At 41.0% G+C, this 122,869-nt stretch overlaps 3 protein-coding genes across 4 annotated transcripts; 2 read left to right on the top strand and 1 right to left on the bottom strand.

Annotated features, from left to right (window-relative positions):
- The first annotated feature begins 1,632 nt into the window (after window positions 1–1,632).
- Window positions 1,633–6,426, top strand: sf3b6 (splicing factor 3b, subunit 6). The gene is made up of 4 exons (XM_028605490.1): window positions 1,633–1,838; window positions 4,040–4,158; window positions 5,539–5,677; window positions 5,841–6,426. The coding sequence occupies exons 1-4, from the start codon at window positions 1,809–1,811 to the stop codon at window positions 5,928–5,930; spliced, it is 378 nt and encodes a 125-aa protein (XP_028461291.1). The 5' UTR covers window positions 1,633–1,808; the 3' UTR covers window positions 5,931–6,426.
- A 2,478-nt stretch (window positions 6,427–8,904) lies between these two features.
- On the bottom strand, window positions 8,905–49,401 carry vsnl1a (visinin-like 1a). Of its 2 annotated transcripts, none has more exons than XM_028605299.1 (5): window positions 49,358–49,401; window positions 48,087–48,147; window positions 39,638–39,804; window positions 11,600–11,815; window positions 8,905–9,313 (listed from the first exon to the last, which is right to left on the bottom strand). In XM_028605299.1, exons 3-5 carry the CDS (start codon window positions 39,797–39,799, stop codon window positions 9,116–9,118), a joined length of 576 nt encoding a protein of 191 aa, XP_028461100.1. In that variant the 5' UTR covers window positions 39,800–39,804; window positions 48,087–48,147; window positions 49,358–49,401; the 3' UTR covers window positions 8,905–9,115. The 2 variants fall into 2 exon arrangements, with proteins under 2 accessions (XP_028461100.1, XP_028461099.1); XM_028605298.1 differs by lacking the exon at window positions 49,358–49,401 and adding an exon at window positions 48,608–49,224.
- On the top strand, window positions 48,074–56,755 carry LOC114573249 (uncharacterized). Its single transcript, XM_028605296.1, has 5 exons — window positions 48,074–48,180; window positions 50,119–53,246; window positions 54,498–54,647; window positions 55,072–55,152; window positions 55,899–56,755. The coding sequence occupies exons 2-5, from the start codon at window positions 50,138–50,140 to the stop codon at window positions 56,015–56,017; spliced, it is 3,459 nt and encodes a 1,152-aa protein (XP_028461097.1). The 5' UTR covers window positions 48,074–48,180; window positions 50,119–50,137; the 3' UTR covers window positions 56,018–56,755.
- The last annotated feature ends 66,114 nt before the right edge of the window (window positions 56,756–122,869 follow it).

The following is a 122,869-nucleotide window of genomic DNA, read 5'->3' as shown; positions in this document are numbered from 1 at the left end:
ACACCTGCTAATTCAAGATAAAAAAAAAAAATCATGCAGATAGGACAGATTGGGATTTTGTTGATTGCTAGTTATTTGTGTTTCCCTATGTCTAATTGATTCATTAATAATTCCCTTGAAAACATTTATCAGCGCAATATCACTACTGAATGAATATGCCTAACTTAACAGACAGAAACAAAAAATCTTCCAAAATGTCAATCTATTCATACATTGCAGAGAGTGTAAAGCAGTGAAGCAGATTTGAAGTCATCACACTGATGTAAAAATGAAAGCAGACAAAATGTATTAATTCTTTTTTTTTTTTCATTTTGATGTAGGCCTAACATATCCTGTAATGTGACTTCAGTTATAAGCCTACCACAGCTTGGCGGAGGTAATGGAACTTGCCAGTATCCCTCCCTATTTATTCTTGCACAGTTTGTTTCGAGTGACTTAGACCTTTTTCACAGCAGACATTTTTTTTGTCCCGCTGGTATCAGCGGTCATAGTAGGAAAAGCACAGCTGAAATTGATAACCTTAAAGATGGCTCAATTCCATCAAGTGTCCCAGTAAGCTATTTCAGTGAGTCTGCATGCACAATACAAGGGCGTCTCCTAAGTGGAATGCGGCCATCATTAATGGGTTTGAACCAAGGGGTTAAGCTTCGCGTCAGAACTCGAGCCATCTATGGCGCCATTTTGTTGCTACCTGGCCATCACCTCCTGTTAGCATTCCGCTGACCGCCATTGTTTTTTTACGTCACTTGACTGCGAATAACTTTACATCTGAAGCGTTTGAAGACTCTATTTGTCCATTGTTTATTTCTAAAGAAACACAACAATGTATAAAAGGCTCCATTACCTTGTACCTCACGTTATGGCTCCATAGCAGACGCTTTTATAAAAATAGACTAATGATTGTGTCATAACCAAGTGACTTACTGTCGCACAGTAGAGGAATTACCGTATAGTACAGGAGAAGCTCGCAGGCAGTTTCGACTTAGGTTAGCTGTTTAGGTTTAATTACTAATGTTAACTAGCATGTTAATTAGCAATAATTAGCCTGTGCTTATGTTATCTCCTTACATATACCTACGCTCTCCGTCTCTGTAAGATTGGGAAGGATTGAGATTTCTCTTGGCACAGCTACCAGAAGACTTCCAACTTTCAGACACGTTGCTCACGTCACATTTACGTTGTCTCTGTCAGTTGGAGGCTGCGCAGTAAAGCTGGCCATCACCGGAAAAGTGCTTCGTCCAGAGCAACGGGGTCTATTGGTCCATTTTATATATGTCAATGGTTTGAACATGCCTGTGCTTTTCCTACTATATATGACATGTCAACATGTCTGCCGTGAAGAAGGTCTATAGGCCTACATTAAGCCTTTTTCACAGAAGCCATTTTGACCTGTAGTAGGAAAAGCACAGGTGTTACTGATAGCAGTCACAATGGCTCTGTTCTAAATCAAGTGTCTTGTGGAGGTATAGCCTATCTGACGTTTGTGAAAGATGATAATTAAACAATTGTGTCAAAAATAATTTGTTGTCTTTGTAAACGCTGCAGTTATGCTGTTTATAACATCCTCATCTGCACCGGTGAGGATTGATTCCTGGTGGATAATTGAAGTACAGCCATCCTGTGGGCAGCAGCACTGCGCTGTTTTTGCACCCATTCGCTAAATCGGAAACCGGAATTCCGTCACCACCAAGTGAACTGACTACCGCTGCCATTTTAACCTAACGGGAAGAGTGGAGAGATAGCTAGCTAGCTGGGAAACTGCGTGTTTGTTGTTCAGTGGTCTTATTTACACCTACAACACTTTCACCATGGCTATGCAAGCAGCGAAACGCGCTAATGTAAGTCCAAGCGAGTCAGCTGATATATTCTGTAAAATTATTATAACTAATGTTATTAGCTTGGTAATGCTAGAAGCTAGCATCACCCAGCGCTAGCAAATGGTTAGCATGCTAACGAATTGAAAACAATCCCACTACGTATGTTGAAACTTGCCGCCTTCTTGCTTTTCTACACATATGCTAGCTACGTCTTAAAAGTTACTTGTTTGCTGTTTGAAATTTAGTTTTGGAAATGTGGCAACACGAACGCTGTAAACATTTTAATAGCAGTGCCTCGAAATTGACAATGTGCTAACGTTAGCTAGCTAGCTAGGTTTGGTAACGAGAATGGTCCTTAAACACAGTAACGTTAACCTAACGCATATCTGTCTAAACTAAGGGTGGGTGGTGGCCTCTGTGCAACTAAAATTATTATTAATATGGTCATTTCACATAGAAACGAGGGATTTAGCTAGCTTTTATCGCAGTGCAGGTTAAATGAGCCCTGAAGTTAGTGTTTTCATTAGCTAGCTAGCTAGATTAGGGAACACTGAAAGTGTGCTGTATGTGGGGCACAGCAGTAGCTGTGTAATTTGTCTGTTTTTTAATGTTTACTATATACATCCTCATTAAGCATACTTCTTTTTTATATTATATATATATATATATATATATATATATATATATATATATATATATATTTTTTTTTTTATAATTAGTTTTCACATTTGCAACAAATAAAACAAGGATTACAAACAAATAAACCAAAAATACTGGCTCAGTTACATACATACAACCAAAAGTTATACAAATAATGGGAAATCAGCTCTCTCTCATCAAGATCTTTCAGGGAATCCCCGTAGCAAGATAGCAGAAACATCAGACTCCAAATAATTCATATGTCTCTCAAACTTTGAAGAATTGATTTGACTTTGAACGTAACATAACGTGTCAAGCACTCCTGTGGTACTAGGGCTGGGCGATATGGCTGAAAACTGTATCACGATATAAGTGTTTCATATCGGTCGATATAGATAATTATTGATATTTTTTATGACCTATTTAAAATAAGGACCAGGAGAAAAATATATTAAATTTAAACATTTTTATTTTAAACTTAACCTTCCTCTGATTATAATCCCCTCAGTTATAAAAGCAGAAATGTCAACACAACCATGGAAAACACTCAAATAATTAAAATGTAAACATAGGTCTAAAATCACAATGAACACTTAACAATTATCTCTGAACATTAAGGTGCAAAATTAAATAATAAGAAAGAAATGCTTAATAAAATGTAATAAAATGGTGCAAAATGTTAAATATAAGAAACCTGAAAAAAACTATTTTCTGCAGGTTTAGTGCTAGGTTGGTAACCTGGCTTCTGGACAGTGCTCAGCATGTCTGCCTCTGTTATTTCTTTGTAGCGTTTAGTAAGGCGCTGATGCAGAGTACCTCTCCATGGTGGTCTGCTGCTTGCAGTGTTTAGTAAGGCGCTGATGCAGAGTACCTCTCCATGGCGGTCTGCTGCTTGTAGTGTTTAGTAAGGCGCTGATGCAGAGTACCTCTCCATGGTGGTCTGCTGTTTGTGCCGTGTTGCAGCTGCAGATGTTGTTGGACGTTGATGGCGAATACGGCAGTGCTCCAAAGTGTGAGCGCGGCTAAGGTGGTAAAACAAGTTTGTGGCATTACCAGTGTTGGTGGGGACGACGGTCTGACGACCTTGGTCTGACTACGGTCAGACTTATAAAATCCCCCAAAACTGCCATACTGACTTTGTTTTCCTCCCTGCGGCACTCACTTTCCACTTATCACTCCACGCCGGCTCTGTTATTGAAGAACAAGAGACAGCGATGTGGCACAACCAAACTTGATACTGTTACATGATTGGCTGCCAGAGTGTCACTCCCTACGTTGCTAGGTTACCAGAGAGTGAGTACCTTTTGTTCATGCAACCAAACTTGCTTCGCAACCTCTGGTTTCTTCTGGTGAAGAAAAACAAGTTATCGAACGTTTTATCGATCGCATTTTCTATTGATATTGATTACGTGTCTATCGCGAGACATATCGTTATCGTTTTATCGCCCAGCCCTAAGTGGTACTAACCCAAACAGCACTCTATGCCAACCCTTAACAGCTGGTCCTTTTTCGCTATTCCACTGCACTGTAAACGTATTGTCTAACAGTTGTTTACCTCCCGTTTTTCTTGCTGTGCGTTGCAGATCCGATTGCCTCCCGAGGTGAACAGAATCCTGTACGTCAGGAACCTTCCTTACAAGATCACAGCGGAGGAAATGTACGATATCTTTGGGAAATATGGACCAATACGTCAAATCAGAACGTAAGTGGTAAATACACTGTAGCTTTCTGCAGGTTTTATATAGCCCAAATGGGCCAAAGTAAGTACATAAATGTTATTGTAGACTCTGCATCAGACTTAGATTTGGTCGGTTGAGATTTATTATGACATGTAACATGATGTAGTGACACACGCTACTACTCACATTTGGGAGAGACGGCGAGTGTGATTACTGGCCCTGGCGGTCGATTGGCACCGCAGTGGTGAGCTTGTGGCAGGTGTTGGACAGTGGCAAACGGCACTCATCTGGTAACCGTGGAGACGCAGCGTGGCACCACAGGCGCAACCTGTTGGCAGTGAAGGGTTGCGGCGGCCTCGATTCGCCATCAAATATGGCTGGGGCCTAATTTCCAGGGGAAACCCACAGGAGAGAAGTGTGTTGGGTTAGTTGTCAGGACAGATCAGCTGCTGTTAGTAGGTTTTAGGATTTTTGTTGAGCGTTACTTTTTAATTTTCTATTTTTATTACTTCTGCCTAGGAGGTTATTATGGTTTTGCCGTTTTTTGAAATAAAAAGTAACAAAAATATACTATTTTATCATGCGTTTTTACTTATTACTAGGGGTGGGGGAAAACAGCATAGTATCGCAATATTTTCTGTGGCAATACTGTATCGATACACAGACGCCAAGTATCAATCTATTATTATATATGTGTTTGTCTGCTTGACAATCCCTTTTTGCAGTGAGATGAACAAACAGAGAAATGTATCTTTTAAGATAAAACCGAGGTTGACAAAGTTTCCTTTTGGGGACATAATTTGAAATTGGGAAACATTTGAAGTTGGGGGGGAAAAGGTAATAAATTGCAATATATCGCAGAATGTCGCAATATTTTTAAAATCAAAGTAATATCGTATTGCGACATAAGTTTCGTGATGATATCGTATCGGGAGGCCTCTGGTGATTCCCACCCCTACTTATTACGTCTATAGTCCTTTCATACAATCAGCTACAATAAAGTAGTAGTTTTGTTATTCTTGAGAAAAAATATTTAAAAAAGCATGTGGGATACTTAATACATGAGAAATTATAATCCTGTTTACACATTCTCTTTTTAAAAACTTGTTTTTTCAGTTTTTGTGTGACATCCAAGCAGCAGCAGAGTAGTCTGGCCTGCCGGATGTGAAGTGCTTGAATAAAGCCTAACACCCATCACCAAACACCTCGTAGTAGTATAAAGAGCAATGGAAACGAGGTCATTGTTGATATATGGGTCAAACACAGCAACTCAGCCGACAGGGGTTCTGCTTTGGTTCCATTAAAATGTCTTCTTTTGTGTGGCATGTACACCTTACCTTCCCCTTAGCACATGTTGGTCTCATAGTCACTTCTGGTGTATTTTTCTCTTTGTCATTTCTCAGAGGCAACACACCTGAATCGAGAGGAACGGCTTATGTGGTTTACGAAGACATCTTTGACGCCAAGAACGCCTGCGACCATCTGTCAGGCTTCAACGTCTGCAACCGTTACCTGGTGGTCCTCTACTACAACGCAAACAGAGTACGTACGGGCGTCGGGGTGTCTGTAGGCATCGTCCGGTCCGAGGGCTGTCGTGGGATACGCCCTCGTGAATGTCACACATTCATCTTTAGAAAATATGAACCTATATCTTCATGCAGTTACTCCAAAAATGAATCCCCTTGTTTGTCAACTCTCTTCGCAGGCTTTCCAGAAGATGGACACAAAGAAGAAAGAGGAACAGCTGAAGCTTCTAAAAGAGAAATACGGCATCAACACAGACCCTCCAAAGTAGCGTTCATCCACCTCCACGCCTCTCGCCTCCATGTTAAGAATCTTTCTTTCTCTGTCTGTACAAACCTCCCAGGTTCCTTGGTTTTATGCTAGTGTCACAGATACAGATTTAAAAATGAAATTAAGAGTTTGATTTTTTTTTTCTCTCATCAGCAAATATGTGTGAGGTTGAACACCGTTTAGACCGGCAGTATGTGAGTTAACATCAGGGCAGGGAGCTGTTGTTCACTCATCTGTTTGGTTGATGATTCTGTCAAAGTGGTTGACCAGCGGGACAAATTTAGATGGTGACTGGTCACACTACTCACCCTGGGTAAGATGTTGAAATCTCTCAGAGCATGTCACTTTACAGTTTTTTTACTCTTTTCATACTTCTAAAATCTTACCTTAATTTAAAGCCGTGGTCATGCAGTGTGTGTGTGATATCCAATTGAGTTGATCAGTACACACTATCTAAAGTGTATGGTTTCTGTAAAATAAATGTCCCTTTTCTTAAAGTTCCCGTCTCCTCCCTTTTGTACATACTGTAAATGTAATATAGTGGAAGTGCCGTCCTCTGCGTGAACCCCTTTAGATCAAGGTTAGAGAGACACCCGATTGTTAGTTCTCCAAACAGCTTGTGATAATGTAATCCCTGGGGTTTTAATTTGGAGTTTGCTGTGCCTGTGAGTGGTGACAAAAGCCTCCAAAGTGAACCCTGTGTAATCATCAGTGGCATTGTGCCAAAGAATCATGGGTGAAACACTGCAGGCTTTCTCAGTCTTTTCCACTCGAAAGATTTTCTGTCGAGTACAGACTTACTGTATTCCTACTTGAAAAGTGAATCCACTGAAAAACAAAAAACAAAGGTTTCCATAGGAAGAAAAAAAACCTGTTTATTTAGGCCTACCAATACCTTGTTTCAACAGTGACATCTGGTGGTTCTACAGGGACATTTTTAGAAATCTATAAGTAAGCAGTGCAACTAGTGCCCTCTATATAGATGCCTATACAAAGGGCACTAAGTGCAACCATCTCCATAAGGCACCAAAAACTTTGGGAAAAAAATCTAAAAAGGTGACAAAAACAAAAAAATAACTCAAAAAAGGTGACAGCGAAACAATAGGGAAAAAAAGCGACTAAAACCTTAAAATAAGTAACAAAAACTATGAAAAAAGGCCGGTTTTGATTAGTCAATCAAAACTATGCCGTCCGACTGATACATCTACATGCGACGATGCTTGACAAGAGTGAACAGACCAGACGAGAGCCCATAGAGTTCCTTTTATTAGATTAAATCACAACACAGGGAGTAGTGCAGCCATGTCGTCAGGGACACAATACATGCTACAAAAGAATCCTCGTACATGTATGCCGTTGCTTACATTTGGTATCTCGATAGCAATAATGGTAATAAGAGTTGGAATTAGAAACATTGTCTTGGCCAAAGATGTTTCGTGTAAAGAAGTTTAGATTACAAAGTGACGGTGGGGGTGGGGGGACGAGCCCCACTGCTGAGAGATGACAATGGACGGTTAGATCTTTATTGCGATATCTCCTTTTAGCCTCCCTTCAAACACTGGTAGCATTGAACGCAGGTTAACGCGTGTCTGCGGTGCCAGGTCAACTTGTTTTTACTCACAGGTTCTTTTCCAAATCATTTTGTAAGGAAGACACCGCACTTCACTGAACTTCTCTACATTTAGAATGCATCAGTACGTGTACAATGTATGGAGGGAGTAAAAAAGTACAAAAAGGTTGACTGATTGGTAAGAGAGAAATACTTTTGGAGGGTCAGGGAGGGCAATTTTTGTCCAACTTACTAAAACGCATGGCTTTGTAGCAAGGGCTGTCCTCTACTAGTTAACGGTGTATAATGAAAAACCATTCACTGCTCCTCTCACCACTTCAGCACTCATTTACTTCCACTGAAAAAGACACAACTACTACAGAAAGTTCAAATGCTGCACGGGCCTTGTTTCTTCTCTACTTAAACGCTCTTTTAAAAAAGAAAAAAAAGAAAACTGAATTCATCGTATTGATATGCAACCTGCAGGCTAATTGGAAGAAAGAAAATGTAGACGTGATGGTGACACAGAGGTTATAAGTAAGATAAGATAACAATGCTCTCTCCAACTATAGATTAATACTTAGTTCTTTCTTCGTATCTAATTTAACTCCATCTAAACGTTTGATTCCTCCGGTCCATTTGCTTCACGAATCCTTCACATTCAACATCTGCTTATCTGTAATGAGATTATTGAGTGTGTTTAAAATGCACAGGGGGGCAGGCGTTGAGCTCTTAGCAACATATAGAACAGCTAATCTACAAGGAAACATGCTCCCACAGTTATAGCAGTCAAAAGAGAGCGCCTCGACATACCACAGGGAAAAGACATCCCGTACATTTGTAGAAGGACCTACTGCCGAGCGATTTCGTTCTCTCCCTATTCGGTAAAAATCGCTTTGATAAGGCTTTCTGTCTTCGATTACAGGATGCTAAATGAGGAGATTTTTTTATTTATTTTTTTAAGGCAGAACCTAAAGGCATGCAAATGAACTAAATTGACTTATTTTTTTTATTTTTTTATTTTTACTGACAGTACAAGCATGTTTCAGGAGGGAAAAGTTGGACCAAACGCTAATCCATCTCTTCTAGAGCTAATATTGGAGACGATGGATGGGAGTGTCTTATTGGAGGCAGATAACATTAATCGGAGAAGTTTGGTTCCGTTGACATTACTCAGAAACACGTGCAGCTAGCGTCAGGAAAACTCCTAACAATAAATAGAGCAGCGGCGAATTCAACGTAGCACATCACCGATGCGCAAGCTCCAGTAGAACGAAACTGTATGGAAAATACTTTGCACACGTCACATTTTGGCAGTTGATCTTTAAATAATTTTAATATATATTCATATTTATATATCTATAATATATTATTTGTGCGAGGTGTTCATATGTAGTGTGTGTGTATTGTGAGTGTTTGTATTGTACATACAGTATACGGTGTGTATGTATGTGTATAGATCTTTTTTTTATAGCAAATAACATTCTCATGCACACGAGTGTTTCAAACACAAGAAGCAGATCCATTGAAAGGTAGTCCCAAGCATATATATATATATGTATTTTTTCAGTGGAAATAGCTGCAAACTGAATGGAACATGAAATTCTTTGTGTGCAGTCCGTGGCGGCTGGCCGAGCCTATTTCTGGAGATCACACTGCAGCAGTAGTACGATGGACGGGTCGCTCTTGGCCGCCTCTTTGAACTCGTCCAGCGAGATCTGGTCGTCGTTGTTCTTGTCCATCTTGGAGAAGATCTTGTCCACCCTCTGCTCGGGCGTCAGGCCGTCCTCGTTCATTTTCATCATGATCACCGTTCCCACCATCTTGTAGATCGCCTGCAGGGGGGAGAAAGAGAGTGGCAGAGTTTTTTTTCTTTAAAGTGCTCATATTTTGCTCATTTTCAGGTTCATAATTGTATTAAGAGGTTGTACCAGAATAGGTTTACATGGTTTCATTTTGAAAAAACACCATATTTTTGTTGTACTGCACATTGCTGCAGCTCCTCTTTTTACCCTGTGTGTTGAGCTCTCTGTTTTAGCTACAGAGTGAGGCATCTCACTTCTGTTAAATCTTTGTTGGAAGTCGCACATGCTGAGTAGCTAGGTAAGGACTACTAGCCAGTCAGAAGCAGAGCATGAGGGAGTGCCACACTAGCAGCTAGGCGAGCATTATAACGTGTGTTACAAAGTGACGCATGTTTGTCTCTGAAGTAAAGGCTGGACTACAATAGAGCTGTTTGGAGCAGTTTGTGAACAGTGTTTTCTGTTGGAGATGGTAAGTCGCTTTGGGGGGGGACTTTGGGCTTTTTCACTTTGTAAACCTATAACATGCGCAAAAAAGATATATAACACAATAAAGGGGAAAAGCCAAAAAGCATAATATGAGCACTTTAAGCTGAGATGAAGTACATCTCAAGTCTCTTAATGCAGAAACTCAAAGAGTGGTCTGCTAGTAGATTTGGTAAAATATCATGTTTTTAGTTTAAAATTTAAAACAGCATTTCTCAAACTGTCTGCAAGCCACTCCAAAGCCTAACAGTGAAGAGCATATTAGTGATTCCATCCATGATTCTGTTATCACAGAAACTATAGGGCTCTACATTAACGCTGCCATCAGTCTGTGACTGACCCCAGCCAGGCACACGTCAAAAAGAAAGAAAAGAAAAGACACTTGCCAACGGGATGAACAACTTTTCTGGAGGAAACCCCTGATTATTATTTGAATTGGCTGTTATTTCTGTGTTGTCGTACTTCAGCAAACTGACACCTCCAATTGATGTTCCAAATGCTCAGCGTGACGTTTGAAGGATATACGGAGGAATAAAGTTTTAATGGTTCCTGTAAACTGACAGGTTGGATCGATGGCTTAAGACAGACTCTGTGGGGGGTGTCTAACTGCGTGTCAGTCACTGCTCATGCACACGCATTCATTCTCCCTTGTGGGGGGAGGGGCTTAGGAGACCATTTTGGGCTTCAGCAGAATGGTGGTGGGGGAGGGACTGAGAAAATGTCGATGTACCAAATTCTTTGGCTATGTCCTGGATCTTCCCAATCCTACCTACAGCACCTTTAAAGTAGGAGGGCCGATTGGTTTTTTTCAGGATAGTTTAGCAGTTTTTTTTTATTGGGTAAGTGGTCCTTTGTCTGAAAAACACCGCCTCAATGTTCCCTTCACTTTATCTATTCCTGAGAGATACAGAGAGAAAACGTGTTCCTGTGTTGAAATGATGGGTCTAAAATGCCGGCCGTTGCTGATTTGCACAGATAATGTGATGTGCTGTCCAAATAATATCACAAATGCACCGTCACCACAGCCGGGGCTATATTTTTTTTTTTACATTTTTTTTATTGATGTGTCCTCCCACACGACAGAACAGAATGTGAAAGATTAGTCTCTGCACGCATCCACACATGCATGAAGAACATATTTCTATATTTATACTATGTACAGATCGTCGTTTGTTAGTGGACTTCACTGCTCAGATGTTGATGCACACGAGCCATTTCTGCTGTATATTTACATCTGCATGTATGTATTCTGTCTGTAAAATCATTATTAAGAACCAAGGTTTTGATTAAAATGTAATCTATAATTTGTAGGTATAACTTCGTAGCCTATGTTTACACATCTCACGTAAAATATATAGGGAGTTTAGCGCCACGTGTGAGTGAGTAGAAACGATGCCGATAGACAATTAAAAATAGAGGGGGTGGAGTATTTTCCGTGGCAACACTGTATCGATATTTCAAATCGCAATAATATCATACCGTGATGATATCGTATCTTGAGGCCTCTGGTGATTCCCAACCCTAAAATTGAACGCGTTTAATGCTCTGCCTGACTATAACATTATCAACGAGACGGAGACAAAGTGCCCTTAATTCCAGATTAGTCAGCTCTAAACATGCACTTCTGCCTTTTGATAAATACAATAAATCATCTTGTGACTCAGCAGGTTAAAAAGCACACATGCCATGTGGCAATCTATCATTTGACCAACTGCTTATTTCTCACACGACTCCTTTAAAAATAATGACATATAAGTAAATGCCCTGATGCTACTAAATTGAGGCTCGACAGAAGCGATTTTAAGAATCCAACATTCTTGGCCGCTGTGATACCTCGATGATCTCCAGCATCTCCACCCGTGTGATCTTGCCGTCTCCGTCCAGGTCGTACATGTTGAAGGCCCAGTTGAGCTTCTGCTCGAAGCTGCCTCGTGACGTGATGGACAGCGCGCAGATGAACTCTCTGAAGTCAATGGTGCCATCGCTGTTCTTGTCGAAGGTCCTGAAGGCGTGCTGGGCAAACTTGGATGCGTCGCCGTACGGGAAGAACTGGGATGGGAAAAAGAAAGGAGGAAGAGAATATAAACATAAGTTAAGTTGTTTTCCACGCTCAAGTCAAGTTCCAAAGTTGGCTTGTTTTAGTATTCCCTCCAAAAATGAGGCATAGTGTATTTATTGCCAATAGATAGATAGATATATAGATAGATAGATATATAGATAGGTAGGTAGGTAGATAGATAGGTAGATAGATAGGTAGATATATTGATAGATAGGTAGGTAGGTAGGTATAAAGATAGGTAGGTAGATAGATATATAGGTAGATAGATAGGTAGATATATTGATAGATAGATAGGTAGGTAGGTAGATAGATGGATAGATAGATAGGTAGGTAGATAGATAGATAGATAGATAGATAGATAGATAGATAGATAGATGGGTAGATAGATAAAACAATATATTGTTTTGCCCTTTTGCACATGTAAAAGGATGTTGCAAAAATAGATTGTTCTCAACCTTAATCTGTTTTTGTGCGATCAAAGTCTACCTCCCTACGACTCTACTGTATATCATTCATTTAAATACCACGGATCAGCTCTGATCTCAGCGGCGGCTCCAACTTAAAGCCCTTCTGCGTGCTGGCAGTCCAAGCCATCCCTGTCATCGCTGCATGTACACAGGGTCAAAGGCTAATGCAGTAACTATGTGGATGACCACCGAGCCCCGTGCTTTAGCTCCTCAGCTACTGCTCACCGTGAACCCTGTGGGTAGTAGGGCTGTCCTCGACGAAAGAAATTCTTAGTCGACTAACACTTATAGGATTTTGTCGACTAATCGATTAGTTGATTTAATTGACAGAGCTGTGCGCTTTGAGAGGTGGTTATGACTAGAAAAGCACAATATAAATGTAGTTAATTAACCATCTGTAAAACTGAGTTTCTCCACAATTAATCCTGCAAAAGCACCACTTTAAATCTTGTGTTTACCATAAATGTGCTCAGAAGTTTCTTGGAAATAAGTAATTAAGCATGAATAAGCATAAAAAATGACTAATCGACTAAAGAAATCTTAGTCGACTAAGACCAAAACGACCGATTAGTCGACTAATCGACTCTGAGTTGGCAGCCCTAGTGGGTAGGCCGCAAAAAGCCGAGTGATTCATCAGATGTAACCTTCCACTTGACCTCTTTGGTAAAAAAACCCTAGCCGATGGGTAATCTAAGCTGAGCGAGGCTGCTCTCTGAGGACCTGTGGTTTGCAGTAACAGCTTTTATCAGGGAATTAGGAGATATTCTGTTCTGTTTTATTATTTAAAGGGAATGTCTTGTAGTTTGTTGTGTGCAATTTTGTTGCTGATCTCACAAAAACTCACGGTTGCATGTATATTAGTCTATATCAACGACGTTTCATTTCTTCTTTTCGGCCGGATGTCCGTCCCCTTCCTCTTTCTTTGTGTTGGCGTTCTAACCTCCGGTGGATTTGTGAGGACTATGGTTAGCTGCTCCTCAGATCTCTGCAGGGTAAATCCAGACAGCTAGCTAGACTATCTGTCCAATCGGAGTTTTCTGTTGAACATCCATTTCTGTTGAACATCCACCAAAACAAGTTCCTTCCCGAGGCTATTTTGCAACGGCACCGTTGCGCCATCCGGCGCTTGTGATTGGTTTAAAGAAATGCCAATAAACCAGAGCACGTTTTTCTCCCATCCCGGAATGCTGCAGTGTTGCCAACTTAGCGACTTTTCAGACCCCCCTTCGCGACTTCTTTTCAAAAAAGCGACTAGCAACAAATCTGGCGACTTTCTGTTTAAAAGTGGCCAGTCTGTGGCCACCAAAACAGTCTCCTCTCTCTTCTGTTCTGTGACTGAGGAGCAGCCCCTCCCCTCTCTCCTCATGTGCAGCAGCAGTGCGCACAGTGCCCAGGCAGGTAGAAGGGGAGGGGACGGGGTGCGGGGGCCGGTGTAGGTATGAGAGACAGCCGGACGCGACAGGAGAAAGACGCTGCTGAGCTGGCCTGGCCCTCGGCAAGCCAGCCTTCTTTGAGAATTCTTTATCGATCGTTTCCCCTCCCTTTGTAGAATTTCTATTTGTACTTCAAAGATAGGCTCCCTAAGTAATAATTATAAGGTAAAATACATTCTGTATTGAATTTGTGATTATTTGCCTAACGATTTCTATTTCTTTCTATCTACCTTGCTGACACAACCAATAAGCATTATGCAAATGATTGCGTAGTGACGTCACAAATATGCAAATGAGCGTATGATGTCATATAGTGACTTTTAGCGACTTTTGGAGCTGCTGCTAGCGACTTTCATTAGAAAAGAGTTGGCAACACTGGAATGCTGTGTGGACTAGCCAGACTCTCCTCCGCAGCGCCGTGGAGGAAGGTCCGGCAATGCGAGACTACATCTATATAAACTATAAATTCAACATCTTTTACGTAAGACAGAAGCAAGAGGAGTCACTGAAGAAAGAGAGATGCTCTTGAACTTTATGTTACCTCATATTCAGTGAATGCTGCAAGCGTGAATGTAGTCGAGGCGAATCAGCTTAGTTTTTTATTTCATCTGCCAGCAAATGTCAACAGATCCTGCTTGTTTTTATTGTTGAAAACCTTGACCTAGACCTTCAGCTGTGGAGACGTGTTGGCTCTTTTGTACCTCCGCCAAGGAGATTATGTTTTCGGTTCAGTTTGCTGGTTGGTTTGTCTGTCAGCAGGATAACGGAAAATCTACTGGCACCATTTCCGTGAGACTTGGTGGAAGGGCGTAGCATGGGCATTTTGGTGTGGATCCGAATCACGGGGCTGAAACGCCAATTATATATTCACTTTTCGTTAACATTGCAAGATAGGGGCGTTCGCGCTGCATTTATGAGGTGTTGGAATAATCGGAAACTTGGGAAATAGACACTGCGTTAACATTATGAGATAGGGCATGTCTTTACAGAGGGCTGCACTCTTTGAGTGTCCTTGTTTATTATATTACAATTTAGCCACTACAATGAAGGCTTTTTAATATTTCCTTCCTCATTGTTATTATTTTTTTGTTATATTTTGCCTTCCTGTTTCTTTCACTGACAAATGCAGGACTAAATAACGACAAGTAGTGCACTTTTTCAGGAGGAAGTCAAGTTTTATGAGTAAGACTAGCTTTATAAAAAAAAAAGGTTTAAACCTACAATAAGTGATTTTTTTTTTTTTTGCAGAAAGTTGTAAACACAACTTTGACATATCACCTTTTAGGTTGATACGGCAAACAGTTGCTTATTTACACACCCAGCAGCTCTGAAGCAACATTAGCATTCATTTTAGAGTAAAATGCATTTGGTTGAATGCGCTGAAACCCTCTGGAAAACTCAGGGGAACTGCAGTCATTTGATTGCTATCTGCGGTTTCATCACGACGAGCGGCCCCTTATCACATAACACATCAAACACCACTGCTGCAGTTTCACGCGGCGAGCAATCAGAGGCACGCGCCGTTTTGTTTCAGGCGCTACGAGACTGTTCTACACCGTGTCCCTGTCCGTGTGCGCAGCAGACTCGTCTCGTCATACAGGCGAAGACAAAAAAAAAAGAAAAGAAAAAAGACGAGGACGCTGCCTGAGCCTCGCTTGAGAGTAACCGACACGCACAAACTGTCTGAAAGTCACGACGGATGGGAGGGGGGGGCCGAAGCCTTGCATCCTAATGGGAGAGGAGAGGGTGGAGTTGATGGGAGAGAAAAAAAAGAGAAAGAAGGTAGAAGGAATAACAGTGAGGAAGAGGAGGAGGATGGATAGATAGATAGATAGATAGATAGATAGATAGATAAATGGACTTTATTAATCCCAAATTGGGAAATTACTCTGTTGCAAGCAGCAAGTTACAAGGACATATACACATAGAGAAAATACAAGATGATATATTCAAAATAATAAATATTAAAAACAAAAAATAAGATAGCAAAGATAAAAATTCCAGAACAACTACTGAAAAAAATACACTTAGAGGGCATAAATAAGACTTTGGAACAGGGTTAAGGGTTAGACAGTGAGAGTCATTTCGGGTTGCAAAACGGCGGCTCTGCAATAAGGTCCCACCCATGTAAATTCTGCTGCAGTAGCAAAGTGATCAGACTGCGGTGAGGAGTTAACAGACAGAAGAGGAAGAGGAGAGAGAGAGAGGAAATGAGCAAAGAGATGAGGAGGGACAGAAGAGTGAGTGTGACAGAGAAAGTGTTAGAGGGAGTGTGACAGCGATAGATCCAGGTCCCTATCTGGCCTTCTGCTCAGGAGGAGCCAGACTAATGTGAGGCAGGAAGCCCCCCTCGGGACAGGGGGGAGATGGCGTGAGGCTGCCAGGATTGAACAGGACGGTGCCTGTCGCTTTCTGCACAAATGCGACGTGGCTTTCTCTCCTCTTGCCCCCCCTTCCCCTTCCCCCCCCGCATGGCCCTGCCTCAGCTCATCTACCCAGGGCCGGGAGGAACTGGAGGAGGCACGTGGACAGACGGACGCAGCGACGTGGTGAAGAAAAAGTTGAGGGAGTGGGGGGGAAGAAAAGGTGTCAGGGAAGTGATGCAGGAGAGATGTTGATAACGGGAGGGAGGGAGGGGGAGAGAAAGCCACTGCGGCTCCTCGACAATCTGGCAAGTTATGAAACACTTTATGTAAAAGGGAAGAAAAAAACCAAAAATGGGACACGGAGATGAGACTGTGAGACTCCTTCATCTGAGTTTCTTTGGTTCATCTTACATGTCTCGGACACATGTAAAAGCATTGTCAGACGTCCGATAAATAGGAGGACGAAAAAAGAAGAAGAAAAAAACCATCACTGGGTGACACACAATTATCATCCCAAACCAAATGAGCCGGTCGGGACTCGAAGCGACGGTTTCCTCGCCTTTACAGCTACGAATATTAGGCTGTAGACATTTCCATTAACTCTTAGTTCTGTCCTGATTTGGCTCCCATTTGCCGTTATGGCTGTTTGATATGGCTGTTTGGAGTCGGCCATCAAAGGACAGGCTGAATGCCAGACTGTTTCTGTCCACTCGGGGAAGAGCAAGGCAGACAGGCACAGCTGGCTTAATAAAGGCTAATGTCACAGTGTGTGTGTGTGTGTGTGTGTGTGTGTGTGTGTGTGTGTGTCACTGAGTGTGTGTGGCGAGGCCTATTCTGTCAAACAGATGCCCAACACCCAACCTCCACACACACACACACACACACACACACACGACCCAAAACATGCTGCTGTTAAATAGAACATTAAAGCCTTCATAATCAGACTGCAAGCTGGCACTTGTGCTGATCCAAAAACTAAAGGAGGGAAAGAGAGAGATGGAAGAGGGGAGGGGGGGCTGGTGGAGAAGAAGATGAGCGGATAGAAAAACAGGAAGTGGGAGGAAAGAGTGAGAGAAATAGCGTGAAATAGAAAGTCACACTTAAATGAAGGCCATTTCACACTACAGAGCAGTGACTTACTGCAAAGATCATGGAACAGATGAATAATGAGGCTCCGAAACGCGAAAACAGCACCAAGTAGTGATTCAACCGCAGTCCTCAAACGAGAAGCTCATCAGTAACTAGCGACACGTGACTTGTGTTTGGTGCGAAGATAACTTCTGAGTTAGGTAACGGCAAGGCTGGATCCAGATTTGTGTTAAGTTGCCCCGCGGGCGCTGACAGCTCTTCAGATAGCAGCTAAGCTGGACAGACATCTTGTAGCTTAAAAGCTTCCAGTGATGAAGTCGCAAGGGTCAGGATTAGAATGCGACGAAGATTTGTTTACTAAATGCACATTCTGTTGCAGTTTAGGGAGCTGCAGATTGCGTGTAACTGGATTACTGTATCTACTGTATGTACTAAAAAATAGTTAAGAAAATGGTAAATATAAGCCGCTGAAAGTGTAACTGATCTGAGGCCGCCTACAGTTAGCAGTGTTGGGATCTTTTCTGGCTCTGGGGAGCACCCTGATAGAGTTTGAGTGCATCTCCCCTGCTGTCATAAAGCAATATGAATCCGATTTATATACTCTCTGGACCATTAACTAACATTTACTTTCACTCATTTCGTCTGTTGACTGTTTCATCAGTTTATTCATTTGCTGTTTAGTTATATATAGTCTCGCTTTGCCAGACCATCCACACGCTGTGGAGCGGAGGAGGGTCTGGCTAGTCCGCACAGCATTCCGGGATGGGAGAAAAACGTGCTCTGGTTTATTGGCATTTCTTTAAACCAATCACAACCAGTCACTATTTTGCACGGAGCCGCTGCAAAATAGTGCGAGAGAAAACTCAGATTGGACAGATAGTCTAGCTAGCTGTTTGATTTACCCTGCAGAGATCTGAGGAGCAGTTAACCATAGTCCTCACAAATCCACCGGAGGTTAGAATTCCAACACAAAGAAAGAGGAAGGAGACGGACATCGGCGAAAATATATGCATCCGGCGTGGAAGTGGAACGTTGAGGATATAGACTAAGTCATATACTGCCAGATACAGTAGAAAGCTCTAGAAAAAGCTAGTAAGTTGACCTTGAGTTAGATTTTATGTCAAAGATCAACTTTGAACTTTCACACTAAAACTTTCAGACAAAAACAAGCTAATCATAGTTTTGGGGTCATCATTTTAAAGCTGTAATCAACAAATGCTACGTCACAATAATACGTAACGTTATGAAATGTGTGTGTGTGTGTGTGTGTGTGTTTGTGTGTGTGTGTCGGTTAAACGTGTGCATTGGTGCATAAGTGATGACTGAGAGGGATTAGTTTTGTCTATACATTGCATCCTGTATATTATACCTTTACATTTATATTTTAAGCTAGAAAGTATATATAAATGTAAATACTGAACATTTGATGTGAATGCTGTCTTCTACATAATTTCCTGTAAACCCCTTGTGCCACGCACACAGGTCTGTTACCACACGGGATTAGCAGAATCCTATACAGAGAGGCAATTGTAAATGTAAATACATTTAATGGTTATTGCTGAAAAAATGGCATGCATAAATAGTATAAAATAGTATAAAAAATGGGGTTTGATATATTAAATTGTAAGTCCTGTTTTATAACTCTGATCCACTGATTCTATCTTGATTAAATACTATAATGAACCTTCACCGTTTATGCCTGCTATAATTAATCACACCTGACAAAGCCAATGGACAGGAAAACTGACTAACTGCAGACGTGCCAAAACAGACCTCTGAATGTCCACCTATCTCCCAAAAGATGACCCAATGGCTCATTCATGCACTCACTCTCCTATAATGCCTGACTTGGCCCGCTGCCATGGCGATGCCATGCTCTGTGGTGTGTACCTCTATTTTCCACTGATAGTGTCTGATTCCAAATCTATCTCTTCCTGCTGCTGCCATAGTCCGGAGACACATGCTAGAACATGACACACACACACACACACACACACACACACACACACACACACACACACACACACACACACACACACACACACACACACACACACACACACACACACTCATGTACACACTTTTGGGAGCCTCAGAGCTCATTTGTGCTCAGGATCCCTCTCGCTAAACAATATGGATGGCTCAATATCATTTCTCCCTGTGGATAAATGTTATCATTACCCGCAGTAGTGCCAAGAGAAAAAAACGAATACCTCACTGTAACTGCTCAGAGACGACTGAACAGACTCAAGTCGCACATCAAAGAATGGAATAAAAAAGAATAGCATGGAATAAAATAAAATAACACACATCTGAGCGGTACAGATAATAAACATTTATGGTCTAAAGCCTATTAATATTCCCACTCATGAAGCACAGAAGGTCCCCTCTCCTCGTTGCAGGTCCTACAGGACACTCTGCGCTGCCGCTAATGTTATCAACAGTATGTGGCAGGTTTGCCACTAACTATTCATCTTCCCAGCATGCAAGCACAGGTTTTAGCGGTCAGCCTGGGACTGTAATTTGTCCTATAAAGTGCTCGAGGTCTGTATTTTCCCATTAGCGATACACTTAAAAATACGGCTGTAACAGTCATAACATAATTGTCTAATCGAAATTTCTTTACATATTTGCAGTTTCTTTGTTTAACCGCAATTGATTGCTAACATTAGTCCTAAGGTCCTAAGGGGTAGGACTGTTGATGGTCATTGTTGATTCTGTTTCAATGTGCCAAATTGTAATTATATAAGTGATTATTGGTCGGGCCGTTGAGCTAAAGCTATGCTAGCGGCGGCTGTCACTTGTTGCCAAAGCAACTCCAAACATCCTGGGCTGTGGCCGTCTCAAGCTGGTCTTATGCTGCGTTCCAGACACAATTTTTAGCCCGTAAGTTACGACTTCAAGTCATGACTCACAACTTGTTAGCGTTCCAGTTCCAGTTTCTAGCTAGCGTTAGCTAGCGGTTACCTAACGTTGACATTAGCTAGCACTAGCTGATACTAGCGATTTCTAGTCGCTGACATATTTTGGGCTTGATTTAATAAATATAACCTGTAGTAGTACACAATCGTATGTGTATTGTTTTGATAATGTGCGGAATTACTTTACTTTGCCTATTTATGTCTATTTATTTCTATTTCTCACCGTTAATCACCGGTGCCTGTACAGCATCAACAGGGGTCGCCAAAACTGTAACTGGTAGTACAATGATCTGGTACGAGTTCACGAGTGACTGCCGTTCCAGGGCACTTTCACGGGTAGAAGGTTGTGAAAACACGGGTTACGGATTGCCTGAAACGCAGCATTAAGCCAGAGAAATTGAACATTCTGGTGTTGCCTTGTTGGGCAAAATGTTACATTATCAAAAGATGTATGCTGTGATTCATTCAAAACTTTAATCTGTTTAAAAAAGTAATTTAAATTTGACTGAAAGGTAACAGTTATATTGTTAATCCCAATTATTTTTGAGACGATTCATTGCATAGCAACATTTGGAATTGTTACAGCTCTACTAAAAAAAATTAGGCTTTCACTTTGACTTGTTTCTTGAAGATTTTCCGTCTTTCCACTGTGGCACCAGAGGGCTGTGTAAATAATGCCTTATGTTTCATGCATCTCTTTGCTAACATTGTCACATGCAGTCAAGCCTGTGTGGAGGTACACACTAGCAGGACCTTGGCGTGACAGCACTGGCTGTCGCTGCATATGGCTGTTTACATTGCTTCATCAAAGCATCACTTAGATGCTACTTCACTGAGCAGAACACAACACAAGAGGCACAGAGAGAAAGAGAAAATACAAGCATAATCCATGGCTGGGGTATTTACAGTGTGTGTGTGTGTGTGTGTGTGTGTGTGTGTGTGTGTCTGTGTGAGAGAGACGGAGCCTGCATGTGCTCTTACATAAACCCTCAGTGACATGCCAAGCAGCAACATAAACTTAGCCAGCGCACTGCTGTAGCTGCTACTGCTTCCAAGCCTCCAGGGTAGGGCTGGGCAATATATCAATATTATATCGATATTCGTGATACAAGATTAGATATCGTCTTAGATTTTGGATATCATTATATCCTAATATAACACAAGTGTTGTCTTTTTCTGTTTTTAAAGGCTGCATTACAGTAAAGTGATGTAATTTTCTGAACTTACCAGACTGTTCCAGTTCTTTTATTATTTGCCTTTACCCACCGAGTCATTATATCCACATTACTGATGATTATTTGCCAAAAAAATCATTGTGTAAATATTTTGTGAAAGCACCAATAACAACTACAATATCGAGGTCTTTGGTCTAAAATATCGTGATATTTGATTTTCTCCATGTCGCTCAGCTCTACTCCAGGGTCTGCACAATTAGAAAAAAACAAAACAAACACACACACACACACACACACACACACACACACACACACACACACACGTTCTCTCAATCTCCTCTTCACTGTAATGCATTTTTAATCATCCCCATTGTTATTCTCAGGTGGGTGCCTGCTGTGATAGCTGTGTGTCACCAAAGGTAAGCAAGTTAGCAGTAATTTATCAATGAGAATATTTCTAACAACAACCGCTAATTGTTCTAAACTTATTACAGCAGATCATGTTTTAATTTTTGCAAAAGAGTATGGAACAGTCAGGAGCAGCCAAGCGACAGGCTCCACATATCCAGCTTCTCAGCAAGGTAACCAACTTAAGTGTCCTGTCCCTTATGTTTGTTTGGCTGCACTTTAAACAGATACACCAGTTGCTACTCTGTTGTATTTCCGACAAAGTAGCTGTTCAAGAAGTATTTGCTGTAGTACTAAACCGCACTGTTACCACAGTAGCCCTGGGTGCACCAAATCAACCAGGAATATCTTAAAGAGTAACTTGACACTAAATCTACTTTTTGAGTTAGTAGCTTACATGTACAATCACTATTACACTATCAATTGATTCTAAACAGAACAACAGAAGTTATTTTCCTCTTTCCTAGACCCCCCAAAACATCTATGAAAAATCACGACATATCCCGGGACACTCCGCCCCTCAACTACGACGCAATGTCACGTTGAATTTGTGGTGGGGCCGTGTTGAAGCTAAAACGGGATATGTTCTCATATGTGCTCATTGAATTCTCTTGGCAATATTTGGTTCCTATTACCTTAACTTAAGGCTACATTCACGCAAGGTCAGCAGAATGGGAAGAACAGAAAACACACCCCTTATTCCGACTTGGGTGTGTTCAAGCATTATTCCAAGGTGTTGACACTAGATAAAGAGCCTAAATTAGCTACTTTTCTTGTGTTACCTATTTGGAGCAGTTCGATGCCAAGTGAAACCAGATAAAAACAAACCATGTATATATTAATAAGTTAGCTGGATCGATTGTATTAGGGTTCATTTTGGATTTTATTTTCATGTAGCTGCCAGCGGCGATGCAGTTGCAGCCATTCTGCCAACAGTTTGTTGACATGTCTCTAGTTCTTTTTCACCAAGTGGGAGATATCCCCTCCTTAAATTCCCGGTCTCCTTAACGTCTTTCCCCACTCGACTGCTTAATTTGTAATTTGGTTTAAACAATATGATGTGAAAGCAGACTGTCGACACAATCAAAGATGCTACAGTGAGACAGTGACAGGCATCTGTCTCTCTGGCTACTGTGGTGTAATCAGACTGCATTAAAACACGTCTGACCTTTGTTTATGGTCAAGGTCTGTAAGATTGCTTTGGTTTGGAGAAATGAGCCTTTGATTCAGTGAGACAACAGGCTTTTAAGAAGAGGGGCCACTTGATTAAAACATAAACCACACGAATGATAAGTACTGGTTATGTGTGTGTGTGTGTGTGTGTGTGTGTGTGTGTGTGTGTGTGTGTGTGTGTTTGACACAACATGCAAAGCATATAGTAGATCGACTAAAAGGATATTCAATCTGCTTCGGAAGGCTCACTTTAAATCCCTGCTGTCTACCATGACTGATTGTGTGCAGCTGATTCTTGGAGTGCACAAAATCATCATCATCATCTTCATCATCATCATCATTCAGCTTGTCATTTAATAGTAATTTGATCGTGATTTAACTGGGGTTGCAAAACACCCATTTAGCAACACTAATGCTGCATGAGAAGTGTAAATGACAGCACAACAGCAGATGGCACTATTGAGTGTGGAAATGTATTCCATGCCTCAGGGGAAGGTGAGGAGAATAGTTATTTGGCATTGAGGAAAGAATGACTAAAGGAGAAAAAGAGCGAGAAAAGGCTGCAAACAGAGGTAAATACATCGGACTACATACATAGCAGTATTCCTATCAATACCCCTGATCAGTAGCTATCCATTATGGTGCTCAAACAGGCTAAAAAAAAACGGTTATTGTGAACCTTTAAGTACAAAAAAATTTCATATGTAGCGTATACCACCAGTGCCATTTTTCTGACTTTTTCAATACCGACTCGGATCTAAATCAGATACAGAAAAGCAGCCAAGCAGGGCAGGGGTCAGAGTGTGACTCACTGCTGGCTGCCAGGTTTGGCAGGTAGACCTGAGGACTACCCTCTGCTTCTTGTGACGCAACACAAAGCGAGCGAGACACAATAACAAAGAGAAAGGGAGGACTCGCTTGCTTTATCTTCCCTTGCCAGTGGTGTGTCCAGAATGGCTGGCCGTCAAAGTGCTTGGCAAGATAAATCCACAGCAGCTTGTGCAGTTTGAAGCCACCTTTTGAAAAGCTCATAATTGGCCCGCGTGCCTCTCCCACTCAGCAGGGCCAAAAGACAGCGCCAGAGAGGAAGGGAGGAAGAAGAAAAAGGGAGAGCGAGATGTAGCGAGAGAATAACCCAACAATAACAACCTCCTTCCCATTTTCGTTAGATGTCGACAGTATGGTTCATTATTTACATTCTACATGGCTCATCAAACCTTTTTTTCCTCAAGCATAAACTCATCATTCATGGCAGCTCATTCATGTCTGACCTTCTGCGTGTGTGCGTGTGTATGAAAAAACTCGTCTGAATGTGCATGCAAACAATGTGCTTGTACTCCCTGCTGAATGATATTTCAATCTGACTTAGAGAGAGCTAAAACACCCACAACATGTCAAAATAGTGTATGTCATCTCTCTCACATTTGATTCCATTTTATTATTAAAGTCAAGGATCTAAATTCAATGTGCATTTGTTCTAACTCTGAGGTGCATGTAAATATAGATATATCTGTATTTTGACACAAGGACATGAAGGTCTGACTGCTGTGAGTAATTAGCAGTGTTCTGATGTTGTTGTCCAGTGTATTCATGTGTTCCATTAAGATGATCAGTATCAACCTTTCTATTTCCCATTCTCTCTATCCACTTCCCACACTTCTTTCCAACTAGCTAACTTCATCCACACACTCTCGTTAGAGCGCAGGATGAAAGCACATTGCTATCGCCAGATGAGTATCAACTTTGTTCGGCTCATTTTCTGTGACGTTAATGCTAATTCCACCATCCTTTCAGCCTACTATTACAAAATAAAATCACAAGATAGCATGATTGGAAAAATTGGTCATATTCTGCATGAAAACAGTTAAGGCCATAAGCTAAATTAATTCAATAAATTGGGTTTAGTGGTGCATTCAAAACAACTCCACTTGAACACAGCATACCTTTAGGTATTAGGATATTTTTTAGGGCTTTTTCCTTTATTTAGAACAGCTGAAGATAGACAGGAAATGGGAGAGAGAGGGGGGATGACAACATACATACAGCAAAGGGCCTCAGGTTAGTCACAGTCACAACTTGCAGCCTGAGCTATAATGATACATTTATTCTAAAATATTCATCACCACCAAAGCAAAAAACAACTGATTTCAATGCTGATGCAGTACATAATATTACCAACTGCTTCTGTTTTTTTGTGGTTGTGTTCAGATTTGCCTTTATAATCAAATGCTTTTGATCAACTGTATTTGGAAAAACAAGCTCCCTGTATAACCTTATTTGGGAATCTGGCACCCATTACTATCTGACACACTGTAGCCATGGGGAGTGGAATTGAAATGTTGCTGAGAGTTGCTTAGAGACCCTTAACATAACCATAAATGGATTTAAACAACTTTACTAATGTGTTTATCTACTAATGGGTTTTAAGAAGTCCACCATTGTCCCTGTAACCAATATTCCAAAGCATTCTGTATGAATACAGCCCAGAAGCACATACCTTCACCATCATGGAGTGCTTTGAGCGTTTAGTCAAATGCTACGTTTACACGTGGCCGGCTATTTTCATAAATGGACATTTCACCCTCTCCGTTTTCAAAAATAACATTGTGCACACCTGTCAGTGTTCAGAAAAATGTTCGTTTACACGTACCCATGTACATATGCTGTCAAGAGCATGCCAAACCTGTAGGTGGCAGTGTAACGAGAAGCTCAAGCCCACGTTAGCCAATCAGAATCAGAAATAGCAACAACAGCAACAAATCACTTCCTCTTTCTCTTTTGAACATGGCACCATGCATCGCGTCAGCGTCAGCTGCCTAAACCTCAGTTTTTCTCAGTTTACATGTAAATGTGCAAACAAAGTTTTCCAAAAATCTCCACTCTGGCCGGAGTTTTTAGAAAGAATCGTTTTCAGAGGCAAATTCTCTGTTTGCGTGTAAACGAAGGGCACAAACGAAGGGAAATATCTCAGTTTTTCAAAATAACCATGTACGTGTAAACGTACCACCTCCCTCCCTGACTCACTGGACCCACTACAATTTACATACATGCCTAACAGATCAACTGACGACGCCATCTCCCTCGCCCTCCCCCACCTAGACCAGAGGAACATGTGAATGCTTTTCGCAGACTATAGTTCAGCATTCAACACCATTGTGCCCATCAAGCTCGTCACCAAGCTCAGAGACCTAGGACTCAACACCGCCCTCTGTGATTGGATCCTGAGCTTCCTGATGGGCAGACCCCAGACAGTGGGGATTGGCTCCACCACACCCTCCACCCTGACCCCCAACACCGGCACCCCCCAGGGCTGCATGCTCAGCCCTCTTCTGCACTCCTTGTTTACACATGACTGCGTGACCACACACAGCTCCAACACCATCATAGAGTTTGCTGACGACACGACCGGCATCTGCTTGATCATCGACGGCAATAGGACAGGCTCTGACCTCTCTCTCTCTCTCTCTCTCTCTCTCTCTCTATATATATATATATATATATATACTATTACTGTCTTGAACGCGTTATATTACCTTATTTCACATTTTTTTATGTATTATATATACCTATATTAGATTCTTATTTAGTTTTTTTTACTTGATCTCCTGTTTCACACAAATTTAATTAGCATTGTTGGAGGGAGCCTGAGACCCAAGATTTTCAGTGAAAACGATTGCTTCTGTAATTGTTGTGCATCTGATGATAAAAATAACTTGACACTTGAAACTTGAGCTGTTCAAATCATATAGATGCAGTTATGACACCATGTGAACTGTGACAAGAGCTGTAATGTTGCTTGTATCATTTTGTGGCGAAACAAGTCTTTGGCTCTAATCGCACTAATGGTTTCCCTTCCATAACTGTCCTGTTTTTCTGGCCTTCAGTTTTGAGAAACGCTTCAATCCGTCAGGCAGTTTAGTCATTTAGTTATGCTGATCGAACAGCTGGGTCAGTGAGGACAAATGACAAAACTGCAAAGAACAAAATCTGTCTGTCTGCACTGACTCTCAGAATGTTAATAGGCAGACAGTTATAATAAGTGGTCTATTGCTGTGACTTCAGTATTGTTAATATTGTGCACATCTGAAGATAGCAGTGTATAAACTTTTTCAGACTGTTTCACAGCTGTTTCTCTGAATGTGTCAAAAAATAAATGTTACTTGGCTTTGGCAAACAGGCCTGATGCTTAAACTCAAGAGAGCATACGAATGGGAAAGCGAGTGAGACTGATTATGCTGAGAGAACTAAAACTTACCTTTACTTAGTAAATATTCAAGTATGAGGCAGAACGGCAGAAGCACAGGCACAGAACAGTCAAAATGAAAGTGGACCCAGTGTTGAACCGTGAGGAACACCTTGATAGTGTTATTTGTTTTACATTTAACTATATTTTTGGCAGGCTGGCCAAGAAACTGCTCATAACTCCCTGTAAAACTATCATCATTAGGTCATCCCAAACTAATTTTTACATTTCTGTTTCTGTACAGAAAAAACAAACAATTTAATTTATGAATTAGTAATATTTAATCTCTAATATATTTAAAGGTGTTGAGAGGTGTTTTTTTCTTTTTTATTTTGTAGAGAACCAGGCTAGCTTTTGACCCCTGTTTTCACTCTTTATGCTAACTTAATCCAACTGTCTCCATGCTGTAGATTCATATTTAGTGTACAGACATGAGAGTCATTTTGATAGTCTCATCGGACTCTTTGCAAAAAGTGAATAAATATACTTTTTTTTTAATTCAACAGGATATTAGATAGAGAGAAAGACACAGAGACAGGAAGCTTAATAGACAAATCAAAAGCTGGCAGCAACAAATGAGAATGAATACAAATGGAAAGATATAGAGAGACAAACCAAGAGAGCAAATGTGAGACACAATATAAGGAGAGCAGGAGAGAAAGAAAGGGAAAGCCAGGCTCCTAACCTAATAATGCTCTACTCCAATGCACTACAAGCTGGGAAGAGGGTCACTCCATTGATTAACAATGCCTATTCTATTTAGAGACTACTTTGACAAAAGCAAGATGATCTGACTTGACCTTCAGTGCATATTTGAAAACACAACAATGGTTGCGTCCAAAATCACAAACCCTACACTACATACTCAATATGTATACTATCGTTCAACATACAATTGCATTGTGGGATATTTATGCAGGCGTAGAGTCCAGTGTTTGCATAATGTAATATTTCACTGCGAATAGTATGCAATTCATGTACTACTGGTTTCATACTAAGATTTTGGACATACTAAAAAATCTCACATAGCAAGTTAGTATGGAATATCGGACGCAACCAATATCTTTGCATAATTTTTTTAACCATCATTCCCAATGCCAATTGTCAGAAATAACAAGTTAATGCATAGATTTCTGTCAAAGGTAACACAGATTTATTTACTTTTTTACTTCATTTACTGTATGGGGACAGATCATGCTTACTGCCGTGCTAGTCCCCCCCCCTCCAAAGGCCCAATCTGAGCCAGGAAAAACTCTGTTAAGGCACTCACTAACTTCCCTTTTTGTCTTCTCACACTGCAGCAGCAGCAGCAGCAGCAGCAGCAGTAACTCGCTATAAGTTGCTGAATAATTAAATAACAACTTCAAAGGATAACATTTTACTGGAATTATAACTGACAAATAAAATTGATTGTTTGAAGGTCCGAAGTGAGACATTGCCATTGTCAGAGACCATTATTATAAATGCAACCATCCATTTGTTTCCTTCTCTCTGTGTCTATTTCCATCCTCTGAGTGAATGTATGTGTCTGTTTCTCTGTTACAGATGATGAATGAATCTTGTCTGCAAACACTGTCACTAAGAGCCCTATTTTAACGATCTTAAACGCAAGTATCAAACGTGAAACGCAAATCTAAAATGGGTTGGTCTGAAGTAGCTAGGTGTGGTTTGGGCATAACGTGCAATAAACCAATCAGAGCGTCATCTCACATTCCCTTTAAGAGCAGGTGCGCTTGTTCCATGGAAGATTGCTATTATGACGGCGCATGCCAGCGGGAGCTGTCTGACTTTTTGAGGACTGTACTGTAAAGTGCCTCCTGACCTATCCAAACACCTGAAGCGCAGTGATATTTTTTCCTTGTAATTATGTATGGTTTGCAAAAATGGGAACTGCTGCGTCCGTGTATATGAGAGAAGCAAAGTGTATGCGCGTTGTGCGCACGCTACATTATGGCCAAGCATGCGCCGCTAAAATAGCATCTGAATAATGCGCCACTGACTTTAGACTAGCGCAACTGACTTTAGACCAGGTTTTTCCTGGTCTGTGGCAGAATTATTTTCTGCAACTACAAAATAGCACCAGGGAACGTTTGCGCCTGAACATGCCTCCTCTTTTCGCTGAACCGCCCCCGGGAGCGCAAATACATTCTCTAATTTACCGACGTGGGTCTGTGGAGGGAAAAGTCCGCTGTGCGTCGGGTGCAAAATAGGAATGATACATGCGTCGGTGTACAAAGGCAATTGCGCTGGGTGCAAGATAGGGCCCTAACACTCAGCAATTAACACCAATTTTCTGTTCTGAAAGACAGGAGAAAATTCACAGTGGTTGTTTTTGTGAAAATTATAGTCTGCTTATTCAGTGTCAGATTCCCCTCCCTCTATGCTTTCTAAACATTGTAAACTAGTCACTATCATTATGAGTGAGTCATTTTGTCCAGAGTTTATCATTACCATTTGTCTCTCAACTTTTGTTGGGATTGTTTTTATATTTAAGTACATTGTAACTCATAAAAAAGAAGTCTTAATAAGTGAACAGTATTTCTAAATCACATAAACAGAATTTCTTGCCTTTCAGGAGACAATATGTGCAGCGTTCAGCTCTGTGTGTGTGTGTGTGTGTGTGTGTGTGTGTGTGTGTGTGTGTGTGTGTGTGTGTGCCTGTTCTGTGACAACGATGGAGAATGACATCAGAGCTTCTGAGATGACAAAAACTATTTTTAGTGTATGGCAGCCACAAGCCCACTTGGACAGAGAGGAAGAGAGGTTAGACAGGAAGTGGGTGAAGCGAGAGATGGGAGAATAAAAGCGAAGGATGAGAAAGGAGGTTGGAAAGAGAAAGAGTAAGGTAGTGAGAGTGAGGTTGCCGCATTATTATGCCACTTTCCAGTGTGAAGGGACACCACTTTAGTTTTTTTTCTCAGACTGTAACATAGTTCATTGACTTTCATTCAAATCAAATCATGATTTTAAGAGCCAGTTCAGCACATATTTGTGCTTGGTACATTGTTTGTGTTTACACATTATATATGTTCTGATATCATAGAAGTAGTTCTAGAATAGTTGTATGTATGTTTTAAAAGGTAAATTATGGGTGGACTAAGCTTATGTTTATATTTTATAGTACTCTTTCTTTAATTGCTAGTATACATGTACATATACATGTATCTTTATTTACGACGTTTGTGGCTTGTAGAGAGTAAATTTGCAAATTTGGATCAAAACAAGTTTAGACTATTTTATATTGTGTACTGTTAATGGGATTGAAACATCCAAGGTAGTAATGGGCTTGCCTGATAATGCCTATATAGCTCTAGGATGGGATGGAATTAACTGCCTGCCATGATTTTGAGATCTGAATCTTTAAATAAAGCCCTCCTCGGCAGCATTGTTCCCCGCCCGGCACGGATGGCAGCCATATTTGGACCATATCGGTACATCTCTTACTCCAAGCACATGATGTAGTCGTTTGTATTGAGCTTGCACACTGACCTTTTTTTTTTTCCTTTAATTTTATGGGGAGGGCTATAAGGCACGGGGGTTTATCCGCCATGTTTTGCCCTGTGTTATGTCGCTATACTGTTGGTGTACTGACATGTTTGTACGCATTATATATAAAACTGAAAATAAAATATTCAAAAAAAAGATCGTTCCCATCCATCCTTCTCAGTGGCCTCTTTTCGGCGTTAATCGGGATTTCAAATTCTATTTCGGGGTGCGTTTGACCTTCGGCGGCAGGAGCAGCCTGTGTATTTTTAATCATGTCTCGAGGCGCTTTGCTGGATCCTGGATTTTCTTCTTGTAGAACCTCCTCACGATAGCACTGACGCATCATTGAGCAAACTGAGGTGTTGTTTTCGTTCCCTCGTCGTTCCTCTGTCAGAGGGGAAAACTATTGGTCCTGCCACATGCCTCGACTTTCTCGGCATCACGCTCGATTCCGTCGGCATGGAAGCGTCTCTCGCGCTCGACAAATTGCAGCGAATCCGCGGAATCGCTGCGTCTTTTTCAACTGCAGTTAAAACTAAATACTAAACGCCAGTCGCTTTCCCTTCTCGGGCATCTAAACTTCGCCATGCGCGTTATCCCTCAAGGGCGCTCCTTCATTTCCTGGTTACTGGATACGGTATCCTCTGTCCCTCTTTTGCATGATTTTGTGTATCTCGATGACGGCTGCCGCTATGATCTGCGGTCTCACCTTCTCGAGTTTTGATATGGCATTACCTTCTTTTATGGCGAGCTGGTGCATTCCTCCGACTCAATGCAGTTTTTCACAGACGCTGCCCCTTCCGCGGGTTTCGTTTTTTTTTCCCAAGGCCAGTGGTTCGCAGGCCACTGGCCTCCCACTTTTTCCCAGTTTGACTCGTCAGCCCTGCACGAGATTTACCCCATTTCTGTAGCCTGTCATGTTTGGGGCAAGCATTGGAAGTGTATCACAGTTTTGTGTGATAATCAAGCATTTGTCAGCATCACTAATAAAGGGTGCTCTACGTGTGAAAAGATCATGCCTTTCATGAGACGCATCACATGGTCTGCTGTCATGCAAAACGTCATCATCACTGCCCGTCACGTCTCGTTTTCAATTTCAGACTTTTCGGAGCCTCTGCCCGGCAGCCAGCCCCATACCTGTAACTCTTCCCTCTCTTCAAGAGCTAGCGCTGCACTAAATCTAAATCCCCTTCAGTGTTATCTAGACTCTGCTAGGATATATATGAATAAAGGTTTAGCTGCATCCACTCTAAAAACTTATGATTTTGCCTGGCATACATTCGCTTTATTTTGTGTATCTATTGGTGTAGCACTAAAACACGTTATAAAACCCAATATTTGTGCATTTATTTGTTATTGTACCGATACTCGCCATTTTAAACTGCAGTATACTCGCGGGTTGATTACTGGTATACAGTTTAACATCAAGTGTTACAATTCATCTTTCTCGAGCCTCTTTTCAAATCAGGCTATTAAATTGCTTTTGAAAGGCATCTCTAAAACCCATCCTTCCCCGGACCTGAGGCAGCCGATTACACTCGGCGTTTTACATAGATTGGTGCTGACTCTCAGAGCAGCCGTTTTTTCATCATATATGATGCTTTTCTCAGATGTGGCGAATTTACTACCCCCTCAAAATCTTTCAACCCCGATAGAGATATCACCTTCTCCGATCTGGCTTTTCATTCTCAGCATTACGGTTTAAACACTTAAGCATTCTAAGCGCGGGGGCGCTTGTCCTGTAATCGTTGCCCGCACAGACACACTTTTTTGCCCTTTTAAAGCCATGATAAAATACCTTATGCTAAGGCCTCATACTGGCTCCCTCGCTCCTTTGTTTCTCGCTCAGGGATTTCCCCTGTCAAAAGGTTGGTTTAGCCATCATTTGAAGATAGTTCTTATCAAGTCTAACATTTCACCTCAGCATTATTCGGGCCATTCCATTCCTTTGGGCTGCTACTGCTGCGGCAAATCAAGGTATCTCTCATACTTCACTGCAAAAACTGGGTCGCTGGTCATCCTCTGCCTACTCATCCTACATTCGTTCCGATGTCAACGATGTCCTCGTTAACCAAAGATCCCTAAAGCCGTAATTTTCGGTAAGCATGCATATAACTGGTGGGGGTGAGGAGTTTCCTGCTCAGTCCGCATTTTATCGTTCTGTAACGTATTCAAGCTGCCTTAGATTGCTGGTCAGATTGCTAATACCGGCCGCTGGGCGATGAAATTCAATCTACCCGCTACGCCTAAGAAATTAATACTGGCCACTGCGCAGATGAAATAATACCGGCTGCTGCGCCGGTGACATTGATACTGCCGTTACACCGAGGACATTATTACTGGGTGCTGCGATGACGACTATCGGCGCTGTGCCGAGGATAACTTCTATTAGATCGAATTTATTTGCCCTCATGTTTACCGGGTGAGTAGCCTCACCGGCGGAGATGCAGAGTTTATTTCGCCTTATGTTCGCGGCATGCATCACCACACCGGCCGAAATGCGAATTCTTGTTTTTCCGTTTTGGGGGTTGAATCACTATACTGTATCTCTCTTTACAGATCCGTGTAGCCCTTTAAGGTAAGTATATTTTTCTTTCACGTTTTCAAATCACTAATTCTCGTCACGTTTTTTGGGGGAATATGTCTGGCTTCTGTACGCCTTTAAATAGTTTTAATGATGGAGTCTAATCCCCAAAGACTCTGTACATTTCATATTATGATTATTTACAATAAATATTTGCATATCTGCAACAAAGTCTCTCCTGACTGAATTCTTTGTGGCAGCCACTGCAGAGGCATAGATCCACTGTTTTGGCACATCTATCTAAATCATTACAAAAGTATTTTTCAAATAATTAAAACTCAATTTCCATGTCTATATGCTGCATCTCTATACTTCTCTTCTTGTCAGTCTTTTGTGTCCTGTGATCAGGCGACATACGTTTCCTCACAGAAACAGGCTGTTGGCCAGATGATGTCAGTGTCAGTCTGTCGCTCCATTTACCTTCCTATCATTCTGTCTGGGGCGATAGGCGCACACACACACACACACACACACACACACACACACACACACACACACACCCGTCAACAGTAAAAAGCCTTGAGGCTATGCAAGCAAGATGCAACAGAGCGGAATCCATCCATATATCTACATTCAGGTCAGCATCTGTGTGTGTGTGTGTGTGTGTGTGTGTGTGTGTGTGTGTGTGTGTGTGTGTGTGTGTGTGTCACAACAAAGCTTCCAATCTATAGCAAGTCCACCCTGTCTAAAGCAACAAGCCAGGAGTTAAAATGTTCATATTTTTCATTTCAAAATGTCACATTCCTTTCCCAACCTTATGTTTGATGATACGAACCAACCAATGACAACTGAATTGCAAGGCATAATAAAATAAATTTTCTTCCAGACCTCCACAGAAATCATGACATCACCTGTAAATTTAAAGTGGCAATATCACACTGGTTTCCCGCGGCTTCTCTTTTTCTGTATTTCTCCATAGAAACAACAACAGAGTAATATGAGTAGAAGACATAGAAAGTTGCTGTATGTAGCTAACTCATCACACTAACAGCAACAGAACACCAACTGACAGGAGACCAACATTATTGCTCATTTCATGTATAATATCTTACAGGGATATTCAATTATAACATCATGTTCTGAACAAAAAGAATGAATGATGTTTTGTGGATGTGTATGGATCACCATGTTAAATGTGTGTTCACGGCTATATGTGAGTGTGGCTGCTGTCTCTGCATGCGTCAAGCTAAAAAACAAAACAAATCCAGTGACAAAATCTATCACCTTAACTCATCTCAGGGAGTGTCATTATCCTGTTACAAATGGCTCCCAGAGAGGCTGGGGTGTCAGGGATGAGACATTTCACACGCTGTGGCATGCAAGCGCTACAGTGTGACTTGTCACGGAGGCCTCTCGTCCGTTTTTTTTTTTACATCCCTGGCTGGCATTGGCAATGCCACGGAAAATGAAAAACCCACCAGGAGGTCATATTAATGATCCTGCATAGTTTGACAAGGATTTATGAATAATGGCGCTCCGCTCGAAAAGCAAAAATCAAGACAGACACAGCGTCGTTACGCCGAACGTGCAGGTGAATATTAAGTGTCAAGTGATTTTTAATAGATACATTAACATTTTCTTGTTCTTAACTTGGTACGACAAAGAAATTGGGACTGTATGAAAAACTAAAACAAACACAGTGAGTCTGGAAACACAGCTACCAATTCCCTGTCAGTGGAACTTCTAAAGTAAAGAAAAAAAGAATCTCTGAGTTATTGCGAATAACTAGTCCCTATGTCCCCCAAGCCTCTAGCACCGTCTATTTTGGGTAGAATTGCGGATGAATTTTGCAGTGTGACCGGACCTGTACACATTACAAGACGCAAAAGATGTGCAGTTTTTTTCTTTTCTTCACACAAACAATACCAATTCAATTAAATGAAAAGCCTTGGTAGATTACTTTTTCCTACTCTACAAGATACAAACTTAATAAATCAATCTATTCAGCCACAGTGAGAGATTACTGATCATTTAAATGTAAAATGTGCATTTAAATGAGCTGTTTAATTTAAATTGACATCACCGATGGGCATTTATATTGCGTTATTATCATCCGGACACCATTTCAACTACTTCAAATTTGACAATCTTAATTTCTATATCCATTTAGGCAGCATTTTGAATCCAGCAATTGATCAAGAGTAATTCGTCAATTATATATAAGCAATCCGACTGTTTGAAAGATCTGAGATTTATTACTTTTAATGAGTTCTTTTATAATTACATACCAAGTAATGCATGCCCCCCAAATTCTGGGGATACAAAGAAGTACTGTAGACTATATGCTACACCACAGCATCAAATATGAATATCACAGACTGCCCCGAGATACGCACACCTATTATTTCCAGCCGACATGCTACACCTGCTCCCTCTCCCTTTTGTCTGTTTCTTCCTCTCTTCCTGTTCTTTGATGCATCTCCCTCTCAGCTCTCCGTCTTTATCACTTTCTCTTCCTCCGTCTCCCTTTTCACAGCCTAAGAGATGATTACCTCCACAGAGGCAGTGGGCATTAGAGGAGAAAAAAGACAAAGCGAGAGAACACAGGCTTCAGCCAAAGCAGTACGTTAAGTCCAGGCAGGCAGCCGAGTGGAGGTAACACTGTATTTAGCACCCTGGCCGGGAAAAGGCTTTTGGACAACTGTCGCAGGTGCAGATCTGTGCAATAGTGGGGAGATCTGACAGCTTTGGGACGAGTGGCGGCGTGTAGTAAAAATAAAGGTCTGGGTGCACGGCACAGGTGTAAGTCGAACCCTGCCTATGTCATGCATGCGTGCACAGCGAGGACACAGACTCTCACACATGCATGTTCACACACAACTCCTCTTGTAGATTTCTCTTTCTTTAATGACTAATAAATAATGTATACATACTTTATTACACTTCGCTTACTTTTCCCATCCTTAACCCTCTGTGTTTCTCACTTTCAACAGACGCAAACAAACTGTTCTGCACCCCCCCCTTCCCCCCCCCCCGCCACACACACACACACACACACACACAAACACAAACACACACATACTTACAGAAACACACACACAAACAGAGTCACTCTTCACAGGAACAATCTGTCCCGTTTATGTGAGGTCGCAGCCGACCGTTTTTCCACTTATCAGCTCTCTGGATTTAAATAAAGCCCTATCACTGATAAACTGTTGCCTAGAAACACAATAGGATGCATCAATAACGGGATTTAACCCAGAAGCCTACAAGACCCCTTTAGATCTGAGCTGTGTTGTCCCTCTTTGTGCGTCTGCAGATTTCCCTGTCTCTGTTGCTCATATGCTCTGGTATTATGCTGTAAAGAGATTTTAAGGGATATTCCATCCAATTTCTTTTGTGTTTCAATCCCTCTAGTATTATCTCATTTCCCAGGAGTCCAAGTTGTTTTTGTATTTGGATTTTGATGCTTTTTTGTCGGTTACGGTTTTAAGGTTTAGGTTTGTAATCATGGCAGCGATACTTTCACTTATTTCTGATGATTTCCCTTCCGGCCTCAGCTGATGCATGAGCGCCGATGACATTTGGAGGAAGTGCACCCATGACCTCAGTGCCCAGGCGCGCCTTATGTAACGGCAGCTCCCTCTGGTTATGAGGCATTTCCTGGCACCAGTGATAAAAGATGAATGCCTATTCTTACACTACTCACAGCGCTTTCTTCCATGAGAACTCTTGGGAAGTTAAAGCATACAGTACAAAAGGACACAAGATGCTGACATCAGCCTGATGTAAGACGAAATAGGGACATACAGTATTATTATATATACAGATTATTACGAATCAGAATCGGTTCCATCCAGCGCAGTTGGTACATGGGTTTAACTTTGTTTTGCAAGCTTATTAATTGCGCTGTATGATAATATAAATACACTTAATGTACTGTAAGTCCTTTGTATTATGCTTTATGTAAGAGGTGGCCGCCTCAAATTCCATTCCCCTTTTACCAAAACCCAACCAGGTCGGGTTTTATACTAATTAATAAAGTAACAGTTTTGAGAGTATCAAAGTCACAGTCAGGGCTTCCTGTAGGTAGATGGTTTCATTTTATTAATTAATTTAAGTTCAGTAGGTCACAGCTGAGGTTAAACATAATAAAAATAAATAATAAAAAATTATGCATGTTTTAGAATTAGCAGCAGAGAGTATTAGTTAGTAGTAGAAGCACTCAGTCGTAGTGAATATATTCACTATATTCATAACCACTTATTGAGCTTTTTAATCACAATTTCCCTTTCATTATGAGATCATCACTGTTTCCATGAAAGTGTCCCTGCCTGTTTCATAAGACTAAATGAATAAATTATGGAATAAATTCACACTACCCCGTATGAGATATGGTATGCTAAATATTAGCATGAGAAGATAATCATCTGAGTGCCTTTGATATCTGCCTCTCTGTTGGTTTTCTGCCCAGATACAGGCATGGCGAATGGGAACATGGCAGGATGCCTGCTCAAATCTTGCAGGGTTTCTAATGGGATTGCAATTCCCCTCGGTGGTTTCTGTGGTGATTCAGAATGTATTCATGTGACCCTAAACCAACCCTGTTAATATGCATTGTGGGAAAACCCACTGCGAATGCCTTTTGTTAAATTGCAAATAATTGACACTGATGTTGCGATACTATTACTAATGCTACTGTTGCATTTTCTCTATTACTTCTACAACTACTATCAGTGTTACTGCTACCATTAGGACTATTACTCTGGTTACAAATACTACGACGGACTCAACCTTGCCACTTTTGTTACGTTCAGTTAAACTACACCATCACTAAAAACGGTTCTGCAGTTCCCCCCCTATTGTTTTGGTTTACCGCACCCATGACTCTGTTTTAGTTCACTCTCACCGCACTCATCAACTATGTTTTCAATTCAATTCAATTTTATTTATAGTATCAAATCATAACAAGAGTTATCTCAAGACACTTTACAGATAGAGTAGGTCTAGACCACACTCTATAATTTACAAAGACCCAACAATTCCAGTAATTCCCTTAAGACCTCGGACAGACCCAGGCTCTTGGTAGGCGGTGTCTGACGGTGCCGGTTGGGGGTGTGATGAACAGTGGCTATTATAGTCACAATAAAGATAATGGAACTGTGACTAGAAATAGTAGTTATAGCAGTTCATGGTGTAGCAGGGCACTGCAGGGTGTTACAGGGGGTAGCAGGGCACTGCAGGGCATAGCAGGGCACTGCAGGACGTAGCAGGGCGTTTTGTTTTCAGTGAAAGAGGTGTGATACATCTACCCTACGCTACCCGCCCAGCACCAAACAGCAGGCGGACAAAGTTAGCAACTAGTTACGGGTACATAGTGGAGCATTTAGTCGCTAAAGAGCCAAATGTTTCAAACGGGAGTTGGTGGAGACCAAAACAGAGCTAAAGGGAGAATGAATATTGGACTTACTGTATTTGTGCCACGGGCCATGACACTTTATATTAATTCTTACAATTATCTGTTTCTCTACTGGATGTGTAAATGAGCAAACTGTTTGCTAACACGCTAACCATACAGTGATAACATGTCAACTTTGTATTTACAGCTTGTTCCACAACCCCACGTGGCCAAATAAATTCAAATTAATGCAGCTTTAAACACATTTCAGTCTACTACTATACAATAGTTTTGTATATTAAAATTACGTACATACAAAATGTGTATTTTGTATTTATTCAACTACATTTGTATAAATGTATAATTTCAAAGTAATGTCTTGAAAAATAAACCATTCACTTACCATCAATACAATACAAAAATGTTAGCTTTTGGTAGAACATCGATTTAACCACCATCAGAATATGTTAACTACTATATAATAAGTCCAGCAGCATTTTATGAAAAATCATCTTTTCTGTTCTAGGAACGCTTTCTCTTGTTCTCTTGTTCTCCTCTTCTGAACTTTATTCTATCCCACCCCAATGTTAGTTGCTAAACATCTACTTCCTTATTGACCTCCAGTCAGATCAACTCAGAGGTACATGATCTGTGTGCCCATAGACTATAAAAAATAATGGACTGAGCTTCCGGGTCTGAAAAGTGAAGCCGATGCAGAAGTGGCTTAAACCTGCATTCTATCTCAGTTCCAGCAGGGGGCGACTCCACTGGTTGAATAAAGAAGTGTAAAAGCCTTGTGTAACTTTGACCCTCTCACTCTGTGTTTTCACTTCATCAAAGTTAATTGGAACATTTTGGTAGCCTAAAACATGTCTTGTTCCGCGTTGACAAATTGACAAACTCGATGCTTTAAAAAACGTCAGTCTACAAACCAATGGGTGACGTTACTGCTGCAGTATTTTTACAGTCTATGTGCGGGCTCTGAGTTTGTGTGTGTGTGTGTGTGTGTGTGTGTGTGTGTGTGTGTGTGTGTGTGTGTGTGTGTGTGTGGCGGGCATGTACAAATGAGTGCTGAAGCATACGGTATGTGTGTGATCCATCAACTGAAAGTACACGAGTGGAGTCTCACCTTGACATACAGCTGCTGGAACTCCTCCAGGTTGAGGCGGCCCGTGGGACAGTCCTTCAGGAAACCCTTGTACCACTGCTTCAGCTCATGCTCGTTAAACTCTGTGTTCTTCACCAGATCCTCCATCACTTCAGGGGTCAGCTTGCTGTTCTGTTTCCCCATTTTGCCTACAAAAAGGGCACAGACACACACATACAAAATAAAGGATTTTAGGCACATTTCAGTTAATACTGAATGCAAAGAAGTGCCTCTTTATAAAGTACATCTTATAAACCTAAAAGTAGGGAGGGTGTTTGGAAAAGTGATTTGTAAAGGCTGAAAGCAGAGATTTACAGAGAATTGTGAAAGTGCAAACCAATGCTCAATCTAAAAATAAAAACAATAAAGATAAAAAACTTTAAAACAAAGTTATGAGGGACAGAAAATCAGTCCTCTACTGTAATTTATTCTTGACTAATAGGGTCAGTTTGTAACACATGCAACTTTTCTTTTCAGTCTTCTTTGATCAGCTGCTTGTCCTAGTTTTGTTTGTTTGTTGTGGTTTAAATTTGAAAGGAACGCTGAACCTTAAAATCCTTCCTGTGTTTTTGCACTACAATAATAAACTGTATTTGATAGAAATGTGGATTGTGGGACTGATAGCCCCCACCCTCACACTGAACAACGTCAACCACCATTGTTCTGCTCATCTACCTCATGTCATTTCAATCCTACAATTACAATATTGTTAATATATTACCATTGCACTGATCTGCCTTGCACTGTACTCTATTGATTGATATTGCACTATTCCTTCCCTCTCTTTTGTATATTTTTTGTAAAATTGTAAATTCTATTTTATTGTCATACTGTACACTATTTTTTATATTCTTACCGTCATCTTTGTTTTTATTCTTAATATGTTAAGTGTTAAGAGCAAAGATTACCGGAGTCAAATTCCTTGTTTGTCTACGCAAACCTGGCTGATTCTGATGACAACTATTGTACTAGGTTTGACCCTTTCTCCAAAAAAACTATTTAAAAAAAATTAGCCCTTTGCCCCACCTTATAAAATGTTATTTTTTTTCAAAAAGCTTTTTAAAAAAAAGGCGCCTCCCTAGGGAGGTGTTCCAGGCACGTCCAGCTGGGAGGAGGCCTCGGGGAAGACCCAGGACTAGGTGGAGGGATTATATCTCCAACCTGGCCTGGGGAACGCCGGGATCCCCAGTCGGAGCTGGTTAATGTTGCTCAGGAAAGGGAAGTTTGGGGTCCCCTGCTGGAGCTGCTCCCCCCGCGACCCGACACCGGATAAGCGGACGAAGATGGATGGATGGATGGATGGATTTTTAAGCTTTTTCTTATTCTAGCTATATACTTTCCAAATGGTGAGTACCTCACTTTCAAATAAAACTCTTTGGAATTTGGAAAGGGCAATGATGACATCTTAAAGTAGTTGGCCCTCTGTGACGTTTTAGAAGTACTGAAGTGTGTTTTGGTGTTTAATGTCCCTTCACTTCTCCACTGCAGCTGTTTGCACCCAGCTGCCTCTGTGAAAAGCTGATGCATCTGCACAGTGCTGATGTTGCCACTTTATGGCCTTGATTAGTTCATTAACCAACCCGTAATCATCATAATTTTCTAAAGATGGGTTAGCGTTGCGAACATTTCTACTATTAATCTCTGCTGAGATGTTTTATTAGACCTCTTAAGCTTTCTAAAGACCAAGGGGAAATACAGGGTAGCAACCGTGTGTGTGGTGCCAATCTGTCTCGGGGAAAGGAGACCCAGGCAAGCATCCAAGAGGTGCTGCAGTGGTATACTGAGCCTCGCCATGCTGCATTGGTTTTTGCAGAGCTCCATCTAAAGATGCTCCTTTTTTTGAAAGCATACCACAAGTTCTGAGATTGACAGACGATGCATCACTTTGCTACCTTTTTTTCGAATGCCATTGTTACAGTGACGCTGTGTGGTATGCAGGGACTGTCATGGAAACGTTCCCTGTGATGCTTTCAAAGAAGCTCCAACATCCAACTCTGAAGCTTACTGCCAAACGGCAACCTTTCTACCGCAATACATTACTGTAGTCACATTTTTAAAAGCTTTCCAGTTTGCCAATTCTTAATTTTCATTGCTTGATTGCGTCACAACATAGTTCAGGAGTAGGGCTGAATGATTTTGGAAAATAATCTAATTGTGATTTTTTTTCACCAATATTGCGATTGCGTTTTAATATGTGATTATCTTTTAAGCTCTTTGTCTTCTGTATTATTCAACAAAGACAAGCAATAAATCATTGTTTAGTATGAACAACACAAGATTAGATAGATTAAATTGTCGTAGATGGCTTTGTGTGTTTTTCTTAAGTGCTGATACAGGTTCGTAGTGTTACGCCGTGAGGTAGAAACGTTAGCAAGACAGGTTTTGCACAATACCTGAAGCTGCGCATCATCTTCTTTTTTTTAAACCAAAATAGTCCCACACGAGTGACATACATATTTGGGACTAAAGTTTCTGTAGAGCCTGAGGCTATTGTACAACAACAGGTCAAGGTATGGCGTAGCGTCAGCGTGCCAAGTTGATGCTTTCTCTGCGGAGTGCAGACTGCTTTGCTCTCGCGAGTCACATGACCAAATCGCAGCCTTTGCGATTAAGAAATTGCGTTTTAACATATCACGATATCATTGCAAATGTGATTAATCGTTCAGCCCTATTCAGGAGTACACCGCATTCCGGCAGCCAAGTGTCATGAATTAGGGTTAGGGGTGTGTGATGTGACGATATCAGATCGGGAACAATTAAAATGTCTCCACGATTTGCCTTTACAGAGAGATGGCTATATCGTGCTACAGTGCACGTTCAGCAGTGGTTCCCCTGCATACGGTGCAGCGGCGCTGCTAAACGATTAGCTCGGCTGCTATATACAGTACAAATCTCCCAAAATATCATGATAAATATCTGGAAAAAGTAACTGATTAGTATTAAAAGAAACTTTAAATTGTTTAATTTGAGAGCCGACTTTGGTGTGGTGTTCTGTTACCTTGTAGGGCTATATTTCTTTAAATATGGACATCTTTTTGTTTGTACTGTTCAGTAACTTGCAGAATAGTCTTAAAAACATACATGGAAAAGAATTGTGGTAAGATCATGGATCGTGATCCTGCATGAAAAAAAAAATCCTGATCTTTGTGTCCTATTGCCCACACCTACTCTAGATGTCAAACTGTCTTGAACACACCATCAAGGTAGGTTTCCCCAAATGCTCCCTGCTCTGAATTCCATTACTACAGATCAACTAGGCCATACAAATACAGTACAGATGTTGATGTTTACTGTAGTTAAATAAATGGAAACCAATAGTTCAGTGTAAGGTAGAATATCAAAATCAAATGTAAAGTATACTTGGCACACTGGTAAGTGATGAAGATTATTCATTTACTAGCTTCAACAGTTCAACATTTTGGCAAATACCCTTATTTGCTTTCTTGATGAAGGTTAGATGAGAAAATCGATAGCACTCTTCTGAGAGTCAAATCAATCTCATCTAAACTTTGGCAAGAACCTAAATAAATGTATTTCCCAAAATTCAGAACTATTTGTTTGAGCTTCTATCAGGGTGGAATTGGCCAGAGATAGGGTTTGTATTGTTTTATTATGACAGAGATCTCTCTCTCTCTCTCTTTTTCATACAGACCTCAATATACACAGGGGTCAAATTATTTTAGGAAGTGAAATGGAGTGTGAGGAAGCTCTGTGTGCATCTGTAGGTATAATTTAGATGTCTACATTGTTGGTGTAGAGAGAAAACAGTGGAGAGAGTGACACATCAATCAGAAAAGTTATCCTTGGTGAATTGAGAAGAAAAATGAAAATAAATTCCTCATTTCATGAAGACCCCTCAGAAACTTCCCAAGCAGTTCAGACAGTCCCTGCGCCACAATTTGGAAAACATTTTGTCTGAGGAAGATAGATATACCGTACAATACCCTGCAATCCAATTCTGAAAATTGCTTTTAGCCAGCCATAGCATGACCCAAGTTCACCAAGGACAGGGTTTCCCCCGGTGTACCGCAAGCTTGGTGGCCCGCCGGGCCTACATTTCCCCCCACCAGGCCTAAGCCACTGGGAATTATTTTCATTATTCATATATTCATTAAAAGAATAAACAATCCCATTAAGTTTAATAGATTATGGGAGGTGGAGATGAGAATCCACACTTTTACCGAAAAATGTCACTTCTGGCACGTCCTTGATGAATTTATTAGGGATAGGCAACATTCCCATGCCTTCCCAAATACAAGAAAATAATAATGTCCCAGCTTAGGAAGCATTGATATCAAAACTGACCCCATAGAAGGAGGAAACTTGTGAGGAGGCAATACTCGTGACACAGCTTATGCAATATGAGTACACAAACATGTTCAGATAAAAACCTTGTATCTTTTAAATAGGAGCTTTTCAAGCGCATTGGCAAAGCTGCTTTGTGTTTATGTGAACCGTTGGGCATTCTAAGTGCATTCACTTGTTTCTGAAAAGGAGAGGAAGTTGTACAATTCTCATTCATAACTGACCATGTGACCCTTCAACAGCAGTTGGCTATGTGAATGTGTTCAGAGATTCTCAACGTGGATTGTATAAATACCTTACAGGGCTTTTTTTTTCTCCAAATGACAAACACGTGGCAGTCCAATTTGTCTAGCATTCAGAATAGGGCCGGGTAATAAAAACAGAAACGGATCGTGATAAAAACCACCTCCGGCTAGAGGGAAGAAGATCAGTGAGAAGCTGAAGTGGGCTGAGGACCTGATGCTCGGATCAGATTCTGTAAATGCTATTGAACAACAGTTTTCAGCCCTTAAAGGTCCCATGACATGGTGCTCTTTGGATGCTTTTATATAGACCTTAGTGGTCCCCTAATACTGTATCTGAAGTCTCTTTTATATAGACCTTAGTGGTCCCCTAATACTGTACCTGAAGTCTCTTTTATATAGACCTTAGTGGTCCCCTAATACTGTATCTGAAGTCTCTTTTATATAGACCTTAGAGGTCCCCTAATACTGTATCTGAAGTCTCTTTTATATAGACCTTAGTGGTCCCCTAATACTGTACCTGAAGTCTCTTTTATATAGACCTTAGTGGTCCCCTAATACTGTATCTGAAGTCTCTTTTATATAGACCTTAGTGGTCCCCTAATACTGTATCTGAAGTCTCTTTTATATAGGCCTTAGTGGTCCCCTAATACTGTATCTGAAGTCTCTTTTATATAGGCCTTAGTGGTCCCCTAATACTGTATCTGAAGTCTCGTTTATATAGACCTTAGTGGTCCCCTAATACTGTATCTAAAGTCTCTTTCCCAATATTCAGCTTTGGTGCAGAATTACAGCCACTAGAGCCAGTCCCACAATGAGCTTTCCTTAGGATGTGCCATTTCTGTATCTGAAGCTATTGAGGAGGAGAGAGGGGGGGGGGCAAGATGGAGGGTGGGGGTGTGGCCTTGACCAACTGCCACTTTTCTCGTTTGAAAGCCATGTCTCTTTCTCATGGGTTGGCCAAATTTTCTGGGCGGGCAAAGCAGAGAAAGGGGCGGTAACCTTGCTTGTTATGACCTCATAACAAGCAGATTCCAAAACGGCCCATCTGAGCTTTCATTTTCTCAAAAGCAGAGCAGGATACCCAGGGCTCGGTTTACATCTATCGCCATTTCTAGCCACTGGGGGACCATAGACAGGCTGGGGGAACTCATATTAATGTTAAAAAACCTCATAAAGTGAAATTTTCATGCCATGGGACCTTTAATTTAAGAGCAACCAACCATGCACTGACCTGAGGTTGGTCTATTAGAAGAGGATTTTGATGATTAAACAATACCGTCTGACAAATGACAACTAAAAACTATCCTCTCTTCTTTTTCTGTGTTTAGCGATCAGAAACATCCCGGGGAAAAAAGTCTCTCAATGGTGTATTGAAAGTGAGAAATCAGTGCGCTATGACAGCAAGTTGCTAACGCGTTTCTGTTAATATAGGCTGTCAGACAAGATGGGCTGAGCCTGAAGACAGCAGCTGCAGCGGGAGACAGATGTGTCCTGGGAGAGATGTGAGCACAAGACACGTGACAGCCTCGCCATTATGTCACTGTGTAGGTGTGTGTGCGTTTGACTGCGTGTGAGATAGAACAGTAAGGTACATTGAATTCGTACAGCATGTATGAACAGTAGGTGAGTTAATTCACGTGCACTTTGCATCCCAGGACCACAGATCATCATTAGGGATCGAGCTCAAGTGCTGCATTTGGAGACATCACACCTTCAAACCTATGTGGAATTATTATGCATCTGACAAAAGATACAGACTACAACTACAAAATCCAAATACAGTATGTTCACAATGTGCTCACGATAGCTCACGCTGCATCATAATGCAAGTGTTACTCATTCACTCAGTCTTCCTTCATTCATGCAACCAGCAGCAGAGCGGAATCTGCATCTGTATTGTGTCAATGTGTTGCTGGTGGCCTAGCTTTATGTCACAACGGCAGCTATTTTTCCAAATAATTCAGTCTGGGTCTCATCAAAAACAAGCTTGTATTATAAGATGCGATTATTTTTACTCCTTGCGGAAAAAAAAAATGATCTTGAGTGTTTAATTTATGGTGTACAAAAAGGCAAACTAATTTAAGGCAAACACATTTTTTTATACCGCCCCCTCAGCTCACTTTATATAAAACCTGCAACTGCACAACCTTTTAAGTGACGCAAGTGGCAACATGGTATGGTGGAGCGCTTTCAAAACATCATCTCCCTACGCATTTTTTAATTAAAGACCTTTATTTTGTCTGTTTTCACAGATCTGAGTTATTTGATCATCAGTTTTTGCTTCCGTACTTTTCGTTCTCAGGTCAACATCTCTAGCAACTGTCATTTTTCAGGGCTTTGTAAGAACCTTGTGAGTCTCTCATCTGTCCTGTCAATGTTCACCATCAACCTTGCACTGCAATAATAAATGAAGAATGGAATGAAAACTGTCTTGCATTGTTAGATAGCTGAACCAAACCTCTCCGCGCAGCAACTGGCTGATGGTCAGACTCAGCTGTCTACATATGTGATAATGAAGAAATTCCGTCTACATTCCCCAGCTCGCTCAGTTACATGTTGACACTACAACAGATAAACACAGGAGGAAAGGAGCAGTAAAAGATGGTCAACGAAAAGAGGCATAAGTCACAGCAAAAACGACAAACGCCAGGAAAGTTATATCAAATTATCAGGGTGTGATTGGATACGGATTCAGAGGCATGACACTCACGTTAGTACAAAACACTGAACACACCCCGCCCACCCCTCACCCCTGTTAGCTCTTAATTCTATGCATGCTAATGCTTTTCACCGGTTACTCACATCTACAGAAAGAAAAAAAAAACACAGCATGGTGCATAATCAGCAAATGTCAGTGCTTTATTTTAGCTGGAGAAATGAGAGGGACCGAGTCTGGGACAAGACACTCTGGGTCAGCGTGCAGTGCAATGCAGAGCAAAGCACCATGCTGCCTCCAAACCTGAGTCATTACCCTTTGTCTTCTAGTCCACTGGGGCCTCATCAGAGCTACATCAGCAACACATCTTAGCTGTAGTGACACATCAGCAGACAGGTGTGGACTAACCCATTTTTATAGTCCTCTAACAACCAGCCGACCTGCCTCTGAGCCAGGCAGTAGGCTCATATATAACACTGTCCCTTTACCTTCTTTTGCCAACAGGGGATGACCTTGAGAGACAGGCAGAAATTGTCTATAAATGTGTGTGTGTGTGTGTGTGTGTGTGTGTGTGTGTGTGTGTGTGTGTGTGTGTGTGTGTGTGTGTGTGTGTGCAGGAGAGGTGGGGGTACAATAAGCATAGAGGCTTCTGGATGAGATGTGCTCATGCCTGCATTGACTTGCAAATAAGTAGCCTCATTGTGAGGATGATGTGGGCTAAGGGAGACACACCACCACACCCCCATCTTCCTCTTGCACACACACACACACACACACACACACACACACACACACACACACACACACACACACACACACACACACACACACACACACACACACCCTTGCAACATCAGCACCAGTGCCAAACTACACCAGAATCTCACCACACATCATGCCACGTCGTGCAGACATCAGACATCCCACGCAAACTCACAATTATAATCGACAAAATTCACAAACTGCATTTATCGGCAAGATTGCATGCACCAGCTGTCACCAATGCCGATTTTGTCTCCATCTTTACACTTTTGTTGAACGAAAGCTTAGTGTGTGCGCGCGCGTCTGTGTGTGTGTGTGTGTGTGTGTGTGTGTGTGTGTGTGTGTGTGTGTGTGTGTGTGTGTGTGTGTGTGTGTGTGTGTGTGTGTGTGTGTGTGTGCAGCCGTAGTAACCTTAATGTTTAATCCTTAAACATAGGCTATCAACACAGAGCATCCATCCTACCTTGCGAGAGTGCGGTGTCAACGGGAGAAGTCCGGTCTGATGTCTGGAGTGGTCCAAAAACCTGCGAGGACGAAAACAGAGAAGCGATTCAAAGGTCTGAAGCTGCTCTTCTGTCGAGCCACTAGTAGCTTAATATTTCTGGAGTGCGTTTTATTGTATTCTATTGTGTTTTTTATTTTTATGAGGGAGAAAAGTCAGCCTCGACTGAAAGTAAGCGGTGCGGGTCCAGAGGATGCTGCTGCTAAACACACACTGATGCTCTGATGTACTGAGAGGAGGAGACATACACTGGAAGAGAGAGAGAGAGAGAGAGAGAGAGAGAGAGAGAGAGAGAGAGAACAGTGTGTATCTGTCGCTCTCTCTCCCAGTGTGTGGTTGAGAATAGACCTTAACGATATGACTGGTGTGATGCTTCGAGGAGTAAAAAAAAATAAAGGCCGCACGAAATGACAAACACAAGTTTCATATTACATGACATATGTTTCATATTACAATAAAGTTCAGCTATTTTTTTAACTGACCTTGTCCTTACTGTGCCTCCCAGCACTAGAAAGTAGAAACACGACAAACTACGTGTTTCTCTAATGTGTTAAAGCTGAGACGCAAATCCACACAAGTTAGCTACATGTTGGCTAGCGCCATAGGCTAGCGTGAGAGAGCTTCGTTCAGCAGCAGTAACGTTAGTTTGGCGCCACATACAGGATAACAGGAACACAGTATAGTAAAGTACCATTAGCTAGCCAACAAACCCAATTACTTGGGCTTAACGCTAAACAAATTTTCGAAGGTGAGTAACTTGGGAATAACTAGCTAATAACTGGTTAAATAAGTAAAATACATTACTAGCTAGCTAACGTTGCCTTAACATGTCAGCAAATCAATGTCAGAAAGTAAGATTTAATTTAAAGAGTGTGAAAGGTTTGCTCGTGCTATATTTTTCAGTTATACGGTTAGAATATATTTCACTAAGCTAGCTAACAGCTAACGTTACATTTCAAATACAAAATCATTATATTTAACATGTAACCTAGCTAAGTATCGAGGTGCTGGCTTGAGTTGTGAAAAATGTATAATGTTAACGTTAGCTAGCTAGCTACTTCAATAAAGCAAATGCAAGCCTTTCTGTAAGAGCAGCCAGTTAGCCATTTGTACTCTGTTCTGGCTAGCTCACTGACCAAAGCTGTAGTACATAACCTTATAAATTTAATATAACAATTACCAACAAAACTGACGTTAGCTAGCAAGTTCAAATATATAAATTTTTTGCAAACCTTAGCTAGCTAAAGGAAGCTGGCCACAGTAACACTGATGAAACGAATGAGTACATTTTATTAATTATGGCTGAATTCCATTTAGCTGCTTTGTTTCAGATATTGTGCATGCTGGCTCACTGCCATTGCTTACTGGGACAATTGAATAGAACAGATCTATCGTTAATGTTATTAGTAACACCTGTGCTTGCTGATGTTAACAAAATAAAAAATAAAAAACCTATGTGTGCATTGAAACAAAGCCAGAATTTTCAGAAACGGATGCATAGCAGTTCCTGATTGGGGTGTTAAAGTAGGGAAGCAACAGAACAGCGACTGTGGTATCATGCCATCTCTGTATTTTGTACAGTGAATCAGCAGCATGCTGTGTAACAATCTGTTCTGGTATAGGAAATCCACTTACTGAATATGTTTTATTGTGGTTTGCTGTGGGATTACTTCTATGTGTTTTGAACTGCTTGTTTGGTGTAAGGTGATTGACTGTAGCTTTTATACAACAGAGCACATGGCTATTATGGTAATACAGACGGAAATATGGACTATAATTATAGTACAGGCGGAGGTTTACTCACTAGATTGAGTCTGTATTCTAAGTCTTTCTTTGTGAGATAGGTTTTCTAGAAATGTTATCTACCAAAAAATAAGCTATGCATTAGAAGAATTCTTGACAGGATTGCATTCTTTTGCTAGAGTGACACTTATTGATCTGAGCAGTGTGGCTTTCAAATGCAGGATTCACACTCAAGCTGTTTCTATTTCAGGTTTAGCAGACGGAAGAAAATGGATGAAATCACACGAGAAGATGTCAGTCCACAAACTGAGGGAGAGCTTACTTCACCATCCCCTCCCAAACGACCAAAGACAGATTGCACAATGACAAACAACCCCAGTGGCAAAATACGGTTTGACTTCCCAGAGCTTTTCACATTTCGGAAAACCACTGGCTCCCCATCATCTACAAGTACCTCGCAGGAAAGTGCGGGCAAGGTATGCATAGCAGAATGTGGGGATATTGAAGATGAGAAACGTCATGAGCAACCAGAAGACCCCCGATTAGTTGTCACCACCATTACTAGGTTGACAACGTCACACACTGAGGACGCACACACAGGATCATCTAAAGTCTGTATGATTGCTGCTGAAATATGCTTCAACCCTTTGGTGAGAGATGAGCAGCCTCCAGTTACGGAAACTGACAAACTCAGCCCATACCCAGCAGATGATGCAGGTGGGACATTAGCAGAGTCTCACATTTCAAACAACCCGTCCAGTCATCCTGATTGCAAACGGCTGGGGAAATCACTTGAAGACGAGGCCCCTGGTGGTTGCAGTCATCATGCTGGAAATGACGAAGATTGGAGACAGGTGCGAAATAGAGTAAGTCCAATCCAAAAATTCACCCTCAGTTCAAGTGATGTCAGATGTCAGTCTGATTGCTCTTATGAAGATGCTTTACGTGACACAGGTTTCTGTAATACACTGAGCCAATCTGCAGAAGTTGAAGAGAGCAATCAGAAGAGGGACGAGCATGGATTTAGTGAGAATATCCTTTTCAGCAAGGAAGGGGAAGAGGGTAACAGACTTATATCTTTCAATGAATATGCAGACTGTAAATCATTATACTCAACCCCTGAGGAGCAACCCTCTGAAAACTTGGCAGAAGGGGTAAAAAATGAGGAACAAATATTAGAATTTCAGATTTGTGGAAATGGAAATGTTGCCGTCTGTGATGGGGAAACAAAAGGCCAAGTTAACGAGAATGGCGTGAGCGAAAACTCCATCCCTTCTGCTGCTGAATGTGCTGAGGGATCAATTGTTTCTTATGATGTGGTATTAGCCAGAAATATCGCAACTGAGAGTGTGAGTATTGATGCTGACAACTTCTGTGGGGAGAGAGAGCATGCTGGCAAGATGATAGCCAAAGCTTGGAGTGAAACGGCGGATCACACAACAGAGACTCCAATGCCCCCAAGAATCAGTCAAGAGCCTGCTGAAGGAGATAATGATGTATGCCCTTTCAGTGTATTTGACCCTGCAATCTGGAGTGAAACTGACAGGAAGGCTGAGGAGAAACCCTGTAACTCAGAGAGTGCTGCAGGTGTAAAATTATTCCCATCAGTAAAAGTCTGCGAGATGGAAACCCGTCTTTCACTCTGTTTTGACGCCCGGCTATCACAGGAAGTTTCAGCCCCCAAACACACCGGGCAGTTTAATTACCAAAGCAGAGCACAGCAGTGCGAAGATGAAAAAGATGACTTATGGCAGTCATACACAGAACCAAAGGCTTGTACAATCACTACCAACGTATCACACAAAACTGGCAACGAAGGCAGCTGTCTTTGGAAATCCAGTCCCAGCAGCAGTCCATGCCAGCCGGCAAAGCCTCCTGCAGGGGATGAAAAACAAGAAAGCCATGATACTTTGAGACATCAGTTGAAAGCGCAGGATCATTCCGTCTCTCCTCCTGTCAGTCCTGACCACTTGAAGACACAGGAGGTTGAATATGTACAAACTGAAAAGCCAGAAAGAGAGGGAATGACGAGTTTTGAAGAAGAATTAAGAACCGATGAACATGTGAAGTCAGAAAACTCATCAGGCTTAGAGGGAAAACTGCTGCAACAACATGAAAAATACATAGAAGAGCTAAGTGAAATGTTAACCGATGATTGCTTCGGTGACTGGACAGAGGAAATAATAAGTACATATGACAATACATTAACACACATTAATGAGGAATCGGGAAATTGGAAAAACATTGAATGCGTGTCTGATCACCCATACAGTGTCGCTTCAACAGTGAAAGGGACAACAGAAGAAAAGGACAGAAAAGAAGAGGCAAGTGTTGAAGAAACTGATGTGCATGGTAATTCAGAGATACTAGTGAAATCAGAGGATGATCATCAGCAACAAAGTCAACAGAACGGAGACGTGACTGAGGAATGTCTCAGTGAATGTGCTGAGGGCAAAATGAGCGAAAGCAGCCACAAGTTAACCCAAGTCAGTCAACGTGGACACGAAAACAAGCTCAGATGTTTCTCCGATGCCCAGCACAGAGCTGAGACATTCATGGGTGAACAGAAAGAAGACCTTTCGGCTTTCACGTCTCCCCCAACAAGAGATGCAGTTGTGCCAGGTCCGCATGAATTACCCCGTACACAAAACGCTGACAACAACCCCACAGCCCCACACTGTAACGACACATTTTCACCAGTACCATCTGGCTACGCTTTCAACGCCTGTGCGCCAGGGGGTTTTGACACTTTCGAAAAGATCCAGCTCTCGCTAAATGATGATGATGATGACGATGATGATGATGCTAGCCTGAGCAACAGCCCTCTCCTCACCAGCCTACCTGGTCAACTTTACCACTTTATGCCAGAGAGCAATGAGCATGATGAGTTAACCGAAGAGGAGGAGGAGGAGGAGGAGATGGAAAGATTTGAGTGTCAAACTGAGAACATGGCAAAGGGATTGACATGCAGTGCTACCAGTTGTAATGACCTCCCGACCTTTACCTCAGCAGCAGATGTCATTGCTCTAGGGTCGCCAGAGCAACAGCCTAACTGTGAATCATCTTGTAATTCCTCTGAGTGCTTCCAGGATGATTTTAACCCACAGTCAATGTCCTCCCCTCTTCCCCCGAGGAGCGACAGTCCAGCCTCTGACGTGAACGGCAGCCCTAAGTTTGAGATGAAAAAACAGTTCGACATGGTCTTGAAGGAGCTGAACTTGTTTTTTGATATCAGTCTAAGCGGTTTAGCAAGTGACGGTAGAACATCGTCACCTGAGCAGAGTAGTGATGTCACTGGAGCCTTGGAGGGCGACACTTCAAACGGCAAAGAACATCTCAGCAGCCCCAAACTAGGACCACATAGAGACACATCATCAGGTAACAAACATTACTACAACTTGTACTGTAGAGTAATACATACAAAATACATACAGATAGAGCAGTAAGAACCATTAGAACGATTCAGATTATTTGGCTATCCATGTTTTATTTGCAAATGTTACTGTAATATGTGTTTGCTCAGTATTTTATTATTATGCACAGTATGTACACTACAAAAACCTTTCTGTAAATTATAAAGATCAGCAGACTGTTGTATTACCATCCAAACAATAATCACACCTTATTATTGCCTGGACACATGCACTGCCACAGCAGCGCAAAGATTTCACACCTGTGTTTATTACTCACAAAACATATACAAATAAATAAGGCTGCACATTTATACGTACACACCCGTGTTTGATGATTTTAAGTATAGTTATACAGTATCATTTGTCTGAGTGTGCCTTTCCAAATTCCCAGTGCAATAGATACTAATCTTAAATAGTTCTGTGAGCAAATATTAAATCAATATTATGACATTTTCGGGAAATACGCCCATTAAACCCCCATTAAACCACAACTTTTTGTTTTTACGCTTTGGCTTTTGTTCATATAAAAAAAAAAGATAGTTAATAGTAAAGGTGTTTTTATGCTTTTTTTTTTTTAAGGGGGGACTTTGGGCAGACCTAGTCCAGCTGTTTCCCTCAGCTTCCAGTGTTGATGCTAAAATATGCTAATATGCTGCTTGCTGTAGCTTCATATTTACCAAGCAGATGGTATCGATCTTCTCAACTAACTCTCGGCAAGAGAGTGAATAACCGTGTATTCCAAAATGTCAAACTATTCTTTTAATCATCTCAACTATGTAAACTACTTTTTCTCTACACCATGCTTGTAAGAAAAAAAATGCACTTGGAAGTAAACTAGGATTCTTCTTAAAGTTTTTAAATAATGAAAAACATTTTAGGCAATGGAAGTTGTCATACATAGTCTTGGAACCACTTCCTCTTTACATTTTCGATATAATGAAGGGAAAAGTCCAACTCTCGCAATTCGATTTGATATACATCGCTGTGTAAAAGCATCGGTCAGCTAAAGTTGGATCATTGAATCTAGGGCAAACGCTTGACTCGGCTTTATATAACAAGGAATATCTGACATACAAAATGACCATGAGGCAAAATCAGTTTTTAAATCATCTTTATTGACAACACAATTATGTTCACTCAGTGATGCTAGAAAAAAAAACACGAAAACATGTTTTAATATATTCTGACTGCATTGTGTTCCTTGTCTGTTGTTCAGATGATGCTGATGAAGACTGCAGCATGGAAATTTGTGGAGGAGATCCAGTGGTTTCCTGTTCCTCTGGCAGCGGTAACGGCGAGCAGGAGGTGCCCCTTGGCAGCCACCTGTGCCAGAAAACATCCATGTACACTCCAGAGAAACGCATAGGTGATGAATGAAAGACAACAACAACAAAAAAAACGTATTATATCTTCAGGAACAATTCTCAACTACTAGAAAACTGGACTTAAAATGAAGACTGAAAACACATTACATGGACAATTTTTAATTAGAGCTAACTGTTCCTTTGTTTCACTTCGTTTTCAGTGTTGCGTGTTTTTTTTTCTCCAGGGTGTTGGGTGATAGACATCCAGGCCAGCTAGGTTAATCCAGTGAGGAACTACAATTACTTTTAATCAATAAAAGTGAAATGTCTTTTGAATTGTTCAAATATTCATATCCCTTCCTCAGTAAGCTGCAGTGGAACAATAACACCGCCATGAATGCAAAAGCGTTGGTTTAAGGGTAAACCGAGCAACAAATAAGACCAAATTAGCCAGGCTCTCTCTGACTGTCAATATGTTCCTTTCAGAGCCCCAGGAGATGGAGCAGAAAAGGAAAATGTGGTCTCCGTCCTTTGCGTGTCAACCATTCTTGGAACTACTGAGCCACAGTGAGTGGTAACTGCAGTGGCAGACAAAAGAAAAAAAGACCTCTGAGCATTTTATTGATCAATTATTGCTGTCAAATTTGTCTCAAGATTTTAAAAGAACGGACACTCAAAAATGATTTGAAAGGTTTTTAATGTCCTTTCATATTGTCATGATTGGAGTATATATTAGTCATTGTAAATCATTTGGACTTTTTTAGTTTTTTACCATACAGTGACATATAAAAGTAAACTACTGTAAAAATGATATGACGAACAAATAAAAGACAAAAATATATATTATATGAACAGCATAAATTTAGAAGCGGGTCTCCACTGCATTATGAACCCAAGTGTGTCTGCTGGCAGTTAAGTGGGCTGGCCTCTGAATATTTAAAAGGAGCGTCAAGTCTAACAACCTGCCTACCTGGAGATGCAGTGTGTTCACCTTGTCAGTTTAAGGGAATAAATCAGTCTAATAGCATGCCCGCTCTCTCGGCACATTGAGAATCACTGTGTTCATCTTGTCAGCTTTGGTAAGAAATCTGAAAGCATCCGGAAAGGCAGTATGTCCATTTGTTAACTGTTGCTCCTTTGCAACTATAACAGAAAGCAAAAAAAACCTGAATGTTCTGTAGGGCGTTGGGCCTAAACAAATGCATACACAATGCCCAATGTATGGTATGTAGGCTTTAGGGCGACCAGGCACGCAGGACTGGTGCCTACTGCTTGGTTTATAATTCAGTGTTGTTGTGCTTTTGTGTGTGCAGGACAGCCGGAGCCACCCAGGAGACTGGAGCCTCTGAAAACATGCTCACGGCCGATCCGGGTTGGACTTTCAAAGAGAGCCAAGACCAAACACCTCCACCATCTCCACTCCTACAAATGAACGTTGGAAATGTAATCAAGGTGATGTGCATGAGTGTTTAACGAAGCTCTCCTCTGTTGCCACGTTCATTAACTGAAATGTTATTTTTCTAATTTACGGTGCATCGTTCTTGGTTTTTGTGAGTGGTTGTGGTTCCTGTTTATTTGTACCACTGCCTCTTTGTCCAGGGGAGGTTGAATCAAAACGCCCTGTCCCATTTATACATTTACATGCATCCTCTCATGGGAAATTCCTATATAGTCACAGTCTGCTGCTGTTTGCCCACTGAGCAGCTGGGGAGTAAGTGCCTTGCCCAAGTACACCCTGACAGTATTTGTTGATGAAAGAAAACCCGCTTCCTGCCCACACTTGCCCTGCTGGAAAAATATTCCAGTTTAAAAAAATAACTTAATATTTATGTATCTATCTATTTATTTATTTATTTATTTGCTTCTTTTTTAATTAATGTTTTAAAAATGTAGCCTATATATCCTTGTTGGTCTCGTATTTATATACTACTTACAGTATAAGTTAATATTTATATGAACTAGTTTTTACTTTATTGTGTTGTATGAAATACATCCATGTTTTTCAGGTTTTTACAATATAATTGGTTCTTATGTGTTTCACTGTGGGTGTATTGATACAGTATGCTACTTGTTCCTGTTTTACATGTGGGCGTATTCTGTCAGGCTAAATGAGCTTAGTTACTGTTGTGTTCTGTATTTACCATTAAATCGCTTCACGTGTGCTACTGTATGCAACGTACCCTTGAGCAGTTCTGTGGGAGGTTAGCTGGAGTTGAATTTAAAAATGGCCTGTTCAACATTGACTTAAATAATATTATTGCATATCAAATTTGGTTTTTCATGTATATGCTATTCACTCTACCTTCAGACAAAACATAGATTCAAGCTCATTATTCTGACAAGCAAGGAATATTTTACCTAAAATATGTCACATTTTTTTCCTGCCATTTGATTGAAAGCCTTCCACAGCAAAAATGATTACAAACACATTAGAATTGTTTTAATATCCTGCCACTACTGGAACAAAACACAACAATACATATACATAAGCTGATTACATATCTTTAAACTTTCTGATATAACTACTGGCTATATTAGAGTGGTTGGTGAAAGCTGCTAGTGTAATAGAAAGGTTGTTTACCTCACTAAATGCTCAACAGGTTTCCAGATACTGAAGTGATTTTAACGTGGACTTAGCTCTTGTCATCGTGGTTGTAGGCAGTGGAGGTGACTCCTCAGCTCCACTTATTACAATGGTATCAAGACTGCTGTTTGGGTTTGTTTACCTGCCACCCACAGCTCCTTGAATGTGAAGTGGATAGGTTTGTTTTTTATTATTTAAGTCAGACTTTTTTCTAGAACATGGAGTGCATATTGGAGACAGATCCAGTGGGCAGTAGAGAGGAAAACAATGACAACTTGGCTGCCCCTGTCAGATTTCATAGCACAGCCATATTGTCAGTGCTTACTTGTCTTCACTGTGTACTATGCAGTGCAGCATTGCTCCAAACTGATATAACAAAAATTATAACAAACCTGCTAATGTAACGATATGAAACTTGCTTTGGTTTATTTCATTGATGTCCTTTTTCAAAGGAGCCGAATGAAAAATGTAGAAATGACATCACACGTTTTGTTTTATAAAGCCTAATTAGGAGTTTTCTCTCAAATCTAGCTCCAATGGTTCCCTTTTGAATGTAGGAGTCCCCTCAGTGTATTTGATCAAAGACATTTGACCAATGTTGTATTCACTGATGTTTTTCAGTACTTTGGAATAACAGATTTTCACGTCCTGGCACATCTTTGAATTAAAATGGTAGGATTTATTATAGTAAATATAACTATAATTGTTTCAATGAGCAAGGTGCCTCAGCTGACAGAAAAGCAAGTGAAAATCCAAAAGAAACAATGCCACGGTATGGCTTTCCAAAAATATATTTGGATTTAGACGCTACACATTCAGTCTGCCTTTTTTAATCAGGCACAGTCTGTGAAGGCTGGGGGAGTTGAATTTAATTTTTGTTCCAGTTGATAATGACTGTATCAGTCCTAGTCGTGTCTGAGAGCTATTTGCCCATTTTGTTTGCTGATTTGTTTCAGGCCTAATCTTCACATGGATATGGATATCATTTTTCTGACAGTTTTGTTTTTTTATTCCTACAACAATTTCTATTATTCTAACAATTTAATGTTCCATTCATTGTATTTAATGAGATCAAATTTCCATCTGCAGTTGCTGGAACAGCATTCCATCTATTGTTATTTCGGATTGATTACACACAGGCCTGTAATCTTTTGGTTTTAGTAACACTTCACTTGAAGTGCAATGGAGTGTCCTATTTATGCATTATTCTTACATAATTGTCACATTTCAAAATTAAACCATGATGAGGCATTACCACATGCATTGTTGTGAGGGTGGGAAAATCAATTCCACAGTTTTACAGATAAGGAACCAGACTATTATTATTATTATTATTATTATTATTATTATTATAATTATTATTATTATTATTATCATTATCAGGAAGTCTGTTCTGTTCTAAAAATGTGCTTGGCCTACATACTTACTAATTACTTATATTTGAAAGTTGACTGTGAATTTGGAAAAACACTGTCTGCTGTAGCTAGTGGATGAAAGATTTGTCTGTAATATAATTCATAATAACTCTGTGTTTAAGTTTCAAGGCATTGATATCCATAAAGCCATGTCGTTAACATGGCTAAAAATACAAGGATGTGCATGATTTATTATTACATGTGAAATTGATATTTTCCATTTGTTCCCTTAAGGGAATACTTCAATCCCAAAAATTATCATTTTTATATAACCTGCTCACCGCGTGTTACTTTAAATCCCTAAAGAAAACATAGTTTTTTTTTTTCGCTTGCCTCCATGGTGAATGGAGAATCTAATAACTGAGAAAATTCTTGATGAATTGAAGTGGGGGATATAAGGGAGGACAGGGGATCTTTAGATGGAGACAGCAGGTCAACAGTATATGCCACATACAAGTGGTATTATATACTATCTGAAAGCTGGGAACCTGCAGATTAATTTGAAATGCAGCTCAGCACGATGTGTCAAGTTTCTTTTTGTCATTAATCTGTAATGAACATTGTTTTGGTTAGGCACTTATTCAATTTGGAAGGTTAAGATTGGATACGCGCTTAGAACATTATGATTGAGGTATATGATGGCCATTCCCATGCTCTATTATGTCTCATAAATTGTTACAGCAATTTATGAGTTGATACCATTCTTGCACAGATTTAGTGCAAAATGGAACCTTTTCTTTAACCACTTGAGAATTGATTAAAAAAAACGGTCAAAAATGCCACAAAGACCTCGAGGAACACAATAGAAAAATACATGCTGTCATTTGGTATCAAAATCTTGACATTTGGAGAATTCTGTAAGAATTGCATTTTTCGGTGATTGGATGGCAAGCATTTATGTTCGGGAAACTGCTCAGAAACCCCCTTTATTGTTAATATACAGGCCAAACATCCTCCAAATGCCCCACGTCTCCAGTTTGTGTTTGTAAAGATTCACGAGGCTGTGATTGTCCTTGAGGTTACAAAAGGTCCTTTTATACAGTGAAGTCAAGTTTAAAAAATGGTCTGACTGCAATAAAATGGCTACTTTGTGGACTAACATCATCACACATGAATACATTTGGGCTCATTGACTCCACAAGAGTCTCAGTTAGCTTCCAATACTGTTTTGTTCGTTTCGGGGAATGATTATAAATATTTAGAAAGAATAGGCCTATGTTTTGGGACCGATTTGCTGGGATTTGCGATGGACAAAATACACACAGCGATACACTGGTAAGAGCAAATTATGTGTAACCATGTGTCCAGCTAATTTATATAGTTCTTTACTGTATTATGTGAACAGTTAACTTAATTGAATGTCATATGTGGTGTTTTCTCTTGCGGGATGCAAATGTTCCGCCAAGACTTTTGCAGAGCCAGCGTCACTGCGTCCGGAGCTTAGTGCCGCCCACTAGTGATTTTCTCCTATCCAGGAGTGTATGCTCACCTTCCCTCCGCAGCGCTGTGGAGATACTGTAGGTCTGACAATGCAAGCCTACTTTTTAGTATTATACCAGGCTCCTTGATGGAGATCTAATACTGTGTTACTATGTATTGGTCCATGTTCTAACAAATTCTCTATGGCAGTTTTATTTATTTATGTATTATCTGGATTTTCCGGGTGACATATATTTCCCCTAAACAAAGTTCAGCAGTAGAGGGTTCATTTTCTTTTCCCTTGTACAGATGTGATTTAAGGTTTCTTTAAACTTGTATCTGCTGCCTTTCTATGTAATATGAAAGAGACATTACATCTTTAGAAACGGCAAGGAGACTTCAAAGGCTCGACTGAAGCCAGAAGTAATGTCCTTTTTTTTCTTTTAAGTTCTTACAAAATGAACCCTGCCACTTCTTTTACAAAAGCTTCACTGTATAATTCACTTACCACAAATGATGATCTCCGAGCATAACCCAGAGATCCAATATGTAGAACAATACTAGAAATGAAACCTGGCAATGATTTACATTCCTGTTTTTTTTAAATTTCCTCCCCACCACCAAAATGAAAGGGATTAGACATGCACACATTTGTTTATTTTTATTAGGCGGAATGGAAGACGGGCATTATCCCAGCATGATAGACCAAGTAACATAATAATGCTTGTGGAGAGACCTTAAAGATGCAGAATACTCATACGTCCTCCTCCCTTTATGCCCCTTGAATCATTTGCATGGGTCCTCTGTGTAGGAAGAACCAATGTGGCCTATACTTAGAAAGCTCATTACTGGAAAGCTAGAGGATAAGTAATGGGGATCAGCCAATATGCCTTCAATATTTCAACAGCTAGCAAGAGCAGTTATTATACGGCTTTGAATTTTCTACTTCTACGGAGCAGGTTCTTGAAGATTGTAAATAAGGAGATGCAGACATTACCAACAAAAGACTTCTGTCAAATACGAAGAAAAACAATGGCAACGTCTTTATCTTCTTAAATAAAGGTATCTGTCTGTAAGAGGTTGTTTACATTGTTTCATTTTAGTACATGCTGATGCATCTTTGCCTCATTATCAAAAGAGAAGCGATGGTATCAAACTGTTTGCAGCAGACTACAGCATCTTTCCAAAGCAAACAAGCAGAGCTTAGGCTGAGAGTTTGTCTTCCAACCACATTACAGCACTGTATATTTACACACACACACACACACTAAACCTGCATGTATTGGTCTGCCTTTTTCAGATCGATAGCAATCACTGGGCCACTGTAGCAGAATCAGATCATCGACTAGGATGCTAAAAATATACAAGGATATCCATCCCCTCTGCACTCTACTGAGTTCACCGCTAGGCTGTAATGCTATGAAAGTGACCAGAACCCTTTTGATTTTACAAATGTCATTTCATAGATACTTTTTTTTTTATCAGAAATGCATGATACACTTCATCATTAATATGTTGGGCTATCACTGAAAAGGAGCTCTGGCAGAGAGGCCAGGACAAAAATAGTGTTCAGTGGAGGTTCCATAAATTTAACGTTGTTGAGTCGCACTTGATTTATCTTGCTCAACATCTAACTAGCCTCAATGTGTCAGTGGACCATTTTTTTGAACAGTAGAGCTATAGCCCACTGCTGTTTTCACTCATGGTAATCTCTACTTTGGTACAGAGCAGACAGAATAAGAGGGAAGCGTGCCGGGGATAATGGACAATAAGAAGATTTCACAGTTCAGTGTTATGACACAACTTGCATTATTGTTTTGCCTGTTACTGAAAAGCTCAATTTATATTGCCATTTACTGGACAGGCGACCTGTTTGAGCGCAACAAACACCAGTGCTGGTTAAACACACAGGATCCTCGCTGACTCATGGCAGAGCCTAGATCAGCTTAGAGAGTCTCTAGCTGTGTTCGAAACCGTTCACTCATTCACACACTCACTATTCCCTATGTAGTGTTTATTAAATAGTGAACTGTATAGGGAATGACCAAACAAGATTTCGGACAAGCACTGAAAATATCGTTGCGTCAGTAGATGCCCTGGTTAAGGGTGCGACTGAGACGATGGCAATAGTTAATTTGGATAAGGAAAAACTATTAAAAAAAGCCCTTTAACAAGGTGCTGTCTAATTTTGCCCTAAAAATCCCCTATAGGCGTTTAATTGGGTTGATGTGTTTTGGTGTGTCCTAGTCGGGTTTTAAAATTGGATATTGACGTAGGCGCTATGAATAAGTCGTAGCGCTGGTAATAATGCTAACTCTGATACGACGTGAAGATAAGTCCACATGTGATTATACGATGCAATATACTTTATTGTCCCCGCAGGGACATTTGTCGTTACGTCACTTGCCATTATGTCACAGTGCCCTACTGCCCCGTAAGGAAGCATCTTTGTTCATTGATTTTCTTTTCAGTATTTTGTTTTTATTTATTAGGGCCCGAGCGCCGACAGCGGCGAAGGCCCTATTGAAACTGAAGGAATTATTATTATTTTTCTATTATTATTTTCCCGTCAAGGAATTATTATTATTTTTCTATTATTATTTTCCCGTCAAATGAATTGCCTTTTTGAGGGGCTTAACATATTCAAAAACTTACCAAATTTGGCGGCCGCATCAAGTCTGGTGAAAATGTATGTATTTTAAGGGTTTCGGGAATAGGCGCACAAAAATGGCTCGCTAGCGCCCCCTAGAAAGTTAAGAAAATTGAGCCCCTGCAGTGCGTTTAACGTAGACTCACGAAACTTGGTACACATATGTAACATGTCGGTATTAGAGCCATACCCTAAACCCAACAGGAAGTCCGCCATTTTGAATTAAATGTTCAAAATTAGTGCGATTTTGGCCATTTCCACATGTCGTACTTTAACGAACTCCTCCTAGAGATTTCATCCGATGGACTTCAAACTTGGTCTGTACCATCCCAACACCTTAACGATGAAAAGTTATTAAAACAAAAACTTTTCGTCCGACGGTGTGGATGTGGCGTGGCGGCCATTTTGAGTGTCTAGCGATGAACAAAGAAGTTGTTGTAACTTGAGTGTACGTTGTCATATCTGCCCAAAATTTCTCACAATTGACAAGGGTCCAGGCCTGAGGACACCTACAGGCCAAAATTGACTTTTGGTCATAGCGCCCCCCGATGGCAACAGGAAATCTGCCTTATATGACAAACATCATCCGATTTGCATGAAACTCAGAATGCGTGGTCTACGTGTGATACTGAGCCGCCCCCTATAATATGACCACGCCCACTTACTCAGGCCACGCCCCCTTTCATAACATTTGAACCATTTAAGGTAGAGTCTTGTGTGAGGTGTCATTGAACTCAGCAGAGACTTCCTTCTTTATCAGTGATGGTTTGGCCCGCCCCCTATGCATAAGCCACGCCCCCTTTCTAGGGCTGGGCGATAAAACGATAACGATATGTATCGCGATAGACACATAATCAATATCAATAGAAAATGCGGTCGATAAAACGTTCGATAACTTGTTTTTCTTCATCAGAAGAAACCAGAGGTTGAAAATCAAGTTTGGTTGAATGAACAAAGGCCCTCACTCTCTGGCAACCTAGCAACGTGGGGAGTGACACTCTAACAGCCAATCATGTAACAGTGTCATGTTTGGTTGCGCCACATCGCTGTCTCGTGTTCTTCAATAACAGAACCGGCGTGGAGTGGAAAGTGAGTGCCGCAGCGAGCGAGGAAATCGTTGATAAAACAGGAAAAGTCAGTATGGCAGTTTTGGGGATTTTATAAGTCTGACCGTAGTCAGACCAATGTCGTCAGACCGTCGTCCCCACCAACACTGGTACGACCACAAACTTGTTTTACCACCTTAGCCGCGCTCACACTTTGGAGCACAGCCGTATTCGCCATCAACGTCCAACAACATCTGCAGCTGCAACCATAGACAGTATATGGCTGCAACACGGCACAAGCAGCAGACCGCCATGGAGAGGTACTCTGCATCAGCGCCTTCCTAAACACTACAAAGAAATAACGGAGGCAGACATGCTGAGCACTGTCCAGAAGCCAGGTTACCAACCTAGCACTAAACCTGCAGAAAATAGTTCTTTTCAGGTTTCTTATATTTAGCTAACACTTTGCACTATTTTATGACACTTTATTAAGCATTTCTTACTTATTCTTTAATTTTGCACCTTAATGTTAAGAGATAATTGTTAAGTGTTCATTGTTATTTTAGACCTGTTTACATTTTAATTATTTGAGTGTTTTCCATGGTTGTGTTGACATTTCTGCTTTTATAACTGAGGGGATTATAATCAGAGCAGGGTTAAGTTTAAAATAAAAATGTTTAAATTTAATATATTTTTCTCCTCCTCCTTATTTTAAATAGGTCATAAAAAATATCAATAATTATCGATATCGACCGATATGAAAAACTTATATCGTGATACAGTTTTCAACCATATCGCCCAGCCCTACCCCTTTCATAACATTTGAACCGTTTAAGGTATACCCTTGTGTGAGGTATAATTGAAGTCAGCAGAGACTTCCTTCTTCATTGGTGATGGTTTGGCCCGCCCCCTATGTTTAAGCCACGCCCCTTTTATTACTAATGGCCCGATTGATGTAAACACTTGTGTGAGGTGTGATTGAACTCAGCAGAGACTTCCTTCTTCATTGGTGATGGTTTGGCCCGCCCCCTATGTTTAAGCCACGCCCCCTTTCACAGCTAATGAACCGTATGACGTAGAGTCTTGTGTGAGGTATCGTTGAACTCGGCGGGGAGTTCCCTTTTCATTGGTGACGGTTTGCGGCGTCTGAGTGCCGCGCAAATGCACGGTCGCAAGGAGCGGCGTCTGCCGGTAACCCCGACGCGAGCAGAGGCGCGAGGGCCCGTCCATCGCTGCTCGCAGCTTTAATTTATTTTGCTTTCAATGTAAATATCTGTATTAAGCTATATTATTTTGGAAATAAGATTGGCAATCATATGAGCAGTTGCAGATGATTACACATGAAAATAAGTCAACCTGAGGCTGCATCTGAAGGATCTGCAAAAGTAAATTTCCACCTTTACACGGTCTGCCAAAAATCCTCTAATGCAGCACCTACAGTATAGTGGTTCTTCTGACAACTAACTGCATGAGTGGTGTACATGTCAAAGGCCATGACTAGTGTTGAGATTTCCTTCTGTACAGCTGAAATTATTGCTGCTATTAAGTCACTTAGATAAATGTGGACTAGCTGTGGGGCACAACAAAACTAAACTATATATAATAAAACCTCAGAGATGGCTTTCGATCGATGGAGTTAAATAATGGCTTATTTTTCCCAGTTGGTGTTTTGGCTTTGTAGGTCAGAACCAGACAGCTCCTGTCATACCATAAATCATCATTCCTTAGCACCAAATGCTGTTATGGGCATCAGTAAAAAATGTGCTGCTGAGCAATGAGGCTGCTGGTTATTTCAGTGAGTCCAGGTCCAGTTGAGTGTGTGGAGCCTGAATCAGGGCCAGGGCCTATCAGCTAAAAGAACGTAGGTGGGGCCATTTGGTAATGGCCTGAATAGACAAGTGCCAACATCTCTCATAATTCCATTATGGTACTTCATTACGTACATGCTGCAGCAGCATTTCAATCCACCCACACTCTGAACACTGGCCTTTTGTATCCCAGCTGTCTCCAGAGTTTAGGTTTGACGCTAAATGATGTACATTGCTGTTCAGATATGCAAAATGTAAAACATTAAAATAAAATAAGCAGGCTGTTATACATTAGAAGGCTTAGGCTTTGATTGGCATATAAGGTCTCCAAACTCAACACGGATTTTATGTTTCATGTTCACATTGGGCCGATTAAACAGGAAGATATTCAAAGTGTGGGTTAGTGCCAAAGCAGAGTCACTGAGCTGAGGGGCTGTCATAAATTCAGTCCACCCAGTGACTAATGGCTGTCTGCCTATCAGCTAACCCCACAGGCATGATGGGAGAGGGCATTAATCTGAGGACTAGCAGGGGAATTTGCTCCCTCCTTTTAAATGGCTGCAGTTTGTGCCGTTAATCTGTGTACAGTAAATACAGCAACTGCTTTAATGAGCTGCTAATATTAAATTACAATATGATATTGAAAGAGAAGTCACTTGGAATAAATGAAACAGGGTACATCCTTTCAGTGGGATGGGCTTTGCTGCTTTCTGGGGAGAACTGCTTGGTAAAGCTAAATCTTTCAGCATAAGTGTGAGTGGATTTAACAGAACATTTAAGCTTTTTCTATGCAGATATGCCATCTTTCTGAACCTCTGTTGAATATTTCGTGGCTGCCATTTCACTGTATCAGTCAAATGACAATCTGTTTATTGTAGTTCTGCGACTTGGTTCACCAGTGACTAAATGCTGCAGAGCAGAAGCTTAGCGGTACGAGCATAGTAAGAAGACGTGTTCTTTTCTTTCGCCATTTAGTCAGATTTATGCTTTTTCTCCTTAAACACTGTAAAGCATTCATTTTCCAAGTGGATACTCTTTGAAATGGTTTGACACTGTTCTCATAAATATGCCAGGCGTGCTGCTTATTTCTGTTGAACGATGTTAGGGCTTTTTGTTTGTGAACAGCACTTAACGCTGCTATGCTGTGTGGCCTCTGTGGTGGAGGAAATTATAGCATTTGGTCTGAATTCAATCTTGTATGCACTTTTTGGGACATTAGGTCCTTGCAGTGACAAATGGTATGAGGATTTCGGAGGAAACTGATAACAGAGAATGTTTTCCAAAAAGTAACAAAATGAATACATAAATAGAACAAGGAAATCAGAAATCAGTTGTGGGATTTTTACATCATGGCATCATGACTTTGCGTAAACATACACGCCACTTTCACGGGACGCAATCCTGGCTTTCCTGGGTGAAAGTCCTGTGTTTTACCCATCCACCACCCCAACCAATCTCCTTCCGCAGACCTACGTCCCTTTATACTACTCGCTACTGTGAAAATTCACTCGTAATGTAGGTCAATGGCGGGCCAATTGCGTTGATAAACACGCTAAAAAGCGATTATGTGTCTTGATAACACGCCAAAATGGCATACGAATTGGTGTGTCATACATACGCCACTTCATGAGATCAGTCTGGATTTTTAGCAAGTTGGGCTCTAGGATGCCCATGACAGATAATCGCTCCACCACTTTTGTCCAGATTGAAATATTTTGAATTTTTGGATAGATTGCCATGAAAATATTCATGGCTCCGAGACAATAAATCCTAATTCAATTTAATACAGTTTTATTTGTGGTGTCAAATCCTAAAAGAAGTTATCTCAGGACACTTTTTATGTAGAGCAGGTCTAGACCACTCTATAATTTATATTATACATACCTAACATTCCCCCATGAGCGACAGTGACAAGAATAAATTCCCCCCTTTAACGGATAGAAACCTTGAGCAGAACCAAGGCTCTGGGTTGGGTTGTTAGATAGACAACAACATCAACAACTATAATAACAATGGAGATAAGGCTAATAATATAATTTTTGCTGCGGATATAATACAAACGTAGAATAATATTAATAGGAGCGAAAAATACGCCTAATATTAATAACAACTGATTGTGGTGACTTCCTGACTTCATCGAGCGCAATCATAGTGTGGGCATTTTTGGTTTTGATTGAATTATCTCGCCAAATATTTGGTCGATTGACACCAACGTTCCCCTCAGGATGAACTCTAATACCTGTGATTTGTAAGTAGGGCTGCACAATTAATCGTGACTTTATTGAAATCGCAATATGCACTAGTGCAATATTCAGGTCACGAGGGGAGGTGCGATATTTGTTAAAGGCAAAATATATGTCAAACTAGGGCTGGGCAATATGGAGAAAATCAAATATCACGATATTTTTGACCAAATACCTCGATATCGATACAGCAACGATATTGTGTTAACTATTGGTGCTTTCACAAAATATTTACACAATGAGTTTTGATAAATAATCATCTGTAATGTGGATATAATGACTAAGTGGGTAAAGGCAAATAATAGCACAGTTACAACAGTCTGGTAAGTTCAGAAAATGACATCACTTTACTGTAATGCAGCCTTTAAAACCAGGAAAAGACAACACTTATGTCATATTACGATATTACGATATCCAAAATCTAAGACAATATCTAGTCTCATATCACAATATCGATATAATATCGATATATTGCCCAGCTCTATGTCAAACCATTCTGAATGAAGTATTGTGCTGCTGCAGAGACTCCCCAGCCTACACACTGTAACCTACAATAGTACAGATCCTCGCAAAAATCACCCTATAATCATTATCATTTCTTTTTATTTAAATATTTTTCAATGAAATTGAGAGTAATGATACAAAAACGATCATTCCCTCCAATATCGTGAATCATATCGCTATCGCAATATCAGTCAAAATAATCGCAATTAGATATTTTTCTCATATCGTGCGGCCCTACTTGTAAGAAGTGTTCACGTCAACCTCAAAATTATAATTTCGTAATATTTACGTTGAATTAATTCATTAATAGTAGGACCGAATGGTTTGCCTTGGTGGTTACAGACATTCAGACATGTAAGAGCAGGGAAAGCACAGGTGTAAATAATGTAGTCCTATTTAGTTGCTCGTTAGTTGCATCGTTAATGTCTTTAGCAACGCCTGTGCTTTTCCTCCCGGAAAGACCGAACGCTGTATATAATATATGCAGCTAGAAACAGGTTGTTTCTGTCATTATGCAAAGTAGAATATGTACTATATTCAGAGTTACGTTGCATATGAAAGTATAAATAGGAAATCCTAACCTTGAAGGACAGACATTGAACAGGTAGAGGGGTGATTGACTTTAAAAGTGTTTTATAATGTTTTCTGCTGTAGATGAGGCCTCTGCTGATTGGCTTACAGGGCGTGCTGATTATACCTAACAGTAGAACAAGATTTCTTGATGCCATCTGTGTCGCTGCACGAGTCGCATCAAAAGAAAAGTTACTTTCTCCGATTTCCAGTGACATCACAGTGCTGAGATGGCACGAGTAAGAAACATGCGCTAAGCAGTATTGATCTTGATCAATGGTGTTTTGATTTGTTCAGAGCTACACTATACAGTATCTGTTGCTCTGATTAAAATTCGGCATCACCTCTGGTGCTTAATTAGGAGTATTTATTTCAGCTGTGGGAGAGAGGGGGGAGATGAGGGGAGGAGAGGGGAGGGGGGAGAGAGGGGGTGTTGTCAGTGAAATTGTTTATAGTGCATTGATCCTCTAGACTGGTTCCCCCCACCCCCCATTCACAGGGTGAAGCTGGTTTGCTCATTGATCGCCAGGGTCCTGTGGCAAATGTTGTTGCTTGCTGCTTTTTATTCATTTGATAACACACACAAAATTATGAGATATATATATATATTTTAAGGTGCTTCCCATAAACTGTCAGGTGATTGGTGGATGCACGCGGAGACAGATGAGTTTGAGTGGAAAGGTGGAAATGACTAATTGCATTTGAGAATGGGAACATTGCTGGTGTGTTATTGCATCAGTCCGGGAAATCTATTGCTGCTACTGAGATCGTTTTTCATTGGTCACCAGGAATAAATCTATGCACTGAGTGGATAATTCAACATTTGCACTTCAGAATTTATAACGGAAGTGTTATCTCTGGCTGCTGCAGAACCTGATGTGGCATTTTATTTGAGGGACACATTCTTTATGCATTGGGCAACCCAGCTGAGAAACACTTTTGCTGCTACATAACCTACGTAACAGGCTATCTCAGTAAAATCCCAAAGGTTTATGCTGCTCCAAATGTTCTGACCCAGTCTGTCTCTGTCTGTTATTTAATGACAAAGCACTTTGCAGCTTCTAGACAGCCTAGATACAACATCAAAACATTTAGGCTCCTTATTTATTGTTTGCTCCAGTGTCCACTTTCCATCAATCAGCTGCATTTGCATGAAATAACTTTTTCTTTCTTTCTTTTTCATGTATGTTGAACTGGATACTGCATTTAATGGTACAAAGTAATTACCATAAAAGGGTTCAGCAAAGGTAATCAAAAAACAATTAAAAAAAGTCATATTTAGCACTACAAGTAATAAAAACAATATGCAGAGTGGAAGTCTGGAGGCCCTATGAAATGAAAGGAAAGCGTTTAGTATAGAGCTGGAGCCAGGAGACAATTACCTCTGAAGCTCACTAGTTAGCACTTTATATTAAAGAATGAACCATAAAACCGACAATTTGCTGTAAGCTAAATGTGAAGCTAGAGCTAGGAGATGGTCGGTGAACTTTGGACAGAGCCATGCAAGCTGTTTCTTTATAAGCTAGGCTAACCTCCTCCTAGCTCTAGCTCTGTACTTAACTGCAAGCTCTCCTGTTCATGTTCATATATACTAATTTTGTAACGTGAGTGCAGGAAAAAAAAAGTTTAAGTTTCAAGTTTATTTCATTTATATATCACTTTAAAAGCAAACAGAGTGCTTCACAAAGACAAAAAAAACGTATGTATACAAGCATAAAACACACTTAGATATACATACAGTATATACAGGGTGCGATTTTCCGGGGGGATGCATGGTTCTCCCCCCCAAAAAAAAGTGATTATCTCCTTCACCAATAGCCTAGACCATGTATTAATTATATACCTAAAATAGAAGTATTTTAGACTAAGTAAAGCGCTGTAACGTGAACAGTCTATAGTGTGATAGAACGATAAAATCTGAGCGGCAGTTGCTGGTTGTATTTAGACACTACAGAGCTCCGGGACACCGGCAGTTGTTTGGCCACCAATAGGTGACTGTGAGCCGGCTACAGGCACCGCCAGATGGCGGTCCTTTCAGGGGCCATTGTAGCCAAGTTAAGCCAGAAAAAACAAGCATCATTCGGTGATGACAGTTAAGTTTAGGCACCAAAACGACTGGTCAAGTTTAGGAAAAAGATCGGATTTGGATTAAAACACTCCTGAGGAACATAACGTTTTCACCGCGAAGTGAACTCCACTCTCCAGCTTGAAAGCGCTGTGCTTAATGTTAACACCACATTGTTCTATTTAATTTTGAGATTATTTTCCATTGGATTTTGGATATTGGCTTTGGCATGGCCGGCCGAGTGGCACTATATCCATGGTATTGGAAGGGGGATTTAATGTTTTGTGGTGCATAATCAACAAACATCCCCACCTCTGCTTTCTTTACAAATCGCACCCTGCATATATACATACATAGATGTGGCGGACATATAAGAAGATTTAAATAGAAACAAGTTGAAACACAAATTAAAACCCATGAAAGACAGGTTTAACACTATTAAAAACCAGAGAATAAAAGTGCGTCTTAAGGCGAAACTTAAAAGCATTCAGACTCGAGCTGAGGAGCTGCCACTAGCCCCTATTAGCCAAGGTTAGTCCCCATGGTCCCCTGCAGGGTGTCCTGTCATAAGGACTGTACGAGTGTGAAAAGGTTTGACCCTTGCAGTAGGGTTTGTCAATACTCTGACCCAAGACCATGCCTCATCAATCAGCCGTCTCCCACATTCCTACAGCGATTGGCTGATCTGTCACAGGAAAAAATTGAGGATCGGGATATCTTTCTAAATCATCAAGAAGCAGGCAACACCTATCACAGAAGAGTATTGATGTTTTTGAGATTTATGTCTGTGTTGGCACAGAGGCTAATACATGACTTTGATCTAGTCAGAGAAATGAAATGCCAGGGAAAATAGGGGTATGAGTGATACCAATGAAATAATTTGATGAATTTGGGGAAGATATGAACGTTTTATGGATTGGACGGTGAAAGATAAAAAAGATGGATGATACAAGAGTTAATAGATAAGCAGTGAAACAGCCTCTTTTGCCACCAAGTGAGAGAAAGAAATAGTAGAAAAACTACTCTTGGATCATCTCAACATTTAACATTTTGTAATTCAACATTTGTATTTCATTTCACATTTGTAATAGGAACAACAGATCAATCTAGCTCAGAGAGCATGTGTTAGAGTGGTGTGTTCTTAATGCGAGGAGTTAAACGGAGATTTAGACTGCCATGTTTTCTTTTCTTTTTTTCTTTTTTGCTCTCCCTCCTTTCCAGAGAGAGGACCATGAGGGAACCACTGCTGCAATGCAGCAAAGCAAATTGCGAAAATCTATTAAGTGTTTGTGATTGCGAGACATAGCTTCTCCCTTGTTTCTCTTTCTTATTTTCACTTTGCTCTCTCTCTCTCTGTGGTTGGCTATCTCTGCTGTCTGACATTAAAATAAATGAGCACCCTTGCATGCCAGAAGATTGGAAGATAAAATAAAAAATAACGTGTGTATTTTGATTTGACTTATTGCAATTGATTTTGTTTTACAATTATTTTTTGGGCTTTTCCACCTTTATTTTAATAAGACAGCTAGGTGAGAAAGGGGGGGGAAACATGCAGGAAATCATCACAGCTCAGATTTGAACCCTGGACCTCTGCGTCAAGGCATAAACCTCCTCTCAATATACGTGCACCTGCTCTACCCACTCAGCCAACCCGGCCACCATTGCAGTTGATTTTAACACACACAGAAAACCCTGTTCCTACTTCATGACATCACATATCTTAATTTTTTTCCTATTATATAAGGAACTGATAAGTGAAGAACTGTAATCTCAGAATACATTCAAAAAGGCCACTGTTATAGAATTGACTTGGACACCATTTTAAATCACTGCACTGTTGCACTGACGAAAAGTAGAGCCTAAGCTGCGGTACAGATCAAGGTTATCCTTTGTTCCCTTCAGGGTTCATGACATGCCTCATACTGTATGTCATAATTAGAAGCATAAAGCAGATTCTAATATGTAAATAATTCTTTTCTGCATTAATACCAGACCTTTACTTGTATAAGCGGTTGTTTGCTTAATAACGATCACTGAGCGAAAAGCTTAGCTCCCTCAGTTTATTTTACGCTTTGTCGCTGCCTATGCCATTCTATTGTCTCGAAACAATATTATCTGCAATAAACATTTCAAGCTAGACTCTGGGATAATCAAACACTCGGTTACTCAGTCCTCAATCCGTAACATTTGAACTTGCTAACGACTCCAAACTAGGTTGACATTTCCAGCAGTTAGGAGGGCGGGAGAATGAGACGCATGTAAAAAGCAGTTGCTCTTTCCTTGACACCAGTCAGCTGAGGCTGCTGCGCCTACATATGCCATGCAGAGATAGTCAATATTTCTCTCTCAGTATTCGGCTCAGCTGTGATGGAAAGCAGAGAAGAGAAACACTCAGAGGTGTAGTGGTTCATACAGTATACACAGATATACAGAGTATATCACCTCTGCCAGGGGGATTTACTTTATCTACTTTGAAAAATAGTTAACTGTACTGTATATGTATCAGTGTTCTTCTTCCAGTGCCATGCTGCAGCCAGTAATTTTACAATATTTCTTGTAATCTCTAGTGTCTACTGCTCAGAGGAGACTTTTGTACCCTGACTTAAGTCAAGGCAACATAAGTACTGCCCTTAATTAGCACCAGCCTGGAAAAGAAGCACAGTCCTATGTCTTTAATCAGTTTTTTTTTGGCAACTAGGAGGCAGTCACTCACAGGCCCTCTGACACTGGTCTTTAGTTTTTTTTTTTAAAAACATTAATATCAGGAGTGGAAAAGACTGTCCACCATATTTTTCTAAACTTAACCTAGTACTATTGGTGCCTAAACATAACTGAACTGTGACCGCTTCACAACGTTAACGACGTGTTTAAAACTGCAACTTTTACATTCAAAAACCGCGACTGACTTTCTCTGGTTTAGGATGTGAGAATGGAAAACGCTCGTGTGGGTTGTATTAGAGGGTAGGGACAATTGACCTATATTGTGGTATGGTTTGGAGGACCCGTTGGAGAGGAACTAGGTTGCTTATTGTAGCCATTGGGAGCAGATCAAAGTGTCAGTGCCTTCAAAGGAATGTGTTCTGGTGCTGTAGGTCCCATAGTTGTCTTGAAAGTCTGTGTACACATTCAAGAATGTTATCTCTACAAGCTGGTTATATGTCAAGCCTTGATTACCCTGTTCGCCAGAGACAAAATAATTATCATTACCAGTGATTACTTTGAGCCCACTTAACTGGCACAGTTTCTGTAAACCACATCCTAACAAATCCATCCTGCTGAAATTAGACCTCCCCTTAAAGGATTTTTTAGTTAGTGCCTTTAGAGACAAACAGGCCAAATAGTCAACAAACCACACTGTTATCATTCAAGTACTCAATTGGGAAATAAGCATCCAGCTCTGGGCTGCGGTTCAGCTCGGCCCCATTTCATCCCTGTGTCAACACGTTAGTTTGGTTTGCTGAGAGAGGGTGAGAAAGTCAGATACCCTGGCAAGTTACAAGCCAGAGATGGATAGAAAGTGAAAGAAATATAGAGAGGGGCTGTTCATTAGAGGATGGGACTAGAGATGTTCCGACTCCGATACTGCCTAAAACGCTGGTATCGGTATCGGGAAGTACTGGAGTTTATGCACCGATCCGATACCACGTAATAAAGCCCTAAAGAAAATCTACGTTAAAGTAGTTTATTTATGTTCTTTTTCCGTTATAACTGACTGTCAAACTGGAGAATAAAAGAAAGTTCTGGGGCATTCATTGTTTGTGTTTGTTCATGTTTCACAAAGAGTTTAACCTGAACCAGACAGACAACAAAGATAGAAATCATATCACATCCATACAGGGATAGTAGTATACAGCTGTTAAAACATAATGAAATATATGACACTCTGGTATCGGATCGGTACTCGGTATCGGCCGATACGCAAGTTCAGGTATCGGAATCGGTATCGGGAAGCAAAAAAGTGGTATCGGGCCATCTCTAGATGGGACACGTCCCCTGGATGTTGTGGTGCGTGGTGAAAATTCAACATCAAATGGAGCTAATTCTCAGAGAGCAGCGGAGAGAAAAAAACGGTGTCATCTCCCTTAGACGAGTGATGGCTGTGGAAGGGGAGGGGAGGAGGAGAGAGAAGAGTGAGAGAGGGAGTAGGTGGAGATGGAAGGTGGTGTGGCACATGGCCTGTTACCATAGCAATGAGTCCCATGTCGACCTGCAGAACATAAATTAATTCCAGTTTTTCTTACGGATTGACATGGAATTCCCTCTCCTTCTCTCTCTGCTCGCTTCTCTCAGTTGCTCAACTTTGTCATCCCGGATGGACCTCTCACCTGCTGTGTGAGGCCGATTTATGCTGCCAAATAGTAAGAACAATAGCGACGCTTTGAGATCTGCTGTTTACTGCATGCTGACAGTGAGATAACGCTTAGTCATAGCGCGCATTTATATTCATATTGCTGTAACTTATGCTCATGGAAGCAAAGTAGGATCCTGTGCTGTTGGAAGGCTGTGACACAATTCCCGTTGTATAATGCACCTTGATGTGTCTGACAGGTTGGTGGCTGTGATTAATGGTGGCGATGCTGATGTTCAGGAGTTGAAAGACCTCTGCGGGTGACGAGGAACAGAGGAGAAAAAAATCCCTTCAGTTTTATCAGCTCGTATCACCACTTTTGATGATACGCCTACTGTATACCAGGATGTTAAACATCAATTGAGCAGTAGCTTTTTTCATGAATTACATAATTCCATTACAATTTTTTGTTTCTTTATAGGACAAATGTAATTATATTACTAATATTTTGAACAAAAACCATCTCATCTCGCTTTGCGGACCAGCTTGTCTGTTATCTTAACAATAATTTAATTTAATTTATACTTTTCATTGATCTCCAGTGGATGGAGAAATCACTACATACAGGCCTGAAATACACCCATACACACACACATGTTCAGCACAAATGGAGAGATGCCAGAGTGAGTGGGCTGCCAGTGCTGGACCAGCACCCTGAGCGGTTGGGGGGGGGTCTGGAATACGGTGCACCTTGGCAGTGCCCAGAACTGGCATCTCTCCAGCTACCAATCCACACTCAGTACATTGGTCCGTACGGGATCGCTCCGATGCCGCCGAAAAACATTCTTTTTGGCCAGATGTCCGTTTCCTTCCGCTTTCTTTGTGTTGGAATTCTAAACTCCGGTGGATTTATGAGGACTATGGTTAACTGCTCCTCAGATCTCTGCAGGGTAAATCCAGACAGCTAGTTAGTCTATCTGTCCAATCTGAGTTTTCTGTTGCACGACTAAAACAATTTTTGAACGTACACATGTTCCACCAAAACAAGTTCCTTCCCGAGGCTATTATGCAGCGGCACCGTGGCTCCGTCCAGTGCTTAGCACCGCCCATGACGTCTGTGATTGGTTTTAAAAAAATGCCAATAAACCAGAGCACGTTTTTCTTCCATTCCGGATTGCTGTGTGGACTAGCCAGACCCTCCTCCGCAGCACTGTGGAGGAAAGTCTGGCAATGCAAGACTACCTTAACGATAATAATCCTAATCATATAGCTTGAAATATCTGCACCAGTTGAGGTTACAGTTTTTGACGTCACACACACATAAACAACAATGTACTACTACAGGTTATGTTTATTAAATGAAGCCCAAAATATGTCGCAGACTAGAAATTGCTAGTATCAGATACGTCAACATTAGGTAGACACTAGATAGAAGGGTTTGTTGTGACTTCGCCTGGAACGCTACCACGTAGTGAGTCGTGACTTGAAGTCGTAACTTAAAATAAAAATTATAAATAATAATAATAAAAAATTGTGTCTGGAACGCAGCATAAAAACAGAACGCTTCCGATACAAAACTCTTTTCCCGTTGCCCACAGATTTGTCATAAACCTAAGTTTTTGTTAAGTTTATTTTGAAGGTTTACTCATGTATCGTGGCCATGTTCACCCCCGACAAAACGTAGCAACACATTTTTTTTAAACTGAAACGGGGACTGCGTTGAACCACGAGTTTACAGACACTCTCTGCTGATTGGGTGTCACGTGTGACACAGCCAATAAACGAAGCATTTGCACACCGTTTGACACAGTTCCGAGGAAACGTGTCGTTCAACCAGGAAACCGTAGCAACACGGTGCACGGCGTTTTGAGATTGAACGTGCCCCAGGTCTTGTTTGATGTCTTGTTGCGTGACATCCTACCTTGTGTTTTCTCGCCTTTGTGATGATGGTGAGGTTGATTTGGATGAGGTTTTTAACATTAATATGAGTTCCCCCAGCCTGCCTATGGTCCCCCAGTGGCTAGAAATGGCGATATGTTTAAACCAAGCCCTGGGTATCCTGCTCTGCCTTTGACAAAATGAAAGCTCAGATGGGCCGATCTGGAATCTTCTCCTTATGAGGTCATAAGGAGCAAGATTACCTCCCCTTTCTCTGATTTGCCCTCCCAGAGAAGTTGGCCCACCCATGAGAAAGAGAGAGACATCATGGCTTGCAAACAAGCGAAGCATGGCAGTTGGTCAAGGCCACACCCCCACCCTCCACCATGCTCCCCCTCTCTCCTCCTCAATAGCATTTAAAGCTACAGACACAGAAATGGCACATATTAAGGAAAGCTCATTGTGGGACTGGCTCTAGTGGCTGTAATTCTGCACCAAGGCTGAAGTTCGGGCAAGAGACTTCAGATACAGTATTAGGGGACCACTAAGGTCTATATAAAAGAGACTTCAGATACAGTATTAGGGGACCACTAAGGTCTATATAAAAGCATCCAAAAAGCACCATGTCATAGGTCCGATCAATTTCAGCTTTCCTAATCTGACAAGTCAAAATGTCTGCTGTGAAAAAGGTCCATGAACCTGCTGAGAATTATCCCCCAAAACTAAGTTTTCCAATAGCAACCATGTGTTTGAAACCATTTCACAGTTATTACAGGTATTTCAGAAGAGAAAAAATATGCCCAAAATGATAGTTGTTTCACACCACCATCACATCCATGGTCACAGTGGGCTTCACTGCAGGATGTGCGAGAGACGTACAATATCAGACACAAAAGAAATGCCCCCATGTACCCTCAGTGTATACGGTCTACCCTGCCTTACAAAAGTAACACCTAAGTCAAGGTTAACCAGCAGAAAGAAAGGCTGTCGAACACAAACGTCACTAGTCGTTACAGCATTATGAGCAGAATATAACCATGGAAATATTGCTGTGAAAAGGAACAAAATCAACACATCTCCTAAAGACTTTTACAACTGTACTGACAGCAAGTAAAAAAAATAAATTTAAAAACTTCACACTGAGTGCTGTGGTGGATCTATCAGCATTTAAAAATAGTAGCAGTGAATCTCTTGATCCTTGACTTACTGCAGCTGCAAAAGATTCGATACACAAGTAAAAACACTTTCAGTGGAGAGAAATATTGACACCTGGCTCCAAATTACTGCAAACAATAAACGTCACCTCGCTAAAAAAATGTTTGCTGAAATATGGCTGGCGACATTGGCCCTCTGCTCTGCCTGAAAGTCCCCCAGAAGCTGCTGTTGACTCCGAGGATATTCAGCGGCTGCAACAAACCCCTATTTGCCGCAAATGCACACACAGAGAGTGAGCAGCTATATAAATCCTGCACTACACGTCCAGCCACAAGCAAGTCCAATTGATTACAGATTGCATTTACCAAAGGATCCTTTCAAGTCCATCGACAGACTGACTTGGTGCATACACACCCCACTGCTGGGAAGCTCCAGAAAAAAGCTGCAGTGGTTCTCATGTTGTACTATCAGGGAAAGTCATACTACAGATAAAAGCATCAGTTTTTTTTTAAATGTGGCTCTTCCCTTATACATTTCCTCAGCTGATTTTTTTTTTTTATGATTAACTATTTTTATAAATTTTTTAACCAACATGACATCATGACTTTGCGTAAACATACACGCCCACTACAAGCCAAGTGGCGTGCTATCTGGTCTCCTGGGTGAAAGTCCTGTGTTTGACCTGACCAACCTCCCTGCGCGGATTTTTGCCCTCTCATACTACTCTCTACGGCGTAAATTCACACGCAATCGCGAGTTAATGTAAGTCAAATTGAGGCCAAACGGCGTTGATTAACACGCTGAAAAGCAAGTATGCATCTTCATAACACGCCAAAAATGGCATACGAATTGGCGTGTCATACATACGCCACTTCATGAGATCAGTCTGTTTTAACGGTATACAAAACATAATTTACAACATGAACACATCCCCAAACCAAACCCCCCACATTCGTCATCACCACCTAGACAAAAATCAAGAAAAGATGGAATAGTAACCATCAAATTCAAGACAACACAACAAAATAGACTAGATTGTAAACCAAATAAGTGTAATGTATAATGTGACACAACGATAAGCACATAGTATACTGCTTCACCCCAGCACATAGCTTCTTAGGAGCCCTCCAAAAAGCTTAAGTATTTCCCTATTTTCTAATGTAGACTTTCAATCTGGCAACCTGTTTATATGACATTTTCTTTCAAATGCTGCCTCTCTAACCATCTCATAAGCCCGTTCTTGGATTGAGGGCACCCCTTCATTCCTCCATCCTCTTAAAAGAATATGTTCGGCTATCATAGTGTTAATTTCGTCAGACGAGACTAAATATGTTCGTCAACGACCTTTTTTTCCATGACTAAGACGAGACGATGACGAGACTGCGCCAATGTCCAAAAACGCTGACCAAGACTAAATTAACATGCATTATTGTTGACGAAAAAAGACGAGACTAAAATGTTTTGCATAAAATAAAAACTAAGATAAAATCTCTCTTCATTTTCGTCTACAATCGCCTCTACTTTTCCATCATGAGATAGAATATTCAGCTGTTATTAGGGTTGGGTACCGAGACCCGGTGCTAGTACGGCCCCGCCCGGTGCCTTAATGACCGTTATCTACCGGACCGAATAGCAACACGGATTTCGGTGCCACTTCAATGCCTGCGCTTCTCTCTGATGCTCATTAACGGACGTTAGAGGCAACTGAAACAACGCTGCACGGGACGCTAGTTAACACTATACTTGGCAGCAGGTAACGTTAGCCTACCGTTAGCTAGCAGCTGGAGTAAACACGGTTAAAATGCTGACAGCTAAACGGTGTAAAAGTGTGTCTGTATTTCACTGGAGAGGATTCCAACACCAAGAGGTATGACAGTCTGCAGCTGCCGTTGTCTGAAAAACAACACACATGTTGCGTTCACTTCAAACTCGCCTGCCATTCAATGTTATTGTAAAATACCTGCCTGCATTCAATGTTATTGTAAAATACCCCATCCTATTCACTGGTTGTTTTTGTCGTTTAACAGGAATTTACTTGTGAAATAAGAAAGAGGCTCGATATTGATACAACTTTATATAATTTATTTTTATATAACTATTTGACTGAAATGGTTATCAGAAATAATCTCAGAAATAATTTATTTAAAAAAAAGACTGTTTTGACTAAAACTAGACTAAAATGACGAGACTTTTAGTCGACTGAAACTTGACCAACAAAAAAAGATATATGAATGACTAAATATGACTAAAACTAACAAGGACATTTGGCATAAGACTAAGACTAAATTAAAAATAGGTGACAAAATTAACACTAGGCTATCATTAAACTAGTTTCAACCCAACTTCTTATGTGCTTATCTATCCCGCTTAGGATTGACCCATCTCCCAGAACAAATAGTCTTGGGCTGAATGGAACTTGGCTCCATGCAATCTGATAGGTTATCATGTATCCCAGTCCAGAATTCCTGGACCTTACCTCAGCTGAATTTCTGAAGGCAAACAGAGAGAGGTTTCTTGCTCTGGTGCTGTATACAATCTGTCTCAGTTTGCAGTATAGAGATAAATGCCTGTGTCGTGTGTTCCCTCCATTTGTCTGAATGAGTCTTAATGGCAACTCGCATACCAGACGAGACAGCTATAAGTAAGTCCTCTGGTCCATGTGCTCAACAACAGGCTTATAGGCAAATCTCAAGGGGCCTGCATGTGATTGAACGAGCGCTCAGCTTGACCCAGAGAGAAAAGGAAGAGAGATGAAGAGAAAGAAACAGAGAGAGTCTGAGGAAGAGAGAGAGAGAGAGAGGGAGAGAGAGAGGAACAGACAGGCAGCTTAGAGCTCCCGTCAAGCTTGCTTCAAGACACAATGAAATTTTAATGAAGTTATGCTGCTGCCGCACGGTAATTCACAGTCTCACAGGGGCTGGTTGAGATAGGGCTTGGCTGGAGCATGCCCGGGGATGCGCGTTTCAACTGTTACTCAGCTAACACGTAGAAACAGCAGGGAAGTGAGCCCTGGTCACACGGGGCTCAATGTGTTGCCCTTAGTAGCCAGTTTAGTCCACGTTCAGACCAAGGTTTTTGTTTCCGTGTGGAGCTGAACACAAGGAAAGGTTGTCATGTAAGATTTGTCCCCATCCTGATTTAACTGATGAGCTCATCAGCTTGCTGGTTAAATAATTTAGCGAGGGACGAAGAGGAAGGGCAGCGTAGTGCTAGCCTCTGTCTTAAGATGGGACCTTCAGTTGTTTTTTTTACAACAAGTAGCTACATGTGTTAACTGAATATGTCAGACCCATTTAAACATATGTTACGCTGCTGCTCGTGTCATTATCAGGTTGCGAACGTTAATTAGGCTGCTGCTAAAAACGGTAGTGTTTCTACCTTCTCGGCCGAGATAATTAATTTAACATCTTTGAGATGTATTCATTTTAACCTTTCATACTTGCAAGGTAGAAGGTGGAAAAGTAAAAAAAAAAAAACCATTCTATAAGGGATTTGTAATTATTCTGATTTGATAAGTGCATGCTGTCAAACTCCATCCCAAATGTAGAGTCTTGACATTGCTAACCTTTAAAGGAGCAGAGAGCCGGAAAGTCCAAAATAGAGGAACCTATCAAATCCTATTAGGTGTGCTGCACCAACCCAGGTTACATAACCCTGCTGAGTATAAGGAGGAAAACAAGTTGAACATAGTGCAGGGCTCTCAAGTTTGATCAAAAGTTTGGAGTGAGATTACATGCGTTAGGGGAGGAGCCATTCCAATATTTGCCGCACTGTGTGCTCTCTTCCACTGTCTCCTGTATGCTCTCTTCCACTGTCTCCTGTATGCTCTCTTCCACTGTCTCCTGTATGCTCTCTTCCACTGTCTCCTGTGTGCTCTCTCTCTTCCACTGTCTCCTGTATGCTCTCTTCCACTGTCTCCTGTGTGCTCTCTCTCTTCCACTGTCTCCTGTATGCTCTCTTCCACTGTCTCCTGTATGCTCTCTTCCACTGTCTCCTGTGTGCTCTCTTCCACTGTCTCCTGTATGCTCTCTTCCACTGTCTCCTGTATGCTCTCTTCCACTGTCTCCTGTATGCTCTCTTCCACTGTCTCCTGTGTGCTCTCTCTCTTCCACTGTCTCCTGTATGCTCTCTTCCACTGTCTCCTGTGTGCTCTCTCTCTTCCACTGTCTCCTGTATGCTCTCTTCCACTGTCTCCTGTATGCTCTCTTCCACTGTCTCCTGTGTGCTCTCTCTCTTCCACTGTCTCCTGTATGCTCTCTTCCACTGTCTCCTGTATGCTCTCTTCCACTGTCTCCTGTGTGCTCTCTTCCACTGTCTCCTGTATGCTCTCTTCCACTGTCTCCTGTATGCTCTCTTCCACTGTCTCCTGTGTGCTCTCTTCCACTGTCTCCTGTATGCTCTCTTCCACTTTGTCCTGTGTGCGTCAGTCAGTAACGCCAAAGGCACCTGACCAAGTGCAGGTAGTGAGACTGTGACCACAAGCATTTTTTTTGATTAAATGCAACGCGTGATTGGCCCACTGTCGCTGGTATCTAGTACTGTTATTGTAATTTTGCCCTGGGCATGACTGTAATCTTTAGAATTTTGAACTGTTAAATAAAACAGTAGCCGATAAATATAGTACACTAAATTAGTGATTTCGGACACCGTCCAGGCCACAAAATATCTTAGGAAGGAGGGAGGGGTGGATCATTCGGTCATACCCAAAAGTGTGTGATTTTAACAAGGGAGACTGCCATTTACGGGTTATGTCTATAAAATGTTTTATATATCTATATAAACTTTTAGCATTGAGATTAAAGGGGACATCTTCAAGGAAGGAACAGCATCCTTTACATCAGAGAGCTTCAACAGGGGGTCTGCAACCCCTAGGGTGTCCTCAGAGTCACTTCAGTGGGGCCGCCAAATTAATGTCTAAAAAATGAATTTAAATCCAACATATTAGTGAAGATAAATCGGCCTATTTGTAAAAAAAATATTTTTGTAACAATTAAGTATTAAAAACTGAGGACACGCTGTTGGATGCTGTCCTCCCTTCCTACTTGAATGCCTAAGTAATCTATCTCTTTCTCTCCCTGACTCCCTGTCTTTCACTGGTTGAAGCCTGAAAATATTGTAAACAAATTAATAACATAACTAATTCCACTGGTCGGACTGTTGAGCTCTGTTTCAGACTGATACCTCCGGTTCAGGCTAGTCCTCATCCTCAACACGTGCCTTTTTCAGTCGCGGAAAATACTTTTCAATACTTTTCAATACTCATCTGGATTGAAGCAGCAAACGTTTAGTGCAAGAGTAAAAAAATGCCCTAACATTATTTCCCTATACGTTTATTTGATTCACAGCTACTACATATAGTGTTTTGACCTCGACAACCCAACTGCATTTTACCGCAAACTTGCGACTAGTTAACTTTCTAAAGCAAGCGCAATCGCTTGTTTGCTAAGAGTCGGGTCGGTGATTGTGAATGTGTGATTGTGTAAAGGTGTTCACGAGATAGATACCAACCTTTCGTGAACTTGTGAATTTCGCCGGCCGTCTTCTCTCCTTGATGGAGACACACGCTGTGTGCACGGTGGGATCGATGGTGTTTTAAGCCTCCAACGTCGCCTTACAGGCAGCTAACCCTCACTTAAAACCTTACGGGAGGGTTCCACACAGCGAAACACCTCGCGAATTTTGGCCAGCGAAGGTTTGCCTCGGGGGCGTGGTCGCGAAAACAACACGCAAGACCGCAACATTTTTTTAAATGTCCCGGGCTGTCAGAAGACAGGGCGGTAAAAATGCACAGCAGCAAACCATCGGTAAAATGTTAGCTCATAAATGCTCTGGTAACCTGGCGAAGTAGCCTAGCTGCCTTGCTATGCTTACAATGAAATGCAATGTCCGAACATGCTAGCGGGTGACCTGTCGGCTAGCTGAATCATTTTGAGTGTTTAACTATCTATAGTGGTCTATTTGGTGGTGTGTTTGCCCTGTTCAAAATGTTCATGATACGGCGCTGATAACCTCTGCCATCTTTGTCAGACTTTTTTTGTAACTCCCGCCTCCAAACACAAACACATGGACCTGATTGGTTCTCGAGTGGTCCTCAACTTTATTTCGCTCCCCTCGGCGATTCACTCTCATCTCGCTCAATCAGGGCAAATTTCGTCTCCATTCAACCTTAATGAGAGCACAGCGAAATTTTGCTGTGTGGAAACCTACCGTTAAACCTGCCTTAAACATAACCATTGCCGCGCTGCCTGGAAGGCGACGTTGGGGGCTAAAAACACCAAACACCAAATGGTGGGAGGGGCTGTGTGTGTGTGTGTGTGTGTGTGTGTGTGTGTGTGTGTGTGTGTGTGTATATGTGAGCGAGACACACGTGATAGAGAGACGGGGGAGATCAGGGAAAGGAAATGCTGAAGAACTTGTTTTAAATAGCGTTTAAAAAAAAAAAGAAAATAATAATTAAACGCAAGTTGCGGCTGCCGGTGTTGATATTGAGGCGCACCGCCACACATTAATCTATATGTGTGGGAAACACTGTACGTTATTGCTGCCACGAAATAAGATCATTGAAAAGTCTTGACCAAAAGTATTTCCCCCCCTTGGAAAGACGTGGACAATGATTGTAGTGTCAGAAGGTCTTTGTCAGCTCTTTTCTTCTCTCCATTACTTCACCCCCTGTAGTGTTCCCATTTTCTTCCACTCTCTTAGCTCTGTCTGGGTTCATTTTTCTCACTTTTTTTCTTTCTTTTGTCCTTATGGGTATTCTTGGATTGTACCCAGAGGTCACCTCTTGATCTATCTAACCATCGATCTGTCTCCCTCCTGCTCCCTCTCTCTTCTTCACTCTCCTGTCAGTCCCCCTGGGACGGCAAAAGATCGCCAGTCAGCTCGCCGCCAGTCCTAAAGAAACACAATCGCCTTGAATCTCGAGGCTCTGATCTACAGCCACAAGTCGGGGCAAATGACAGAAATTCTCAGATGTGCGCTTATTTTGGGGGGAAACAGCGCTGATGATCAGACAAAACAGTCTGTCGTTTCCAGGGTTATTTTTTTGCTATTTTGGAGTGTAAAACTCAAATCCCCAAGCTTTGTCAACTATGTTTGCAATATAAGGATACACTTTTGATATTTTTCCCCTGCCAGAACAGTTTGATTGACTTGTCTGTCCATCGCGTGAGTAATTTTTAAATCTTCATGGGACTGGCTGTGGAAAAAAAGTCAATATGTCCACACTAGTGTTTATTAACCGTGGAATATCATACAAATTGAAGCGTCCATTACTCATTTGTCATTGTCATTCTGTGCTTCTATACAAACAATCAGAATTTGACCTGACTTATTTCCTGGCCAATTTGCTTGGCCTCATGCATTGCATATAAAACAGAAGTTTTAGCCTTATTTCACACGCCAGAGCCTGGAAACATACCACAGAGTGATGCATGAAATTACATTCACTTTTCTCACTTCAACAGTAGCTGAAACCCACAATATAACATCAAAACAGAGGGTCAATTCATCTGACATGCTACACTGAAAATATTTTACAGCAGAAGTTGATTTGAGACTGTTTTTTACCCTGCACAGTAGCTGCTGTGAAAGATTTAAACTCACAGTTCATACTTTTCACACTCCTAAACTGCTGCTATCGCGGCCATAGTGAGTGGTTGAATTTAGGAATATAACTAAGGGGGAAAAAAAGTTTATTCCATTTCAAACAAGTAATATGAAACATGGCAAGAAAGTCCAAGAAAGATGCCTGAACAAAAACTAAAACTTGGAATGGAAATGGAAAACAGGGACAATGCACAAATAAACATTAAACTTGTAATACAAGAGAATATGTCTTGGGCCAGGTTATAGCAACAATTGCTAATTTCCACCTGTAGTCCCTGGGCAGGTCTGACAATTATAAAAATAACAATTTTAAAAAGAAATTTAACAGGACTATAGACGACGTGGTGACCATAGTAATTAAAAACAAGCAGTCTAGCAAATAAAAAACAGGAGCGCCAACAGCCCACTCACTCTCTCCCCAGCACACACACTCAAACAGAAGCAGCAGCTTAGGCACATTTGAGTACAATCCAACTCTATACACACACACAATGTCCAAAAACAGAAACAATGACCTGACAACAGACAAAGGAAACACAAAGACGAAATACGCAAGTAAACGAGGGTAAACAAGGGGCAGGTGACACAAGGGCTGGGGAACAGGTGAAAGACATCAAGACAATCACAAAGTCGAGAAAACCAAAAGACAGGAAGTAAAACCAGACTACCAAAATAAAACAGGAAACACAAATATCCACAACCATGACAGATAGGGAAACATAACATATAGAATTTCTGTGAATATCATGAATAATAAACTCAGTATCACCGGCATTTATATGCATACACCATTCCGTACGTAGGCTTAAATATACACATCTTTTTACATGCGTGTGTCCATTTGCCCATTCAGCATTTACTTCATCTGTCTACTCCCAAAACGCTATAAATCTACAGGGGTCTCATTTATAAAACTGTGCGTAGGATCCTTACTTTAAGTATACGTACGGCCAAAAGCCCAAAATGGCGTACACCGAAAAAAAGTTTGATTTATAAAACTGTGTGTATGCATACCTGTAAGCAATGTTCCCTTTATAAATCACAGATTGCCGACAAGTGTGCGTACGTGGATTAGCCTCTTATCCCGCCCTGTACACGCCCATTTTTAACCATAAATAGTCAATGCAAAGCACCTTGTGAATGCTGATCAGTATGTTAATGACCCTGGCAGTTGTTCTTTCGTTACACCGAATCATGCCGAATCATGACGACTGGCGGAGAAAAAGCAAAAAACCTCCCAGACGCTGGGGAATTGCTGCCAATTGAATTATAATGTCGGCTTGTTGTCGCACAGTGTAGGGAAACCGGATCTATAGACTACATTTATTAATAAAATCTTCCAAAACGGCAGGCATTACGGCACTCGGGGACAGCTACGATATACCAGACGTATATAATAAGATTTAACAGAACTATATATTATAGCCAAACAAGCCTTAGTGATAAAGTTGAAGATTATATATATATATATAATATTTATTTAAAAAAACACTTAGCTGTCTGACATTTCCCTTTGGAAACAGCCAGTTTCCCCCAGGGTGGCGAGTAGGGCTGGGCGATATGGACCAAAAGTCATATCCCGATATATTTTGGCTGAATATCGATATACGATATATATCCCGATATTTTTTTCCGCAAAGTGAGAGCAAATGTTCAGTCAAAACCAAAATCAAATATGACATGTCACAAGTAGTTTCATAGAAACAGTTGCAAAATCAAATAAATAATAAACCGGTTTCTTCACCTGGTTCATGATTAAATGCTCAGCTGTTCAAATAACAATAAAATGTAAACCTAAATACTGTATAACAGGAGTACCTTTTTTGAAATCAAAGCTCCATATTTGTGATTCGTTCCAAAGGTCAATTAAGCTTTTGATATTAATATAATCTACTTTGTTCAAAATGTAATGCCTCATGCCTGTAAGCCTAGGTTTATAGTCCCATTCTTCCACTTGATACTGCTTCCACTTAAGTAAACTAAAAGATGAACTATCGACTACAAAACAAAGAAACTAATTAATGTGTTAATACAAAGAATATTTATTATGATCGGTTTACAGATCTGAGTCCAAACGGAAACTTCACCCTTCTGAACTAAGAGTTTCTGCTTCAAGGTGAAGTTTAAAACAGACTGAAATGTCCAGGCTCATTCCTCCACTATTTATTTCTGTATGTATTTATGCGTTACGTGTCATTTTAACGGGCACTGAGCTCCAGATCCTGCAGCTGCAGGCGGTCTCTGCTGCCCGCTGTAGCTTCTCTCCGTCCGCCTGCCGCCGGCAAACTTAGTGGAACTTTCCGCCGATATCGACATACAGGTCGTCCTGGACTACGTGTAAGATCCTACCGATCACCACTCTGTCTTTGGCTGGTCCGATCTGGATCAGCGGGGACCGGCGCAGCAGCGAGGCAAAGCTGTGTTTTTACCGGGGGAAGAGACGCTGCGGCCGCCACGGAGCTCTCCGCCCTCCGCTGCCGCCGGAGCTCAGGTTGCTGGTCGAAGGCGGCATACATAATCATAAAACACATTGTCACCTGTTAAATGTTATTCATTGCTGTTTGTTCTTTTCATTTCCTCTATCGAACATAATTAAGCAGTACAAAAGTCCGGCATCTTTAGCGTTGATCTGAATGCTTCGGACCTCTGTTCCAAGATGGCGGCGGTTTTGACGTATGTTTAGAACCTCAAGGCGACATCTGTGTATATATCTATGGGAGCAAGGATCACATTTGAACTATATCGATATATGCGATATGGTCTAATTCCATATCTCATTTAAAAATATATCGATATATTTTTAATATCGATATATCGCCCAGCCCTAGTGGCGAGGACCTGTATTTGGACCGGGATATGGCACGGTTCCGGTGTGTTGCCCCCTCTGCTGGACCCAATTCAGTACATAGATCCAAGAGCGCAGCTATATTACTATTACAGCTATATTAGGGAATTTAAATCGGCATATTAGCCAGTCATCGTCCCTGAAGTCTCTTTTTCTCCTGATTCTTCCATTAGCGGAGTCCTCCTGTAGAGCCAGCAGTGCCATCATGCAGCATTACGCACGGGGGTCACCGCAGTATTTATATGTTTACAACAATTTGTGATTGTTAACACCTTGCTAAAATCACAGCATCAGTGGTATCCCCCCACCCCGAGATACAATTTGAAGATGAAATGTAATAGGCAAACACACTTTTCTTCATGCAGGTTTGGTCATGAACAGTATTAAAGTTAGGACCGATAACGAGGACATTAAGTGTAACGATTGCGCGAGAGCTTAACGTCTGTATTTCCAGACTTTGACATTTGATCTGTTTTAAAGACCTATATTTAGTTATTTACACTGTGTTCTGCCATTATCTAACGCTAGGGCAGCGGTTCTCAAAGTGTGGGGCGCGCCCCACTGGTGGGGAATAGAGACGTGACAGGTGGGGCGCGCCAAAGGGAGGAATTTTTCCTTTTTATGCCTTTATATCTTTATCCAGACATCTCAACTGTTCCGGGAGTCTCCCGCATATTAATAGCGGCTGACGCCCGTAAATGAGATCCAATCTCCCGGAATCTGGAGCAAGACCGCGCACTAGACCAAGACTCTGTGGCTGCAGCCTGGAGCGTCCCATGTCATGCCGACCCGCCTGGTGCCGTCCCCGAGCATCGACTTTTCAAAATAAAAGCTGGCGTCTGGAATAACATACTTCAAAATATTTTACTACTACTCCACAGCAATCTCTATCCCCACAGCAGCTCTGCTGCTGCGCTGGCTTGCACACATCTCTGTTCACAACACTGCCTGTCGGAACATTCTGCTTAACGTGAAAAAGCTTAACGTGGTTTAATGGACCTCAACAACGATCAATCAATGATCACCAAATTTATCATGGCCATATTGTAATGAACACTTAAGCCTGTCAAAAGAACTAAACCGAAATCCAACGATTATAACTTCTCTCACATTAACATTTTCTATTGCCGTCTATGACGAGGAAAAAGCTTGTGAGCTTTCTCATATTGCTCCTCATAACCACTGAAAACTGTCAAAAAATCTTACCAGATGATGGTGATTGATCGTTGTTTAGGTACATTAAACCACGTTAAGCTCTTTCATGTTAGGATTTATAAAGCCCATGAGAACCGTTGGGAGTCAACCCACAGCCACTCCGCTGCCCTGCTGAAAATGTGAAGCAGAAACGCCTCAGATGTCAGATAACGTCCATAATAGGACTTTGGGTTCTATTTTTTTTTTTCAGTTTTCAGTTGTTATGAGGAGCAATTAGAGAGAGATATTTGGTAATCATTGATCATTGTTTACGTACATTAAACCACGTTTTTATTCATTAGTAAGCTACAGGACAGCATCTTTCAAACATGACCTGCGCGAAAGAGAAAAAATAATGAATGCTTCATTGTACCCAGCACTTCTGGAAATGCCCTTCCGAATGCGTCTCTGTCCAGCACATTTCACACCAAACTGACGCCCATGGACCCGTGACTCAATCTGGAAAATAATTCAATTTCGTATTTTTGACCCTCTGAACTTACCGTCGGATACGCCTCAGCATTATACGGGACGGCTTAGGACGCTCCAGGCTGCAGCCATACCCGCCTCCACTAGACTAGAGAGTGACTGTGTGTGTGTGTGTGTGTGTGTGTGTGTGTGACTATAAATGCAGCGCGTGTGAGAGCAAACCGTCCTTATAGCTGTGTGTTGCCGCTTATTAGACCGATCACCCCCGAAATTGTGCAATGCAAAACAGGCTCATTGCAGCCACTAATGCAGGGATAAATAGACCTGTCCAAATGGATTTCTGTTCTTTTCTTTTTTTAACAGATTGCAAAGTGGCACTTTTATTTCTTTTCTATTTTTGAACTTGATACAAATTTTGACACAGCTGCACTTTTATTTTCTTTATTTTTGAATTTGCTGTTATTTGATGTAGATAGTTAGTTGTATTTCAATACAACTTGTTACTTCAATAAATTGGACCATTTTAAGCTTGTTGCGTATTTCATTAGCATTGTGTTGGGGCGATGGGGGCAGGTGGGGCTTGAAAATTCCCCTTGTCCAAAGTGGGGAATGACCGAAAAAGTTTGAGAACCACTGCGCTAGGGTATTTGATGCTATCCTGTATTCCATGCAGTCGGGCCATCTCCTCCTCCTGCGCTCCGTAGCGGACAATGTGACGGCAAGACAGCGCCGATTAAATATTAAGAACGAGTTTTGATTTAAGATTTGAGTTGGAGGTGTTTATGGAACAATTATCATTCTGTACAAGCGCAAATAACACTGCTGGATTTCATCTTCATGGTAACGTGGATGATATATGAGTGAAAGAATGTGCGTGAGGGCATCAATACTAGAAAATATTACGAGTAATCTTATTCCCATTTACTCTCTGCAGTCTGACTTCAGTTCACCACTTCACTCTATCTGCGTCGCCAATTCCTATTTTGTCTCCAAAATGTGCGTACGCATGGTTCAGAATTTGCGGGAGGGCCGCACATTCTCCCATCAAGTTTTTTTTTTATAAATCACAACCTTTGCGTGGGAAGTGGCGTACGCACATTTTCAGCCGCGTTTTGTGCCTACGCCACGTTTATAAATGAGAACCCAGACCTTTTTGCGGTTTAGAGTTTGAATATAATTAAAACAAAGGATTCAATAAATTTCCCATAGCCAAAACAACCAAGGGATTTATCTGCCTCTATGTCTTTGGAGCAGGGATCTTTAACAGGAGGTCCTGGGCCCCTAGGGGGTCCGCAGAGTCAATGCAGGGGTGCCTCCAAATTAGGTAATTTTTTAGAGTTTTTTCAAAAATAAAGCTGCCTTAACTTGAATCCAACATATTAGCAAATATAATTCCCCACTGAGGACAGGCTTACTAGCCCATAGGTAAGGTAGTCACTAAGGTAGCCATCCATAGATACAGTTAATGCTGAGGATTCACTGAGCCACAAACATGATTTATAAAATCATACCAGCAATTATAAGGCTATTTTAAAACCTTTGTATTCTATGCACTAAAAGGTATGTATAAAGGCTTTAGGCCACTCTACACCAGTTTAATATGCAACTCAATTTTATACAATATGTGTAGTAGGGGGGGTCTCTGTTCCATCTCTCTTTCAGTTAAGGGATCATTGGCTTAAACAACGTTGAAGACCCCTGCTTTGGAGTGTAACATAATGCTGCTTGAGGGACATTAATGTTTAACTTTAGCATCTCGTACTTTTATTTATTTTATTTATTTATTTATTTGATAGGGACAATGCTCATTGATCAACAGACAAATTACTTGCTGTAAACAAGCCAGAGTTAGCTACAAGTGCTAGTTTCCATCTGTTGTCCCTAGCCAGGTCATAACAGGCACCCTAAAATACAAAAAGCAATACAAATACACTGTAAATCTAAGAAATACAGTAGCAATGTAATAAATACAGCAGAATAATATAAAATAAAAAGCAAAGTATGTTCATGGGCTTAAGTATTTGGTGTATGATTACAATTGTAATTGTCCCTAATCCAAGATTTAAGATGTTTTTTAAAAGAAGAGAGACTATTACACTCCCTTAAGACTATTCAAAAAAATTGTGGCTCTGACAGAAAAGGCTGTGCTTCCAATCCTACTTTTTCTAAATTGAACTATGCAATCCCTTCTGGTGGTTGCTCTGGTTACTCTATTGACCTTATCTTTTTGTTTTATAAACTGGCACAGTGGTGGTGGAGCAAGCCCATGGAGTACCTTAAAGGAACAGGCCTGTCTGAGAATATAGTTCCCGGTTTGTTTACTGTTAGAAGATGGCTGTCTCATGTTACATTGTTTTTTGTACACGCTGTGACTTTACAAATCACAACATGTAAATAGGAACATGTTGGCGTTATTTTGTCACTTTTGTCACAATTTGGAGCAGTAGGCTAGTTGGAACCAAGGTTATTACAGTTTTGCATTTTTCATTAGTTTTTATTTTTATTTCGTTTTGACTTTTTGTTTTCAAATTCAGTTTAGTTTTAATTAGTTTTTAAAGCGGTTTTGCTAGTTTAGTTTAGTTTTTATTTTTTGAAAATGCTTGGTTTTAGTTTAGTTTTTATTAGTTTTAGTCTTAGTTTTAGTCTGTTTTTCTAATATGGGTTATTTATTGGGGGCAAGATTCACAAAGGTCAGAAAAACGTATTGTGTAATAATAACTCAACAAAAACATCATACAATTTTAGAAATATGTATTCACAATGTATTCAACAATAACACCAGTACATAAAATGTACATATGATGATGAGCACAAATACAGTATCTCACAAAAGTGAGTACACCCCTCACATGTTTGTAAATATTTCATTATATCTTTTAATGGGACAACACTGAAGAAATTACACTGTGTACAGCTTGTATAACAGTGTTAATGTGCTGTCCTCTCAAAATAACTCAACACACAGCCATTAATGTCTAAACCGCTGGCAACAAAAGTGAGTACACCCCTATGTTAAATTAAAATAGCCCCACATCATCACATGCCCTTCACCATAGATTGGCATGGTTTTATGTCAGTTAGCCTAATAGCTGGTTTGATTTGCAGTGAGAGATGATTTTATGGAAAGTAATACCCCATGCCACTCTCTAGGTATGGTGAAGGTATGTGATGATGTGGGGGTATGGTGAAGGTATGTGATGATGTGGGGGTATGGTGAAGGTATGTGATGATGTGGGGCTATTTTAATTCCAAAGGCCAAGGGAACTTTATCAGGATGCATAGTATCCTGGATCCATGAAATCACTGGCCTTTAAAAATAACCATCTGCCTGCCTCTATGGGAATTTAACATAGGGGTGGACTGACTTTTGTTGCCAGCGGTTTAGACATTAATGGCTGTATGTTGAGTTATTTTGAGGGGACAGTGCATTTACACTGTAATACAAGCTGTACACTTCATACTTTATTGTAGCAAAGTGTAATTTCTTCAGTGTTGTCCCATTAAAAGATATAATGAAATATTTACTAAAATGTAAAAAACACTTTTGTGAGATACTGTATGTACTACACTGTTACTGTGTAGTTACTGATACTGTTGTGTCTACACAAGACGCAGCAGTAAGTGCAAAATGTGCTAGTAACTGTGTCAGGAAAAAACCTAAATAGCCAACAGGTGTTTTGAACTTTGGTTCGAGTAAAGTGGCAAACTTTTTGAAGTCAGTCGACTCCCACAGTTGTGTAGCTAGACATCCCAGTATCAACACACACATATTAACCTACGCTTCCTCACGCTTTTGGTGTTTATGCATATTTACTAACCAGCAGCTATTGGGTCACCGGTGAAAGCCCTCCTGTAGTGTTCTCTGTCCTGCTGTTGTCTCCGTCATGCTGCCTGGCCCTGGCCCCATACATCCACGCCACGTACCGGGGTTATATTAGCTTCTGTTTCGGGGGAAGGGGGCTTTGCGTTCTCCTTGCCCTGTCACTGCTTGTTAAGGTAAGCTAGGTTAGCCTCCTTGAGCGCTTTTCAAATGTACTTTCAAATTCGTGGGAATTGTCCACCGATTTTACCACCTTCCACTGCGAGGCACTTGCTTTTATCTGACACAGTCATAATCAGATAGGACTCTGCCGCTTTCTTCAGACTTTTGGTACCGCTATGATGCCAGGCGAAGGGCACGGACATGTTGTGTTCAATTTGACGTGGAATGTCGGAATTTCTGGGTTCCCAGTTGGAACCTATATGTCTACGGCATAGACTGAATAAAACCGGTCTATATTCGGAAATGTCAACTCTGAAAGATATAATGTTATTTGCTCTGTGAAAGACATTGACAAAGACGAAAACTAAGGACATTTACTCGATAATTTTATTTCATTTTAGTTAGTTTTGCAAACAGACATTACAGTTTTAGTTTAGTTATCGTTTTTTTGTAATGCCTCGTTTCTATTTTTATTTCAGTTAACGACAATGTTTTTTCCCATCTAGTTTTCATTATTTCGTTCGTTTTCGTTAACGATTATAACCTTGGTTGGAACCAGTTACCTGCAGCATCTGTGCTGGGCTAAGCTAATGTTGGAACCGTCAGACAGCGTTACAGCACGCACTGATATGAGAAGGGTATGTATCAACTTGTCTTACTCTGGGGGTTACGGTGAATAAGCTAAATTCCCAATAAGTCGGCGTGTTCCTTTAAAGACAAGACAGGCATCAGCAAAGTTTCTGAAGTTTTCAAAGCTAAACATGTTGTGTTTTTTAATTATGTGACAATGATGATAGCTATTATCGTTACGGTCCAATGCTTGTTTATAAAGTGACTCCAATGGTTGCAATATTGTGTTATTGGCTTGCGACCAGCTAGTTAAACAGTAAGAAAAATGTTAGAAGATCATCGCATGCAAGAAGAGCTTTGCGGCCTTCATTGGTAGGTATGGTCTTATGTGCTTAAAATTTGCCAGGTTCAATTTAACAGTATTGGCTACCTTTTTTGTATGCTTTTTAAATGAGAGCGTTGAGTCTAAGATAATTCCCAGATATTTAAAGTCAGATACCACTCTAACCTTCTCTTGGTTAACAATTACCTCAGGATCATAAGTAACAGTAGTTTGTTTTGTAAAATACATACATACTGTTTTACTTATGTTCAGGTGTAAGCATGAATTAGTTAGACATATGGATACCTTACTCATTGCCTCAGTCAGTTGTTGTGCAGCTTGTTGTTTATTTTTAGCATTCACATAGAGGACTGTGTCATCTGCATACATTTGTAAATGTACAGATGGACAAACAGTCGGCAGGTCATTTATGTAGAGACTGAACGGAAGGGGGCCCAGTATAGATCCTTGAGGGACACCCATTTTACAATTTAGATATGCAGATTGAGTGTTGTCAATGCGTGTGCTTTGTTTTCTGTCAGTTAAGTATGATTTCATCCATTTAATAGCATTACCACAAAAATCAAAATATGATAGTTTTGACAAAAGAACGTCATGATCGACAGTGTCAAATGCTTTTTTTAAATCTAAAAATATTGCGCCCACCACGCCTCCTTTATCTAGATTCGTTTTGATGTTCTCGATAAAAAAGAAGTTGGCTGTTTCTGTGGAGTGATTACTTCAAAAGCCAAACTGCATTGGGTGCAGTGGTATATGACCTTTACTAAGATAAGTAGTTAGCTGTTTCGCCACCCATTTCTCTGCTACCTTGGATATTACAGATAGTATACTGATAGGCCTGTAGTTCTCCACCAGTGTTTTATCACCAGCCTTGAAAATGGGGGTTACCACAGCTGTTTTCCAGGAGCTTGGGAAAATACCTTGTTTAATTGATAGATTGATTAAATGTGTAAGAGGTTTAATTAAAAACTGTTTATGAGTTTTTAAAAATACAAAATCAAGACCAAAGGCATCCTTAGCTTTTGAGTTCCTTAATGAATTTATGGTATTCTCTACCTCAAATTCACTAATTTCCTCAAATCTAAAAATAGGTTCGTCAATATCAATAGGAATGCTCACTATATTACTAGCAATGCAATTCTGTGTCAATTCCTCCACTGATTGAATAAAAAAATTGTTAAAAGTGCTTGCTATAATATCGTCGTCTCTGGTTATGATTCCATTTAATTTCAGTTCAAGTGCCGGTGCGCAATGCTGAGTATCTTTCCCAATTAATTTATTAAGATTGTTCCAGATTAATTTCCCATCTCCCTTTGCATCATCAATTGCTTTTATATAGAAATCTGCTTTGGCTTTCCTTATGTTCCTTACTACTCTATTTCTGAGGGATGTATAACTATACCAGTCACTTAAGTCCTGACTTAAGTGCAATCTTTAGTGAGGAATCTCTGTCCCTCATCTGTTTCCAGAGAGCCTCATTGAGCCAAGGTGGAGGATTTTTCTGTCTTGGTCTGTATCTCATTGTTCTGCTATATGAGGATATTATAGTATTAACAGTGCTTGAAAACAGATTGCAACTGTTCTCTATATCTTCAATAGCCAAAAGATCAGTCCAGTCGATATTATTTGAAGCAGATTTGAATTTGTCCATATAATTTTTAGGAATACTCGGATGATAGTGTTTCACTATGGTTGTGTTCTTAAAAACGTTTTTTAGTGAGTTTCCTTCCCAGTAATGTCATATTATGGTCAGATGAACCTGTTAATAAATTGTATGATTTTGTTATCCTTTCCGGTCTGTTTGTAAACATTAAGTCAATTTGCGTCTGAGAAGAATGAGTGATGCGGGTGGGACCAATAACTAACTGGGTGAGATTAAATTTGTCTGTTATGTATTTAGGTTTATTCCGGTCAGAGTTATTTTCCCAGTTTATATTAAAAACGCCCATTAAAATTAGCTCCTTTCTTTCTTGACATTGTTTTAACAGTTTATGTAAATTAACATTAAAAGCAATGATAGATGAAGGAGGACGATACAACCAAATTAAAAGAAATGACATTTCAGGGGATAACCAAACGTTCAGTCCAAGGCATTCAATATCTAATACAGGCGACCATTCAATCAGATTACATTTGATTGTGTCTTTCACATAGATTAACACGCCTCCCCCTCGCCCTTTATCTCTGTCCTTTCTGAAAACATTGTATCCAGATACATTAACAACTGCCTCTGGGGAATATTTACTTAACCACATTTCTGAGATACCAAGAAAATCCAGGTTGGAATTATTTAGTAAATGTTCCATTTGATCGGCCTTAAGCATCATTACACTAGCCTGGCTCCGCCCTCGTACGTACTTCCGCTCAATTAAAATTTTCCTTCAGTACTATGTCTGGGTTCACGGTATATTTTGGGGTTTTCTCCGACCAAATATTTGGCGGTCCAATCAGCGAACAGAGGGAGTGGCTGAAAACGATGGCGTTGAGGTCGTGACGTGCCCTAGTTTGAGTTATAGTTCTGTAATGGCGGGCAGAGAAAGGTGCGAGAGAAGCCATTCGGTCCATTGTGGCAACTCCTATGTACTATTACTGGTCCTACCACGTAGGACCAGTAATAGTACATAGGAGGGCAGAGCCAGGCTACCAGAGTGGCTCTGGGCAGATCCAATAGTTTTAAACTTCAACAGAGTACCCGCCTTCAAGGAAGTTACCACTTGTCAATGGAGAGTGGCCAGACTCTCTGGACAAATGAAATGTACCAGAGTCTGGTAGGACCAGGCTATCATTACACAGTGAGTGCAACTAGTTTCAGTATGGAGTTAATGGTAAGCGTACAGTACAAGCAGTCCCTTCCATTCAGAACTTATGTAGTAACAAGTTTTTTCCGGATACTATTAAAAACTTAATATTTACAGTGGTTTATTTGGCAGTGCATTCAGATCCAACAATTTAAGTACATATTAATCCAAGGTTGAGAACACAACAGGCCCATTGGCAGCAGTATAGCTGGATAGAACTTTTGTTACGTTTTGTTAAAGCCTAATTACAGTGTAATGGTAGCCAGACAGAGCCAAGATTAGTAAATCATAGCAGCATTTTTAAAAGGTGGTAGGACTGTTGCCATGGATCCCACACCCCATCTGGGTAGAGCAGCCATTCATCTTGGATGACTGACAATTGTTAGAGAAGCACAGTAGTGGCACAAACACATTACGTGTTTGCACTGTGGCTGTATTGGTGATCTCGGTGGGCTTTTGTGAAAGCAGTTCACAGGGAAGGTGATAGTAAAAAATGGATGGGGGCTAATTAGACTTAAGTCATGGATTGGACTCAATGTTGTGATTACACAGTATACACAATCCAGCACTGAGATTCTCAGCGGTTGCATTTTTTACAGTTTGGTTTAGGTTTAGGCACAAAAACTACTTACATTTAGAAAACTTGTAGTATAGTTTTCGACAACAATCGCACTTTAACACGGGCGTGTACCTATATAATAAGCTTTTTTAAATTTAAAATGTTCAATGCCTTATCGCGCTTATGTGACCGAGCCCGACCTGAACCCGAACATCATTTCTAAATATCTTTCCGAATCCGGCCCGGCCCGTCAGGTACCGTTGGGTCCCAACTGGCTCAGTTCGGGTATCCATCCTCTACACCAGACCAAGCTCAATCTTTTAAGATTGAACATTAGTCTGCGGAGTATGCTCTGTATTTTCTACTGCACAAGAGGCGTGATCAACGGACATAGTTCAAATGACTCTGTAAGCAATTGGATAGTCCTTCAACCAATCAGACCAATCCGGGTGACGTAGCAGCGACAGTGGCATCAACGGGTTGCTGCGCTTCGGTGGCCAGCTTGTTGAATGTAAACAAAAAGCTGCTTGGTCGCTTCTCTATCGTCATTGTGTTAAACCCGCCAATAGCGCGCCAGGTGGATAAGCCAGTTTGTGATTGGTTCCCGCAAATTTATAATGGAAGCAGAATAGATAAACGTACAGTTTCCAGCCTTGATCTGCAGGGCAAAATCAAATCGCCTGCAGATCAGGCTGGGTTTACCCAGTCTAGGGCGCCGTAAATAGGAGTCGTAATTGCTGCTTGAACAAAACAAACAAGCTCTAATCCTTACATACTTTTTGCTATACAATTTACTCAAGTATGACACATTCAATGTAAACTATTTCTCATACATTTCTCATTCATTCCAATCTAAGTGGTCATATTTTTCCTATAAATGTACCACTTCATGTGCTACAGAGGAAAGATGAATCACGAACAGCACTCTTACTGCTGGCTTTCATGAACTGGCTTTTTCTGTTTGGGATCAGTCAGGTATACAGAGTAGGAAAAACATGTATTCATATGAGGATGTTGAAGTTCTGGTGTATGGCTTTGCATTTTCTTCTGTCACACCCGTTTCTCTTCTGCCTGCGTCAGTTTTGATATTTCAATGACTCACCGTGAACACCTAAGTGGGAGGAGAGAGGGAGCGATTTATCCTGTGGAAATAATAGTACTACTATATGTAATAGTAATAGTAATACTTCTTGTCTCCGGGCATGATGTTTGTCCTTTCTGAGGCATCTTTTCTCACTTCTCTCAAAGGGAAAAAGTAAGAGTGAGACAACCAAATTCCCTACACCTCCTGACCTGCAGCCTGTCAGCCAAGCTCCCAGTGAGTCCATGTTTAATTATTTTTTTTTCTCTCCCAACCGGAAGTGCCCAGACCTTATTACTTTTACATGTGTGTAAAACGAATTACTAACTTTTACCAAATGTCCATGCCATGCACAATTTTCATTAACATTATTTCATTCAGTTAAGAATGCAACAATCCTGTTTTCTCACAGTGTCACTTGGGAAACGGTAACGCTCATAAACCAATGCTGACTCTTTAAAGCATGTGAATATATATAATCCCACATTGTTAATGGTTAAAATGTGCTATTGGCCCTGCTGGCCGATGGGCTAGGGCACCCCATCCTAAACTGCAAGGTCCCCACTTTTAATTCTGTCACCACTCCTTCTAGTTTTAGTTGTCTAACTTCAGTAATAGTTCCTTTGCCAAACCACAATCTTTTACCAGTCTTTACCCATAGCCTAGTTGCCATGATATTGTAGAAAGCAATATTATAAGTGCCCATATTATGCTCATTTTCAGGTTCATAATTGTATTTAGAGGTTGTACCAGAATAGGTTTATATGGTTTCATTTTCAAAAAACACCATATTTTTGTTGTACTGCACATTGCTGCAGCTCCTCTTTTCACCCTGTGTGTTGAGCTCTCTGTTTTAGCTACAGAGTGAGGCATCTCACTGTGTGCCGATTAGCTAATTAGTTCCCACTGAATATGAATAGGGATCACAAATATATACTTCAGGTTTTCCCCCAGTGTAGTGCAAGCCTGGTGGCCCACCGGGCCTAAGTTGCCCCCCACCAGGCCTAAGCCAAATCAGAAAATTCAATCAAAAATAAATACAGTGTTAGTATTGGCGTTACAAAACATTGGGCACAATTTTCAGACTCTTGTGCAGTGTCCTGTGCCCTACTACAGGTGGTATTGAAAAGTGGCACCATTTTGCACGGATAGGGCAACACAATTTTGTTCTACTAAATAAAAGACACAAAGGCATTAATTATTCGTGTGTGTGTGTGTGTGTGTGTGTGTGTGTGTGTGTGTGTGTGTGTGTGTGTGTGTGTGTGTGTGTGTGTGTGTGTGTGTGTGTGTGAAAATACAGCATCAAGAGCTGTATGCTTTGTAGGGAAATTCCAGTTTCGTACACATTGGATCTTGTTTATGGCTTATGGTCCTATGAGTTATAAACATGTCAAAACAGTTGACTAGTAGACAAGTTACCTTGGTGATTACAATGTTAATATTACCTACAGAAATGATGGCAAAAGCCAAAAATAAGATCCAAGTAGTTGTAGTAAACTGGAATGTTGGTTTGTTTACAATATGAGATGAACATGCCTTCCAGACAATATTCAGAGATGCTGTATCTTATTGTTTTGGGAGCATTGCTTTAATTTAATAATCCCATATAAACTGTGCCATGTTCAGTGGGCCAAAACCACATTTGAGTGCCCTGAAAGACAGAAGCAAATAAGAAAAGCAGCTCTTTCAACGTGTATTTTACAGGAAATAACATCACACATAGAGGCAAATATACAGGTGCACACACAAACCTACAGTACAGACACCAAAGTAGTATGAATATATAGATTTCACTGCAAAGACAAGATGGCCCCAAAGCTAATTATGAGTCAGCCAGCATTCACACTGCTGGTGAAGATTTATAACAGCCAAGTAGGCAAACTTCTTCCGCGCCTTCTGTTTCCCTCTCAAAGCAAAACTCCCCCTGGTCCATGTTCTCAGCTTTTGGCAGCAGGTGTGTTTACCCGGGCAGCATTTCATCAGATCTCACAGTGAATCGGTGGGTGCTTTTGTGGGTGGCAGCCTGCTAGCCTGCTAGGCCTAGCATCTCTCCTCAGATACAGCCTCAGATTAAAGATCGATTAAAGGAAGTCAACTGAATTTAACTGGATACAAATATATTTCTCCAATTTTCAACTCAGACATCGTCTCTGTGTGGGTTTATTCTGACATGGTAGACAGAGATTTTCACATAAACAGCCTTTAAGACCTAGCAGAAGTGACTTGTACAGTGGGCAAATTAGATTTGATTTGAGTGTTTAGGAATATTACTAATCTGGATCAAATGTGAGCACAAATTGCAAAACGCTCTGACCTCATATTACCCATGTAAGGCAGGAATGTCTCCTGGGACCACTTAATTAAAAGTGCACCAATGGTAATCAATAGCAAAGGAAGAATTTGTGTGAGAAATCAATTAATCATTCAGGCCCTCCAGCAAGGCCCCCCAAGTGCCATTTCCATCAATGGCTAATGCATGCATACTTTACGATAAACTTCATTAAGCATGAGCCCATCTGCCGCAGCTCATACATTTCCTTTTAGTTACAAGCTCACATCCTCTCCTGATGAGCTTTTAATGATCCGTAATGATGTTGTTGGAAATAATGGCTATGCTAGCGGATGTCAAACGTACAAACACCGAACACCGTTGGATGTTGATAACTAAAGCTCAGATGAGTGTTTGATCTGAGCTGGGATCAGCTCTTAAAAGAGTTCAAACGGTGTGAATTTCAAAGGCTGATGCTGCGATATTTTTAGCCTAAAGTTGCTGATTGCCAATATGTGTCAATGTCTTTACATTTGCCAATTTAGAAGCCATTAAGCAGTGTTTCTGAAATAACTGTTAATTGGAGCCATGTCATGTTTATTAACAAGGGGGACTACAGCTGCCTAATGCTCCTCATAATCACTATTATATTTTAAACATAATCAGATGAGCCGATTGCACAAATTAGTGCATTAATTACCAGATATTTCTATGTCAGTGTCCTTGTTACTCTGGGGAATCCACAAACCTTGCTTTGATTAGTTTTTGCTACTACGGACTGAGCAATTAGTCCTAATGAAATGTGTTGCTGTTTTAGATGTTAATTAGGCAGCAAGCTGCCAACTGGCCCGAGACCCCAGACCAGTTTGTTGTGTGGTGAATGATCATGAATGGAATAATACCTAATTCCTCTCATGCCTGCGTCTGTTTGGCACTTTGAAGCCTCTGTCTTCTGCATCATCTGCATCAGTACACTAGGTAATAATCTGGCGTTCACTATTTCAGCCTGTTCTCATGTCCTCTTCTCTAGGGGTATTGAACAAGCTTAGCATAATACCTTTACATGGATTCAGCAGTCATTTATATTCTGAGCCACTTCACTGAATATTGCTGCATTAAAGTCAGCTGGGGCATTTTCTTCTTAAGGGAAATCACGTTAGACTCCAACTGCATTTCAGAATGAGAAAAAGATTTGCAGCCTATTTTCACAATAGAAGGAGAACTTTTAGATTGTGCCCCCTGACAGTCAACGCAACCAGGGGGATAGTAGTACATAAACAGCATTAAATGGACGATAAATGGAAAAAATGTACCTCAATTAAGTCTGAAATAAAGAAATGAGTCTAATTGCCAAACTACTAATTGAAATTCCAAAATGGGTTTTAGAAGGATTTAATTGCTTCCAACTGTAGACTGTAAAAATAATGGACAAAGCTTCTGTGACAGAAAAGTGAAGCCAATGTGGAAGTACCTTAAAGCTAGTTCTATCTAATTTCCAATAGGGTGCGACTCCACTGGCTCCAAAAAAAGGTCAGTTTCTATAGAAGTCAATGGTAAAATGACCCTACTTTTCACTTGATTTATTACCTCAGTAAACATTTTCCTAACAAGTTTATGGCCTTAATCACTACTTTCAAGTAGGGCTGGGCGATATAGAGAAAATCAAATATCACGATATTTGTTGACCAAATACCTCGATACCGCAACGATATTGTAGTGTTGACAATTGGTGCTTTCATAAAATATTTACACAATGAGATTTTTGATAAATAATCATCAGTAACGTGGACATAATGACTAAGTGGGCAAAGGCAAATAATAGAACAGTTACGACAGTCTGGTAAGTTCAGAAAATGACGTAACTTCACTGTAATGCAGCCTTTAAAACCAGGAAAAGACAACACTTATTACGATATTATGATATCCAAAATCTAAGACGATATCTAGTCTCATATCACGATATCAATATAATATCGAAATATTGCCCAGCTCTACTTTCAAGTCTTGTTCAATACAGCATGATGTTCATTTAGTAAATTATCGTCCCATTTATTTTAAAATAAGCAGGGGATGCTTTAGGGTTGTGTCTACATGCCGACCTGTCAATCATGATAGAGTCTTAGCGATGCTAATCTTGGCTCCTTGTACATTAAAATAACTGTGAACTTGTTTTTGGGTGTTGTCCATGTTTACATTTTAAACTTTGACCCTCTCTCACTGTGAGTTTTCACTTTATCAAAGTTAATTGTAACATTTTGTTCACATTTTGTGTAATAATGTTCAGCGCTATGCCACCGAGCTAGCAAGCTGCCGCTAGTGTTAGCTGGTAACTTAAGGGAAAGTTTGCAGATTTTGCCCGTTAAATCTCCACTGGATGACTCACTTGAGAGGGGTTGGAAATTTGCAACGTTTAGCGTTTAGCTCAGTGCAGCACTGTTGCAACCTCCTCCCCAGCTCTCAGCCATGTGTCAAAATTCGTGACGAAATGGCGTGAAACAAGATGGCGACGCCTGTATCGCCAAACTCCTGGCTTCAAAACGGCGGTCCACAAACAAATGGGTGACGTCGTGGATGCTACTCCATTATCTTTTACAGTTTATGCTTCCAACTCATCAGATCATACCAGGTAAAATGAGGGCACAAAGGTGAAACAGTGAAATTGAAACTATCCAAATATGCATAATAAATATGAGTAGATGTATGAAATAGAATATAAAACAATGTTACAGTACTGATATCTGACTACAGTGAATGGAGTACTCTTCAGAACTTTGCAGAGAGGCAAGCTGTGGTTTTGATATTTTATGATATGGGATCACACACACACACACACACACAATGAATGCCTCTCTGCTCTGATAAGGCAGCAACGCTCTGCTGTATACCAGGTGCCGGAGTGCTGAACTCAGCAGACAAGACGTGGAAGTGAAGAATCTCTCGGGCTAGAGATGCAGCTGCTCCCTGCGCAGTTAAGCTGAACTGAAGGAAGCAGAGGAGCCAAGCTGAAACTTTGCAGTGAGGGAATAACATAAACACAACAAATATAATGTCACAGTTTCATACTACACACTGGCTATAAAGGCTCTATCAAGTAATAGGGCTGCCTCTGACCAAAGATCTTTCTTAGTTCAAGCAAATAGTCGGCTGGTCGTTGCACATTTAGTATATTAAATTATTTAAAAGAAAATGTTTCTTTTCTTTTCTGTTCTATTTAATGTAACAGCCGCCGTGCAAAAAAAATTAAAATTAAAAATTAGTTAAAGTTAGGGTTAGAAATCATCAGGGATTTGCTTAAAATTAGTTATATAAAACCACTAAAATAAGGCATAACTGCGTCACGGATTAAGGTCCGTAAAAGTCGGTTAATTAAAAAAAGTGACCTTTGACTTTTGGTTTCATACGGGACATGAACCCCGGTCTCCTGAGTGAAAGTTCTGTGTTTGCCCCTATGCGGAATTGGCTGCAATTACACTTTGTCACCTCACTTCCTCATTTGCTCCCACGATAATTATTACGGCTATGAGATGTAAATGCTGGTTGTTGCACAATCGACCTATACGGTCGTTTTCTGTGTGACGACGGTCTAAAACCATACTTAGCTAAACAAGGACTTTGAATTGGGACAGTAGTTGGGCTGTGACTAATGACATTTCACAAGTTCACACAAGAACACAGATTGAGAAACCCCTCTAGTAAACAGAAGGGCTGACATAAGGAGAGAGAGAAACAGAACTGAGTGAGAGGACAGTAATATTGATAGGGCAGGCAAAAACAATCTCTACGTATAAATTGTTCAATATGATATCAAGGCCAAGATGTATTTTGCTAATATACTGTCTTATTGAATTCTCCCCCACCTTTTTTTATCCTAAAGACAGACCAGCACAGCTGGCTGAACTGCTCCCACTGAAATCACAATACCAGGCCCCCAGCTGGATTAACTCACATATGAATCCAAGCCCGGAAGAGTAACATGCACTCTGTTGTTCTCTCTTGCTCCTGGCCCTCGCTGCCACTCTAGACTTTCAGAATAACAACATAGCGGCCTGTGGGCCCAGTATGGATCGACTCCCACTACCTGTGTTCGTGTTCTTCATGTCAATTTATGATTGTGATTTTATTTTTTCACCACTCCAGTCAGTGTTGTGTTTTGCGATATGGTGTGTTCAATGAATATTAATGATCCCCTGGTTCTTGATGTGATTGCTGCTGTTATGGAGGTAATTTCCATCCCCTCGCCAACATCAGCAGGCCTCTCAGGCATCTCTCCGCCACTGCCCACCCACACCCCCATTGCAGCCCCACAAGTAATACGAATCAGAGCGCCCTGACAATTACGTACAAGGGCATCTTGGTGAAAACAGAGGGGTGATGCATAAACAATGTTTTGTAGAGAGAATGCTCCTCTTTTATGGTGCATAACAACAGTGATGCTCATACTTTTTTTTCAATAATCTACCCCCTTTGAAATAGTTTTCAGCCAAGTACCCCCTAAACAGCACAATCCATTTTTGGCAGAAAAAAAGTCTATATAAAGAGGCTAAACAAAAACCTTGCAACTGAAAGGTTGAATGCTAGGCTACATTTCAATTGTTTAGAATCCATCACTAAATTAATTCTTTATTATAGAATAATTATTTTAGGAATTCTGTATAAACAAATCTCAGGTACCCCCTGCAGTACTCCAAAGGATCCCTAGGTGTACTAGCAGTGTCCAAAATTAACTTTTGGACTCACCGGCCATGTTTGCGGGTAGATAAAAACATAAACCGGCAAAGCATCTTTCTTACCAGCCAAAATATTAAATTGCGTTTTTCGTGTAACATACATCACGAAACATTGTGGTTGGGGTTGCAAGTCCTGCTGGTTAGTCCTCCGTTTTCATCGTGTTTTCTTTGGAAGGTTGGCTGACTCCTGCCAAAAATCGCCACATACTGGCTACTTCATTAGGTTGCGGAAATTACTAACTCGTAGTAAAGAGAAGTGACGTGGTTGGTGTTACGGTGTGTGTGTGTGTGTGTGTGTTTGCGTCAGTGTATGTTTGTGTATGTCGGGTCACCCCTGTGATGCTCCGACGTGCAGATGCAGAAGAAAGTAGCTGCAGCTTAACCAAAATGAAGACTGTACTATTTTGGTATTTAGTACATTTACCTAACCTGGTCCTACCAGACTCATGTACATTTCATTTGTACAGAGAGTCTGGTCACTCTCCATTGACAAGTGTTAACTTCCTTGAAGGCGGGTACTCTGTTGAAGTTTAAAGGTGCCCTGCCATACAAACCCGTTTTTACTTGCATTTTTTGAAATATGTTAGTTCCATATGTGTTTGTGTTATGTTGTGAATGTGAAAATGAACTGCTACCTCCTCTGTCAGCTCTAGCCACTGAAAAGAAATAAGCGGAGAAAACAGGCCCAGTACAAAAGCTGGTCAGTCTGACATCATATTGCCTGAGCTCCTTGCTATTCATTAGCTCGCCCAGTTGGGCTGGGTAAAGGATTCTGACAGCCAGGCTCTCATTGGCTAGGTTAGCCAATCAGATTCAAACAGCTTAGCTTGTTGAATATTAATGAGAACTGGCAGAAATCAAGCTGAGTCTTCCTGTAGGCTTTCCATACCACGCTAGAATGGCTTGAAACAAGGTAACCAAGGTATTTTTTCCACAAAAAATGTTACAGAGTCCATGGTAGAACTTCAGCCATTACCACAAAGTAATGAAATACGTTCCATAACCAATCGCTAACGTTTGGTCGTGACGTTGGCTTAGCATCGCTAGCGTTAGCCTTAGCCAACTCCTTCACCACTAACGGAGCGAGCTGGAAAATCTAACCTTTTCCCGAACCCCGTGGGGACGAGGGCCAAAACATCATGGCCACCAACACAACTCAGCAAAGATTGTTCTTGCTCGGGCTTTAACTTCTGGATATTTGGCAGCGTTGCTGCCACAACGGACCGAATGGCTCCGCTTGCATCTTTCTCCGCCGCCATTACGGAACTATAACTCAAACTAGTGCAAGACCTCAACGCCATCGTTCTCAGCCACTCCCTCTGTTCGCTGATTGAACCGGTAAAGATTGGCTGGAGAAAACCCAAGAATGTACCGCAAACCCAGAAGACGTAGTGAAGTAAAATGAAAATTGAGCGGAAGTACGTAGGAGGACGGAGCCAGGCTAACATTTACCCGCCATGATAGCCCTCTCGTCAAACAAAATATTTACCTGCATTTGGCGCTTGGCGAGTGTTAATTTCAGACCTAGGGTACTATTTGAGAAACACTGCATTACAATGCCCAACTCCTGTAAGACATAAGAAATGCATGAAAGAATGTTGCTATTTATTTTTCTGCAGGGAATAAGCCCCAGAATATTTGATCTCAGAAAGAAATCATGAGTTTAATTTGACCTTAACGTGCCTTTACTAAAAGTTTATTAGAATGTGCTGCAGGAGGAACCCATTTGGCTTTCATTTATCTAAAGAAGTAAATTTAAAAGGGCCAAGTCCATACTTTTGACAGCTGTGATGTATCATAATGAAGAAAATAGGGCCACACAACCTACTTCAGTGCTGCTGGGGCAAACTATAATGTCCTGACTAGCTTCATGGATATTGATTAAGACACATCTTTTAATAAAGGATTCGTAAGTTCATATCAATTCAATTTTCCATTTGAGAATTTGTACGTGAAAAAAGTTAGTCACAGTCTGTTTTCTTTGTTTCTCTCTGGTCTATTTTTCAGTTGCACAAAACAGAAAGCACGTCACTGCTTGGAGGATAATGAAACTTTGTGTTCTTGGAATAGCAAATATTTAAGCTTTAATAAACCTTAGGATACAGAAGGATGAATCATGATTCGGTAACATCAATCAGCAACAGAGTATGACATTTATTTATTTTTTATGTAATTATGCAATTTAATGATTGACAGTGGAGAGAGTCAATTTATGCCAGGCATATTATGTGACCTGGACACCATTTACATCTAATATTGATATGAAGATTGATATGCATCAGCACTGTTGTACAATTGTAGTGAAGTGGGCTTAAACAAGTGTTTTTTTTGTAATACTATTGAGATATGGTGAGGGTTTTAGTTGTAACCACAACTGACTGTAGAAGGCTGGACACAAACCCTAGCAAAGAGGTTTGCACATCCACCCAGGTCCCCAACATCCTCCCTTTTTTCACACTTTCACTGTGCATGTGACAGAATAGAAATACCATAGACAGTGTACCACAGCAGTTTGCTTCATGTACTTTCTTGTTGAAATTGGGAACAAAAAGCCCCACCGTAATATCTAAATTCATCCAAATGTAACACAAAATCCCACACAGCTGCTCCTGGCTGTTTCCATGTGGTTATGAAACATGGCTGAAACGTACGAGGACACACAGAGACACGGTGCTTTTTACTGTGAGCCGCTGGCAGCCTCACAGTTAACACTAACAAATGCCCTTGCAGCTATTATTTTTTTCATATCATTCTCTTGTTCCTATTACAATTAAAATAAATTTCCTGTAATATGCTGTCAATAACTTATGAGCAAACTGACAGGAAAACTGGCAGGTGGTACAGTGGGACATGTTGCATATGTGGTACTGAACCCCTACATGTTAGGAGATACAATGCTGCAGCTGAATTATCTGGAAAAGCCAAAATTGATTAACTAGATTGCATGTATTGCAATCTAGTTCTTTATGACCATAGGTGAGGGTTGGAGCGAAAAATTGCCCAGTAGATCGGGAGCTTTGCCTTCCAGCTCAGCTTTCGTTTTGTTTCGTCACAACGGCCAATCTCCCGCTCCATTGTCTTTTCACTCGCGAACAAGACCCAGAGGAATGTGCAAAAGGTCAGGATTTATAGTTGGTGCAATCAATGGTCAGGTATAAACTCCAGGATGTTCATTAGCAAATATTACTAGAGCAAAGCAGGTGATTGTACATATCACACACAAAACTACTTCTTCAGCCCAGCGGAATTGAGTCATCACTGTATAGATTTTACTGTTCAATGTCACTTGGATTATTTCTCTCTGGGTGCTGCAGCTATGGGTCCAAAAACAAACTCCAAATCAGCAATAAGAATGTGTTCCTCACTGACTCATGTATTTAAGCAACTTATATCAACTATAAAAGTGCCACCCACTGGTGAGCTCCTTTATTAGCGGTGCCAGCCTCCTGGGTGTCTGGTACGGTAGACTTTTCAGAATAAACCTGGTGTATCATTAAAGAGGTCAAATCGATGAGTGCTACCAGTATTTTAATGGTCTTGTCTGGAAAGTGAGCCCAGTGTGCCCATCAAACTGAGATTATATATTACTCTGAGGTATTTTTGATGGCAAAGAAAGGGGAATGCTTTTAAGGTTAAAAGGTCTGCAAATGATCTGTCAGTTAGGTTACCAGAGACATTTGCAAAACATAATGTTAAATCATCAATATATAGAACTATACTATAGAGCCGTTTTTTTTGCAGTTTGCAGATTATCTGTATCAGCGTTTTATTTGCCTTATAACCGACACAGTTAATTAAAAAGTGTGCTACTTTGGTTAACTATCTCAATGTCCCGCCCACAACACTATCTGACTTTTACTGTGTACTATGTTGAAAGCTTATAATTTATTAAATACATGCTTAAAGCATTTAAACAAAGTTTTGTGTTGGAGTTTGTAACTTTCCAAAATCCGAATTTAGACTTAAAGATTTTCATTTTTACTGTTTATGCGTATCGGTTCCAAATATCGGTTATCGGTTTCATTAACTACTAATAATCAGTATCGGTATCGGCCTTGAGAAACCAGTATCGGTCGATCCCTACTATAGATGATGTTGCTATTAACTGCTAAAAGGATTATCTCAGTTGGGCAAATAGGGTTGGGCATCGAAAACCGATTCCTACTTGGAATCGTTTCGAAAATTACGATTCCATCGGAATCGTTTTGGAATCGTTTAGAGGATTTGGTTTCAAATCCAATCATCACTTCCCAATTTAACATGCGCAAGTTTTGGTTTCCGTAGCAGCCAGGTGCTTGTTGTGTTTGAGCCTTGGAGCCCAGTAAGCGGCACTCTAGTCTGGTTTTATTTTACGTTGAAAAAGCTGTAAAACTGCAAACCAACTTTGAATCAAAATAAAACTTTCCTGTTATTTGTGAAATAAGCATGTGACCCGTTTCAATTCCACCCCTCAAAGAATCGGAATCGAGAATTGATAAGAACCGGAGTCTAACGGAAGAATCGGAATTGGAATCAGAATCGTTAAAATCCAAACGATGCCCAACCCTATAGGCAAATGTATGTTATTTTAGTTTTGGTGCTGTTGACAACATTTTTTTATCCATCCATCCATCCATCCATCCATCCATCTTCGTCCGCTTATCCGGTGTCGGGTCGCGGGGGGAGCAGCTCCAGCAGGGGACCCCAAACTTCCCTTTCCCGAGCAACATTAACCAGCTCCGACTGGGGGATCCCGAGGCGTTCCCAGACCAGGTTGGAGATATAATCCCTCCACCTAGTCCTGGGTCTTCCGCGAGGCCTCCTCCCAGCTGGACGTGCCTGGAACACCTCCCTAGGGAGGCGCCCAGGGGGCATCCTTACCAGATGCCCGAACCACCTCAACTGGCTCCTTTTCGACGCAAAGGAGCAGCGGCTCTCTCCGAGCTCCTCACGGATGACTGAGCTTCTCACCCTATCTCTAAGGGAGACGCCAGCCACCCTCCTGAGGAAACCCATTTCAGCCGCTTGTACCCTGGATCTCGTTCTTTCGGTCATGACCCAGCCTTCATGACCATAGGTGAGGGTAGGAACGAAAACTGACCGGTAGATCGAGAGCTTTGCCTTCTGGCTAAGCTCTCTTTTTTTGTCACAACGGTGCGATAGATTGAATGCAATACCGCACCCGCTGCGCGCCGATTCTCCGACCAATCTCCCGCTCCATTGTCCCCTCACTCGCGAACAAAACCCCAAGGTACTTGAACTCCTTCACTTGGGGTAAGGACTCATTCCCTACCTGGAGAAGGCATTCCATCGGTTTCCTGCTGAGAACCATGGCCTCAGATTTAGAGGTGCTGATCCTCATCCCAACCGCTTCACACTCGGTTGCGAACTGATCCAGTGAGTGCTGAAGGTCACAGGCCGATGATGCCATCAGGACCACATCATCTGCAAAGAGCAGCGATGAGATCCCCAGCCCACCAAACTGCAACCCCTCCCCACCCCGACTACGCCTCGATATCCTGTCCATAAATATTACAAACAGGATTGGTGACAAAGCGCAGCCCTGGCGGAGGCCAACCCTCACCTGAAACGAGTCCGACTTACTACCGAGAACCCGGACACAGCTCTCACTTTGGTCATACAGAGATTGGATGGCCAATAATACTATCTAAAATATTTTACATTTTGTTGAGGTGGGCTTTAGTAAGCATTTGTATTCATTTTCAATGATACACGTTATATACACTGGTTTAAAATATACTCCTGCTGGCATGTTATGAATCAAATATATATTATATATTCTTGCTGCAAAACAAATCTACCTACAGGTGCAAATCAAGTAAGAAGAACCTGAATATCTTTATTAACATCATGGCGGGCCTTGAGTTTGACACGTGTGTATTAGAGGGTAAGAATAAAAAACCTATACTGTCGTATGGTTTTGAAGGACTTAGTGCGATGGACTATGGAGCGAAAGACAAGAACACAAAAGCTTGACATTGATTTACATAGCTGCTTACAGAAGCCCTTACATGTCCACAGAGTTGATTGGATTTGACTATCTTTTATCATTTAAATAATTGGGAATATTTGCTTTATTGCCTTTGCATTTAACTTGATTTCTCAGCTTTAAACCCATCCCTGTCAAAAAGTAGAGCGTTCTTTTGAACTTTTTAAGCTTGGTAAAAAAAAAAAAAAAAAAAACTGACCCCCTCATTAGTTCTAAAATGTCACATTGATCCATCAAGCTGTCTGCTTTTGACTTTTTTTAATTGGGCACCCCATTAAGAACAAAGCCAAACCTTCCTTAAATAAATAGATTCCATGGTGCGTTAATATTATCATGCTCCAATATGTCAATATGAAAAGTTTTCATTAGTGGAGTTTGTGTGAACACATAAGCTTGAATATCTTTCCCCACAAGTTGTGCAAGGACTTTACTCAGATTAAAGAGATACTTTGGTTTATTTTTTTCAATTGATCCTTATCATATAATTCTTCTTAACCAGTCTGAGCTACTTTCTCAAGTTCAAACAGAAAATGAAATCTTGCATTGATTACCTCTTTGGGCTTGTTGGTTGTATAATAAGATGTTTCAAGGCTGGTTTACTGCAGCATTAAATTCATACTTTCCAACATTTGGTTTTCAAAATCCAAATTTGCGCATTTTCCAGTCATGCGCTACATTAAAATCAATGCAACACACCTTACAAAAAGTGTGGAGGTTGTCGATATGACTAGGTAAGATGCATGTAAATTGTTGCGCCCAACACTGTTGAAATTTACAGCTATATTTCCATTTCATTGCGGAAACACCGCCTTTACCTGCCATTTTTATCGGCTCGCTTTCGGGTCTGAACTTTCCGCGAAGCTTGCGCAGAGATCAACTGCGCAACTGGGTTATAGGTTGCCAGGTTGAGGTGACAAATGGGTTGAAAATTGTATATGGTGTGTGGATTGTGTGAATAGGATGCGTTTCATACAAGATCTGGCAACTGGTCAACATTAGACAAACATATTGGTTTGATTATTTATAAAGGAGTTTGGGCCATGCAAATTACGGGAGTTTCCCGGGAGAACTAACCGGGAGGGGTCCGGGAGATAGGCCTAAAAAAAATTGTTGTATAACGTCATCTCCACATTTGTCTCTAAACAACAAATTTCATATTTCCTAAAATCAGTCAATCCATTCTTAAAGGGATAACTGACAGCAAGTGCAGTTGACAATGTGTGGAACAAGCATGTAGTGGGCAGGGTTGAAACATTGTCAACAACAGCCCCCTCCCCTCCTCCAAGCAATTGCTAGTAGCCAAGGAGGACATGGAGGATTAAAAAAAACATGGACTCTTCAGAAGAGGTCATTATCTTCACTCGAGCTTCTGCGCGCGACAATCTTCTGAACGTAGCCATACTGAGAAATCCAGACAGAGTTGTGTGGAGCTGATAGTCTTTGTAAGATAAGCTTTGTAGCACCTCATTTGGTAATGGCTTGAATGTAACGGACATTCATTAATATTAAAAAGTTCTGCACTTAAGTTTTAACTGTCATATTGAGAGCTGCTAAACTGTGTATCCAACATGTATCCACCGATTAACAGACGTGTCTTTCGCCATGTAAGTCTATGGGAAAAAGTCTTTTTTGGCCAGAGGACATCACATGACGGGCTGGGAATTGTAATTTCACTCTTTGGCCACTGTGTTCAATTTTCTTCAAAGCCTGGCGCACTTCCTGTGGGGCCTGGGTGGTAAGCATAAATTGTGGAAACTAGCATTGCTAGCGTTTTATAAAAACAAATTGTTATTACAAAGTCACTCAGCTGTGCACTTTTTCATTACTTTTTAGAGGCCAAATGCCTTTAACAAGAGTCCTGAACAATTTACAAGATAAATACTTATCCCTGTCATTTTCTCTCTATATCAAACACACACTAAACATACATGAAACACACACTTTGTGTTGGGAAAACACATCCATGCATGTTGAGGGAGCCAGGCATCACTCAGATTGATCCTGACAGCTAGTGTGTGCCGCTCCACACCACAACATTGCCAGATCTAATCACACACACGAGTCTAATTTGACGAGGAAATGTGAATAAGGGCTCTCACAAAAGTCGGTCCTCAGGGGATCTGCTGCCGTAATTACAGCCAGAAAAAAAACTGAAACTAGAGCTGGGTGGTTAAATGTAGACAAGGCATGATGGGAAGGCTACTGGTTGGCGAGGCTGGTTTTTAATCCAGCCCCATTGAAAGCTGTTATTTGTTTACACCCGAGAAGACTATGTCAGCTCAGTGTGGAGAGTTTGTGAACATAAAATGCCTCAGGAGGACCTAGTTAAACGTCTGCAAACAATCCATTAGACCAGAGATCTTCAACAGGGGGTCCTCAGAGTTACTGCAGGGGGGAGCGGACAAAATATTGTTAATTTTTGGAACGTTTTTTCAAAAATGAAAATGTGTTCACATGAATCCAACATATTAGCAAATCTAAATCAGCTTATTTGGGGGGAAAAACCATATTGATGATAGGCTTACTGGCCAATACGTAAGATAGTCATTAAGTTAGCCATCCACACAGTTCATCCTGAGGATTCACTGTGGCACATTTGTGTTTAAATTTAAAACATGATTTATAAAATCATGCCAACAATTATTATTTAAATAGCTTAGTATTCTATGCACTAAAAAGGTATGTATAAAAGCTTTAGGCCGCCCTACACGTTATTGTAGGCCCAGTTTAATATGCAACTTAATTTTAAACAATATATGCAGTAGGTGGTCCCTGCTCCGTCTCTCTTTCAGTTAAGGGTTCCTTGGCTTAAAAAAAAACGTTGAAGACCCCTGCTTTAGACCCTACACCACTAAACCCCATAGGCAGACTTGGTCCGGAAGAGCCAAATGGCCAGCACTGATCCATTGACACTTACCTGAACGCAACTGGCATAACGTGAAATGAAGTGTGCCGCTGCAAAATAGCCTCAGGAAGGATCTTGTTTTGGTGGAACATGTGTACGTTCAAAAGTAGTTTTAGTCGTGCAACAGAAAACTCAGATTGGACAGATAGTCTAGCTAGCTGTCTGGATTTACCCTGCAGAGATCTGAGGAGCAGTTAACCATAGTCTTTAGAAATCCACCGGAGGTTAGAACGCCAACACAAAGAAAGCGGATGAAGACGAAAAGGACATACTTTCATTGCCTGTGTGTGTGTGTGTGAGTGTGTGTGTGAGAGTGCATGCATCTATTACCCCATGCATGTGTATGTGCATTACAGTTTGATTGCCTGACCTCCATTGCTCCAGCGGTGCTCCCGTCCATGACCTCCATTACATCACACAACAACAAACACATAATGCAAATACACACGCTCCCTCTATGTTCCTGTATATACAACAGGGTAGTGTATATACTGCATATTTCTCTCTTTATTTAAGGTTTATTATTATTATTTTTGCATGACAATAGCTTGTTGTGTGAACATCCCACAACAGTGTTTCATCTTTTCCTTTCAACCTCTCTCTTTCTTTCTCTTTGCTGCTCATATTAAAATCATGAGCGTGCCTTGCAGTGCCATTGTTTATTTTCGGCACAGGGAGCAGAAGGGCACACACGCTCAAAGAAAGAGAGAAAAAAAGAGAAAAGAACGGCATGTTCTTCCACTCAGCAGCTTGTTTGGTGCTGAACGTCAAGGCGAAATGCCACAGAGGAAAGCTTTGTCAGTCTAGTCGCAGCAAAGTGGGGGGACGTGACGGCTGCCTACACAAAAACTCCAGGGATGAAGTAAACGATGCGCTTTTGTGGGACGAAACTTGACAGCCGCGTTCCGGCTTATGAAACAGCTTGCCGCAGCAGACGTAACGGGCCTTGGCGACACATTCCCACATACACGGTGCCTCTTTAAAGAGGCTTCCATACCTTTACAGCTATGTATTTAAGGTTAGAAATTGTCCTGAGGCTATTAAACTGCTATGCTTCATCAATCTGTGATGTTCAAGTCACAGGACTGACTTTGCATTTCAGCTGTTGGCTGTTAAGCGTAGGTGGAGAGAGCGATAGCAGGAGCATAGTAACAGCAACAGAAAATGAGTTTTTCTCGATTAAAAAAAAAACAGTCATGCCCCTTACTGAAGAGAGCAACAGTTTTGCGCCCGCATGGCATTCATATCTATTTGGATTTCTGTCAGTGCAGAAATTGGTATCTCTGACTCTTCTGCTGTGAGAATGGCAGTATGCTCATGGAAATCAGATGTTACAAAGAAGCCCTTTTCCTGCATTCTGAGGGACTAATATCAAAATCTGACGTGTATTGATAGTTTAGATGCTGAACAAAATATTGTCATGTCATGAGTGGATTGCTGCTACCAACAGCACACATATATTTGTGGCAAGTTAGCCACCAGAAGAGTAAAAACTTTAAAAAAAGCAATGTACATTATCAGAATTAAAGTTAGTTATGAATTCAATTCAATTCAATTCAATTTTATTTATAGTATCAAATCATAACAGAGTTATCTCGAGATACTTTACAGATAGAGTAGGTCTAGACCACACTCTATAATTTACAATTTTCAAAGCCCCAACAATTACAGTAATTCCCTCAAGAGCAAGCATTATAAATGGCTATTGCGACAGTGGCGAGAAAAAACTCCCTCAGAATAAAAGCTAAAGATTTGATATCAGTGGGGAATTCCTATCATGGTAGACAACTAAACAGTACCGGGCTTTGCTGACTCGTCCAGATGATTTCTTACCCTGAGTGTTCATCTCACGAAAATCCCCCTTTTTTTTTTTTTTTTTTTTTTTTTTTAGCTGCGTGTGCAAACACCCCAACTGGTATTTTGCTTAGCACAATACAAAGCATGTTTAACATAATACCCACTTTAATACAAACTGTTCTTTCGTCTCTGCAGAAATTGAATTTGAAATGACTTGTTGTCATGTGCAGCTGCTGTCTGCCAGTGTATTTTCCCCATTATGCTAATGCTGCAGCATTCAGCTGTGTGTGGGCCAGCAGCACAACTACAGACGTCTGGCACTCTGCTTGACTGCAGCCAGGTATGAATGTGTAACTGTGTGAATGTGATCAGGGTGTTCCTGCAAAAGAGAGGCTTCCTCTCAGTGAACCTTCCCTGAATAAATAAAGGTAAAAATAAAAATGACTACTAAAGGTTTCACAGATGGAAGCACACTGAAGGGGGAAAGAAAAAAAAAACATTAGTAAGACCTGTTTGAATACATAACTTTGAATACATTTGAGCGGTGTATTTCTGTGCTGATTTGTGGTGTAACGAAATTTAAAGATAAAACTGCACTAATCCATATTTTTATATAAATTGCTTTTTCAAATGGCCACGTGTAATGATATAGGTATCACTCGTAGTTACAATTCCACAGAGAAGCATAAACCCAACCCACTGTTTCCCTCAGCTAGAAGCCTTTAGCCTCTTTTAGCTAATTGCTAGAAAGCACCGATAAACCCACAATGCAATCACACTCAACAGCAATAGACAAAGTTAGCAACTAGCTGGTGACCATAGAAGAGTGTTTTAGCAGCTAAAGAGCAAGATATTTTCCTCAGGAGTTGGTGGATACCAAAACCGGTGCTAAAAAAGAACTTAAAATCGTCAGGTCACCAGAAACACAACTCTAGATGAATGTTAATGTCTCGCTGGATGTGTGAATACGCAACTATTTGCTACATTATTTATCAATGTATAGCGTGTTCAATGTCCAGACTGTGTGTAATATGAGTGTTGGAAAAGTCCTTAGAAATACATGCTAATATACTGTGTTAATGAGAAGGAATTTTCTTTAGTGATTTTTCACAGGCATTTTTCCGTATTTAGATTTTTTGGGATTAACAGAAATGTCTGTGTAAAGCTACAGATGGCGTTATTATGGAACCCGCTACAGTTCTAAGCAAGACCCGCCCTTCAATAGAATTTGCGCGCTACGATTGGCCAGGCGTCGAGGTAACAGAACCCGATTTGTTCAGGTCCTATTCCCTGACCAATCGGCTATCCTAACCTTAACTACTCAAGGTCAATGCCTAACTTCAACCAATCGGGTTGCTTCGTAGGGCGGGGCTTGCCTGGAACTGCAGTGGGTTATATTGCGCGTACAGAGGCTATACTGTAAATCTACGAAATTTTCCATTTTTGGATTAACAGAAATTTACGTAAACTTAACAGAAAATGTACCGGTAATTTTCTCCCAGGACATTTTCAGTTTTTCTACGGTTTCTTTTTCCTACAGTGTGTTGCTTGTAAAGATGTCCCTCAGCTCTGTGACCTTTAGCCTCTTTTAGCTGTTAGCTGGGATTTTCCACAAGTTATTTTATCAATGGGGCGAAACAATCCCTCGTAATCACGTTCACTTCTCCCGTTGGAATCAATACACTCAGGACCTGCCGCTACTCTCCTAAATCGGCGTGGCCGTGGCGGAGCCCACGTGACACGGATAAAGGAAACTACTCTGAGTTTGGGCGTCTCGGTTCTAAATCGTCTCTGCTAGTGCCTAAACTTACCTGTCTTTGCCGCAGGACAGTCACTTTTTGTCGGCTAAAATCAACTGCAACAGCCGCTGCAAGGGCCGACAGCTCGCCGTACCCTGTACCTGGCTTTCCCCTAATTTCCACCAGGCGCATTTCCACCGCGGGCAATCATTCAAGTCCACGTTTGATAATCCACCAGTTGCGCCAAGGCGTGTCCCAGAAGCGTGCGTGATGCGGCTCTCCGCTCCGCTAAAGATATGTGGCAGGTCTATTTTCACTCGGGCCACGGGGCGTTCGTACAGCCGGGCAGGAAGTGAAACAGCGCTACTATCCGGTCAATAAAATCGGAGCACAGCACAGACGTATCGGACTTACACTCACCTTTCTCAGCTACATTTAACTGTAAACCGATCACATGACTTAACTGTCATGTGATCGGTTGACGGTGACCAGCTGACGGTCGCTCGTAACTGCGTCGGATATTGATTCAAGTGTTGTGCATACGTTTTCGTACAATATCATACAAACCCGTTCATGAGAATGCAACGGTGACTAAATTAGATTATCAAAATTACAACAGCAGATCTTTCTGTAAAAAAAACCAACAACAACCAGAACAAACGTGATAAGAACAGGAAACAAACTACTGCCAATGCTCATTACTAGTTTGACACGTCAACACAAGTCAAAACTGAGTTCCCTCATTCAGTTCCCTTTTATCGCCTGTTTTCCACAGCCGTATTACTCAACCCATTTTTTTATTTTAAATGATTTATTACACTGTTAAATGAAATTGAGTTCCACTGTTCAGTGGCAGCAGAAATATGAATGTGCTTTGGCCTGAATGGAAGAATAGAAGGATCTTTGATAGTCTTATGTAACTGCACGGATGCTGCTGCAGCTACTTTAGTGCTGTATTATGATTAGACTAGAGCCACTTCTGCTCTCTGCCTGAAAAACTGCAAAAGAAGTCTGTCCCTCTTTTTTCTTTTTTGTCAGTCTCTATCTCTTTCAGTCATTTTATTGGACTTTCTTTCATTCTCTCTGACCATCTCAATTTCATTCTCTAAATCCTATCAGTCAATTTCAATTTATTTCTCCCAGTCTCACTCTTTTTATTGCATTTTATTTTCCTCTCTTTCATTCAATTCATGCTTTCTTTTTTTTTTTTTTTGCATCAGTTGAAACATGAATGCTGTAGATTGCTTTTGACAAGATAGAAATAGAGGTGTATTTCACTAGATGGAAGGCACAGACACAAACACACACATTTTATGCAATTGTATTATACTTTAAACCCGCAGAGGAAATGATAAACATTTAACACTGCCAAAGCCACTGTGTGATGATATCTGACGGGTCATTCAGACCAAAAAAATGTAATCTGGCGATTTTCCGCAGGGTTGTGCGCCGGGCGTGGGGGAATTGGGGGGGGGGGGGCAAAGAAACGTCCCATTTGTGTGACGTCCTGTTGTGTTCTTAAACCCCCCCAACAAAGCATAAGCAGACTTTATATTTGTTCAAAGTTGTTGCAGGAAACATTCAGCTATTACACAAACTCCCGGGCCGTCCAGTGCTTGTGTTTTGTTTTTAACCCTCATAGTGTTTTAATACTTCCTTGAGACAGCGATAGAGGCAGTGATGTTTGCTGGTCCACGCTGCAAAATGACTATACCTATATTATATATTTTGCTGAGTTGTGTCCTTACGCTATCCCAAATGTTTCTCGCAATTTCCAAACCCAGAGAAATCTGCAATTTTATTTCTGACACCGGGACGTTTCGTTCAGTCGCCTGTCAGTGGCGTCCTATAGTTACTCTAACGTCCGTCAAAACACAGGAACCCAGGTGATACGTTCGAGAGTAACTGTAAATCATACGATGCGACAGAAAGACTTATGCTCAGTAACTGTAATACGGCTTTTTTTCTGCCACAGGGCAGTTTTGTCATTGATTACATGCCACTTTGCAACACAGTAATACAGCAGAGACCTTATTTATTAATAATACATTTCAATATATCACATGACTCGGTTGTTGAACTGACAGAAACAGCGCTGACATGTAGCCTGGACTGACTTAACCATTTGAGCTATTACAGCCTTGGCCTATAGCCTGGCCTGGTTATCATTTGAATACCAGCTTTTTTTCTCATTGATTGCATCACACATACACACTTACAGTAATCATTCATTCATTCATTGAACTGCCTCACTCACTGACTAAGTCACTCACTCACTCACCGGCGCCGGCAGCCGTAATCCTGTACACTGTGAGACACGCAACGCATCTAATGATTACAATGCGTAAATGTGCACAGGAGCAGCAGCTGACAGCAGCTCTGTTCTGCTCACAGTACTCATTTTCTTATTAGTGTTGTCCTCCCGTCGACCGTTCAACTTTGAGTTTTTCTGGCTCGACATTTTAATCAAAACTTTATCTTTCAACATTTGGTTTTCTTTTATGACACTTGTCGATTTTCCCCGCTGTATTGTCACGTTTCACAACTTTTTTGCACACTTATTTCCCCAAGTTGTTTGTCACTTTTTTCCGATGATTTTGTAGATTTTCTTTCCCAAATATTTTGACGTTTTTGTTGGGTTTTTACCAATATTATCATTATGATATGATAAAAGTCAACACATTCTCACTCTCCCATCGCATAAAGTTTATCGGTGTTTTAAGCCCCCAATGTCTCCTTCCACGCAGCGCTGACTGGAAGGCATTAGGATTAGGCAATGGTTAAGGTTAGGGTCAGTTTTAGGGTTAAGGTTAGGGTTAGGGTTAGGGTTAGGTGCCTTGAAGTCAACGGTTGCAGCGCTGCCAGGAAGGAGACGTTGGGGGCTTAAAACACCATCGAGCTCGCGTAAAATACGGATGCTTGGCCATGTGCCTTTGGCGTTTGTTATTCACGCTAAAAGTCTCCTTTAGCGTCGGGACTCTTGACGTCACTGTTGACGCTCTCGATCGGGACGTACTGACTGACACACTGGACAAGAACGGGACACAAACCCCGGTCTCCTGGGTCAAAGTCATGTGTTGTTTGACCCATCCACCAGCCCAGCCAACCACCTTACGCGGCATTTTGGTCTTTCATACTTCTCGCTACCGTCGTCGCTTTTAATGCTACGTCATCTTACAGCGCCACGGTTGCGCTGCTGCTTTGCCCGGTCGTCGTATCTGACACTGAGAGCCAAGCATCTGTATTTTACAATTTGGGAGTGAACACGGGTTGTAAAAGTACGCTAGGAGTGCACTCTCATACGACATTAAATATAATAAGAACAGCTGATTTCTAGTGCCGTAAACCGCTTTAGCGGGTGGGCGGTTTTTGTGCGTACTATGAAATAGAATCCTGCCGGCGCCACTGGCCTTTGCTATAAGCCTCTCGATGCTTTTTCTCTGCCTCGCCACTCGATCCATACCCATTAGCATTGCTGCACAACTGTGTGCAGAGTTCTACTTCAAGGCTCCCAAGTTGAGATGAAAGAAATTCTGCTGTTATTGATCGCAGTATTAGAAAAATAAAGTTGCCTTATCACTGCTACTCAATGGTGAAATGTTTTATCTACCAAAAAACCTCAAAGAGGGATAATTAAAAAAGTGAGGACTCATACATGAAACAGCAGCAATCATCACACACGCACACACCAAGAGCCTTGTTCCACATCTTCCTCTCTCATAGACACACACACACACACACACACATTTGATCCTTGTTTACCTGGGCCACAGTAGTACGACCAAAATACTGCTAAGCAAACACACCCATATTAGCGGGGATAA

This window comes from Perca flavescens, chromosome 18 (assembly GCF_004354835.1).
Source record: "Perca flavescens isolate YP-PL-M2 chromosome 18, PFLA_1.0, whole genome shotgun sequence".
Taxonomy (NCBI): Eukaryota; Metazoa; Chordata; class Actinopteri; order Perciformes; family Percidae; genus Perca; species Perca flavescens.
The sequence above is the reverse complement of the archived record's forward strand: the minus strand, read 5'-3'. Positions and strand labels throughout refer to the sequence as shown.

Excerpts from the sequence above, each read along its gene's own strand:
- sf3b6 (XM_028605490.1), top strand. The coding sequence starts at position 1,809 with ATGGCTATGCAAGCAGCGAAACGCGCTAAT. Across the intron at positions 1,839-4,039 it reads AAGCAGCGAAACGCGCTAAT|ATCCGATTGCCTCCCGAGGT; the intron begins GTAAGTCCAAGC and ends TGTGCGTTGCAG. Across the intron at positions 5,678-5,840 it reads TCTACTACAACGCAAACAGA|GCTTTCCAGAAGATGGACAC; the intron begins GTACGTACGGGC and ends CTCTCTTCGCAG.
- vsnl1a (XM_028605299.1), bottom strand. The coding sequence starts at position 39,799 with ATGGGGAAACAGAACAGCAAGCTGACCCCTGAAGTGATGGAGGATCTG. Across the intron at positions 11,816-39,637 it reads TCCAGCAGCTGTATGTCAAG|TTCTTCCCGTACGGCGACGC; the intron begins GTGAGACTCCAC and ends TTCCCATCCCAG. Across the intron at positions 9,314-11,599 it reads AGATGCTGGAGATCATCGAG|GCGATCTACAAGATGGTGGG; the intron begins GTATCACAGCGG and ends TCCCCCCTGCAG.
- LOC114573249 (XM_028605296.1), top strand. The coding sequence starts at position 50,138 with ATGGATGAAATCACACGAGAAGATGTCAGTCCACAAACTGAGGGAGAG. Across the intron at positions 53,247-54,497 it reads ACATAGAGACACATCATCAG|ATGATGCTGATGAAGACTGC; the intron begins GTAACAAACATT and ends TCTGTTGTTCAG. Across the intron at positions 54,648-55,071 it reads CACTCCAGAGAAACGCATAG|AGCCCCAGGAGATGGAGCAG; the intron begins GTGATGAATGAA and ends TGTTCCTTTCAG.